General features: G+C 40.3%; 2 protein-coding genes across 10 annotated transcripts; one reads left to right on the forward strand and one right to left on the reverse strand.

Annotated features, from left to right (window-relative positions):
• Positions 1 to 6886: 6886 nt before the first annotated feature.
• erg (ETS transcription factor ERG) lies at positions 6887 to 70820 on the forward strand. Of its 8 annotated transcripts, XM_088638902.1 has the most exons (12): positions 6889 to 7056; positions 27941 to 28035; positions 52921 to 53135; positions 58885 to 59036; positions 61146 to 61193; positions 62205 to 62408; positions 65195 to 65275; positions 65885 to 65956; positions 67449 to 67511; positions 68040 to 68096; positions 68307 to 68354; positions 68647 to 70820. In XM_088638902.1, the coding sequence occupies exons 2-12, from the start codon at positions 27997 to 27999 to the stop codon at positions 69165 to 69167; spliced, it is 1500 nt and encodes a 499-aa protein (XP_088495028.1). In that variant the 5' UTR covers positions 6889 to 7056; positions 27941 to 27996; the 3' UTR covers positions 69168 to 70820. The 8 variants fall into 8 exon arrangements, with proteins under 8 accessions (XP_088495033.1, XP_088495035.1, XP_088495028.1 ...); XM_088638907.1 differs by lacking the exon at positions 65195 to 65275 and having other exon boundaries at positions 6887 to 7056; XM_088638904.1 differs by lacking the exon at positions 61146 to 61193 and having other exon boundaries at positions 6890 to 7056.
• Positions 70821 to 75309: 4489 nt separating this feature from the next.
• On the reverse strand, positions 75310 to 81800 carry kcnj15 (potassium inwardly rectifying channel subfamily J member 15). Of its 2 annotated transcripts, none has more exons than XM_088638912.1 (2): positions 81512 to 81800; positions 75310 to 77361 (listed from the first exon to the last, which is right to left on the reverse strand). In XM_088638912.1, exon 2 carries the CDS (start codon positions 77333 to 77335, stop codon positions 76265 to 76267), a length of 1071 nt encoding a protein of 356 aa, XP_088495038.1. In that variant the 5' UTR covers positions 77336 to 77361; positions 81512 to 81800; the 3' UTR covers positions 75310 to 76264. The 2 variants fall into 2 exon arrangements, with proteins under 2 accessions (XP_088495038.1, XP_088495037.1); XM_088638911.1 differs by lacking the exon at positions 81512 to 81800 and adding an exon at positions 79335 to 79562.
• Between the last annotated feature and the right edge of the window lie 39760 nt (positions 81801 to 121560).

Raw genomic sequence — 121560 nt, forward strand, 5'->3', positions numbered from 1 at the left:
TTACTTAAGTAAGGCAGCCGCCCCCACCTCAGAGTTTTACTGCAGAAAAAAAGTGAAAAATGATGTGACCATTTTTCATGTGTAATTAGTCAGTGAAATGTGATCCTTCACTGCAGTTCGGCAGGCCATGTGCTCCAGCTTGGAGTGAATGGCTTCCAGATTTGAATCCAATCTCTTCTGTCTAGACTCTACGTTGCTTTTTTTCCCTTCGTAGCTGAAAACAGACTCTTTACACAAAACGCCAACAGCTCAGAGGTTTTCGTCCCTCTTTCTCATAAAGATGAGGGACAGGCCTTTTCTGCAAGCCAGACCGAAGACCAGCCTCACTCAAGACTTTTTTTACAGAACACGTGTCGTCTGGGACAGACAGACAACTTCAGGCTCTGCAGCAGGTCATGCAAAGAACCCTTCTCCAAGAAAATCTGGTTCTGATTACTTTGCTTGAATAAACAAATGCACTATGGACTATTTTAATAATGCATGCATGCTTGATACTTGATGTGAACTTTTCAATATCAGCTGAATCTTTTCATCATGCTCCAAGGGCCTGCATTGAATTCAAATTGAAATTTCTACAGAATATACCTCTGTTTTTATTTATGTATGTAGCCGCTGTCAACATTCATTTTTGTTTATTAAACTATACTTAATCTATCATAGGTTATTGAACAGCAATCCATTCTATCAGGAACATTTAAGGATTGCAGATGAATTAACTAATTTCAGAAAAGGAGATGGCGGTTCTTTACCATCCAACTATGCAATATGTCAGTTGTGAAGAGTTAAACATCACTCTTCTTATCAACATCTTTGAGACTAATGAATCCCACTCCTCTTCAAATAAAATTCAGTTTTAACCTTGGGGCAAAGGGAACTTGATGTGAAGCAGAACAAATACGACTATGATGGAAGACACGTTAACGCTGATTGTTAGGAATTCCTAGCTCGTGAGGGCTCAGCCTAAATTAACTGTGTCCAGTTTCTCAGAAGGGATATGAGCTTTACCTGCTAGCCGGAGCCCAAGCCTGCCCTAGACAGACAAGTAACTGGCTTGCAGTTTTCCCAGGCTTACTTGTCAGACTGATTGGTCAACATTAGTATAGTACATTTCTTTGCACAGACAGTCACCCAATCAGCTACTTAGGCAGGGACCTCCAATTATATAAATAACCCCAGTAGCATGATTTCAGCTTGGACTCTGCTGGAGCTAAACTGGTGAGATCCCATGTGACTCACTGTTGTCATTTGTTTCTAGAGCTTCTGTGCTCATGATATACTTTATGGTCCTACACCTTCAAAAAGAAAACACATTGGATCCTCTCACAATCATAAACATAAGTTTTATATTTTTATTAGTGCATACGTACTTGGTCAGTGTCAGGGGAAGAAAATCTTAGTAGATTACTCAGTCACTTTGCTGATACATATGCAATTATCCTTTTTTTTTAATAAAACAGAACTCCATGTAAAAGAATTAACAAAGTGCTGATTCATGTGTCTCCAGGTGACATTGATATTAACCACATGTCCTTGCATAGTGTAATTGCTTGAGAGCATACATTGCCAGACTCCACTTAGAGAACTTTCCCCAAAGTATAATAGCAACACCTACAGTATGTGTAACATCTCATTTCAAGTTCAGCAGAACATTTAAGGAACAATCTTGATGCCTTGATAGGAATAGGAATGAATCCGTTCAATTGTCATAGTTTAATGTTAGTACCTTAAGCAAGCATTTGAGAATGACCGTTGTGTAACAATGGCATTGCTCTGTATGACTTATATAAAACGTGAAATTATCATGCCATTTAACAAAAATGGTTATAGCATCAGACATTAAGAAAACTATGCATGACTAATTGTATGTTTTTCTCTTTTCTTTTATTAGTTTTAGTAAAACAAGGAAGAGTCAACATTTGTCTACTGGAAAAAAAGCTGCTCTCCCTTTCTTTGGTGTTGATTACAGAAAATTAAAACAATTCTTCATTGCACTCTTCACAGAGCTCCGATGTGCCCCGAAGAAAAGACTGTGTCAGTAATCAAAATGAAAATGTAATTTCCTGAAACAATTGTAATAGCTCTACTACGGAGCTGCAGCTCTTTTCCAAACTCTTTCTGAACAGTGTGGAATGTGATTAATAGCACAATAAGGTCATTTCAATAATATTGTACTGGTTTCCATATTCTCAACCAGATCTCAACCAGCACAAATCTACTTATTCTTATTTAATATATAAATATGTATATTTGTATTCATATTCATACATAAATGTATATTTCTTTTACATGATAATTTCTAAATGAATTCATTTTTCTAATCCAATGTGCATTTTCTTAGTATGGTTTTCCAGGACTGGAAGCTCACCTATCCAGGCAACAAGGTGAAAGGGATGAACGAAACATTCATTAATATTTTTTTGTATTATGCAGTACTGAAAGAGTCAAGTTCAAGGATCCCTTCCCCCAAAAAAGGTACCTCAGTGAGGTTCATTTTAGGGTAAAGTGATGGTTACTTTCAATTAGTTCAGCCAGAGTGTTTAAATTAAATGCTAGAGAAAACAGAACTCTGTTTTGGCTTTCCATTCTTCACTATGAAGTCATTACACAATTAAGAATACATATAGTGCATATGAAAATAAGATCTGCTTATGCAGATGTAATTTTGTATAGAAAAGGTTTTAGGAAATGGATAGGTAAATACTCAGCCCGAGGTGATATCATTAGCGAAGTAACACAGGGATTAGGATCTCGTGTTTATTTATATAGATAATCCAGTATATTTTATATCCAGGACATCGATGATTCTGGTATAGTAAGAGAACAAGTCAAACTTGTAATGATTGCAAAGTAGTAGGATTAGCAATCAATGTAGAAGCAGCAAATGAAACTCACATGGATTTGGTATATTCAAGACTGGGCAAACTTCTCAAAGACATTGACAAAGTTAACGTATAGAGAAACACAAACCAGAGGACACAAGTGAAAGCTATATGGGAGAGCATGTCTTTATGCAAAGAGTTGTGGGAGTATGCAACAAATTACCCATCCATGTTGTCAAGCCCATACTCAGGCATCTGGAAACGACTTGATAAGATCATTGGATCAATTAGTTACTGACAAAATAAATTAGGTAGATGGGAAGAATGGCCATCACTCGTTACCACACTTTCTATTGTTTGTTACATTTCCTGATTAAGGCTTTCATTTAGCATAGGAATGGCAAATTTGCTCACATTATGCTGAATTGTAAGTATGTGATGTGGTAAGAGACAAAGTAGAATGCATGTTATGAGATCCGAGTGCTTTTCAAAATATGGAAAGGTCTTTGTAGACAGGCAAGGGAATGTTTCCAAACACACTCAGCCCTTGTAATTTTACTTTGAGCAGTTTGTGTTGACAGATCTTGTATAGTGTTTTTCCAAGCCCGTATTCGAATCAGATTGTTGAAATGTACTTCCACATAAAGCAAACGTCAACAACGTTTCTGTGCTCTTGTGTTTGAAAGTGGAAAGCTGGTAATCCAGAAAACACACTGATTTCCAATGACTGCCATCTAAATTAAAAAGAGACTGCGTCTCACATCAAGTATTCAAGCCATTCTGTGTTACAAGCTGTCACTAAGGCCACTAAATGTTTTGATCCTACAGTTTTTAGTGTGGGAGAGAAACTTAAACCTGCTTTTACTTTTGTAGAGCTGACCAATGAATCTACAAGCCAATCCTCAGTTTTTCCCGGTTCTGTAGAATTCTGTGCAAACCAGGATCAGGTTGCGTGACATTTCTTTATTGCCTTATTCTCCATTATTATTGCCCTGAGGTCTTTGTTTCTTGCTTATGATTTGCATTTTTTGCCATTGTAAGATCAAGGATTCATGTTTACACTGGGTTTAGTTTGTGGCTTTGGGCATGTCTCTAAAGGCATTTTTAAAATATTATTATTATGTTTCTTTAGTTGGACAATCTGCCCTTTTCTTTTGCATTCTTTTAGAGCAGATGGCCTCCCGTCTCTTCTGAAGGCTTACCTCCAGTGGAATGCCCTTCATGCTTCTCTCATAGCCATTCCTGTGTGGTACTTGTTCTGCAACACTCTTTCTATAGGATGTCCAGTGGCAGAGTGAAATCCGTGGAGAAAACCAGACGTGCCCTGTTCTAAGACTGACAACCTGAACAGAACTAGTAGCAGGGCTTGGCGTGTCTGTCTGACTTCCTGCTTTTCTTTATAAAGTTAGGAGTCCACCTGTTAAGCTGTTATTATGAAACCTCTTTTACTTCAAGCTGGGATGTACCCTGAGTAATTGCACATCAATTTCAGGGAAAGGAGACACAGCAGCATACTTGTACATCATGTCAAAAATGCAGAGGACTGAAGTGCCTCTGATTTTGTAATCATTTAGCATTTTTGTCTTTTTTTTTTAAAAAAAAAAGCACCAGGATCTTTGAGAGACCATAGCATTGACATCTTGGTGCCTTTTCTGAGGCATCCATCCCAGCCATTTCAGAACTAAAACGCACGTGTAATTCATAATAAATCACCACAGCTACAGCCACAACAGCAGCAGGCTTTCAGTAATCAGGGTTGGACAAACATGATTTCTCTCTTTCGGTCTTTAAAAACAGGACGTGAACCCCAGCAGGTTTTAAGGAAGGGCTGTGGGGGTTGGACACTCATCACTTCCAAATACAGCCCCTCGGCCTGACCCAGACTTGGGGGTCTCTGTGTGTGTTTCTTTTTTTCTCTCTCGTAATTTCTCCTTTTTTTCCCCTCTGATTTCTGGCAGACTTGCGGAATGTCTGGGAGCCAAGGGGATTGGGCCTTGCTCATGGTGTAGCATTTTGAAACGAGAAAAAAAGGAGGGAGAGAGAGAAAGTAAGAGACTAGACCACAGAAATGTAAACACGTCTGGAGCTAAAATAACTCTGCTTTCATTGAAAACACCCCTCAGTCACAATCAGACTTCTGTGTGCTACACCCTGTCAAAAACCCATGTCAATACGTGCCAATTAATTAATTAAATCGTAATTGTTTTGCTGTTACACAGGCATGTAATAGCACAAATTTCTATATCGATTTTATTCACTGTAACTGACTTTCTTTGAAAAAGCAATAGTAATACAATAAATATGTGAAATAACAGAAAAGAAAAGCTATGAGAACTAAATTCAGAAATCTTCATCTTAGCATTGTTAAAGAATTTCTTTAAAATCAAATGCTCACAGCTAAAACATAAAAAAGAGATTTAGAGTTCTGCATCAAATAGATAATGTCTGGTATTTATGCATATATTGTTTATAAGTGGCCGGCTCAGAGAAAAATTAAAATGTTGTACATTCATTATATGATCCTTATTATTTACAACCTATTTTGGAGATTAAAAATATAAAAAATAATAACTAACAATCCTTTTTAAAGGGTATAAATTAATATAAGTCATTTAGGCATGTAACACATTGTGATACTTCAACGCACATGGTGCACATTTCATTTAAACACAATGACAACAATTTCCTTTGCCACTCCTAATACAATACATCAGACAAAAAGTACTCAATTTCCATTACTTTGCATGGTTAAAAAGCCAACTAAAGGGAAAAAAAAACATGTGCCATTTTCCCTACAGCGTCTTTGCTTAAACATTGAAAATGACAACGCAGTTTTGAAAAAGGGATTCGGTGAATTTGTTCTTCATGGGCTCGATGCCAGGCAAAAAGAGCTGACGTACGAACGTCTGGAACCTGACCTCAAACATTTAGACGTAAATTAAAACAATTAATTCCTGAAAAGTCAATAAGGTTTTTTAAATTTGTACAATTAGGTAAAAAAATTATGTTTAATTAGCTAATTTCGGAAAATAGACGCAACAAAATCCGGGACCTCTTCAAGCAGGGTCTTTGGGACACCTGTACTGATGTCTGAGTAGAGACTTCATGAAACCTCCCCAGAGCCCTGAGGTTAAATAATCCTTCCTCATGGCCCACAATCCATACACTACAGCACGTATAGTATTTTCTCCAGCACGGCACAGTCCTTGGATAACAGTCTTAGCTATTAATGAAGGGGACTCACTGTTCTCGACACCTACAGTATATACCCTACCAGAGTGTTTAAAATCAAGGTGAGGCCAAGCCGTTTCCCTTCTTTTATGTGCTCTAGCTAAACGCGTGGTTATTTTAAAAGAAACATACTTTAAAGATAAAGAAGCTCAAATCGTCATAAAAAAAAACTTAAACGTTTAGAAGTCTGAGCCTCTGCAGGGATATTTTGTTGGATGAGAAATTTGAAGACCATAGGCGCGATCTGAATGAATGGATGAACAAGTTAAAGTTCTCTTGAGCTTTAAAACGACGTTGTAAAGGTCCACTTTATGGATTAACCCCGCAGTGTTCGTAGTGTAACTTAATCGAGAAGGCGGCGTGAAATTATTTTCTCGGTGAATCTGTTCAGAAAAGATGCCGGCAGAACCATTGCTGCCAACTTTTGTTTTGGGGGGGGGCAGTCGGTTTTTGCCATTAGGTGCTGAGCAATATCAACGGTGTAAAACCAGCTTCGCTTCCATTAAAAAAAAAGAAGAAAATATAGCAGATAGCTATAGACAGCTGCAATTTGTCTTGATGAATTACATCATTGTGTCTTTTTCAGTCTGAGTGAGTTGATGTTTTGTCTTTTCTCGTCTATACGTTGTGCTCATGGTGATTTTAAGGCTGTATTGTTGTTATTCTTGAAGTAATTTACCTAGACTTGAATTTCTTTAATTCGCGTTACTTCTCGTCCTTTCTCTTAGTTTATTCTCTCACTCGCTCACTCGCTCACTTTCTCTCTCTCTCTCTCTCATTCGTCCGCTCACAGTAGTGTTTTGTGTGACTTGCTCCATGTACTCTATGCTAATATAGTAGATGTAGTCTGAGCAGTTGCACTGATCCATAGTTTAAGGAAACAACGAAAGTCATTCAGTCCTTCCAAAAGCTCAGTCCTCAAAGCTAGGTTAAACTTCACGGAAAACAAGTCGGAAGAAGATATTATATATACAGTACGCATCTTTCCCGACTCCTTAAACAAACTGTAAGTAATACCGCTGCTGAGAAGTTTTTTGTACTCTAAAAAAAGTTAGCCCTAGACAGAAACGAGACCGGCGCAGTATTAAAATGGTGCTTGAGTTTATGATGGGATCTGTTTTGACGCGTAGATTAATATGGCACATTTACAAATATTACAGAGCCCAGGGTGTCTGAGATGCTTTTGCAAACCGAACAGGACAGGACAATTGGTCCTTACGAAGTGCACCGGCAGGGCGCTGCGTGTTTGACAGTTGTTGTATCACATTTCTTCTTGCTTGATTATAGGTTTTTATCTTAAAGACTTTTTTCAACTGAGTATTTAAAAAAGAAACATTTCATTAATAGGTTATTGCAAGTTAATAAATATTGCTTTTAACGCAAGATGATCAACAAGGATAAAACATGTGAGATGTGTAGTTTGCAGCTTCCTTCTAATAATGGAATAGGTAGATATGTTAGATATAGATATGTTTGGTCGGGTCCTTTTATTTAGTTTGTGAAATGTTCAGATAAAGACAGTTTGACAGTTTATACTTGCATTATTGTGTAGGAGACCTCTGGCGAAAGAATCGTGGGGTTCAGCTTGATTTAACACAAACTACAACCGTAAATTGTTTCTGATTAAGAATGGTGTATTTGTTGTACCGAGGGATACTGCTTTTATCTTTGAGCGTTTGTGGAGGATGTTGATTTTTTTTTATCCTAATGTAAACAGGGAAAGATGTATGTGTGGGATGAAACGATATGAAAAACGAAAAATATTTCCATATCAAATTGATATAATGAGTTGCTCTGCGCCGAAACCCATTTTATCGTAGACGCTTATGGGTGATAAGAGTATGCTCTGTAATTTTATTTTTATCCCCGGAGAGATTTACTTATGTTACTTCTACGGCCAATCACATTTCGGTTAAATATTTTATGGGACCACAAGACATTGTGAATTTCAGTATTTTACTAGTGTATTTTAAGTAAAGTTTTTATCGAATCCACATTTTCCGAAACTGGAGATGACACCTTTCTAAAATTTAAACACTGACTAGATTAGTCCTGACAGATAGATGAGGGTAGATTTGTAGTCACTGTATCTTGCAAAGGCTGCATAGTGGTGTCAGTGTTGCTGCTTCTCAGCCTTTGGGTCTCTGGGTTGCTTTACAGTATGGAGTACCTTCTGTGTGGAGTTTGCATGGTTGCTAGTGGCCTAGTGATTTTTCATCAGGTACTCTGGTTTCTTCCCACAATTTAAAGGCATTCCATCCAGGTTAATCTATGTCTTAATCTAACTTGTCCCCTGTGTGTCTGTTTGTGCCCTGTGATAGGGCTCCCTGTGTCTCTGTCCTGTGTTAAGAGAACACTGAAAATTGGATGTGTATTTCTGGCTAAGGTACTTACTGTAGGACACGTTAATTTATTGCAGTTAGAAGTCATTATCCAAGCCGCGTCGTGTAGATTTTGTAGTGCTGTCATTTGCAATTGGTTGTACTAAAGTTTTGTGTTTGATGTAGATTACCAGAGTGTTCTGAAAGTGAACAACTTATACTACCTACACTGCATTGCATGTTAATGTTTAATTGTTGCTTGTAATATAATAATAATGAAATGACTTATTTTTTCGTTCATTTTTTTTTCTTTCTCCTCATCTGTTTAGAAATAGCTTGTCTTTGCCCCTTCTCTTGGTAGAACCTTGAAAAAAGCATTAGTCATTAAAATATAAAACAGAAGGCTAAATAAACCATTTAAATGTGACGTAAAAATTGGAAGAGCGACAGCGTCGATTTGGGTGTGATGTGTTTTAACAAGAATCCCTCAGACAATTGAGTTAGATAAACAGTTTAATTCCATCTAGTCTACCGCTGTTCCAATCTGTTGACTATTTAAGAATTCAATTAGGTGGAAAATTCTAAAAAAGAAAACAGTTTCTTTTTTTAGTGATTTATTTTCATCCTACAGTGTATCCTAAAATAATCAGACTTCCTACCACTTCAAACAGACAGGGCCTGTGCTGCTCTTTAAACTGTCACACATGTAAGTTTTAATGGAACCCAGTTCATACATTACAGCCATTAACCTAAAATTTGTGCCGAACAGTTCAACTAGCAAAAGCAGTGTTATCAGAAAATGTTTTTAGACATACATCATGAGGCTAGTTTTTCGGAGATCTGATAAAGACCAAAAGGGAAATGGTAGAGATTAGTGCAAATTTCTTGTTGTATTGTTTTAATCATATTTGTTAACCGAAGGGCTGTACTAAAATGCCATACACTAACTAAAAAACACAAAAACTGAAGCTGAAGCTGAAATCGGCAACTTTTAAAGGCTGACCATCAGCTGGAAGAAATTCACTTCAGCCTCAATATCCGTGAAGCCAGAGTTATCAAAGGTCAAGGGAAGAAGTGAATAATCAGAACTTCTTAATCAATAAAATCTTAGAGGAGCTCCAGATCTAGATGAAGAAATTGCAGTTAGCATTTTGGTCCACTCTCCCATACTGTGAAAAAAGCTTTCTCTGTTTTTCTCCCACGCGATCCATTTTGCCAGACCTCAGCTTTTAAACTTTTGCGGTTTCTTCCAGAAAATGATGAGAAACTGTTGGAAGAGAAGCACTTTGAATATCACCATGATAGTGTACAAAAGAGGGGAGATTGTTATTTTTGTATGAAAGTCCAATCTGGTCTTCATAAGCTAATCAAATAAAGTTATATTCATGAACTATAAACTACTACTGTATATTATCAGGGCAGAAGCCTGACAAATTCTCTGAGCTTATGAACCTCTGAGCATCTCTGAGAACGTTGACCTGTGTGTGTAATGGCTGATATATTAGTACTATTATTTTCCAAAGAGGGTGTTTCTTATGAAAAAAAAAAGATCAATTTGTGATATATGTTCTTTTCCTCTGCCTTATCGAAATGTATTTTCTGTTCCAAAGGCAACACTTAAAGTTTTGTGCCAACATTTTTTTCACATATGTCACATCTTTCCAATTAGATTTTGGCTTTGCCGTTCCTTTTCTGACTCTTGGTTTCCAAAGAAAATTCTTAACAATGCTTTTCATACCATTGTGAAAAATACTGATGGTTTTTGTCTCTCTGTCACCAATCCGTAATTATAGTCACATTATTGTATAGCACCCAGTATGAAAGGGTACATACAGTATGAGGAAACTCACAGAACAACATAATGCTCTTTTAGTCTGATAGAGATGTACAGGGGCTCTCTTAGACATATTGTAGATTGACTATGCAAAGCACACTAGCCTCCATAAGACAACAATCAATCTAATCTAAGGTCTTCTTGCCTGCCTGTTACTGTTTTTCACGTTCGAGATTTCAGCCATATGGTCCTCTTTAATTCGCACTTTGGAACCTAGACTTATTCAAGTGGACTGTTAGTCTTTGCAGAACGTTGGGTCTCTGCGTTGTGGATTCCTTCAGTTTCTCAAGGTGTGCTTTGTGAACCCTTTCAGAATGCTAATTGGAATATTTCTAGCCCGGAGGCCATTGTGGAATCGCATGGTAGCCATATTATGGCTGATTTCTCATGTGACTAAAGAGATGTATGGTTTACTAGTAGCCAAAACAGCTTTGGCTCTTAATATAGTATACTACATCTTACTGTTGAATAATGCACGTCTGTCATTTATTCTGCAGAAATGCTTACCCATGGATTTTCTTTTCTGCTTTCTAAACTGGTTCTGATTTTTAATGGACAAGGTGCATTGACAACTAAATCAATGAGTCCAGATCAACCTAAAGACTGATTCTCAGCAGGCAGCTCTCCTGCAGTGTGCAGCTGAAGTGTACGGAAAGACAAGGAGGTCTATGAAAGAGTGTCCCAAAGAATGGTGTAACAGAATGCAGTGCTCTTTGTTTCATGCATAGGTCAGTGTGCTTGTGAGAGCAGTTTCTAGGCAGTGGCAGTAGTGCATTTCTCTACACCTCTACAAAAATCTTTACCGTGTTTTTAGTTCTTTATGGATTTTGTGACAGCATATTTTTTATGGTCTTGAGACGTTTATCGCTAACATCTGTCTGTTTACATATTAATATCGTCACAAGGCTTGAGGTTTGTGGAGCTGAGCTGTCTGTTTGTTGTGATATCAGTTTAACTTGAGTAGGCTGGGATCACTCCTGTTGCACTTTCACAGCGAGCGACTATCAACAAGGCTGGTGTTGAAAGGCACGAGATGGTAGGATAGAGGAGTTCAAGTGGAATATTTGCCGTTTTTGCTCTCTGGCTGTCCCAAAGTGCACTGTCATGAAATTCTGCAAATTATCCTGTTCTGTCAAGGGTTCACATGATACTGCAAGGAATGATTCATGCACCACTCGAAAGGAGAATGTACTTGTAGTATGTACGATTACCAAACCCTTGATCACAAAATATTTAGAAATCAGACAGATTAGAAGAACGGAACTTTAATGTCCCTTTAGTGGACCAGCAAACTACAAAATGATCCTTTATAATTATCAGGGATTATGGTATTTCCAGACTGCACTATGTACAGCAGTACCTCCCACCACTGTTGTAAAATTAAAGCAGCTCCAGACAAACATATAGATTTATCTTTTCAATTTCCTGTCTCGTATGCATCAGGGTTAGATTTAGAAAATTATAGCAAGCTAAATATGTTTGGGATCCCAGAACATCTACGCTCTGTTAATAATTCCTGTGAAGTGTGAAATGTCACAGCAGTCACGACTGGCCCATTCTGGCACGATGTCCTGACCATGAGATGGCTGTGCTGACTGGTATGAATGGCCGGGGAGGAATGAAGTGGTAAACCCCACGGTTGGCCGGTCAGAAACGGAGGCCCGGCTGTCTAATTCAAACCGGCTGTGCGCCGGGAGGCGACTCTGCTGTCCGCCTGCTCGGGCGCAGGCCTGGATTAGCCAGAGAGACTTGTTTTTGTTCTCCGGGCTGCTGCAGTTTCTTAGCCCCAAGACTGCAAATTAAACCATCCCATAAATCTTCCATTATAGGTAGTAAAAACTAATTTTAGATTTCCTGCTCACGGCAGCATCTCCGCTGATTGCTACCACACTTTCAAAAGGGGCCTGGGCTGAGCTGCTCGGAGGGCAGGGGCTGTTTTACTGCAGCCGTGCCGTGTGAAGAGCTGTAGTGAAGACCTTCATTTACGGGCCACACCTTGCCTGTTAAAGGGCTTTTATCGTGTGTAAAGGTTAGCCCTGATGGACCGATTGACAGCTCGCCAGTGGCCACGCTGCCTGTTCGGCGATTTCTGTCCTGCCACTGTCCGTGTGTCATCGTCTGGTCACTGGCTCGGCGATGGCCGCTGTCCCCTCCAGCAGACGCGCAGCAGTGGTGATACAGCGTGACCCGCGGTGTTACTTATTTGTGCTTCATGTGCTCATACGGCAAAACAAATTTACTGCCACACCCCCGCCCCCGACCTGCGTCGTCTTCTGAGCGATGTGGTCAGAAGCTGCCAACATTTAACCGGAATTGTAATACATTTGGCATTTCCTTGCTTGGGCATTCATGCAAGTCCAACACCTTGGTTTCATTTTGCAGCTTTAGGCAAGGAGAGCTTGTAGACATGTATTCCATTATAGGAATTATAAAAATGTGTATAAGTAATGCTCAATTAATTACTTTTTTCACAATTTAAATGCTAACCTCACTTTATCATTTTCTTGTTTTTTTTTCATTGTATTCTTCCAAATTAGATACGTATTGAAAAACACTTTTTTTAAGGGAAGATGCGTCACACTGCACATATGATACATGTATATTATGCAGGATGTTCTCCAAAAGGGAATAGAGAAAACTGCCATTTACTGTACTTCTCCTGCTTAAAGAATTTTAAAATTCATTACATACTGTATGTATGATACAGGAAGCAATTTGCCTAACCACATAGGCTAAAGTGCATAGCTTTACTATGGTAAAGATAGTGGAAGAAGCTCGGTTCATTTTAGGTAAAACCTCGAGGCTGCTACAGTGTCTATCCCGTTTTGATTAATGGCTGCATATCTGTGATATTATACATTTGTTTCATTTCACAATCACCCTCTACAGAATGGCCTTTTCAGACAAGATTTTGTTCCCTGCCTCATCAAGCATGAGTTATGTTTTGTTTTTGTATGGAATTTTTATATGAATGCTTGACAGTACAAACTGCAGTATTTTAGTTTAGGGTTCATAAAATATGTTATAAAGAAAGGTGCCAGTCTGGAACTACAGTATGTCATAAAGAAAGCAGATTTACTGGCTTGAATTTGGAATGGCTGAATCGTCTCCTTTGGAACAGCTTCTTGGCTGCCAGCTAAAAAATATTTTCTGCAGGTACAAATACGTTTAGAAATGATATCAAATGGATATTCACATTTTTAAGGCTGAACAGTTCTCTACAGATTCTCTACACAAAAAAGTCATCATGTTGTACTGATATAATCAGCGTATTTTTATAATGTTAGTATTTTATTTAAGATGATTAAACTGTCACTACAAAACCATACCCTTTATATTATTATTATTAATAATTATAAAGATACACTTCCTGAAGATAGACTAGTACAGGCCTCAAGCTTTAACAGTGCTGTAGATCTTAGTGTATTTTAAATTCTGTGGTAGCCCTGCAGTTCATCTGAATGCATACCAGAAGGCCCAACTCCGTCCTTCGGATGAGACGTAAAACCGAGGTCCTGACTCTCTGTGGTCATTAAAAATCCCAGGGCGCTTCTCGAAAAGAGTAGGGGTGTAACCCCGGTGTCCTGGCCAAATTTCCAATTGGCCCTTACCAATCATGGCCTCCTAATAATCCCCTTCTATGAATTGGCTACATTACTCTGCTCTCCTCCCCACTGATAGCTGATGTGTGGTGAGCGTTCTGGCGCACTATGGCTGCTGTCGCATCATCCAGGTGGGGCTGCACATTGGTGGTGGTGGAGGGGATCCCCATTACCTGTAAAGTGCTTTGAGTGGAGTGTCCAGAAAAGCGCTATATAAGTGTAAGCAATTATTATTATTATTATTATTATTCTCCCTGGCTTTGTGTCATACAAGCTTATATGGACTAAACAGCAGGATGAGTCAAACGAGGGTATAGGGATAAAGTGCTGCTGAAGGCGAAAACGGTCATTAAAAAATAATTTGTTCAGGTCAGGTACGCCCCATCATGTCAGGTACAATAGCAATGTGATAGAGCACCTGCCATAATCCCCATGATCAGATCAGATTTGCCCATACATCTCTCTGTAGGTCCTAGTGCCCAACTGCATCTTATAGTTTGTAATGAAGTAAAACACAATTCTGAATTTGTTAGCCCCTCTTTCAACAGGCTTTAATACTGTTTGGGGAAAGAGTATGCAGATATATGCTGCATTTCCTATAATGGGTTTTGAGTTGTACCATTAAATACATCAAATGATATGGTAGCTCCACGGAGAGAACCTGCAGGAGACTCAAAGTCCACATGTACAGGGGCTTCAGTGTAAATTACCTGGGTTAAACTTGGATACTGAGATGGGAAACCAGTACTGTTTTATAAATTATAAAAGTGGAAAAGCATTGTGATTACAATGGTATTTCAATTCTCCAGAGAGTGTTGTTTTTTTTTATTATTTTTAAATGAGACTCGTAATTAATTTTGAAAGTATGGAAAGTCAGTTTTAACGAGTGGGAAGTACTGAAAGCCCAGCAAGTGTTGCATAAATACGCAGAGTAAAACTGACGGCGATGACATTTAAAAACAAAATACACAGAGTATAAGCACACCACATTCTAGCTTGAGATGAGTCATGGATTTTGCTCAAGTTGAGCAGGTCTGGAGAAGTGCACTGATACCACCTGAAAGCAATGTCTTATCCACTGTACTGGGGCCCACACATATGGAATCATTTTATAAGCCCTCTTCAGTTTCCAATATACTGTAAATGCCGAGACTTTGGGCTTCACTGAGAAGAGATGTTGAAAGCTGAAGGTGTTCACACAAGCTTACCGTTCAATTACATTTCTATTACAGTGGGTAGATGCTGTCAAAGCCTACCTGTCTGCTCACTAAACTGAACTGGACTGCATATCTGAGGTAGGTTATGTACAGTAAGCAGTTATGTTTTGGAGAGCAATAAAGAAAAGTAGACCTACTGTATGAGAACACTTTATTGTCATAAATACTAGTACAGTAATTTTATTTTCTAGCTATCTGATAGCAGACTACCGGTTTCAGGTACTACACTCAGTCATTGAGTGTTAACACATGATTGAGAAGTGGCTCATTGATAGTCTCTTGCTCTTGATAAGAAGCAGGGCCTACTTAATACTGGACTTTGAGTTGTCTATAGTGGAATATTCCATGGTCATTTAAAGGGAACATGCCAGATTTTTGTTTCATCATCCACTAGAATTCATTTTCCAGTTGTCGATGCTTTGCAGCTTCATTATTTCAGCTATAAATAATAAGGACTTTAAATCATTACAATACAAGAACAATACCATTACAATTCAGTCCCAAAAAGGTATGTAACAATATGACCTCCTTATAAAAGAGACCTTCTTGTCAGACACCTGCCACTAAAAAGGAAGGATATTATTTAGATATTTTACTTCATTCTATTTTGGCTTACTGTGCCTAATTGTTGTAAATTAAGATGATATGCAGAAAATAAGCAAGAAAAGATGTATAAATAAACAGCATAATGTGAACAAATAGTACTGTGCAGATTTAAAGTTGTATTTAAATGAATTCGTCTTTTTCATTTTCTAAAAATAGGTAGGGAAGTGTTGGGCATGGCTCTTAAGAACTTAATTCCAGTAAAGACCATTTGGAGGTTGTTGCTTAAGGAAATACTGTATGATAAATTCCTAATACTCAGGAAACTGTCTTTATTTTATGTATGCAGTATAGGTTTCCAGTTACAATTGTTTATTATTTTTATGAGACCTATGTCAGATAACAAATGCAAGAGATTCCTAGTTAAATTTAATCTTTTTAAAAAGGTATATAATTTGTCACTTGGCTGAGCTCAAAATATCCACAGGTTCTGTAGGTGGAGTCTGTCTCTGTGCAAGAAGTATAATTTTTCTCTTGGTTTATATATTCTGTTGCAGGTTTAAATATCTTTAAAGCCCCAACTTTAATCTACAGTAGATAGCATATGCATTCTGAATCAAAGCCTCCTTTTCACTCATGATCCTTATTTGTCATGATCATTCCAGGACAACAGTATGGTGGAGTAATATTTGACTATACTGGAAATGTATTGTGGAAAAGTATCAGCATGATATTAAACATGTTCAAGGTTTCATGGATTGCTTTACTCCAAGCAGTTGTGTTTATTACTTTTTATTTGTTGTTTTAAGACACTCTGATACTAAGTTATTATCCAAAGAGCTGTTTCCACAGACACACATTTTCCATTAATTTCCTCTTAGACACTTTTCTGAACATTATGCAGATGTAGAAAACTCATGTTCAAGTCAATGTCCGTGTGTACTAGGGTAGATGAAGATGTACGCCCTTTTTCCAGAGTGGATCTTGTTGAGTCACTTGCAAAAAGTGGTGCAGTTTATATACATAATTAAATGAAAGACTGTTTTGTGGTTCTAAATGTTGAACCCAAACGGCCTGCTATTTTTTTTAATTCTTGTGAGCCACACAAAACCATCATTGTTAATGCTGCTTTTTAGACTTTGGAGGGTAGGGGGTAGGTGTACGTTTTGACCCAGGGTTTTGCATTGCATGATGGCTCTCTGGCGGCTGCTAGTAATGTCTTTCCACATGTGTGACTTCTTGCCAATTTTATTTACTTAAAAAATCTGTAAGAGAGGCCTGGGAAGGGGGTGCCATGACTTTCTTAAGGTTGAAAAAAATAAAAACAGATTACACCAAACTGCTCATAAGCAGTAACACAAGTGGATACCCGATGGTTTTTTAGCCTATATGTGGAATAGGCCACAGACCCCAAAAATGCCACAAGCATGCACTGGTTTTGAATGTTATGCATTATAACTTGGATTCGCTCTTGATATTCTGCCACTTGATATTCTGAGTCTGTACATGAGAACGGGAATAACTGCATTTCTTTATTTTGACTTCCCTTTTCATATGTTGTTGCTGGTGTAACAGTGTCTTCAATGGTTAAACAATCAGAGAGCAGACACAAATCTTCCAGTCCTTTTACAGGCGAGTGAGTGTGGTTGAATGTGGCCTTTTAAAAGCCAGGAGTTCAGAGACCTCTATTCCTGCAGGGGTTTGAGGGCTGTGAACGGGATGGAAATGAACAGAGACAAGGGTTCCAGCAATGTGTAAAAATACTGGGATATTCTCATTAATACTTATCCATTTTCTTAATTGGAATTGGAGCTTTGCTAATTGAGCAGAATCTTCACAATCCACCCTTCCATATTTAATAGATCTTGGCAGCCATATCACCCTGCAACTCACAACTGGCAACCCACTGAAGCTCAGCAGGTGTGAGCCTGCTCAGTACCTGGATGGAAGACCTCCTGGTTAAAACTAAGGTTGCTGCTGGAAGAGGTGTTAGTGGGGCCAGCAGGGGGCGCTCACCCTGCGGTCCATGTGGGTCCTAATGCCCCAGTATAGTGATGGGGACACTATACTGTAAACAGGTGCCGTCCTTCAGATGAGACGTAAAACCGAGGTCCTGACTCTCTGTGGTCATTAAAAATCCCAGTGCATTTCTTGAAAAGAGTAGAGGTGTAACCTCGGTGTCCTGGCCAAATTTCCCATTGGCCCTTACCAATCACGGCCTCATTATAATTCCCCTCTATGAATTGGCTTCATTACTCTGCTCTCCTCCCTGATAGCTGATGTGTGGTGAGCGTTCTGGTGCACTATGGCTGCCGTCGCATCATCCAGGTGGGGCTGCACATTGGTGGTGGTGGAGGGGAGTCCCCATTACCTGTAAAGCGCTTTGAGTGGAGTGTCCAGAAAAGCGCTATATAAGTGTAAGCAATTATTAATTATTATTATTATTAATTAAGTGATTTCATTGATTGGCATTGATGACTTTACATCACGATTTCATACACAGAAAATCTCTTTTTGAAAACATCATTTGTTCGTGTTGAGCTTAGCCTGTTCTGCACCATCTCCGTTGAGCTATGGGACAAAAACATTTTGGAGATCACCCGTTTCCCCTGTGCCGTTTGTGCTAAGGAGATCGACAACTTTCATTTTAGTTCAGGACAAACTACAGAAATTTGTACTTTTTGTTAAAATGCCTTTTTTTAAAAAAAACAACAGGAAATATGATTATTGCCTCCCAGAATGTTGAAAAAAAAATCTACAGTTGAGGTTTATCTCGGAAATCAATCAGATTGAGTTGAGTGTTTAGCCTGTTTCGGTCTTGCAGACTAAATGCTTGGGGAACAGGGAATTAAACATTAACATTTTTGATAACAGTATGAAGAGTGTGTGTAAGCCAGCATTTTCAGTAACAGATGTACCTAATTTGCTCAAAATATGCTAAGTAGGGTAATTCTTTAAGGAGTATTAAACAGCCTGATAAGACCACCCAGTGCAGGATTCATGAAAGTCTTTTTTATCAACCTGGTAGATAATGAGAACCAGGGTACAGTAGATGCTCACAGTTTTCACCTTTATTGTGTCAAACGGATTGTGTGAAAGCAATTCAGATCGTGCTTCCTCTCCCCCTGCCCAGTTCATTTAAATGTCAGTTCTTGGATGTTTTCTTCAGAGAAGCATCGCGAATGAAATGATCCCGGCACACGTCATTTCATTTTGAAGAGCAGCTTTTCTTTTCACCAGTGTGCCTTCAGTTGCTGTAGCACGTGGTGGGAAACTAATCAGGTACAGATGGACCTTCCTGAGATCAATCCTGTATGAAGCTCAGTCGATTCCCTTCCACATTTTAAACAAATGAAGCGAAAAAGAAATCAAATGAATTTTTGTTCCTATATAGATAGACTAATGCTTAGCATTTTTTTTAACATTGTACTTCATTAGAAGAGTTCATTGAGTGTGCCTAATGGTGAGAGTCCATGTTTTCCCATAAACCTTTTCATGTTTCCTGTTCATTCCACAATAATCTGAAAAACGCTGAAAGCAGTGATTCCTGTTTCCTGAATATGGCATAATGTGAATAATATATATTTAATATGAACTGCATAAGAGTTTAATAACAAAGCAGCTAGTCTTTAATGTAATGGATTGGTAATTACCTATTCAGTCATTAAGGGAAGACATTGTGAAGCAGAAGGATATGAAAGAAACTGACAGATTGCTGCTCCAGGCCCTGTTGGGGGACCAGTTGGTGATGATATTCGACCTCTGCCAGAGTTTCCAAACTAGTGCTGGACAGAGGGCACTGCGGAATCGAAGGTGCCGTCCTGTAAATTAAAGACATTAAACCTAGGTCCTCACTACTTGGCCTTTAAAAATCCCATAAATGTAAAATTAAAACTAAACGCCACTCGAGGCTGGTACAATCTGGCCTCCTTAACATTCTCCCCTTGATTCGGTTGCTGATACAGTCTCTTACCTCTCTGCCTGATCAGCTGTGTAGTGGGGATTCTGCGACTTCAGTGGTGGATGAAGTTATTGGGCTCCTTCCATATTTAAAATGCTTTGGGATGAAAAGCACTGTATAAATGCAACTAATTAGAACTGATTGGTGCTTAGTCTATTGCTATTTTGTTTGCCATTTGGCCTTTTCACTGTGTTGCCTTTCTCCCAAAACAACAAGGGTTATTTTTTTTGCACAATCCCCGTTGTTCCAGGGTGTTGCCCTTTAGAGAGAGACCTGATCACAGAGCTTTTTTTAAAACCATCATTCCTCCTCTACAATATTCTCCTGTGATGTCACCCTACTACTTTTCAGTCGGGGCATGTTTTTCTTTGGAAAGTTTTATTTCGGTAAAGAAAACAAGGGATAATTATAACCCCTTGACTGAAATTACATGCCACTTCTCTGCAGAGCTCCACGTATGGTCCTCACGGAGCCTGTCAATCACTCCACACCTTCTCCACCGCGGCACAGAAAGACTGTGTGAAAAGCTAGGCTGGTTCAGGAATGCCTGGGGGTGGGGTGGGGATGGGGGCACAGTCAAGGGCTGGGCTGTGCTGTTGCTGCCTTGAACGTAGGACGTCGTAGTGAGAACCAGACCGTATGGAACCCCAACTATCCCCACATCCATTCCCTAACTGTCACGGATGTTGGAAGGGCACGCCGTGGAATGGCCAGGAGCGCAATAAAGACCCTATGCGTAGCGGTAAAAGGGGGCAACATGGGGGTTGGCCCAGGCTCAGGGGGTCATATGACGTCGGTATAGAAACCTATGCCCTCAGGCAGCGGATGTGGGGCGACCTGGTACTAGGCGGGTCTCACGACATTCGTACCCTCACTGCTGAGCCAGGAGCAGAGCAGACACAGGAAGTTAATAGGCTACACAACAAGACACACCGGAAAGACATGAATTGCACCGCCATGCACTGAGCACCACACCGCCATGCTGCCTCGGAGCCCCAGATATCTGCACTTGAGTTCTGAAAGAAGTGAGGACAATATGAAGACACGAACACTGCTAATGCCGGGAAGCCAATTCCATTAGTGGACTTGAACAGTGTTGTGGATTGGGGCATGTGATACTGTATGATCTTCCTTAATGCCAAGTTTCATCCATGCTTCCCTTGACGCTTTCATTAAATCTTAGGATTAGCACTTTTGCGCTTGACATTCTTATATTATCTGTCCAGCAAATCCTTAACTACAAATGTTCTTTTTCCACGTCCTTGGAATGTTATTTCTTGGTTTGAGGCCACTCTTATGTTAACCTTATTATGGTGTTGATAGCTTTTGGTCGCCAATCGCATATTTTGCAAAATGGATTTTCCCTAATATACCGCTGTGCTACTCCTGTGCAGTTTGATCAATTTTTCCCTTGGCCGCTCCTTACTTGCATGCTGGTAGCGAGAATGATTGCTTGCAACAGGAACTATAGTGCTGTTGAATTTCTGGGAGAAATGCAATGGAAAGCTTTCTCATCTCTTAAAGGAATTGTTACAGTTTCTTGTAATTCAAGTTATGTGATTGTCTGGTTTAGAACTCTGCTCCATGCTATGGCAAATCAGCAATGTGCACACTGTTTTCTTATCATTTAACAGTGTTTCTGCTTATGGGCAGCTGCGGTGTGTTGCACATAATTCATTTGCATTAAATGAATACAGTACAGTTCTGTGATGTCAACCAGTGGCAGTGGGCAGTCTGCTGTGCTCCCTAGGTGAGTATTGAGTCTTTCTGAGCTGCAGTGAGCAGGAGAGCTGCTGTGTGTGGGAGACTGGTCTGGCTAACAGGGTGTTGATGACATCAGCAAATGACATAACCAAGCCCTTTCTTTAGAAACGCCTACCATTTCTATTAGTGTGCTGGGTTTCCACTAAAAAAAGTGTCCCATGAAACATCAATTCTTGGGAATTTTCCACTGTTTGCTAAAGCAGTAATACCGTGTTTGGATGTAGGTTTTTAAAGGGAGGCAGTTTCACATTGAGCATCTGCATTTAGCGTCACCTTTTCTTTTGTTCCTACTTTACACCTAGAGTGTATGTGCATGTGCACTCATTTTTTTCTCTTTATTTAACACGTTACTGTACTGGTCGTTTTACACCCACTACATTTGTTGCTCTGTGTAACTGTAACGAACAGTTCTTTCCGGACCCTATGCGGACGACACAGTCCAACGGAGTGGGGAAACACTGGGGAAAAGTCATGCAGGAAAACGGGGCAGAAGACAGGGGGGCGTGTCCAAGGTGCGCTGGTGCACGGGGGAGGCGTGGCCGAGGCGAACAATCCCAGAGAGTAATCCTTAGAGTATCCAAAACACACGAGTAAGTCCAAAACCAGGAGATCCATCAGAAGAAGGATTAAAAACCACGAAGGCCGGGTCGGAACCGGCGGACGGGGAACAGGAACGGGAACGGGAACGGGAACAGAGGATAAAACCTTAACGGGACCAGGCGCTTCCAGGTCCCGGACTCGCACGATATGGAAATCAGATGCAGAGCCCGGATGAGCGTCAGCGCCTGGCTTTTAAGGTGGGCTGGGAATAGGACACAGGTGCACAGGATAAAGTCTCACGTGAAAGGGCTGGAGCACCCTTAAGGAGGGGGAACTATAATCGTGACAGTAACGCCCACTCCTGGGATGTGTATGGTTTCTGGACACTCCACTCAAAGTACTTTACAGGTAATGGGGACTCCCCTCCACCACCAGTGAGTAGCCCCCACCTGGATGATGTGTTGGCAGCCAAAGTGTGCCAGAGAGCTCACCACACATAAGCTACCAGTGGGGAGGAGAACAGAGAAAGATTGATAGATTATTAAGAGGCTATGATTGGTAAAGGCCAGGGGGAAATTTGACCAGGGAGCTGGGGTAACACCCCTACACTTTTTGAGAAATGACCTGTGATTTTTAATGACCACAGAGAGTCAGGATCTCGATTTCACTCTTCATCCTAAAGACAGAACCTTTTTTTAAATAAACTGTCCCTATGACTGGGGCATTAGGACACACACACAAACCACAGGGTGAGCACCCCCTACTGGTCCCACTAACACCTCTTCCAGCACCAACCTTCGCTTTCACAATAGGTCTCCCACCCCAGCACTGGCCAGGCTCACACCTGCTGAGATTCAGTGGCATGCCAATTGTGAGTTACAGGGTGATATAGCTGCTCATCATATCATTCAGTTCAATTACTCATGGATTCATGTTTTGACACACTGCAAGGCTCACAGTACCTGACAGGAGAGTTTGCATGGATTGGAGGAGCTGAATTTCCCTCTGATGTAATTGCAAGCCTGTAGGCATCCAGGATGTCATAGGAGTCACTTGTTTCAGGATTCTGGGGATCCCTATCCCACCATTTCTAACTCTGTTCCCAGTGGCAGTCTTCCACCAGGGAAATCCAAATGACAATCAACTTGAGAGAACTTTCTTTTTGATAGTACAGTTCTTTTTCGACTGGACCACCTAACCGTACCACTTTAAAATAATGGAAAAAAAAACAAAATGAAAAAATGAAAGGAATTCTGACTGAATAGGATGAGAATAACACAAATATTTCAGGCACTTCCTCAGGTTTCTGGAGATATCCTAGTATACAGATGCCAGTAATGAACAGAACCAAATTCATAATGAATACACAATGAATGGTGGTACTTTTTTACTTGAAGTTATTTTGCATCTTTGCATAAGACGTAAAAAGACAGATGGTCACCATGTTTGGAGTTCTCAACCTAGGAAACAGAATATCAGGCCTTAATAATAAAAGCCTGTCATTGATTGTTAATAAAAATGGCCTTATATAATAAGTTTATAGCACATATCACTAGCACATCTATCGTGTCCTTGTGTAAGCCGTGGGTCGCATGCTTTTGCAAGGAACTGATTCTAAATACTCTACGTTCTGAGCACCACAACGATAGTCTGTGCTGTGATGGTTCCCAGATGTGGAATCTGGGACGCTGAGAATTGGAAACGTGCTTATCTCAGGTTGACTGGTTAACCCCAATAGTTAAATATTATTAAGTTAAATATACAGGCTTGCATTCATGGTAATAATCGGGTGTGATTATCCCAGGCATGTCATTAGAAAAAAAAAGTTAAAAAGTCCCATACTGTCACACAGTTTCCAAATGTAAATGGCACTTGCACAGTAAAGTAATTGCGACAGTGCGCTGGCGACGAACCTCTCTCTCGTTAGAGCTCCCCGTTACCCTCTTGAGCGCTACAGCCTTTTACCTTGGACAGCACAAGCCTTCTAAGCTCAGGAAATATTGACCTTCGTTATGAAAGCAGCAGGCATATAACGCCGAAAGTGAGAAAGTTTCACACCAAAACATTTGAGAAATCAGATAGCAAAGTAGAACGGGGGACGGTAATATTTCTCACTATGCGCTGCACATTCTGTGGTATGCTGTTCGTGCCACCGGTATTTCCCTTTAACAAAATCTGGGAAATTAGGACCGTTTCATTACTTGGATCGGAATGGCTGCAGAAAGCGATCCAGGTGAAGGGTGACCCTATTGTAGTTTTCAATAAAGAGGTACGGTGGGGGGGGGGGGATAATCGACACTCGACACAAGTCTCCAAAGTAATGAATCTTTATTACTTTTTCTAATAAAAAAATCATTTTAAATTCTCTAGTTTTTATTAAACTTCTTTAATAAACTTTTAAACAGTTGCAGGGTTGCTATTTCTCTTCCATAATGGCAAAACAAGGAAAAAACAAAAATATAGCCCTATTTAAAAAAAAAGTTGTTTTTTTCATTTTAGAAGACCAAAAGTCTTGACATGAGGAAAAAATGAAGACATTATAACTTAGGAGAATTCCTCATTGGTTGCGTTGCAAAAATGATCAATTTTAACGAAACATTTTGAAATATATTGAAACAGGACATTGTTATTTCTCATGGCCATAAAAAACAGCACCACACACACAAAAACCCTTTTCAAGCTACGCTGCGTGCAAGTTCAAACCATCTACCGGTAACGCATGTAGAACGAGAAATATGTAGGCTGTTTGTTTACACCGTCTGAGTAACGAGCAAAACAAAATCCCGGACAACTTTTGGAAATGTATAAATCCCGGTTGGACCGATATTTTAGGTCTCAAAAAGAGGACATGTCCGGGAAAAAGAGTACGTCTGGTCACCCTAATACAGTATAATGGTGTAGATGAACAGAGATTCGGATGGAGGTGAGACTCTCACGCATGAAAGCTCAGTGGCTGAGCGCCGCACTGCCGGGCGTCCTCTCGAGTTCCGCTTGCTCCACAGACGGCACAGACGATGAAACCCACCTCATTCGTTAGTGCTGCGTTTGTGCTGTTGAAAGTAGCGTTTGTGCTGCTTTCGTTCCCGAGATATAGCGCCTCCAGTGACCCCTTCTGTCGAGTTCAAGCGCTCTTTTATAGTTTAGCTCGTACCCTTAACATTTTAAAGACAATCAATATCCATAAACATATGAGCCTCCTTAGATGTGAATAATACTAAGACATAACGCATTAACCATCTATGACATACTGTAAACCTGTGGTTGTAATGTATGTAAAATCACCGTGATTGTAAGATCTGTGGTTTTAATTTTCTTAGGTACGTTTTCCTTTTCTTTCCTTACCGTGACACGCTGTTACCAAACGTGTAACTCTGCGATACCATCGCGACAAGACCTCCGCAGCATGTCATTATAGGGACCCCATGTATAAGGCGTGTATATCGCGGCAGTGTATATCACGACTGGCGCCTTGCCTCCATGCCATCCTGGCACCGCTGTCGCAACAAAGGTCTCATATCAGGACATGATATACCCAGATAGGACGTGTCGCAATATATGGACTTTATGTCGCGACATGGGGTCAGCATATCCTGTCAGGGTATGTCCTATCGCAACATATGGACTCCATGTCGCGACATGGGGGCGGGGGCATTTTGTAGGGGTATGTCATATCGTGATATACGGGCTTCATGTCGCGACATGGGCGGGGCAGTTTTTCCATATCGCGATATAGAGCCTTTCATGTCGCGACAGGGGCGGGCCAGTTTTTGTCATATCGCGATATACGGACTTCATGTCGCGACATGGGAGGGGCAGTTTTGTCATATCGCGATATAGAGCCTTTCATGTCGCGACATGGGGCGGAGCAATTTTTTTCCGGGTTATGTCATATCGCGATATGCGGGCTCCATGTCGGGACATGGGGGCGGGGGCGTTTTGTCGGGGTATGTCATATCGCGATATATGTCGCGAGAGTGGCGCAACAACAGCGATGTGATCGTGATGCGCGCACTCCTATCGTGACATGCTATCGGAGTCGTGAACGCGCTGTGGATGCCATGACATTCTTTGTCTGCTATTCAGTTTTGACCTCAGTGCGGCTCCTCTTAGATTGATCAGTAATTGAAAAACCAATTGATGTGTTACTGTATATCCAGCGTGCTCATACAGCACACATGGTTATCCGGGGCTACAGTATTTGGACCAGGAAGAACATCCATCACCTGTGTATCTACATGTTCTCAGAACTTCCGCTGTGGCGCTTGACCCAATCAGAGTGTCGAGTCTCACTCTTCACCCAATCGCGGCCCGAGTTGCTCGGGGGGTTTAGCCAATCACGGGTCTGAGAGCTGTTCAAGCCGGCAGCGCCAGGTGGATCGGCTTGGTTACTGTCAATGAGAAGCTGTTTTGAAAATGTTTTACTTATTTGCAAAATAACTACATCGGCTTGTTTTTTTTAACGTCTTTATTAATTCACAATGTCCCGTACTCTTTGAAATAAATACATTTTTTATTTGCTATATAACTGTCTCCGCTGCTTTCTGTAATGAATACATGGTATTTTAACTATTTTAATCGTATATTTAAGGTAGGGGAAACACCTTCTGCTTTGTACTTCAAAAATAAATAGAAATGTAAAGTCTATGATCAGTATATTATTATGCCCATGCTTTCAATTTTGTTTTTTATTGTTAAATTATACAGATCTTGAAACTTATACCAAAAAATGTGAATATGGGCTCTCGTGTTGTACCGGCGGTAATTTGGAAACTGGCGTCTGTTCACCAATGTAAGGAGTACACAAGCAATACATTTTCAAGAATATGGTTAAAAATGAAAATAAAACATCTAGCCCAATGAACTTAAATAGTAACTCCTCCCTAAATATAAGACTGTTTATTCGTGTAAAGGCTGCATAGCCTGGGGTCAAGTGATCAAAAGATCACAACTGAAAGATCTGGTGGTCGTGACTTTGCCGTTTTGTACGTCACAGAGTTCACAAAGAAGGTGCTATATTGAAATGGCACAAACCGACACAAACATAGCACTAACGAATGAGGTGGGTTACAGTTTGTGCTGTCTTTAGAGAGGAGGGGGGCGGGCAACTTCACGGAGCTTAGCAAGCATCCTCCCTGGCTCACACCTCCAAAAATGGGAAGGGGGGATGTGATGGCGCTGATCTTTGCCCACTGCAGTCGTGTCCTCAGCCCGGCCAAGTTAAAGGCAAAGTTGCCAAGCACGGTATCTCTTTATTCCTCAACTCGTTTAGCCATTACGAGAATTTGACCGCACAACTGTTTTTGCCAAAAATGCCGGACTGAGAAAAAGTTAAGTGTTATACTTGTTTATGAGCTACGGATAGTTACAGTACACTGCTTGTGAAATAACATTATGTTGTAGCGCCCTCATCAGGCGGTGATGGGATAGATTTGAACCTGTTTGGGATTGTGGGGATATTAACTCCTGGGATTTTGGGGGAAGGAGAGGGGTTTATGTACATGTTGTGCGTGTCTGACTAGTCCATGTTTCCCGATCCTGTTTTGTGATCTCGGATTCCCACCCTGAGCTCTCTAGCCTGTATTAGGCAGTACCTTGCGCCTTCAGTAGCGGTTGCAGTGGTTTTATTTTTGATGGTTGTTGAGAGCAGTTCTTTCAAGGTTTTATGTTTTTGTGATCAATCAAAGAGCGTTTCTGGTACTACTGTTTTGCGTGATTGTTGCAACGTTACAATATTAAGTATTCAGGGCTCTCCTGTATTTCAAGGAGGAGTGGACAAGCCGTTATGTGCCGTTTCAGACGGCTTTTGCTTTGACACCAACAACATATCTGCCGTTTTGTCGCTGAGAGTGCTGACCTGCTATAGAAAGGACAGAAAATCATCGATTTTGTCTTAACGTCTTAATGCAGTGCAATGTGAGTCTGACTTAAAGGAACCGTTTGAACTAACCTAAGCATGCTTGGTCTCTTGACATCCTCTTAACATCTGAACATTAAGTTAACTGCAATGTGCCTGATGTCTCAAACTGCTGTCTAAAAACATTTTGGAAACCTCACATTGAGGCAAAGCAGTATTCTAACCTGTCTTGTCTTTTGTGTTCCCATGACCAGGAAGGTGTTGGGTGGACAGACTTGCTGTGGATCCTCCCACATGCCAGCAGAAGGACATGATTCAAACTGTCCCGGACCCTGCTGTCCCTGTCAAAGTGAGCACGCTGTTCTCTTTTTTTAATGGGTGCTGAGATAACATTCATGTATTTACACATATTTAAACTGAAGTGCAGTATACGGTATATCCTAAGGACAATGGAGACGTTTTTTTTTGGATGCTCAATGATTTAAACTTCAGTGTATATCCAGAAGCTGGTTTTCAGTGGTCAGCATCATGGTCACTCTTCCAGCCTGGTAGCAGTCATGCTGGTTAATATTGACAAATCAGCTAATTCTTTTTCCTTTTCGCTTTAGCAGTAGTAAAATCTCTATAAACAGTCACAAGTCACCAAAAAGTGCAGTGTTAGATCTATGTGGAAGTTCTGACTATTCCAAATGACGCTTTTGTCAATTCCTCTGCCAAGCAAGTGATGTCTATGATGGAGCTGCAAGCTGGATTGAAGTTCCTTTCAATTCTAAATGGAAACCCTGTCACACTAAAGTCCAGCTTCTCCAGGTCTCTAAAGGAACACGCTGTATCAGTGTCACCCAACGTAAAAAATAAAGGACCATTCTGGGAGAGACCATGCGCCGTGCTTTGCTGAAGCAGCGCTGTATTTATGAAAGCTGTCTGTAACGTCTTGGTAGCGCAGGCCAACATAAACACCCCCCACCACCCCCCCGAGAGCAGACTTTTTTCCTTTCTTAAAGTCAAAAGGAAATGACACACTTGCGAGTGAGATCAGAAATGGAGTGCAAAGGAATAGCTATGCAAGATTTATAACACGGGGCACTTTGCCGTTCAAAGTATTGCCTTTAGGGGGTAGCAGGCCTGTTTTTCTCATTCCCGTTTTGTGGCCATAGTTTGGGGAGAATTCACTTTTCTTATTGTTATGTCTGCATCTGCAAAATTTATGATGCTTCAGCCAGGGGTGTTAATTTTACTACGAGCGGTAGCTGACAGCCCAGCACATTTTTATCACAGTTATTTTCATTATTTTTCCCCCTTTTTTGGTAGAAATGAGCAAAGCCAAAGTTGTAAGTCTGATATCCCAATAATAACTCTTCTACACTTGTTACCAGGGTGGTTTTCACAGTAGTGCTGCCACATTAAGGGAAAATGTTAGTTGTTGATTTAGCCAGGTGTATTTCATAAATACACCTTGGTAATTGTCCTTAATTGTAAGAGCCCCTTTACAGCACTTGTCCAATTGCAGCTGCATGTTTAATTGGAGTCTGTACTGTATATAGTGTGTTCTGTGTGTCTTGGTTTTGGTCTTCACATCATTAAAGGAGAAGTAAATTCATGAGACATCTTTTGGTTTGTTTGGAAGTTTTTATTTTTCATTTTGTTTCTTCACTAACCAGACCGGGAGCACTCATACAGTATGTGGTGGATGCCTTTTATAAAAGAGCAATCTTTTTTATACTATTGCACGTGTGGGTAGCCTTTAAGGTGTGTTAAAGTAGGAAGCTCTGGCCCTCTTGCACCATTGGAGGTACCTTTCAGTTGGAAAACACAGACGATTTGTCTTCTAATTCACTTAATTAGTTTAATCATGTCATTAAGATCCGATATGGAATGAAATCCAGGAACGAACGCACCACTTAAGGGCAAAGCTGCCTAACCCTGGAATTGCACTTTTAAAAAAGAAACAAGTAGCTTTAAAATGATTAAACTAAAATTTGTGGTAAATATCGGGTTGCATACAATCAAAACAGCAATCGTGCCTGATTTCCTTGGCCAAAACAGAGAAGCATTGCAACAATGCTTGTTCATGGTGTCATCATGATTAATGTTACCAGAAGCTGTTTGGTAAGCACTGGAATTTGTAAAGAATAGCTCATGACCAGAGGAAATAGTTCTCCATAAACACTCAAAGCTGTGTTTTGCTGCTATATTTAAGCAGGTCAAATATGTCAGTTAAGCTCCCAGGCCAGTTTTGTAATGTAATTTTTCTTTTAAGGAGCTTGAACGTGGGACTTCAAATCCTTCTGGATGTTTTCATTGTTTCTTGTTGTCAGGTTGAATAAATGTTGTAGTTATGACGTCAGGAAGATGAAAGGCGTAGATTTATATCTCCCTTGCTCTGCCTTTTCATTACAAAATTCACATAATTGCTTGGAATCCCTTTTAAGACAAACCATCCTAAATCTTAAATCTGTCCTGTACTCCTGGTCATAACTGCTATGTATTGAGGATATACTGTTGTATGGAAAACTTTGTAATTAATAAAACATGGATTGCGTAGACATGTAATGGCCTACATTATAAATGCGGGATTGAACTAAAGAAACATTGCATTATAACTTCAGGCATTTTTGTTCTTTTTCTGCTCAGTTTGAATTTTCAATTATTTATTTTATACCCCATTGAATATTGGAATTGAAAATTACTATTGGAGTCAGTTTGCCACTACAGTCTCTGTGCAGCATGCGAAGTATCGGTCCAGTGTCCATGCTCCTCCAACAGAGTCACCTGTTGGAGACATTTGCCATTTTACATGTTGTTAATCCTGCTGTGAATTACGGGAGAGTGTGCTCAGACTGTAGGTATGGTGTGTCTCTTATGGATATCCAGGGTGTGTTAACCCTGCTGTTGTGGCCACATCCCCCCCCCCCCCCAGCCTCCTAATAATCCTCAACTATGAATTGGCTTTATTAATCTCTATTCTCCTCCCCACTGATAGCTGATGTGTGGTGAGCGTGCATGCTGTGCGCAATCTGGCTGCTGTCGTATCATCCAGGTGGGGGTTACATATTTGTTGTGGTGGAGTGGATTATCCATTACCTGTAAAGGGCTTTAAGTGGAGTGTCCAAAAAAGTGCTGTAAAAGTGTCATCATATATGTCCTAGGAATGGGTGTTACAAAGAACATCAAGGAAACTCAGGGCAATTCTGTTCGGGCAATTCTGGAAACTCCAGAGAAACAGGAGACGTAGTACAAGAAAAGGATATGACAGTGACGTTATTATCAATTTGAGCTCTCCAAAGCAAGGGAGTGGGGTTTTGGATTAGCATGCTCATCAGGTGCTGCGTTCTGTCTCGGGGAGTGTGGTCGTGGCCAGATCGTGGTCATGGACAAATTACTGAGACTGGTGCTTGTTGGTCCCTGAGGATGCTGCTGAATTAGTTCATTTGAGCTGAATGGGGGAGGATGTAAGAAGACTTCACAGTGGAAGATAAGACTCTTACTGGGAGGTTGCTCCCCAAACCCCCTGATGGCATTTTTGGGTTGACCAGGGCAGAGGGTAGCCCTGGCATCTCAGGGCTCATGTGCTGCTCCTGTGTGCTATGCAGTTTGGAAGCAGCCTGAGGCTTTACAGAGACTGAGAGTGAATCCCAGTTGAGAGTCGCATGTTTTACTAGTCGAGCCACTCTGGAGCCCCATGTGTGCTGCTTTTGATCTAGATAAATTGAATTTCCGATGCATGGTGCATATCCTAAGCAATCCTTGATCTCATATGATGTTTAACTCAGATTGCTGTTCTTTGGCCTTTTGTGAGTGGCTGTTGCTGTGCTTCACTTGGTTTTCATAACCCCTATTGCTTAAGATTGAGGGGGCTTTGTCAGGCTTTATAGTCAATTATGCTTGTAATATACTGTAATTGCAGGTCTAATAAACACGTTGCCAAGCAATGCAACATTACTTCAATTTTCTTGTGATCCTAAACCTCTTCAGAAAAAATTTAATACGGAAAAGAGGAAATGGCACTTCATTCTACACTAATTTAGCTGTAATCGTTTTTATTTGTTTACTTGCTTGCTTATTTGTTTGCTGTTGTTGCTAAGGAGGTAAAAAGCCATGCATATCAGTCAAAATATAAATCTTTACACCCTGCACCCCCTTCAGGACAGCACGCAGTACCAAAAACAGCACAAAACTGCAAAAGACTCTGAGGAAGGAGGTGAAGTTTACTGTGAAGAACAAGAAATATTTTACCTGTAGAGTCTGTATCTTTTTTCCCCTTTTTACCGTTTTCAACATCATGAAAAGAGAAAACCCGTCTTGTCACCTTGCATTCCTTTTCAGGTGGTGAAACTCGGTGAGCATGGGTTTTCACGGTGTACAGTATATTTCTGTGTTTCACTTTCCAGGCCTGCTCAGTGTTTTCAGTCTGGTGATGGGCCCAGCCGAATCCTTTCCATAGCGTTAAGTTGTTCCTGTTGGATTTGTGCTTTGTGGGGAAACTCTGTCTCTGTGTCCAAGATGTACAATAGCCCGTTTTTCATTAGTTTTCTTAGTAAGTCTGAGTCCCATTGTAAAACAGGGTGGTAGCTCCCAATCTTCAACCACAGAGCTTCCTTCTCTGCTGGAGAATGCCGTGCCCTCTGCAACAGCATGCAGCCGAGCGTTCCTTTGAGGAGGATCGTAGATCCTTAGAAAATGACCGTCTGGTCGGAGTGTTCTGAAGCACAGCAGTTAAACGCTATCCCTGGCCTTACGCTCAGAATTCCTCCTGAGGAGCAGGCCAGACGCCTTGCGCGGCGTTCCAAGAAATCCAGCATTCAGGAATTTTATTTGTGGTGGGGTCAGACCGTGGTTTTTTTTTTTGTTGTTTTTTTTCTTCCTCTTCAAGAGTTTTTTATTTTTTTGGTAGGGACCTGCGGTCTGGTCACGTTCACTTAAATTTTAACCAGCCTCGGCATGTGGGGAGAATCTGGGCAGATATTTCGGTCGTTCGTTACCCAGCAGACTCCGCCGCGCTGCTGCCAAGAAGTGACAGAGCCGCCGACACACTTGCTCACATGTGCTCAGCTGGGGCAGCAGGCAGGGGATCCAGATGTGGAGCTGTGTGGCAGCTGAGGAGAAGCCGAGGCTCCAGAGCACACTAAGGTAATCGGTTCTCCTGCGTTTTCAGACATTCAGTCTCTGCTGTGTTGATGCCATCTGCTTAAGAACCTTTGTGAGCAGGGAGCATGTACAGACGGTGTAGAGGACGCATTTGAAGTTTGGAATCTCGATCTCTCTCCTCAGTCTGTTGACCAGGAGCTGCCACTTGAACGGGTAGAGATGCTGGTGTCATTCGGAGTTGTTAGTTTTTGTGCTGTTCAGGGCATACATGCACTTTAGAGGTTGCCTGATGCAGGTGTTTAATGTGGATTTCAAAAAAAAAAAATCAGGGTCTGCTTGTCAGCATTTACAGGGATGTAGGGGGGTCCAGATGTTTTTTAAATCAAAAAGAATGAGATATCTCAAGAGCCGATGAACCTGGAAATTGTTGATGGTGAATAACTTCTAGAACGATCCGCCAGTTTACCAGCTAATTGAAAGTACAACATTTCCATAAACCTAAACTATTTATAGTTCAAGGCGAAATAGTTAGCAAAAACTGTATATAAGTTCAGTGATATTTTTTCCATTAGCATGACAAGTCACTGTAGCTTTCTAAGCCAATGCATTCTATTAGATACCTAAATCATCCTCTAAAAGAATTAACACGATAGCAAGATAGATTAAAAATTGTTTTCTTAACAACACGTGTTGCTTTGTGAGCTGGCACCATTTTTTTAAATCTGAGAGAATAACAATAGGGTCTCCTTGGGTGTGAACGTCTTTGGTTTTCCAAATGGTCTCAGAAATAGATTATTTTCTTGTTGTGGAATAGAGCTTTTTCTTTTTTTGACTAATTTGTCACCAGCTTTCCTGGAAATGTTTTTAAACAGGTAAAACGTTCAGGAAAAATATTATTTCAGAGCACTAAAAAGCAAAGCACAGAGGTAACACTTTCTCTGTGGGTTGTTGATCCTTATAAAGGCATTTCAGTGCACAGTTTGCTTAAGAGACTTGAAACATTATTTTTTCACCTGTCCCATAGCTTTGCTAATAAAATCATCAGGTTGTTGTTTACAGCTAAAATAGAAAGGTAATATTGTGATCCATTGTGAAGGTCTATTTAAGAATAAAAAGTCCTAAAAAATAAATTGAATTTATTGTTACTATTAGAAGTGTTTGATTAATAAAAATAAACTTTTTATAAGACAATTGGAAAGCACTAGGTAACTTTGTTTTGCACATGTCCTCAAATATGTGTATGTATTTGACAGAACCACACTGTACCATGCAAAAACCACACAACATTTAGAAATCACAAAGTATCTATGCTGGTTCCATTAAGAGGTGGCCAAAATCATCTGGGGTTTTTTTTTTAAATATTTTTAAAATAATAAAAGTTTTCCAAATAAGGGAAAAAAAGTTACTTTTATTTGAAAGTTCCTTGGAAAGCCTCACTGGCCTGAGAGAGAAACTAAGTTTGCTTTTCTAATTCCAAGCTTTCATATAACAAGGATGTGCTGTGCAGTTTTGCCTGAGATTTTCTTGTGTTCCTGAAACGGCTTAAAAAAACAGGAATGCGAGAATGCAAGCATTCTTTAACGCACTACTTGCGAAAGGAATTCTTTCTGAAAGGGATTTCCTGTCCAGTGGTCTGACTGCTGGAGCCACATACAATGATTCACGTAGCTGACATGATACTGGTCTTGTCTGATGGAGGACAGGGTTTGTATGACACACTGGCCTGTAAGAAGACACACATTTTTTAAACATATTTGAGGGTTTGACAGGGAAGCCACTTTAACTTGGTCTGCACCTGCTGGTGTAAATGTTTTTAGAGAACAGAAATGCTGGTGATATGTTTCAGCATGTGTTCTGTTGCCTCACAGTGCCCAAGCTCTGCGAGGAGTCCTTTAGGAAGCCAGCTCCTAAGGCTCTGATGACTGGCGGTGATGTGGTTCACCACATCCTCTTGTACACAAACATACAAAATAAAATTTCTCTGGGATGTGTATTACAAAACAATACAATTCTGTACTGCGGCCTTCAAATCAAATTTTCCAACCGCCCGCCAGTTACAAATTCAAATTCCTGGCTCTTACCCATTGCAAATCTGTAGACAAGTAGCAGGTTTGTGTTTTGCAACTTGTGCGTGGTTCAGAGGCTTGATTTAATCTAGAAATACTGCATAGGTATATCCAGGACACCACGGGAAACTGAGAATAATTCAAAAGTGTTTATTAGGCCTAATCTCTGTTAGTGATGTGACGCACTCAAGAAATCCCTGTTGGCAAATTCTACTGTAGTCTAAAAAGTAATGAGAAAACAAAAATTAATTAAAAACAGAACATTTTTTTAGCTGTTGCTCAAGTGATATTTGTTGCTTTTGTAATGTTGAAGTATGTGCAAACGTCCACTATTTCTGGAGCAGCAGTATACTGTATATCCACAGTGTTACAGTTTTGAGAAGACCAGACCTTTCCCGTTGCATGAGTAATAACCTGCGCATGAAGGTAATTAAATCAGAAGGCATGTGGTTTTATAACGGTTGTACATTTTTAATATCAATTGGAAAAAAAGTGCTATCTGGTCATACATTCCAGTGTGTTTGGATGCCCAGAAGTACTTTCTTTTGAAGAAGTTTTCATCACATCAGATGCAAGTATGGGCTCCCCCTAGTGGCCAATAAAAACAGAAGGATAGAATGCCTGTTGTCTTTTCATCGGTGCACTTTTGGTGAGGAGTCTATCCATTTTATTTGTTCAATAATGATTTAAGTGTGAGCAATCATCATGATCCATTACAAATATCATCACTTACACGAGGAAGATTAAGTCCATAGTAAAAGCCTTAAGTTGTATTTTGCAGCTTTATTTTTGCTGTGAACCGAAGTAAATAAGTAGATGACATTTGTCAGTATCGGCACTGATTGAAACTACCGCTGAAGGACATTCATTCGGAACACATGAGCACTTCCAAATGTGAGCTTGACTTGCGGATTGAAACAGTAATGGAACACGTACAAAAGCATGCTAGGAAAGCTTAATCTGCCCTCCATTTCCTGCGATGGCAAAATGCGCTTGCTCATATGGAAAATAGGCCCTGGGGCCCTGACAAGTGAGGTAATAACAAACACACCTGTGTGTTGATCACAAGTATGTGTTGACGAGAAAGTGAGCGTGCTCTTCTGCCATGCAGTTCTCCGTTGACGTGACACTTTGTTTTGATGATGTAGTACAGCTCAGGCTCCTCAAATGGAAAACACATGAGGTCCCCAGGGTGCACAGAAGTAAGCCAACAACTACACAGGGTTTGGGAGAGTGTTTAGTCAAGCAACAGACTGCCATTATGACTGAAGAAAAAAAAAAAGAAGCTTATTTTTAATATAGCTGTCTGGCCACGTTGATTAATTCAAATCATATGGCCCTTTTTTTCCTTCTCATTGCAATAATGCACAAGGCTGTGGAATGTGGCAGTAAAATGAAAGGGGAATGTTTCAGGAACACAGCGTTGCAGCTTTCAGATGTCCTTTTTCAATTTCTTGTAGAAAAATGAAAACACACCAAGGACACACCAACACAGAAGTGGGCACAGGCCAGGTTTATTCTGGGTTGGGTGTGCTTTCCCTAGCCTCTGTACTTGTAATGGCAGGTCATCCAGTTATTCAGTTCAGCTCCTGTATTTTTGTTAGGAAGAATTCAGACAAAATAAAATCGCACCTAGTATAAACCTCTTAAAATATGTCTTGGAGACTATAAAGATTACATGTGATATGGTCACTGACATGCAAAACATGCATTACAGAAAAAAAAGCCAAGTAAAATTGACAGTTTCAAATTTTATTTAGATTAAGATGATTTTTTAAGTTTTTAAGCCGAGAGCCACAACAAAAAAATGGATTGAAAATGGGTGGATGTCATATTAATGGACAGTTCAGATATATAGCAACAAATATACAGGACAGGTTCAACTGCATATACGCAGTATATCCCAATAATTATTGAGCAAGATTTATTTATTACTAAAGTATTCTCATAATTTATCTAGTGCTGATCCATCCCATTTAATTGAATTAGACATGTTAGGAAATGGGGTGCTGTTGGAAGCACTTAAGATTGTGAGTCCTGCTGTCACCCCCTTTCTGAAGCCAGTTCGCTCCAAGAAGGGACACTGACCGCTGACCCTGCGTCCCTCATTCACAGGACAGCACAGGGTGCTGAAGGCAGGCACGGGGATGGATGTCTATCCCCCATTCGAACCCGAGCCTGTCACGCCCTTGGGGTTACTGCGGGCAGACCACTGGGGCAGAGAAAAGACTGGCCCTCGTTCTCCGTGCTGAAACCACGGTGAATCCTTTTTTCCACTGAACAGTAAATCGAAGCAGAACAAAACGTGGGCAATACGTGAGTTATTGTGAGTTCAGGCAGTCCTGCACACTTGCCTCCTCGTCCAAGAAAATGGACAAAGAAAGTATGTGATAGGAACCAAATGGCTCAGAGGGAAGGATCATCTCATGCTGCTCTGATTCCTGAAGGCTGTGAATAGACTGTAAATAGCTTACAAATGTTGGTAATAGCCTGTTCTGGGTGGCAAATGCTTACAGCTACCAGGCGGTAGCTGGTAAGCCAGAATTTCTACAAGGCCTTGGTTACAATTAACATGTTTTTTAAACATCAACGAACAATTTTGGAATTTGCCTGGTGTGCACTTAAACAGTTTTAAATCAAAGACAATGAGATCTTGGCGTCTTTTTTGCAATGCTTGTTGAGTGATTGTTTCTAGGATGTTTTAGTAAGTGCAGTAAATGATTCTGTTCTATTCTTGATTGTTTATCATACATAGTACATAGCCATCGCAGATTCAGCTTGAAAGGACTGGTCCAGTTCATTTAAAAAATCACTACAGTAGATGATGTAGTCAGTGTAACTGAATGTCTGCAGCACATTCACGGAGTGACTTGTTCTGCTAAAAACCATGCTCCCATTGCAAAACAGTAACCAGAGTTTGAAAATGCAACCCTGGGTGCCAGTTTTGCAACTAGTAAGAACTGATTCCCATTGAAGAACAAAGTTGTCCACTGAGTCTGGAGTGTCAGTTGGTAGGGTGTTGAAAGACATTTACAATGACTTCCTTTCGAGCTTTCCGTAAGCTTAAAAAACACAACCATGTTAACCAGGTTAGAGCTGCATTAGTGTTTAATTCCCCACTGGAAAGTAAAAGAAAAATATGAAAATGTTTACTGCATACATAACCGTCACTGTAAAATCTTCAAAATGGAAGAAATAATTGTAATTAATAAGAAAAGAAACAACAACCACAATAATAATTGGCCAGTATTATCTCTGGAATGCTTTCAACATGTTTAACATGAACCTTCTGACATGAACCTCTCCTGCGTCAGAACCCCATGACCCTCTTCCATCTCAAAGCCACGCCATCACTGTGCTCCTGCACAGTGCTGAAAGCTTTCTGACCGCAGTGCCTCAGGCACCAGGCAGCCAAGGGGTATGAAGGGAGTAACACGGTGTCTGAAAGGTGCAAAGAGAGACTCTCACGACTGCTACTCCCTACTGATGCACACTGTTGTCCAGAGATGGAGCTGTTAATCGCAAGAGTTATGTGTCTTGTGTTAATATAAAAATATTCAATAATAAATGAGAATGTGTGTTAATCATCTTTTGTTTTCTTACCACTAGTTTCATTCATTCTGGCTTGTTACGATTTATTGAACCAGACAGGCTGCTCTGTAAAAATGTAAAAAAACAAACATGTGCTGCTTGTATTGGACATTTTGGCAGTGTAGATTTTTTGGCTTGTGTGGTCCTGATCTCATTTTATTCGCTGTGGGCTCGCGGAAGGTGAATCATGTTACATTGTTGCATCTCTCTGGTGTGAGGCACCAACGAAAAGCCTGAAGCTGCACTGGGTCCTGTATCTCACGGTAAAACCATCAGCAGCTGGTTGGATTGCACAGAAAGTAATATGGTATAGTAAAATGGTTATCTTACCACATAATTGCATTGGCCATTCTGGAGGATTTGTCGTGCCAGACTGGTGATAAAGACAGCTGTGAAGTTAAAAATGCCTTTAACGAGTCTCATGAAGTATATTCCTATTTTGCTTCTCTGGTCAGGTACAAGCCGTGCTGGTTTAGTACATTATAATGTGGAATGGCTGAACTTCCCAGCCTCCCGTGTGAATGTGTTTTCACTGCAAGACCACAGAGGGAACAGAGGGTCATTTCCTACAGACTTCCTCCCTCAGCCAATAAAAAAAAAATCTAAAAGCATCACCCAAAAAATAGTTGCTGACAGTTAAGTGCAGGGAAGATAAATTCTCCCCACAGAACTTGAGGAAGCTGTCTGTACAGTATATTAATGGTGGGGTTTGTGGTGGTCTGGGAGTGGAAGCAAAGTTGGAGTAACGTTTTTGGGAAAGGAAAGTCGATCAGTCAATGTGCTTACTTCACGCAAATTTCAATCCCAAACCCTAGCTTAAATTTTTGCTCATCCATCCATCCTTTTCATTTTGCTTTTTTGGGTAGGTTTTCAAATCCAGTGAAGGTCTTGCCCGGTAGGGGCTGCTGTTAGGTGAGTCATTCATGATTCAGGTAATTAAGTGTTTAAATGGAAGTGTTGGGAAAGGAAGTGCTTGAAAAAAAATGACCAAAACATTTTTGTGGATATACAGTACTCCAGTGCCGCAGTCTTAAAAGTGTAATTAAGCCAACTGTTAGAAGTTATAATTCAACTAGTTCTTTTCTGACTATTAAGACACTTTTGGAGATGCAGCCTTTGAGCAGGATATTTAAAATTAAATCAACCTTTTTTTTTTTCGTTTATAGAACTGTGACGTTGTGTGCTTTGATTTCATTATCGTCAAGAGCTTTTTAAGTGCTGTGAGGATCCTGTCAGAAGTCTCCTCACCTTTTCATTTCTGCCCCCCCCCCAAAAAAAAACTTGCGGAGCGGTCCCAGCGCCTCTGCCAGTGGGCCTCTGGGTGCCGGGAGGAGCTGTGATGTCAGAGAGCACCTGCGGACGGGCCAGGCCCGAAAAAAACCCCGGGTTTCTCCTCTGGGACAGGTGGCGTTAGGGCGTCGTAGTCACACTCCCTGCTGCCCTGCCAAACTGCTCCAGAACAAGCGATGTGCTGTGGGCTCAGCTCAAGAGGACGCTGGGCATGTGCAGTGCTTGTTAGAGCAGACAATAAAGGATAATATTCAGAACGTGAAAGGAAAGCTATTCATTAAAAAAAATAAAAAATAAAATGCAAACGCCTATAACAATATGTCAAAACACCAAAGCTTACGTATTTGTTCAAATGTAGTATTTCTCTTAATATGTACCCTTGGCGCTGTGTTATCTACTTCTTCCATTAGTGATTTCAAGCAGTTCGCTTTTGGGCAACCATACACTGTGAGAATTGTCTTGAGACATAAGTATTACAAATAGCTGCCGAGTACGAGCTCTTGCAAAACTCATGTCCAACAGCAGGGCCTGAAGCAACACATCTTACTTGAAGCCCCATCTTAAGTAGAGAATTTTTTATACAAAATGTTTTCATATTGCACAAACTGCCAAATTCAAAGCAGGTTGCCAATAGGTCAGCTCCTGTATAAGGACAATTATTACTTCATGCATTTTGCCTACAACCTCCAAAGCTCTAAGTATTTACTGCAGGTGAGCAGTATTCAATGGGAGATGCATTTCCACAGTAAAACGTCTTGCTACTGGGAGTCACAGGCGCTACGTGCTATCTTTTTCAACATTTTTGTCTTTTGTATGCAAGCGTACAAAAGGTGACTGATATGTCTGTTTGCCTGCAGAGATTCCCGGGAGCAGATTTTTTTTTCCAAGATCCAAAAAGTGCTCTATTGGTAAATCGTGCCAGTGCAGCATATGGGAATGCTTCATACATGAGGCTGTGCCTGTGCACTTGTAACTCGGCTTGGCCCATCTTCTTTTCTGCCATGCCTGACCTCAGAAGCTAAGCAAGGCTGAACCCAGTCAGTACTGGGATGAGGGTGCTAAGACGAGAACAGGTCCTGGCAGCTTGGTAATTAAAGATCTCATGGCACCGTTCTTAAGAGTAGGGGTGTTACACTGGTGTCATAGCTAAATCCCTCTCCTGCACTATCCTGTCTCCTTAAAGTTCCCCCTTAATACAACTGATGACGTAATTTCTCATTTCTCAACCTGATCTGCTGTGTAGTGAAGCTGCGGGTATAGAACGCCTCTTGGACATGAAGCAATACATGATTATTATTATTATTATTATTATTATTATTATTATTATTATTATTAATCCTAGTGTCCAGTGTGCTATCATTTGGGATTAACCAGCACTTGGATTAAGTTTCACAATAGTTGTCTTGTACTTGAAAGATTGATTTAGTCACTTTGTAACTTTTCATAATTTTTTAGTTATTTTAGGGTGGAGAGGGTCATTGGTGCCTACTGAATGAAAGAAAGAAAGATAGAATGAGTCTATCTGTGCTAATCAGTGACTGTACACTAACTTCTGTACTTCACATGCTTACACCAAAGTGGTTTTCATGGTATTTTTTAAAGAACACTTCTGTGCTGTTTTTAGCAACTTCCTTTTTTTCTGTAACTCTGCTCTTACGCAAAGTCAGAACTGGTCTTCAAGCACAGTGCGGCTTTGTGCTTTCTCTTGAGCAAGCCTCAGAACCACAAATCTCAAATAAGGTTGGAAAAGAAACTGCTCTTCTAGAATGAGGCTCTTTCAACAACCTCAGGGATCTTTCTAAAACTGAAGGGTGTGCAGAGGCATTGTCTGCTTCTGATGTGATCATTCGCTAATATTATAGGGTCTAAATCAGCATTGCATGCTTCCTTATTCTAGAACTGAAATCTTGCAGTTGAAACTCTTTTGCCTTGCAGGTGTAAGGTGCTTATGAGCCTCCCTGCTCCTTAGGCTTGAAAATAAACCTAAATGTAGCCACGCTGCCTGGTTTAACAGGGCTTGATCCAGATCTTCTGACTTCTTCTTTTTCACAGCCTTAGTCCCAGACTGTCCTGGGGTCAGCTGCTTTGGTTGCTCTTCTCCAGATCTTCTGACTTTTAATAACTTAAAGTTTTGCAGGAGGCAGTAGTAGGATGCGGCTTGATACACTATTATACTATGATACTGCTAACAGAAAATACTAACGACCAGTTTCTCTACTCAATTCGGCATCTCTTTGGCCATCGTTACAAAACTCTGCTCCTGCCTCAGACTGATGCTTAGCATCCGCTACTGAATATATTTTGAAAGGTGGTTACGTGAAAGGTGGTTAAGATTAGAACACAGAATTTGAGGCCCATCTTAAAATACTGTACTCTACATTTCCATTTTGCAGTGATGCCAATTGAGAAAGATCCATGAATCTTAACATAGCAACTCTTCACAGGGCTTGGGGGGAGCAGATGTTTCCCCAGCTGTGTGTCTCCATCCACGTTGAGATGTAAAGCTCTGCTCCTCCAGTACACTACCGTTCAGGAACAGCAATAAGTGTGATCTGTCCCCCAAAGCAAGGCCATTATGTAATGAGCTGTCAAGCAAGGGAGCTAGTTATAGTTTCTGACAAGATCCCTCAGTCAAAGCTTGACTCACAGATCTCTTTTTTTACTTTTAATGCGTCATGAGGAGTAACGAGCCTGTTTTTACCTCTTAATCCTTTCCGGCAGGTGCTTTGATGATCATTTATGAACTTTATGAACAGGGGGGCTCCTATCGCATCACTTAGAAACGGGTGAAAACAATCAGCACCCGGAAGAGCAGTTTAGTCTTGGAGACGAGGTGGGAAGGCCTTTTTTTAAAACGATCCCTTTGTGGCAAATGGCTGCATGTGCGTTACGACGGTTTTACTCTACGGTTCATTCTACAGCAAAGCAAATACAGTTACAGAGCCTTGAACCTCTGGGGACATGCGGCCCGAAACCGTGTAAAATTTGGACTGTATGATCAGACATCTGCATCCTGCCTCCGACTGGTATGTCACACTTATAGCACATCAAGACGCACCTGCCCCATCACAGACTTCGGCTGCACCAACCCGCCCTCCCATCCCCCCATCCTTCTGCTCCTCCAAAAAAAAATCTTCTAACACACATCATCAAGAAAAACAACATTGTTTTTAGCCCTTCTTATCTCTCCGCTCCCAAATATCCTGTTTCTTCGAGTTGCGGTCACCAGGACCAATAGAAACCTCTTCCTGCTATTGGCTGACTTCATTTCCCAACGTTAGCACAATCTCATCCGTTCCAAACACCGCCAGCAAACCTCAACACTTGCCTGCTCTCCACAAAAAAAAAAAGTTGGGACCGTTTTATTTACACCAGGACTCGATCAATAGTCCTGATCGAGAATGGCCAGTACCATAAAGGTAAGCGACAAATGTGTTTTTTTTTGTGTGACGTTTTTAGGGTTTCTTTTGAAGCTGTTTTCGCCGTGCAAAGAGTTTCGCTTCTTTTCATGCGCTCTAGAGAAAGGAGATAATGTGGGAATGGGTAACACCCTTTCTGCCACAATGGTACTACAAGATTTCCTTTTCGCTGCCTTGTAAATTTCCTTTTTCCTACCCAAACTGTCTGCAAGGTTCAAAATTTCTTCAGAGGCACCACGAAAAAGGCCATAGCATTTGTAAGCTCTCCTGGACATCAGAAAATGAGTGGTGGCTGCAAAAATAGAAATCTCAATTTCTAGCTGTAAAAGGATACTCTTGGTTTGTATCTTAAAGTGTTTATTTTTTCCTAAAAATACTTCAGATTTTCAGATTTGCAAAAAACAAATGCTTTGCATACGTTTTATATTTTAATAATAAATAGTTAAAACATTCATTGTTCACTGGTGAAAAGAATTTGTTACCATGCTCTGGGATACTGTAGCTAATCTGTGTTTCTGTTTTATTGTATATGCTGTGTACAGACCACTGAAGTAACAATGTTTCTTACAATGTTTCTTTTCAAATTTGTGATCATTTCATGTGGATTGGAAATTTGTGCCAGAAATCTGGATTTTTTCAATGCCACAGTCCAATGATCTCCTGCTGAATTAATGTTAATTTACTAATCCTAATCATTAAAATGACTTCAATCATTTTTTTAAAAGTATTTGTTATAGTAAAAAATGCTGTAACATTCTCAGTTCCAAATCAAACCCACAGAACACTGTGCTTTTAGAAGCAACAGTGTGCATTTCATGCCAAATGATTTTTGTAACAATTTTAATGCTATATGAGATTAGCGCTGTCTGTTTTTTATTTTTTGTTTGTAAAGCTACATCCATTGCGGCTATTTTAAATAGTTATTTTCTGTGAGCAGTTATATACAAAATATTTTTAAAGCATACCTCAGATTCTTTTTTCTGAATTCACTTGATGCCCTTTCTTTAGACTGTCATAATTTAATGATGTTTGGAAGTGTTTGCAGGGATTCTGTAGCAATGAAGTAGACTGAATCCCTTTTGAAAGCGTCCTGAAAATAGATTTAATGTTGAAGTAATGCAATGTCTGTTGAAAATGTATTAAAATAAAACCTCATATCATTCGTATTAATGTAATCAAATCATACCTGATGATTCGATTCCACAAATTCAGAGTTAAAGCAAAGACAGTGGTCGGAATATTACAAAACAGAAGAAAATGTGTTTCTTTTGCTGCACTGTCAAATCAGTTTAATCAGAGAAGCACCAACGAGTCTCCTTCTGTCATAGTATTAAATCAACATTTGGCACAAAAGGCTGGATAATGTTATGGAGCAATGGAATATTTTGTTGGTACCATATTAAAACTGGAATGAGCAAAGCAGTGAGGTTGTTAGCTGTAGTGTGCACATTGGTATTTAAAGGACACGCCTCTGAAAGAAAAATAAATCTGTAAGCACATTGTTGTGGCCTGATATGCAAGTTGTTTACACTGGAAAATAAAAACTGCATTTTGGCAGACAGTTCAGCACGTTCCCTGTATGTGAGTACGTTCAATAAACTCTGCAAAGATCTGTTATTTGAATTACTTTTGTGATCGGACAAAGAAACGAGTTGTCGTGGATCCTGTGCAATTGTTTGAACAAAATATGTATTCAAAACAAGGGGTGTATATTAGATTGTCAGACTGTGTGCGGGGGAATGTCCAATGAATTTTATAGTTATTGCATCTTTGTTGCTGAGCATGCTATGAGTGTAAAAATGTTTAGTAATTTAGCGTTACCATTGGGCCTTGTGCAATATCTGCCAATGCAATATGTTCCCAAGGAAGAGTGCAGACTACTCTGTCAATGTAGTCTGTAGATTAGTGCTGCACACTACAGATGTCTCATTTTTATACAGTAGCTGTTTGCCAAAGTAGGGCAGGTAAACCACTAATGTGAATTTTTGTATTTCTTCTTTCATTATACAAGACGTCTTTGGAAAAGGTCCATGAAACATGTTTTGGCTAAGTTTTCCTTGAAGTCTTTGACGTTTTCAAGGAGCAACTTGATTAGCCACCCGTCTCTAAGAATCCAGTACTGTGATCTGTGTTGAGTTCAATGCATCTGTTCCCACAGTACAAAGATGTTTGCAGTAGGAGTTTAAACACTACATGAACCATATAGCAAAGGACCCAGAGTTTGTGTGGAAACAATAATTACAAAGTGACGCTTCTCACTGGCTTTGAATGTGAACAGTATTGTAAGGAAATCAGCGGGTTCAAGAAAAATGGTTTGAAAAGGAGTTCGCTCATTTGTGTTCTGTGAAGATGCTGGCTGTTACCCATAGAGGACGTGGAGGCTCAGCAAGAAACAGCTGTGTGAATGAATGGAGACAGAGGCTGCATTATTTTTATCTCAGGGGTAAACATTTACTGGGCATGATATTCAGGTGATTTGTGTGCTCGTGTTTGGTGTGTTGTGTTTCCATTTTTCCTCTACCGGGTCTAGACCTCTACCATCATATCTAAGGCTGGATTTTCTTCAACCTGCTGTAAGACCTTTACAGCCATTTCCCCAGGTATGTTCTGTACAGCAAATCTGTCTGAAGGCCTCAAGACACAAACATAACAGTGGAACAGTGCTATGGAAGCATTTGTTGAAATGGCCAAGTTTAATTAAATGAGTTAAGATGGTTTGAGTCACATATGGGAAAACTGTGACAGAACTGCACTAATAAGCGAATACACAGACTTTCAGCTTCAAGTTTCATAACGGGCACAGAAACCTTACTTGGCCAGAGCACTCCTGAGTACTGTATGCTCCATGATAGGCTCCAGATTACTGCAGGGATTACTGTACCAGGAATAAATGGTTTTCTGATAATTAATGGATATAACAGAATGAAGGTTAAGTACAGTATTACAAAACCAAGGTAATACTCAAGCTTACCAGTTAGAATGTGGTGTGTACATTTTTTCCATTTGTTTTTGCTGGGAGAGGAATGAATCAGTTTTTATAGAGTATTTTATGTGTTCCTTCCTGTTCTTGTCAAGTAAAAAAAGAAAGATTCTGTGGTGCTCATTCATTGACACATAGTAATCCATCGGCACGCAGTAATTAAGACATTTTTGATATGTGGTGGCTTTTTTAGGTCTTAATTAAGTATATGTGTGTGTTTCTTAAAAAGGGGTCATTTTCAGAATTAAGGTATTTTTGTGCGTATATCTATCTCTGTAGGTAAGACTTGGCTGACCTAATCTACCACTAAATATATACCAAGTTCAATTTCTATTACTGGTTTCCTTTCCGGGTTTTTTAATGCTCAGTTGAGCACTAACTTTCTGTCCTGTGTCACTGCTTTTCTGAAAATGAGTTGTGGCAGTGACTGAAATTAAATTATTGTCCAACATCTTAACTGATTTTAGCAATGATATCTACTACTATTGGTTGGCAGGACCTCTAAAGATGTAACTTTGAAATTTCTATATCCTTCCGAAGGTTTTGCAGTTTTTTATGCTTATTTTTCTGTTACTGTTCCCCTGAAAACTGCCACAGTGTGCTTGAAGCAGACACAGCATCTCTGTCATTAGAGTTAGTAGGATGTCTGTCTACACATTTGGGCTGAATACTAACATACGGGGACAGCAAAGGACCCTGCTCTCTCACGTTTCTGAGTATTCTTGAACTATTCCTCAGGGCTTGAGCTTGTCTTCTCAAACCATGGTCAGTTATTTACTCCACCTTTGTCAGTGGCGGAAACTGCAATTTATTCATCTTTAGTTTTGTACATACTTCAAAACCCATAAGTATTGGCTGAACAGTGTTTACCTGTGTGACAAAACCCAAAGGCGGACAGAAGCCTAGGTGACAGTATTGACTCAGGCCTCTAAACCCTTCAAGGGCCATCTTTGTAGTAGCCCATTTCACTGTTTCCTCGCCGTAGCAACCCTTTTGTCCGGTACATTGAATGGGCCTCCATAAATTGAAACGAAGATTTTCAAAATAGGAAAGTGCTGTTAGCTGCAGCAAGGAAATGGGGAAAAGGAAGTCTAGAATCTAAGAGATTTGTCTTAAAAAGTGTCCAGTGAATGATGGCTAGTCTTTCTTCAGATTTAGTTCTTCACTGCTCGTAGCCAGCTTTCACTGAGCTCCCAGTCCCTGACCCATTTGCCACAGGACACAGCGTGAAAGGAAGTAACTTCTTGAAAACTACAGCCATTTCCCTTTCCAAAAGGTTTCATTTTAAATCACATCTGCTCCAAGCCGTTCCTGATTGAGGGCTGTTTCTGAAATAATAAAACAATCAAACAAAGAGCAGCGAGTGGGTGTTTGACTAGTTGTCTCAGAAAGAGCCACACACAGAAGGTATCAACCACCCAGGAAAACATTTCGGGTTTGTGGGGAGTCTGAAGAAAGTCCGTACAACGTGAAACCTTGATGAATCTGATTATGAATTTAAAAATTGATGTCCCACTATGAACCTATGAGAAAGCAATCGTTCTGAGGACTTCTTTAGGGCTAGTTAGGCTAATCCTATTATTTATTGAGGATTTTAGGTTTGAAGGGGGTCACACAGCATATACATGCTTCAGAAGTGTATTTTGCATTGATTAACATTGAGTTTTAGAGCTTGCTCCTTAATGATAGGGCGTTCTCCGGGATTCTGTGTTGTTCATTAGAAAGGATGAAGCATCTGGTGGCTCACAGCAGTAGCTATAATCAAAATACGATAGACAAGCACTTCCTTTTTCCATGTCCTGCACTGATATCTAGCCCTATCAGGAACTTTCAATACAGGAAATGCTTTAAGAAGCAGTTTCCTGTCTGCAGTCACACAACTAAGAGAATCCTGTTGGTACATGAATGAATGGTGTCTCCCATTGAGTTGGGTGGCTGTAAATTCATAAAATCCTCCATTTTTGAGGTGAAGAATGTATTTTAAATATACAGTACAATAATAGTGAGTTGAAAAGTGTGAATACTTTACTTTATGACCTGCTTTGTCACAAAATGTAATGTAATGAGGGAAAGCATGTAAAAGTATGAAAAGGCATATCATTTAAAACTTTTAAATTTCAGTTAAACAGCTGCCTGTTGCCTGAATAATTACTATGTTTAGAGTTAGTCAGTTAGTTATTTAAAATAATTCAATGTGACATTCAGAAAGACATCTGTCTTAGATCTCTGTGCTTTAGGATATTGGGTGTATAACAGTGAAGAATATACAACTTTGCATTGTAACATCTCCACTTTATTTTCTAAATGTGTATTCTGATACGAGAAAACATCACAGCTTTAAACAACGAATATTATGAAACTGAAATCCATCTGTATCTTTTAGCATTCATCAACAGGAATGAAGGTAAACAGATTGATTCAGTAATATCAAAGTATAGAACATAAAAATGTTTTTTTCCCCAATACACAGTTTTATACAGGGGTAGAGTCAAGGTTAGGAGCTGTACTGTGGAATGTGATCAAGGAATGTGATCAAATTTAAAATAATACTTCCTGTAAAATTGATAAAAATGAAGCATGGCTTAGATAAGCATTTGTTCATGTGGAAAGTGGAACTTTTATGTATTTTATGTATCCAACTTCATATCATACTATTCTCACATCTGTTTTCCTACTTAAAGTTTATTCATTTATCAGAATGTTAGGCGGGGTAGATGGCGTACCTACTGCTGTTACACTGCAAACATGTGAGGTGTAAAGTAGCTCAAGGAAACGGAGGGTTTGGATTTGAACCAGGGTGTCAGGAAGTGTAACCCCCCCCAAAACAAACACGCACACACATACTGCTCCAGAGAACAGCCGAAATCTGTGCTGCCTGCTCTTTGGTTGGTTGAGAGGCGGATAGCCTGTTGATCTTGAGCTATCTTGAGGAAACAGAGTTCATCAGCCTCTATCTTCAGAGTATGTTGTCTTTATTAATTGAAAGGCTAAACAACTCGCAGTGTACTTGCCTGGTGACCAAGTCAGGGTTGTTAAAAATGACCAATCTTGCAAAACCCTGGTTAGTGTCCTTAAATGATGGCTGTGGAGAACTGGATTCGCTAAAACTGCTTTGTTTGTTGGAGTGCTAGTGCAATGAAATTAACAACTATTCTCCTGTGTAGTAAAACAATGGACTATAGCAGAAAGCTTTGAAGGGCGTGTTTTAGAAGTACAAAGTTGTTTTGTTTTTTTTGGCCTCATCCTAGGGTTCGAAATCTATAGGGATCCTTCACTGCTGCCTTAGTACTTCATTTAAAACGTGCTGTACAAAGGTTAAGTTGGTGCTTTGTTATAATACGTTTGACAGTGTATTTCATTATGTGTTTAATTACGATACTGTTCCCCACTGAGTTTCGTCGGAAGTTAAGTACGTTAGATTATACATCTTCTATACTTTTCAAAGCTTTTTTAAAGTTATTCTCAGAATCAAGAATGTATATGTACTGTATGTGGTAGCAGTCAGCAGCTTTACTGGAGAGCGTGGGACCAAGTAAAAGAACTTTGATCTGGAACTGGTATTCAGTTCTCTTCTGTGGCAGAATTTTACTGTACGATGAAAACAGAGGAAGGTACCTGCTCACTCGAGCAGCACCAGTGCACATTGCTCCTGGGTGGATGTAGGGTTTGTTTTGCTTTACTTCCAGAGGAAGAGAACCATCTTGTGCTGGCTTTGAAAGTCATGCGCAGTGGTCATCAGGTGAAGGTTAATTGCCCAGCCGGCCCAATAATGTGGTTTGCAGCTGAGATATCAGGGAGGAACAGTGGCTACAAGATTAATCTGGTTTCCGACACAGCTTCCCTTTCCTCCAACTGGTTCCAGTCCAGCCTCTTGACCTGTCATCAACCGTTACCAGGGAGGGCGGCTCTCTCGTTCACACAGAGGAGCTTAAACACTTTCACAGCACTCCAGAGAGCAGGAGGTAGATTGCACCTCTCATATCTCTGCAGAGCAGCCTCGACACTGCAGCTTCAGCACGGATTTTACAAACAATGGAAGCAATTAAAAACCAAATGAGCAAGCCTTTAGTCTTAATTAGGACCCTGAGAAGCAAGGAGACCTTTACTTCATGTACCGTCATGCCTTGGAAATAAAAACATGACTAAAACGAGAAAAAAAAGTAAATGACTTAGGTAGTGATATGCACTTTATGGAACAAAACAAGGTTTATACACTTCCACTCTGAATAACATTTTGACAGAGACTAGCACAAAACTGCCTATCATCCATTATAGTTTGTTCCTGTGGGCCAAGAAAACCTAATGACTTTGTCCCAATCAAGAAAAAAGACATTGCTATTTTCCAGGTTAACTAGAAAAAAACACTAAGTATTGTTTGTAATAAGCAGTACAACCAACACGTCTGTAAAAAAGCCTTAAAATATAGTTACTAAACACAAAGTTAAGCCATTGCATATGCTTTCCAGCAGCATGGTTAAGTGCTACGATAGGTTTGAAGTCAATGTTGAAGCCGACAAGTCCAGCATTGTGTGTAACTCTTAGATAGAGTTGAAGCTCATGGCTAAATAAGATGGGAGTTCTGGCCAATGAAAATCCACATCCAAACCAGTGCTGTAATTAAAAACATGTTTTATTTGATGGCAGTGGCTGGTTGTTTCACTACACAGCCATGTGTATGCTGTGTAAATGTATTGGCACTAGTGGGTAAAAGTTAGCCTGTCATCTGTTTTGAAAAGAATGCCTGGTTTCCCCCAATTATTCCTGTCATTTGATGTAATAATGTTTTTTCAAAAGGCCCAACTTTCTAAACAAGGCGCACATAAAAGAGAAAAGACTCTGTAATTATATAAATAACAATAATAACATCTACGACAGATAAAACCATCAGGCAGCTTGGCCTTTCTGTTCTGGGTAGAATTAGAGGGTTTCCTGAGGAACATGCAGCTCAGGAAATGCATGTGGAACTCAAACATGACTGTGATTTTCTGCTCTGAATAAACGAAAATACGAAAGGGGATTAAGGCCTTTATCACCATGTGGTATGAGCAAGGATATCCTAAAACCAGATAATGTGATATCTGCACGATTGTGGTTGGTCCTGTGGTATGCTTCTGCCAGGCTCGAGCCTCAGTTATCTTACGGGAACTCTCCTGATCCTCTTTGTCTCCAGCAGGGAAGATCAATGGGTCCAGCTGTACAGTGAATCGCAGCAGCTAGGTAGAGTGATCGATAGCAAAGTAGGACAGGATTGATTTACATACAGCAGGCAGGCTTCTCTTTAGACTTCATCATCTGCCACGTGTCATCAAAGCTATTAAAATCTGCAGTCTGCATTTCAAGGCAACTTTCTTAGGCACACCTTTGTGAGCGTCTGCCACTGTGGGTTTCCTTTGCAGATTTGCAGACTGACCAACAGTTTGCCATGCCTATATTCCACACCAAACGATACCTCTAGATGCACTGCCTTGTTTCGCTGTGCTTGGCTATCTTTTTTTTTACCGTGGTAAACTACGGTAAATCTAGAATTAAGTAAAGGTTTATTCCATGCTGCAAAGAGAAGAAAAGAAACACAGCGTTTCGGCAGTGGAGCCTTCTTCAGGTGTGAAGGCTTCTTCTCTTCTCTCTCCAGCTTGGAATGAACCTTTACTCGTTCTGTGGTTGTCCTCCTGTTCCACACCGGGGTGCGGTGCTTTGTGTTTTAGAGGGTATCCATATTGCCATAACTAGCAGGTGCACAAATCAACATGGAAGACGAACAAAAAATAATGATTGGTTTTGTTACCTTCATCTGTGGCTTGAATAACGATTCATGTGACACATGAATAACAAGGGGTTCTGGTTCCCAGGTAGTGGGTTTGATTGTTTTCTTACACTTGTACCACTTGCTACAATGTTTATTTGATGAATTTACCTGCTGGGCTTCTATAGGTTTATATTGATAATTGTTCCACTAATTACCATCAATCAGCAATTAATGGGATGCTGTATAACAGCGTAAAAAGTAACAATTCTTGTCCTGTTCTGCAATTCCTACGCTTGAGTGCGTCAGATTTAGGTAGAATCAGACAGGTATAAAATTACATTGCGTGCCAATTATATGATACAATGGGAAGTTCCTCCAATAAGTGCATGAAGGAAGTGAACCTCTACTGGATGGAAAAACAATAAACTAAGAATTATTTTAGGGCCTATGGTCCAATGTATTTCACAAACCTGAACTCTGAGCTAGACAGCAGATAATATTGACAGGCAGATAAATATGGTTGTTTGGGATTTTTAGCATTTAACAATGTACTGTAGCTCATCTGGATTTTACAGTACGAAAGTCAATCCTGCCAAGTTCTTGTTTGCTGGAATGTATGTTATATTGTATGGTTGTGATGCAAACAGCTTCCCAGATGAAACACAGCGCATTACAGGCATGCTCCCAACCCAGAAACCACACAGTGCCTATTCCAACAGCTAAGGTTACCCTTCCATTCCGGGATAATTCGACGTTACAGGCTAACGCAGGGGGTCATGTCACTGTAGCCTGCCCATGTACCACATAGAGTTTGAGTTAGACTGAATATCTGAAGGGTTTTTGAGGTAACTGTAAGAAAACAGCCCTTAGGCTTTTGTTTTTAAGTTGTGAAGTTTAGTTTAAAACATTGTGCACTTTAAAACAATATGCGGCTTATTTCTTATATTTAACCTATGGAGAACTTGTTAGTTGCAGACATGTGGTGTGAATACGTGCCGCAGTAGAGGCTGCTCAATGATGTCTTAACAGCTGGAATGTCTGTGGTTCTCCCCCTCAGGAAGCACTGTCAGTGGTGAGTGAAGACCAGTCGCTGTTCGAGTGTGCCTACGGAACGCCACATCTTCCCAAGACGGAGATGACCGCGTCCTCCTCCAGTGAGTACGGGCAGACGGCAAAGATGAGCCCCCGCGTCCCCCAGCAGGACTGGCTGTCCCAGCCTGCTCGCGTCACGATCAAGATGGAATGCAACACCAGCCAGGTCAATGGCTCCAGGTGTGTGTGTGTCTCTCTCTCTCTCTCTCTCGGTCTCCTGACTGTCTCTGTGTGCTCGTCTAGGTCCTTAATCACTCTCCTGGCCATCTCTGTGTGCTCGTCTAGGTCCTCTGTCACTCTCCTGGCCATCTCTGTGTGCTCGTCTAGGTCCTCTGTCACTCTCCTGGCCATCTCTGTGCGCTGGTCTAGGTCCTCTCTCAGTCTCATGGCCGTCTCTGTGTGCTCGTCTAGGTCCTCTCTCTGTCTCATGGCCGTCTCTGTGCGCTGGTCTAGGTCCTCTCTCTGTCTCATGGCCGTCTCTGTGCGCTGGTCTAGGTCCTCTCTCTGTCTCATGGCCATCTCTGTGTGCTCGTCTAGGTCCTCTATCACTCTCCTGGCCATCTCTGTGCGCTGGTCTAGGTCCTCTCTCAGTCTCATGGCCGTCTCTGTGCGCTGGTCTAGGTCCTCTCTCTGTCTCATGGCCGTCTCTATGTGCTGGTCTAGGTCCTCTCTCAGTCTCATGACCATCACTGTGTGCTAGTCTAGGTCCTCTCTCAGTCTCGTGACCATCTCTGTGTGCTGGTCTAGGTCTTTTTGAAAAGTGCATGCTTGCAAACGCATGTGTTCTATGTGTTGTCCTGGGTTTTCTGGGGGGTTACAAAATAAGGCAGAAATGGCTAACAAACACGGTATAGGGACATTTGTTCCCAAGGTATATTACTATTGTCCCTAGAGTGTAAAATATCTGCCATATCACAATATGCACAGAATCACAAAGACAGTTAGAGGTCAAGGTGACCCCATCAAAAGGGCCCACAAACTGGAAATAAAAGCATACCTGCCATTTCATTTGCAAACAGCGACGGTGTGATGAAGCAAAGCAGGGTATATTGGAGCTATTGATATTATAGATGATGATATTTTAGAGGAGCACTTTTACAAGTCATTATAAAGGTGACTATAGCTTTATTTATCCTCTTTTATCTGGATGATTGTTGAAAAACAACAAACAATAGTTTGAAAAGCTTCAACATCGAACATCTAGTTGGTTAAGCGAATTAAATCTGTTTACCCTTGAAGCTCCTAATTAATCTTTAACACATCGCCTGTGCCATAAGAGTCAGCACCCTGTGGTCTTGCCAAGCACATTAGAAACCTTTTTAAAAAAAAAAAAACAATTCTGCAAATCTGTCTGAGCTCTGACCAAGAATGAGAAGCTGCAGCTTGACTTTAAACTCAAAGCAGCTGTCCCTGCTCACAGAACAAGCGCCACACTCAGAATATTTATAGAGCGTCTGTGCCCCCTTCTCTCCTCTCCCAGCTCTTGTGAAGCGTGCCGCTCAGCAGCCCTGGCCTAGCGCACACAAGAGCACAACCAGTTTATCCACCGGTGAGAAAAAGGGAAAGGTTTTTCCAATTAGCACCAGGTTGGAGTGCTGTTGCAGTGCTTTGCACATGCAAGAGGGGAAATAAACACGTTGCAAGCCTCCTGCTCCCTGTGTGCCTGGTTAGATGGAAGCACTCAGGCTGATGAGCCAAGCCTGCCAGATGCACAGAGGACACTGCTATTGAGGCGGCTTTGCGGGGAAAGTGTGAGAAACGACAGCTACAGCACTGAACTCACAACTGGAATGTTGCACAACTTTACGCAAGTCAGGGAAAGCAAAGGCTTGAGAAGGGCAAAGGCCCATGAGCATGAATCAATATTTCCCAAGCCAGTTTTCATCAATGAAAGCAGAGAGAAACTTGGTATCTGTTGGGGAGTCATCCACCTAATTTGCAGTGCATGCCCGTCTTACGGTTTTAATTGAGATGTCGATCTTGCACAGCTTGGCAGCGGATTGTTTAGTCTGTTATAGAGTTGAACTTGGAGGTTTCTACGGTTTATGAAAGACCCTGTGCGAAAACTGAAACTTATACTGCTTTCACAATTATACTGCTTCCCGTTTCATTGCATTATCAACCACAGCACGGCATCAAATCTTTTTATCTTTAAAATGGAAGGCCAGGTGAGATAGATAGATGTTCTCCGTTCCTGTTGTGTTCTGTGAGCTGTTATTGGCTGATCGACAATCAGTGATGAAAATGCACTCAAAAAGGGATGAGGTCCGTGAACAGTGAAGGAATACAGCCTTACAGTGTCCCACAGAGAGGCCAGCTATTGCACGCAATTAGAAATCATCCTAAACCCTCTGATCTCTGTTTGAACTGAAGTGCAGTCCTTGTATTACTGGCGAAAGGGGAGTTGAGGAATGCTTTGGATGTCTTGCCTTATGGCAGATTAATTAGCCACACAATGCGAGGAACAATAAGCAGTGTTTCTTTAAGACAGGGGAGGGGAGAAGTCTTCTCTTGCCTGGGCTTCCCTTTTTATTGTTTATCCTCAGCTCGCAGTACCACCCAGTAGTGGCTGTAGTTGCTGTTTATGTGAGGCTGCCAAGAAAAAAAAACGGCTGTGTGAAACACTGGGGCACTTTCCTATTTATAAAGAGAGACGTGTAATCCCAGGGCAGTCTGCCTGAACAGCGCCTTCAGACTATCTTCTCTGGAATCGATGGTTTAGCCCTTAAATAAGGGACACAGTGGGACTACCTTGCAGCACAGAATGTTTATACCTGACGGTGACTGAGTGTGAAAACACACATGGTGTTCACGGGGGGTTGGGTCAGTGAATTGGAACGGAGGGCTTGAGTTTCCGTTTTTTTCTCATTCACTCAGCACAAGGTGTCTTTTCTTTACTACTACCAAGAAGCTGCTGAACTGGCAGATTTGGAAGTTGAATCCCTGTGTTTATATACTGCTCAGTTACAGTGTGGGCTTTTTTCCGCCCAAAAAGACCGGTGTGCCTCATTTGAAGAGAAGAATTTGTGTAGGAAGCTTAAATCTCCTTGCTTTTCAAAACATGGCCTTGTGTTACTGGATGACTTTGTGCAGGGATTGTGTATGATGGTATTTCAATTCAATTTAGTTCAGTTCAATTCAATTCAATTCAATTCAAAAGACTGTTTTCATCCCATGTGGGCAATTTAAGAGGTATTTATATACTGTACGTACTGTCTAATTATCTATTGTATATTGGTTAATTGCCAATCTCATTTCACTTGGGACCTGAGTTTCCATTGAAAAATCGCCACAAAGCCACATGAAGCACATTTATTTTCTGTGTGATAGCGTTGACCCCTCTCATTGTGTCGTCATTTGGTTACAAATGGAGGTGTTTACTCATTCCCATTTGGAAAACTGATTTTACTTCAGCGCCATCTCAGCCTATGCAATGTAGCTTTAGTAGTTCTCCTGCTCTTGATCTTAAAGTCCTATCACATGCGCATAGCAGTAATTCCATGCATTTGTACATTGCTTTACATCCCAAAGGATCTCAAAGTTCTTTCCATAGAGTAAGAACACACCAGGTTCAGCAGGATGGAAGCCCTGTCTGAACAACATTTCCCAGGAAGCCTTGGGGGAATGAGCAGCTGCTCCCAGTCACCTGACCAGTTGCTCAAAGACAGTTGGTCAGGTGATTGTTTAAAAAAGCAGGAAGTGGATGCATTCTGGGTTCATCAGTTCAATTCAGCTTCGGTTCAAGATGCTTTATTGGCATGACCAATATGACCAATCAGTGACTGTAATATCTGCCATCTAGAGGACACAAGCCATATAAGATAAGATCACTTTATTAGCCATATACGATTTCTTGCATTAGGAATTCATCTTTTCGTATACCCCAGCTTGCTCTCCATGAGACACAGACAGGGAGAGAAGCTTGGGGTCAGAGCATAGGGTCAGCCATTATACAGCACCCCTGGAGCAGTTGGGGTTAAAGGCCAGACAGATTAGGATTCTTCTGCCAGCCACGGGATTTGAACCGGCAACCTTCCAGCCAGAGGTGCAGATCCTTAGCCACAGAACCACTGCTCCACCATCCTTTGTGTGCTCCATTCACCAGAGGACAGAAAGACTGACCATAGACAGGGACTATGAATTTTGTGAAGCTACATTTGTTCATTTTGAGAGTTTGGAAGTTGGAAAAGCCTCTTGGGAGTCTCTTGAGTAGTTTTGTTTTATGCTGGTAAGTAGCTCAGTTGCCTGCCTGTGATAGTTAGGGACTTTGTGAAGACTTTTAGTCAGGCGGTCAAAAAGGAGCATAGGCTTTTGTTTTGGTGTTTAGGTTTGGACTGATATTTTGTTTTCTCCAAAGTAAATGCTCTCACACTTGCACCAAACAACCAAAGGCCAGCAGTCATCTAATCCAGCGACTCACAACTAGCAACCCCCTGCAGGGTTGAGCCTGGTCAGTACCAGGATACGAGACTCCTGACAAAAAACTAAGGTTAATGATGGAAGAGGAGTTAGAGTGGCCAGTAGGGGGCGCTCACCCTGCAGTCTGTGTGGGCCCTAATGCCCCAGGTTTTGATGAATGTTGTCTCATTCTTCCCCTGTACATGTGATGTTGTAGAAGACGTTTGAGAACCATGTCTGAGCGATTTCAGTTCCACCTGAATGTCATCTTTTTACTCCTGTGAGGCACTAAATCGTATGTTTCAGTCCAGGCAAGTTTAGTCTTCTTTTGGAGACGATTTGTCTGCCCTTCATGAACTATTTTTTTCCTTACTCTTCAAAGAAAAGAGAAAATCGTTATTTCCGAAACAAATTCAACATACTATATGCTATGAAAGAGCTTTCTAATGTATTGAATTGTTTCCAAAAGTTGTAGAAGATTTGACATAAAAAATATAAGACCACACACTTCTTCTTTGTAATATTAAATGTAGTATTTCCATGTTTTAATAACAATTCTACAGGACTCATGAATTCATAATAAAAATAGTAATATTTTCCACTTTGGTGAAAACACGCAGCTTACAGTAATTCAGAAGTGCATTGTTCTGGTGGCCTTCTTAATATGGCTTCTGAAATCCAGTCCATTAAGCTTAGATTGGCCGTTGCAACATTGACAAAGTGCTACGTGATTTCCTAGGAAGGACAAACAGTTGGTTGACATATGAGTTTGGTTCTAATAAAACCCAAATTGTTAATATTGCGGCCATGTTGAGCGCACACTTATAAAACATTCCAACTGTAATCCCCAACATCTGCTGGCTGTTTCTGCAAGGGATTCGCTGGAGACAATAACAGTTGCATGATAGATGCTTGAGGGGTCATGCGTCCAACACAAAGCCACTTGCGAGTTTTTTCTTTTCTTTCAGCCATGTTCCACTTTTTAATAAGATTTTTAAACACGCATGACAACCCCTTAGGGTCTGTGATTAAACACACGCATATATATACTGCATGGGCTGTATATCGGGACGTGGGTGAGCTATTTTGTTTGGGTGAGTGGGACAAAACGGTTACTTTTATAATGTGCACAAAGTAAAAAAAACAACAAAACCTCGAAAACCATGGACAAGTAAAAAATAGAATGCTTTTTGAAAAAAGAAGTGCTCTCACTTCTCTCAACCTCGGGATTGAAGGAGCTTCTAGCTTTCTAGGCTTTTGACAGTTTTCTGCAGAAGGCTCAAAATTCTGCCTCAAAAAACAAACAAACTGCAGAATAATCAATGTAAGCTCTGCGCCATGCATGGGCAGCCACTATCGAGTGAACATACATCATTATCCCCTTTGTGGGATAGTATGAAGTCGGCCATTGGGTTTTAGTTTCTTGTGTTGCATTGAATTATTAATACAATCGAGCAGTTAGTTATTGGGATTTTTTTCGGCGTCTTCCCTGGCTGTTCTCACCAGTTTCCCGTTCTGTCTCCCTGCACAGAAGTTCTCCGGATGGCTGTGGCCTGGTGAAAGCAGGCAAGCTGGCCAGTGGCTCCGACGGTGGCCCGATGAGTTACGGCAGCTACATGGAGGACAAACACATCCCCCCCCCCAACATGACGACCAACGAGCGCAGAGTCATTGTGCCCGCAGGTGCCAAAGCTGCTGCTGGGTTCATCCCTCGGACGTTTCTGTCCCTGTTGCCCTGGAAGGGGGTGGTGGGTGTGGGGGAGTGTGTGTAGATGTGGGGGTGCTCTTTTCATCTGGTCCCCAGCACTGAAGCTCTAAAGCTTTTGCTGCGAGAGGGTGCAGCGCCTCGTCTAGACCATTTCCTACTGTAGAATTCCAAGAGGAGCAAAAAGGGAAAAAAAAACACTAGCAAACGCGACACCTTCTGGGAAACAGCCGTACAGGCAACCCTGTCAGGGTCGTGAGCAGAATCGCATGTGGCAGAACTTCAGATATTTGCCCTGCACAGCTTTACATAACCCATGTCTTGGAAGTGGGTCGCGCTGAACAGTTAACAAGTAGAGGGATAAAATTGATGTGTAATCATTCTTTTTAGGGAACAGAAAAAAGAATGTACTTTATTGTCCTTCACTGGAATGTGAAAAAGACATGCTGTACAGTAGTTCAGTGGTAACAAGAGTTACAAATTCAAGTTTCTCAGCTTTACTTCAAACTTTACTGACTCTGTAACACCTGTTACGGTTGTTATTGCATACTTCTTATAGTTTGTGTATCTATAGTATCTATAAATGACTAATGAATTCATTACGTTCAGGGTGTAAGTGCAGCAAAGTTACACTTGGCTAAAGGCTGAAAAAAGTATAGAGGGGAAATGACTTAATGTAGTTACACACTTCCTGTCACCGATAACGATATGGAATCGTTAATTAGCATTACAGACAACACAGAAAGAGTGGCAGAAATCATTTCTGAAGATGTACAAGCACCAGCCATTAAAGCTAGAAGCCAAGTGTGAAGAACTGAAAATTCCTCTGAAGCCCAAGGAGACCACCCTCGTGTGCAATTAGCAAATTATTTTTTGCACTCCATTGAGGAGTTGTGTAATAGTTTCAGTCTTGCGGTGCAACTTCCTTTCTAACCGAAGCTGACGGAGACAATGATGAGGCATGTTTAGTACATCCTGTTTTTGCATTTTTTTTTCTGAAAAAGGACAATGGGAATGTATCTTTGGAATTAAGGCAAAATGGAAGCAAGGCTGTTTTTTCTGCTCTTTAAATAATTAATTTTGACTTCACTACCGAAATGAACTAGACCCCGTATTTGAGCTCTGAACTACAGAAGTGTGGTGTCTGGGCACTGAAGAGCATTTACAGCCTTATTTTCTTGTGGTAAAGCCTTATTTTGTTTGTTTATTTATTCATCCATGAGGCCTGTGCCAGAGGCTTTCCACAGGAAATACCAACTTTACTCTATAAACCATCATGACCCCTAGGACTCCTCTTCCTGGTGAAGTGATAGGTCCCAATATTTAGAAGCATACACATTTTATTACTTCCCTGTAGAACGGCTTGTGCAATTTCTTACTTTTTCTTATTGTATCAACAAATAATTGATTCGCAATTGTCAAGCACATATCTTAGTTGCCAATTTAGGCTCTAGCTAGATTGGAAGGCTTCATGAAAGGTTTCTCCGGTACTGCATGTCAATGAGTACAGGTCATGCTGACAGGAGAGATGATGAATGGATGTAACTTGCAATCTGCTTGTATTCCTCAGATCTGGGATGATCCTATTATGTTTACAAAAATAAAACATCTCATGTAAATACCACGGAGGTGAAAAATAAACACTACGCATCACTTTGGCAGCTGAATGAAAACAATGCCCTGTATAATTTTTTCTTTCTGTGTTTCATCAGTAAATTCCATATAGTTTGGGAATGTACTGTAGTTAGATAGAGCTTATTGGGATACATTAAGCAGATGTGTCCAGCTGTTGGATTTATATACCAACTAGATACATTTTAAAATGGTGCGCCATATGGAGGTTTAAAAACAGTTCACAATTTTTAAATTAATTTTTGCTCTTCTGTATACAGTAAGTCTAAATGTAATGCATTCCGTTATATTATAATACACTCGGGTGCTCTCTGTACGCTGTGCGCGTTGTGTCTCAAAAGCTAGCCCAGTGAGCTTCCACCATCACTTCTTTTTTCTGTTTGTCAAGAAGGATAAAAATTAAAAGGAAAGCAATCTCGTTAAATTTCATTTTTATCCTGCTTGTCTCTCTGTAGAAAGAAGTGATCGTGGAATTGACACTTCTCATCGCGTTTTGCGCCTGTGTAAGTACTTTGTTCATTTTGGCTCCGTCGTGTATTCGTGGATATTCATGGAATCCCCAAAAAAGCCGTGTCTCTTCACCCCATCTGGAAGAAGGCTGCAATATACTGTAAGGCAATGGCCCATGTGTACTTTAAAGAGTGCTTCCATTCCAAAGCAGCACATCAGAAAAAGAATCTTGCATTTGTCTGTTATCGGCAGGAAAAGCTCTTGAATTAGCTGTTGAATTAAAAGCTATTGATTTCTCCTCTGCTGCCCTGACACTTGCTTGCAGTTATGTGCAGGTATGAAGAAGGTGGTTAAGAGTGTTCCAGGCGAAGCTGCTTTAAAATACAGATTACCAAAGCCTGTAAACTCCGGGCTTGATGATTTGCAACAATTACAAGAACAGAAACCCATTTTATAATTAATTATTCACCCCTGTTATTTAAAATTTGCATCTTTAATCTTGTAATCCATACTCTTTTTTTTTTTAGTAAGAAAGGGAAAACCCTCAAAATATTTTGACACTCCAGTTTCTTTAGCAAAAGCTTCCTACACCAAATACAGAGCCTTTGAAATCATAGCAAAATGCCCCAAAAAGTCTTTCCTGGGGTAGCATATCTCTAAGTTGGTAGACTGTTCTTGCTGTGGTATTAAGTAGCTGGCACAGTAATGCAGTAGGTTTCATTGCCACTTGACAGTGCTGGGGCCCGGGCTTCAGTTCATCTGTGTGGAGCTTGTATGTTCTCCCCGTGTTCGTGTGGGTTTCCTCTGGGTGCTCCAGTTTGCTCTCACAGTCCAAAAACTTACTGGCGGGTTAATTAACATCTGCGAAAATTGGCCTGGTGTGAGTGTGTATGTGTTTGCCCTACAATGGACTAGCGTCCCATCCAGGGTGTACTCTGCCTTTGCCTGCCAGGATAGAGTCTGGCTCCCTCCCCCGCCACCCTGCACTGGTTAAAGCAGTAAGAAAATGGATGGATGTCTCTGCCCGTGCCCCGATCCCAGTATGACCCCGGTGTGCCTTGCAGATCCCACGCTGTGGACGACGGAGCACGTGAGACAGTGGCTGGAGTGGGCGGTGAAGGAGTATGTCCTTCTGGATGTGGACGTCTCCTTGTTCCAGAACATCGATGGGAAGGAGCTCTGCAAAATGAGCAAAGAAGACTTCCAGAGGCTGACCCCCAGCTACAACGCAGAGATCCTCCTGTCCCACCTCCACTACCTCAGAGAGAGTGAGTGTAGCAGCCGGCTCTTGGCCAGGCCTCGGAGCAGTTGGATACCTGCAGTGCAGCACGTACCTCCTATAAAAACCTGCTTACTGCTCCTGATGTCAAAATCAGGCTGGCTTACCCTGCCACAAGCCTTCATCATACTATAGCGTGAAGCTTTGCAGTATCTATAGAATCCTGCATGATCTTTGTCTAATTTCTTTCTTAAAAGAAAATAGCAAAAAGGGGACAATTGTACAGTCATTCAGGACAAGGTATAAGGTGTCTTTATGAGAGTTCTGCTTTGCCATGCCTCTCTTGCAGTCTGGTTTTCTGCAATACCCCCTTACTGTATCACGCACAATTTGTGTTCTTCCCACAATCAAAGGTTCTTTTCAGCCATCCTTACATCACGCTGTGGTTATGGGGAGGACATGCCAGGCTTGTCAGAACATACGTTTAAGAGTGTGTGCAGATTTTAACAACCCGAGCCAGGGAGGATCTTTTGCTATAGTACAAGGCTCACTTTTATTAATACTATATTAGCTCACACCAGTTAAATAGGATAGGAAAGATACTGTACAACAATTATTCTTTTTACTCTGAAATATCTTTCAGACTATGAAGAGGGATACACAATAGAGAAACAGCCATTGCAGCAGTGTTGTTCTGAATCATTTCATTTTCATTTTCGTAGAGATTTTCATCACTCTTATTAATACATTTAAAAAACATGGGAAAGAAAATAGATAACTAAATAGTTCTGTCAAAGCTCTGCTGATAGTTTTCTCTTAAACGTATTATTAGGTCTAACATACTACATATTTGGACAAAGAGAATTTTTGTTAGGAATTGATGATTGCTGTGTTTTATCTTCTGCAGTCTAATTACTGGACTTCTTTTGCTTTATTCCCGGTCATCTTTTTATGCTGGGAACAGAGCAATTTGGATAAAGAGGAGGAACAACACATATATAGTTACAGAATAGATTTTCGAGGCTTGAGGCTTTAGAAAATGTTGTTTTTCAAAAGTCTGGTACTGTACATTATCTGACATTCATCCTAAGACTACTCTCTGTGGTGTTCCAAGCACAGATACATAGCTTTTCATTTTAACTTTTGATGTTTTAAAATTAGTTTGAATGTTGGGACAATTCCTTGTTTCACTTGTTTGTTTGGGCAGTGCTGTTTTTTTGCGATCAAATGCGTTTGAGAAAAACACAGTTAAGAAGATTGCCTTCCCGAAAACTATTTTGGGTGGATGCTTCTCTCTGTCTGTGCCAGCGTTTCTAATGGTCAGTGGACCTGGTTCATGATTCAGGCATTTTGTGTTTTGAATAAAGTCCAAATCGAATGGGATTGAAGAGAGAACCAGGCACAGTCAGAAATGTTTTTAAATGACCTGAAGAAATTGCTTTTTCTTCAGCTACTGAAAAGGTCCTTGTATTGTAGCTAAGACACCGCAACATTGTAACAATTAGTGCTACTAGACAGGCATATCTAAAATCTTTTTAGGGTGTTACTTGACTGTTCTTGAAGACCGTGACTAGATTAACAGGTAGACAGTACTTTCTAGAAGTATTTACGTTTTTAATTAATGATGTGCTACAGTGTGTCATTATAAATGCCTTTGGCTAAAAAGGAGACCATACTTTTAAATTAGATATCTTTAAATTGGTAGACTAGTCCTACTATAGCATAAAGTACTTGGTTTCAGGATTAGGTCCCTGAACAATATCCATGTTATGACAGGAAATAGGTTTTGTCAGAATTAGCAGACATTGTTATTTGAGGAAATATCCACAATGTTATTGGCATCATCTTTCATTTTTAGTTCTAATTCCTTTTGACATTGATCGAGAATTCTCAGATTTTTCAGGACTCCATCTCCTGAAGTTTCAACCAGTGCTTTAACCTTACAAGCTCTGAAGGTTACGTCTGGTTCAATGGTCCTAATTTTAGAAAACACATGGTAAAAAATATTTATAGGATGAAGAATGTTTTAATTTAAAATGAAAAACAACACAAACACAAAGGTTCTCAGTCTTTTTGTGTTTTCTTTGGAGGTTTGGGGTTTTAAACCTTTTGGCACAATGCAAAAGTTGGTCTTTAGGAATGTACTGTAGGCACAATATCAACACGTACCTATCACGAACAAGTATGAGAGATGGCAAATATTTCATGAACAATTAAGCATAAACCTGCTGGTTTTAAGCTATTTTTTGGATCATCTCTTTTGTTAGGAAATAGTAAAATGAAAATGGAGGAAAACTATGGCAAATCATTTTGTTTGGTTTTTTTAAAAAGGCAGAAGGTTTAATGAGAAAAACATGAAGAAATGCTGGATCACAGGAACTCTTCTTTATAAAAACTGGGGTCGCTAAATGTACAAAACTTTGGGGAGCCTTGCTGTTGACAGCAAAGCACATACAAGAGCAAAGCTTGCCTTTCATCCTCTTCTCCTGCTTTCTTTTGGCACTGCTCAGCTGTTTCTTTTTCATAATATGTACACAGGCTTGGAGAATTTATTTTAGAAAAAAACTGTCCAGGCATGCACTTTTCACAGATGATTGTGGGCAGCGGCGATGCGCTCTGTGTGTGTGTGTGTGTGTTTTCCTTGGCCTTTCAGCCTTCTCCTGTGCACTCAGTGGATGTGGTGTCTCTCGCGCGCTCTCTCCTCGCCTGTCCCCCTCTCTCCTCCTGGCCCGCTGGGGTTACTCAGGCCTCTAGAGGGGGCCGCCTCACAGATCGCCAGACGTTTCGAGCGGTTCCAGTTGAGTTCCTCTTTCAAAAGAATGTTTTCTTTCTCAGCTCCACTTCCCCACTTGACTTCAGATGATGTTGACAAAGCCTTGCAAAACTCCCCTCGGTTAATGCATGCACGTAACACAGGTAAGGAGAACCTGCACACCTCTCTCTGCTTTGCCAGGGGCACCTTACTACACTGATAGTGCTGATTTCTAATAAATATGTATGGATTCATATATATTTATCCTCTCCTATATAATTTCCCTATATGCTGGTACAGGTATGTGTGAGTTTCTAAAAGGAGAACACTTCGTATTTGGTTTGATCAGTGCAGGTTTGACTTTGTTCCCCATCTTTTTTGGTTCTGTCAACTTGACGACAGACATTATGATAATCCTGAGCCAAACCGTCATGCTTCTTCATTTCAGGGGGTCTTCTATAATTAGTATAACACAGTAATTCCATGTAATAAAGTTGTTATTTAATACATAATGGTTGATTTTCCCTATTATTATATTTAATTATTGTTCACCTGCCTGCCTTTCACTTGTTTGTTGGCTGATAACATTGTGTGTGTTGCCCGGTTGAAAAGTACGATACGATTGTGTCTGCAGGCTGGCCTTTTCTGCTTTGCATCTCTACTGCCTTATACTACCTTATATAGTATAATCGGAGATGCTTTATTTGCAGTGCAGTCCTTTATGATGAACAGTTTCCAGACTCAAAATCTCGACGGTTTCCTTTACTTTCCAGGAGGCGCAACGTTCATCTTCCCCAACACCTCTGTGTACCCAGATGCAGCACCCCGGGTGTCGACTCGGCCAGGTGTGTTAAAGATCATGCACTTGGGCCCGAGCTTAAACATGATACCGCCAGCTGTGTTTCTGTCTTCATAAACTGTGATGGACTGGGACTCCGATTCTGGTCCTGGAAGAATGCACTTTCATCTGGTTTTTGGTCTTCCTAACAGGCCAATTTGATTTGAGTTTTCCGTTTGGGGCATAATAATCAGTTTGCTTTTGACTCTCAAAAAGTCAAATGAGATTTGTGATTGGTATCCACCCTGTATGAATTTCCGATTTAACCACCAAATGGGCTAGACATGCTCAGTAGGGTCCTCAAGAATGTAACCCTTCTTATGTTCTTATGTTTGAAGCCCTGCAGAAGGAACAAATGCTCGTAGTGGGACAGTCTAATACAGTGGCATTCCTGCCTGTGTGTGTTCATTATCAATTCATCAGCTAGTAAGAGCTGTTTAATAATAATAATAATAATAATAATTGCTTACACTTATATAGCGCTTTTCTGGACACTCCACTCAAAGCGCTTTACAGGTAATGGGGACTCCCCTCCACCACCACCAATGTGCAGCATCCACCTGGATGATGCGACGGCAGCCATAGTGCGCCAGAACGCTCACCACACATCAGCTATCAGTGGGGAGGAGAGCAGAGTAATGTAGCCAATTCATAGAGGGGGATTATTAGGAGGCCATGATTAGTAAGGGCCAATTGGAAATTTTGGCCAGGACACCGGGGTACACCCCTACTCTTTTCGAGAAGCGCCCTGGGATTTTTAATGACCACAGAGAGTCAGGACCTCAGTTTTACGTCTCATCCGAAGGACGGCGCCTGTTTACAGTATAGTGTCCCCATCACTATACTGGGGCATTAGGACCCACATGGACCACAGGGTGAGCGCCCCCTGCTGGCCCCACTAACACCTCTTCCAGCAGCAACCTTAGTCTTTCCCAGGAGGTCTCTCATCCAGGTACTGACCAGGCTCACACCTGCTTAGCTTCAGTGGGTTGCCAGTTGTGAGTTGCAGGGTGATATGGCTGCTGGCTGTTTAGTCAGAAATATCAGCCAGGAAGTTGAGGAGAAGCCATGTACAGCTCTGTCTGCTGAGGTTATTGGAAACTGGACTCTTGTAATTGAGTATTTTAAATAAAAGTGAAATAAAAGTCTGAACAAGCAAACAGATTAAATACTGTAAGTCATCGATCACCACTTGCAATTAAGAGCTCAGCTGGAATTAAAATCATTAAATACACTATCCCCCCAGGACCAGTGTTGAGAACCATTTATAGCAATATGACTGATAAATGAAAAGTTTAATTTGATGTGCTTATACACCCATATCTACCTTTGTGAAGACATCTTTTCTTCAGATTTTGGATTGTACACTTGGTAACTTGTTACTGTGAGGTGTGTGCTCCCCCTGCTGGCTTGATATGGCATTACAGAGACTAGCGATGGCTGAGTGAACTGACTGCTGGACTCTTCTGTCCTTTTTGCGGAACTTTTTGGTTTTTCAGACATAGCCTATGAAGCAGCTAGGAGGTCAGGATGGACTCCCCAAGCTGTATCTTCTTCCAAGGGTGAGTAGGAAAGGGGTTTCTGAAACCGGTTTGTCCGTTCAACCTCTTGCTTGAATTGTCCTCGTTAGACTCTAATATCCTGAACTTCAGATGGTGCCATTTTTAGTTGTAAATGAACAAAAAAGAGACTGAACCGTTTGCTTGCAATTGGGAATGCTTTTTTTTCTTCTTCAAAAAATAAGAACCAAAGAGAATTAAACAGATCAGCATGGTGGTGCAGGAGTTGAGTGTCCCCGTGTTTGCTTGGAGTTTTGCCTGGGTGCTTCGGTTTCCTCCCACAGTCCAAAGACATACTTGTAGATTACTTGGCCTCTGGGCGCTCTGGTGTGAGTGTGTGCACGTCTGCGTCTGTTTGCCCTGCGGAGGACTGGCGTCCCATGCTGGGCGTATCCTGTCGTATGCCGCTTGCTTGTCGGGATCGTCTTCGGCTCCTACGCGACCTTGTATTGGATAAAGCAAGAAAATGGATAGAAGGAGAATTTTCCATCGCAAGAGAAGTCCTGCTCATGTTGACCTGTCTCTTTCCAGGCACCCAGCCCTCATCGTCAGTAGTCACCAAAAATGAAGAGCAAAGACCACAGCTAGGTAAGTTATGTTTTAGCTTCCTTTAAAAATGGAACCTGCAAGGTTTAGTATAACCATCTTAAATGACTGCTCTATTTAATTTAATCATTCCAAAAAGAGAAAGCTTGACACCTGACATGCACAGGTATTTAGAAGGACCATTCAACAGAGACTTGCTAAAGTTCTCTGTGAAACCAGGGAATAATATCTTTGATCTTTGTTCCCTTGTAGATCCCTATCAAATACTTGGGCCGACAAGCAGCAGACTGGCAAACCCAGGTAAATTCAGAGATTAATATCATCACACCTGACACCGACAATGAAACACACCTGACTGGCTCTGTGATATTAGGCTCTTTGCCATATTTCTGCAGACATATTCACCAAAGATAGTAACTGTATTAAATTTACACTCTCCTGTGAACATTGTCTTTGCAAGATTATCCGGATTTAAGCATGAATAACTCCAGATACGTGCATCGCTTATGTATCCTAAGCCCATTGTAAGTTCTTTAGAAACAGACGTCCAGTAGTCACTGGTTGCTGTCTCCCTCTTTCCTCTGTCCTCCAGGGAGCGGACAGATCCAGCTGTGGCAGTTTCTCCTGGAGCTCCTGTCGGACAGCTCCAACTCCAACTGCATCACCTGGGAGGGCACCAACGGGGAGTTCAAGATGACCGACCCGGACGAGGTGGCCCGGCGCTGGGGGGAGAGGAAGAGCAAGCCCAACATGAACTACGACAAGCTGAGCCGGGCCCTGCGCTACTACTACGACAAGAACATCATGACCAAGGTGCACGGCAAGCGCTACGCCTACAAGTTCGATTTCCACGGCATCGCCCAGGCCCTGCAGCCCCACCCCCCGGAGTCGTCCATGTACAAGTACCCCTCGGACTTGTCCTACATGAGCTCGTACCACGCGCACCAGCAGAAGATGAACTTTGTGGCTCCCCACCCTCCTGCCCTCCCTGTCACTTCCTCCAGCTTCTTCGCTGCCCCCAGCCCTTACTGGAATTCCCCCACTGGGACCATTTACCCCAACAGCCGGCACCCAGCCGCCCACATGCCCTCGCACCTGGGCACTTACTATTAGACAGACCGCTGGCCCGCATCTTCCTATTCAGGAAGAAATAATGAGGGAAGTGAGAGAAAACAGGACATTTGTTTGCAAATGCGAAGTCAAAGATATATAGAACCTAATGAAACCCCCCAAAAAAAGAAAAGTAACAAAGCAGAAACATGAAGGGATTTGTGGAAAGTGTGAATTGGTATGAAGGGATGAAAGGATGATTCAAGAACTGAGAGAGCGAAAGAGTTCTAGATACTGGAAGAAGAAAAGCAGGTTGCTGGGAGCTGCAGTATGGCTGACTGTCAAGGGCAAGTTGCAGGTGGTCATTGTAGATAAATGCTGGGAAGGCAATAGAAGACGTAACTTTATACCTTCTTATTAAAGGTAATGAACATACTACAGGAAATACACAATAACTGCATGAAAAGTTAGCAAATATATATATATGACTAAAGTATTAAACTACCTTATTTAATAAAGCAAACATATCAGACTATAGACTAAAGACTATAGAAGTGTGTGGAAAAGTCAGGCATAGCACAAACACGCAATGGTGTAAATTAAAAAAAGAACAAAGACTCCCAGCCTTCTGGGAAAGGTGCAGGAGAAAGGGAAAGTGTTAGCTGTAGCAAACTGTGAAATAAGCGTGTGAGCATCGGGAAGGACTCGAGCTGAAGGAGTGGACTTCAGGACAGAAGCTCGGGAGAAAAGGGATAATGCCAAAGCAAGGGAATAGCAGAGGAGAATGGAATGGATTCGGCTTAAATCCCGAAACACTGTCCTGAAAACAGCAAGTCCTGTATCACTGACAGGACAATGAAGTATTAGTCCTTTGGATACACGCTGCCAGTTCTAACAGTATTTTTACTGCACAGTGGTGCACAAGCCATTATTGAAGGTAAAGGAGGTTAAAGGAAAACCTTTTTACTTGACTGTTTTTTTTAAAGGGAATACCTTGAAAACATAATGCATCTCTGTTATTTGGAAAACTGGAATTATGAGGATTTTTAAATGTATTAAATAGGACCTCAAATCTTTTTTTTTTGGGGGGGGGGGGGTTTGGGGGGAGTTTTCTTGACCTGTTTCTGAATATAGAAACTCTTTATACTGCCAAAGAGATTTCATAAAAGTATCTGTTTTTTATGACTTTTTTTTTCTGAGTCGCGAACGCTGTGCGTTTGTTAGATCGAAGTATCCAATTCAGTGTTATTTTTTTTCTTTTTATATTATAAATATGTAACTTATGCATTTATACACTACGAGTTGATCTCAGCCAGCCAAAGACACAGACTTTAAAAATATGAAATAAGAAATACGGGAAGAACTAAAAAAGACATAAATGGGGAAAAAAAACCAAACGGCAAACCATTTGTGGCCTTGGCATTTTTAAACTCTGTAAGCTTTTGTTTACAATTCAAACTCTAAGTGCGTAGGAAAAGCTGAGTATATGTAATGAAAACCTGAGTTTGGCCTGGCATGGCATTTCAGAGCTTTTCTGTATTTTAGCGCTAGAGGTTAAGGGTGGGTTAGGGGTACACAGAGAATCTTTAAAACCAGGGAAAATGGATGGGTTGTAATGAGGCTGGTCAAAAGGGAAGGGTACATAGAAAACATTTTACTACGGTAAATTATATGTTTTTCTATTGTGTAATTCAAATAAAGTATTTTTAAACTACAGACGGTATATTGTATTATTACGTCACTTGAAGAAAAAAAAGTAAAGTAATACAATTAGCACGGACATTTATTGCTGTCAGCAAGGAAAAATACATTGTGTGGTATCTCATAATTACCAGAAAATTATCTTATTATTACAAGAGAGTACATTATCTTGTAATTACAAATTAGCAAATGATCTTGTAATTACAATGTGGCAATGCTCATTTGAGTTTATGATCAACCTGTTCCATTGCGTAATGACAGCAGTGACTGTAGACGCTTGTCTTGAACTTGAGGTTTAGTGTTCGTGACAGTGTCCAACGCTGCAGAATGAACACAGGCTACTTTCCACTGGGGTTTGGTCATAATGAAAGGTTACGATTTGTACCTATGAACACAATCATTACAATCATGAAGACACTCACACGTACCCTTGAACAAGAACAAGTGTACCATGCCATCAACTCCACTGCTCAAAACTGAGAGTCAACTAATGATAATATAGGTATTGTATGGAAATTATGCTATTGTGTGATTATCATACAAAGTACAGGACAATGCACGATATTGTAATTACAAGATCATTTGTGATGTCATAAGTACACAATAATGAAGTAACTCTTAATTACGAGATCATTTACGATCTCATAATAATTAGATAATGTACAGTGCCATCTCACAATAAGGACTTCATTTTCTCATAATTATGAGATACCACATGATTTTTTTTTCCTTGACGGCAGCGATGTGCTTTCTTAAATACGTAGTCAGCAGCAGTCTGGGACAAGGCTCACTCACAGTGTCACTGACGCCTTGCAGCCAGTGGAGCTCAGAAACTCAGAAACTGAGCAAGGCTGGGCCTAGTCGCTATTGGGATTGGGGATCTCCTAGGAAAATGAGTGGTGGACAGTGCTGGAGGACCAGTATGCAGCACTCCTGTTCCGGAACAGAACTTTCTCTCCAGTGGTCCAGTATGGTAACAGTACACAGTGTGCTGGAGAAGGTGATCGTCTTTGAAGGAGATGTTCAACCTTACTTTCTCCCTAAATTCAACAGGTAAAGTCATTTCTCACTTCACACAGTCTGCAGCGCAGTGGAGCTGCAGCTTGTCAATGAGATGGGTGCTGCACTTCGTTGGTGGATGATGTTACAATATGTAAAGGGATTTTTTAGGGTCCTATGGAGTAAAAAAACAAATAATTATCATTATTGTTTTTAGAATGTCATTATTACTTCTTGACCTGATCTACGGTTCCTTCCCTTTTCTGATGTTACATGATAGTGTGTATATATTTGGATATACTGTACATAGGGTGGTTGCTATGCATCACTAAAGAGGCGGTTTTGCATTTGTTGTTTGCTGGACTACATGCCTATACATCCAGCTCCATTCATGTTCTCTTTTCATGTCCCACATTTCAGCATATTATTAGACAGCCATACATTCTGTGACTGGGATTTTCAATCTTGTTGCTGAACCATTGTGTTTCTATGCTATGGGACACCTAAGTCTTTCTTCTTTTATCTGCTATCGGAAAGCCACTCATTCGTGCGACTGGTCACAGCAACAGAGATCCCATCCTGGAAAGGCACAAGCATGGGACTACATCCTGGACAGGACTTCAGTCTGGTGCTGGGCTCACACAGGGCACAGTTAAAAAACATGAATCACCCTGATCAGCTTGTCTTTAGAAGGCAGCAGTGTCATACTGTGGTCAGGATCCTGGATTCATAATTAAAAGATTGTGTCCTCAAATTCTGAGTAGATGCTGATGTTGTACCTTTGAGCAAGGTACTTAACTTGAAATGCTCCAGTAAAATATACCAAAAGGATAAATGGGTGCAAAGTAAGCTACTTTGGAAAGAAAGCATCAGCAAAATAATTAAAGAAGGGAAGAAACTCAAGCACCTGGCAGAACCCTATGCAGATACAGGGTGCAAATTCACCTGAAAGGTGTCCAAGGCTGGAATTGAACCCGAGACTCAGCTACACCACTGTGCCTCCCATTTTATCTCCTGCTCAGCCTGTAAAGCAGTTCTCTAATATGGATCTCTGACAATCCCCCCCAAAGATCAAAACCACATGGTGCACCTGCAAAACTGAACGGGCCAGGAAGTGTCAGAAAGAACAAAAACACAACCAGATGACATGAAGGAGTATTTAAAGCCCTCTACCCTCCTATTATCATAACACAAGAGAATTATACAGCTGAACAATGGAGCACAGGATTCGATATGGATACCTGGCAACTAGAAGGAGCCTGTTCCTTTATTAATATTTACAGGTCTGTGGCTGTGCTCCTGGTTTTCTACACCTCTCAGATAGGTGTTGCCTTTGAATTTACCCCTGGCCTGTCTAGGCTGTGCTTTTTCTCACTGCCATTGACATGACACATGGAAGTGTTAAACTGCAGTCAGAAACCATAAGCAGACTCTGTTGACTCTCTTTTAACCAGTGTTTGGTAGATTTTTACAGAGGCTCTCAAAAAGTACATAGAGCAAAATCTCCCAAAATTTTACTTAGAATGGTATAAATTGTACTCTTGTACCATTTATTAAGCATGTATGGAACTAAAGCATAAATGTGCAAACCCTGCATGATATATGCATTTTTCTCCTGCATTATTAAGACTTTTGTGTGTGATAAAAGTAACAGAAATGGTTAAACCTGACAGGATCTGACTTCCTATGTTTTTTGTTGCGGGTGTTGTTATCAAATTATTGTTTTCTTTTATTTTTTAACTTGTCTTTGGCTGCGTATTTGTATTTTTGTATGAATAATTCAGAAGCTCAGGACTATAATTTTCACAGTTCACTGAGCTATGTTTAATATATAACTACCCCTGCTGCAAATTTCCCTTTTAGAGGAACGCTCTTGAAACTCACAGAAACAAAAGTCTGTAAGTCTTCTCCATGGTGCTCCATTAGAGATGCAGTATAATTACATCTTCACTGCCATTGTTTTCATGTTTACTCCACTGAAAGATATCTGGGCTTTAGGTAATGTGTTGCCTTAGCAACAATCCTGCGCCCTCTCACCAAACCAGCTCTTCTATTATTTCCTGTCTCACTGTTTCAAACTTGGTTACAGCTTTTCGGAAATAAGAGGACAAAAATGACGTGGCTTTGTTAATCTCATGTCATGCATAGCCTCCCTGAGTGAAAGTATTCATTGTAAAATATTCTATTGGTCTTATCAGTCAAGATAAGCTGATAAAGACATACTGTATTATATTATAGTGTCCTTTTTTGAAGTTACTGACTTCACTTCACTTATTATAATTCTCATGAGTAATTACTTTTTTATAGTGAGCTGTGGAACTGTAAAAAAGTTTTGTTTTGGCCAATTTTGTGACTAGCTTCTAGTGATTTTTGGAGCTCGTCATCTGTAGCTGATGTGTCTGAATGTCAGGGTTGAGGCAGATTGCTCACGATTTCCAAGGTAAACACAAACAGGCCCACAGAACTGAAGCATCTCATGTCAATTAAACAAGAAAAACTAGAACTGTGAATTCTTCTTTTTCGTAAACCTGCTGGGCCAGTGATGGGTAGTACTGTATTCAGACATGGCATTGTGGTTCAGACCTTTAATTAGGCTTAGGGTTAATCCCCTTTCTCATTTTGTACATTTCTAGCTGGAGATGCCCTTTCAGGTTGGATGCATCAAACCAGAGCTTCCACCTTTGCTGAAGCCATGTCTTAGCTTTACTAATGGAATCTTTTATCTCCTGGTTCTTCACCTTACTGGTGCTTTTCTTTACTGAAGTGAACTGAAGCAGACAATTTCTTCCATATACACATCCCAACTGTAGGACTGCTGTCCGAAGTAAAGAGATCACCCTCTTGGACACAGCTTCTGAAGTTGTGTGCACTCAGTGCCCAGCACAAGAGTCTTTTTCAATTTCTCTTCCTTAGAAAAATGTGAGGCTATTTTTTGGTAACAAATCCATTTGAATTTTTTGAGTTGTTACCCCTTTCATGCTTGTACCTCTCCTACTGGGGTTTCTTCCTTTTCCTTTTCAGAAAGAAAGTCAGTATTCTTCAAGAAAGAGGTACAGTAAATTATGATCGCTAATGATATATTTAGTGCACGCCCTTAAAATCTTTTAAAACATACTTCTTGTGAAAAACAAAATTCAGATCCAGGAAATTTTAACGCGTTTGTTTTTGCTTTTTAAGAAGTAGCAAAAGTAACAGTGTTTGATTTTCTGTTGATTATTTTGGAAACGTAGAGGACATACTTATGTATGTACAGAAATATTACAATGATTTATTCACCTGATGCGGTTATACAAAGCATCTTATAAATAACTGTTTTTATAGACATTTCAGTACCCATTTGTAGAAACAGGATTGCTGGAGTTCTTTGCTCAAGTGTTACACCCAGGATGTAAATCCACAGTCCTGCAGCTGAGTCCTCTACCCTGCTGCTCTAAATCACAATATACTGTAAGTATTGATCAAATGTAATCTTTTCAGAAATCTTAAACTAAGAAAGAAGATTCCATTTCAAAAACAATATCACTTTATTTTGTAAGTATAAAAGAGGTAAATAATTTGATAAAGTGACAAAGCAAAGTGCAAGGATTTATTACGTTATCATGACCATGAAATTTTGGAAAGTAATATTACAAAAGCAGAAAACGGATTTCCTTTGATTTAATGAAGCAAAGCCTTCCCCTTAATATTTTTAATTAAAAAATCAACTGTTTAACTAAATGCACCAAGAAAGTGAAATGGTGGACCAGTATTGCTATTTTCTTATACTGTATATCTAAAAATTGATATAGGCATATAGGTAACCAAAATTATCTTTTTTAGGATTTTTTTTTGCCAAGATGACAAGACAGATTCATCTGTGAAAGGGCCTGCTGTTGAGATACGATTTGTTGTTGAATGAAATGTGTGTCAAACACTTAACACTAGCTTCAATACACACATCACCTTAGTCTGTTAGTTGTGCTATAAGATTAAATATGCCTACCTGGGATTTTTCTAAGGCCCACTTAAGAAAAACAAAAGACCTAGATCTACTATTGCTTCGGGACAGATCAGCGTAGAATTCAGACAAGAATAAGGACCAAACACAAAAACTGCAAGGAAAGGGAGTCACATTGAGCAATAGGAAAGAATTAACCTGCGTAGCAATAGCATTAGTATTGATCAAGCTCTCTCTCCAAAAACTCCTTCCTCCAAAACTGCCTGTATTGGCCTTCCATAAAGGACACTAAAAAAGAGTCTAGGAAGAGCGGATACAGAATACTGACATGTGCATCAACAGATATTCGAATGCGCACAGACATTAAACTGATGTGTGTGTTCTTACTAGGAACAGGCGCAAGTCTAGAGAAAACTAGGGAAAGCTAGTGGACCAACAATTGAAAAAAGGAAATAACTGTTTTGTTCGTCTGTTTCCTCACAGAGTGCAGGTCTCCCCCCAGCGCGCTCCCTCCCTTCCACCTTCAGGCTTCCTTCCTGTACTCCTCCTCCAGTTTCAGCTTCTCCAAATCATTGCAGAAGAGGCTGGGGTCACCGCAGCGGCGCACTCCGTCGTACTGGCTGAAGTCGGCCACGTACTTCCCGCGGGGAGACATGAAGAGCATGGGCAAGAACTCGTAGCCCCAGAGGATCTCATCCGGGACATAGGAGGTGCGACTCTGGCAGGAAGAGGCCGTGGCCTCCGTGATGGCGTTGAGGATCAACACCAGTTCAAAGTCCTTCTTCCTCAGGTCTTCCGCCGTGAGGCCCCTCAGCGGACTCTCCTCGTCTATCACGTGGTAGAAGGTGAGGGGCAGGATGAGGAAAGGGCTCTCCGTGTTGGAGTCCACCTGGAAGTTCACGTTGGCCTGGCTGAGCGGGATGTTCTCCCCTTCCTTGGTCTCATAGCAGTGCAACAGTTTCCCCGACAGCCGGCACTGGATCAGCAAGCTCTTTCTCATGTTGGCCACGCGGACCATGAGACACAGCTTGCCCTCGTACTTACTGATTACGGCGTAGTGGCTGAACTTTATGGTCTCTGCTCTCTTCTTGGGCCTGGCCAGCTTGGCCAGGAAGGCTCCGGTGACAAAGATCTCAGCCAGGCAGGTGATGACCAACTGGGCCACCAGAGTGAAGATGGCGAGAGGGCACTCCTCGGAGATGTAACGGAAACCGTAGCCAATGGTGGTCTGAGACTCCAAGGAAAACAAGAAGGCCCCAGTGAGAGTTTTCACATTCATAACGCAAGGAGTATGGTTAGACGGTATCTCGGGCACGCTCATGTCTCCATGTCCCTTCCCAATGAGATAAAAGACAATGCCAAAGATGAACCAGGTCGTCACAAAGGTGGCGGAGAAAAGAGTCAGCTTGTAGCGCCATTTAATGTCCACAACCGTTGTCCAAATGTCATGCAGGTAGAGCTTAACCATACCCTCAATATTGTCAACCTTGACAATGTTGTGTCCATCCTTCGACACCACCCTCCGTTTCCTCCAAGAAGCTTTTCCTGCAGAGTTGGAAAGGAAAGGTTCCACTGAAGTTTCTGGTGGGCTCATTTCCTCTTAGCGTTCAAATTAGGAATCTGGTGTGGGAAAAAATACAACAGTCATGGGCAGAAATTCTAGATGACCAATCAGATTCGCATCAGGGTTTCACAATGCACTTTGCTCCAGACATCTTTTCGCATTTTTACTGAAAAACTGACAGTAGTACAAAGCTACACATTATAAGTACAGCGGAAAATCAAGAAAACGTGTCCTCAAACACGATGTGAAATTAAACTTATCATGGTCATTGGATTAATGTAACTTGGCATTAATGGGATCTAAGAATATGTTTACACGTTCCGATTTCTACTGTTAGCCTACTGTAAGTAAGAACTACATTTTCCTTTTAGTCTTTAAGTAGTGTGCAGCATTATTATAAATAATACAAAAAGGTAGAGAATTACTTGGACATTGAAAAGTCATTTAAGATGTGAATATACAAAATCTCTGTCCTCGTATACAAGCTGATAAGTTTGCTAAATTAGTGAAAATGTTTTTAATCTCCTAAATATTTTTTTATCTTGACATGTCCTACATGAAGCACGGACCGGACTGACTGATATCACACTGACGTCAAGTTCTGTGTTAAGATAAACATGTTTCCTGGGGTGACTTGAAAGTCATTTGCTTTGAGATATTTCCTTAGAAACCATTGTAGTCCTGAAACAGAGCTAAAAAACAAGGAATTTTTATTTTGTTTTAGAGCTATCATAAGCTATAACCTAAATTGGCCCCAGGCTTATAGGGTGGGGCACTCCAGTTTTACCTTGAGCAAGGCACTACTTTCAAAGTATTTCAGTAAAATACCCTATTGTATAAATCAGTAGAAATAGAAGGTATTGTCTGATAAGTGTTACCAAAATAAATTCATAATAAGCATTAGAAGCACTGAGTGCAATGAAGTATAGGTATACTGTAAATATTAGCTCTTAATCAAAAAGACAACTATCTTGTAACTTCTTATTCTGCCTTGCATGTTAGTAGCCAGCGATTAAATAGGACTCACCAACGTGCCATAGCTAATTACGATGTCTCCTATACCAATGTGATTGGATGAATAACTGAATAATATTATGCCTTTAGTTACTGGATCACTGTATTGCGTAGTTTCTTAAATCGCAGTTAGTAACTGTAAAAATCTAAAAAATAATTTAATTTCTGAAAATAACAGAAGGGTTACAAATGGGATAAGGGATAGTTTAGAGATACAAGGATCTCATCCAATGCTTTCTTGAAGGAATCCAGAGTCTCAGCTTCAGCCACATGGCTAAGCATCTTGAAGAATCTGGTAATGGTTTCATTTATTATTAATTTACTTGCACATCTATCTACAAAGTGGGCATTTTACCAGAATACATCAGGGGAAGTATCTTAATCAAAGCTCTATACTGATGTCCTATAAAACAGCTACAACTTTCTTCTGACTTCATACTTCTCTTTAACCCAACAGAGACCTGTACACTGCTTCTGCTTCCTTAATCTAGCAAAATCCCCATTTTAGGCTGAACAGAAAAAGGAAATGTGTTAATCTTTCATATTATCTGTAATATATTTAGCACCCTTTTACATAACAGTCTTTTGCAAACATAAATAACTGTCATGTTTGAAACAAATGCCCGATTTCAACACTGACTCTCTTTAAGCGACCGTGCTGTGTCACAATACACAATAATGTGGCAAATTATTGTGTCACAGGGGCTTGCAGTGACTTCTCAATGTTCCAGTTCCCTGTGCTGTTGGTCTCCTTGTTTGGCTCCATGTACCACGTTTGTGGAGCAAAATCTATGTTCTCACATGGTAAAAAAAAATCGTAATGGGTCTGTGTGTATCAAGTGAATTAAAAAGAAAACATTTCCACATTCACAGAAGAAAAAGTTTTATCTCTTCTAGATCTCTGCCTAAAGAGATGAGAAAGAAGATGTTCTTACAAGAGACAAGGATCATTAAATTTTTTAAAAATCAGTTCATTTTAAAAATAATGAATAGGAAAGTTCAACGATACACTCACAGTGGTTCTCAGGTCCTAGCTATCCTTCTTTGGGTTAGATGTCCAGAAGTCTGCAGCTTGTAATGTGGAACTTGTTACTGCTGCTTCCTTGTTTATGCACCACGGTACTTACTCCACTGTTATTCCTTCTCATGTGTAATGAACTATAGCACAGTGATTATGGTAGCAGAACAAGACTACTCCATTGTTCCCTATGTCAGATTTAATTTGCATGTTTTATTTTTGCTGCAAATCAGATTGCATTTTTCTTTTCATGTGCATTCCAATCTCCTCCCTCTTACCCCTACTTAAGAAATGCTTTTTATCTTGTGATTATATCTTTTGACTGTAAGAAGTACAAACACACCCTCATTTACAGTCAATAATCATGATTCTAGCTCCAAGACCGTATTGTTCCTCTCTGACGATAAACCTGTGCAGCTGCTCACAATCAGCCAATGAGTTCAGTTTGCAGAGAACATTTTTCAGTGTTTCTATGTTCTACAGCAGGTTCTGCATCACAGCATCACTGGCACAGAATGCATGGAGAGATAAGGCAGTAATAAGGCAGAACAAGTCTCTCAACAAAGAAACCATCTTACTGTATGTGACAGAATGGAACAGACTGGGATCTGTCCCAGTCTTGCCATCACACAGCAAGACTTCCAATACGGAATCAGTCTTAAGATGACAAGAGCAGTTATTTAGTAAAATCAACAAGTACTGGATACGGATTAACGAACTCTTTAGTGATAAGGCTGCCAGTGCTCACCCTGCGGTCCATGTGGGTCCTAATGCCCCAGTATAGTGACAGAGACACTGTACTGTAAACAGGCGCTGTCCTTCGGATGAGACGTAAAACCGAGGTCCTGACTCTCTGCGGTCATTAAACATCCCATGGCGTTTCTCAAAAAGAGTAGGGGTGTAACCCTGGTATCCTGACCAAATTTCCCATTGGCCCTTACCAATCATGGCCTTATTATTATTATAAGTAAAGAGATGAAAACCTGAAAATGTACCTATTTCTCCATGTTTTCTTCCATTTCCACCTGGTGTGATGGAGCCCATTTCTATTGATTTATTGCTACTCAGTAGTTTAAATGGGTTATCAGACACCATACTGTACAGTATTTACTTTCCTGAATCTGCAACATGAAGTTTTATGTTGAGCTGTAATAGTCCTATAGAACAGCATACTTGGAGTGTAACAGCTGAGGAGTGAATTTAAAGCACAGTACTATTTTTACATTTAGTTTTGCATTCCAGATCAAGTTGATAATCCAGCAAGCGAAAAAAAAAAGCCATTAGCTCATCCTAGGGATTTTGAAGCACTTTTTTGCCAAATGTTGTGGTGTTTGGGAAGGGTATTCTGGAAATATTAACAGGTACACATAATAATTGCATTATTGTTTTTTTTTAATGTCCATGTTACTTGACTATTGGCAATCGCTAAACTTCCTGGAGACATTTACCAATAAAATGATTGAGACTGTATGCCGATTGCATTTGACTTTGGTATTCCCAGTTTCCAGTGGCATCTTTAATAAACAGGACTTAATTTGTAACGGGAGGTAATAAACTTCATTATAAACCATGGGTCTATCTGCACGTTTACATTCTCCTTGTAAGAGTTTTAGAATTGTGGTCTTTTGTGGTGTTTAATTCCTGTACATAGAGGGGTATGATGTAGCTCATCACTGACTTTTCCCCTACATGCTGAACCATGATGTGGTTGTATAACGTGTTTCATTGTTATACTGTACATGCACCTTCTCATGTCACCGAGATCTCAAAGACTTTGTAGAAAGTTCACTTTCTCTTCACGTTCATAAACAATTTTGCTTCCCAAACATCATGCAAATTGTTTGATCAGGTTACACTAGTCGATAAAAGTTTAACTAATTTATGCACATAGTTTTGCAATGAATTGCTTTGTTCCTTAAAATAAATGTGATTCATTAATGGGAATTTTTTTACTTAAATGGATCCACAGCTTGCATTTTTAAACTTAAATTTTTTTTTTCTAAATAAACAATGAAACAACCCTCCAACATACTGTATAAATGGCAGTATAATCAGTTCGTTATAGCTAGAACAGATCTGAAAAATATTCTTCATTGTGTTTCTCAATTTTCTATGCATAAAAAGGATCGGAGTGTTCCTTAGCACGTCATAAAAATCATATCATAATGACATACCTTCACTCAGTAGCCGTCCATGGAACAGGCAGTTTTCCACATGGAATTAAGTCCTGGTCTTCAGGTCTGAACCAGCTTCTTAATTTGCGTTCAGTGATCAGGCTAGCGGAATTTGATTCTGGGACAGATTAGGAAGGTGGACGCAGGAGCACGTTCATGCACACTCTGAAATGACAATGCAGAACTATGATGGGCAGGATAAACCTATGCCAGTCTGTCTTAGGCCCACCCGAAGAGCCAGAAAGCAAAAGAAGTGTCAATCTGTAACATCTTCACCAAGTGCCAAGAGAGATGCAGGAAGGTTTCTTTCCTGCACTTTGTACAGTACCTACCCAGTCAGCTGTTTAGTATTAGAGGTAGTACACACTTTGAGGCATTTGCAAATTCTTAGATTTGCTATTAACCCAACTCCTGTCTTGTGCCAACACTAAAAGAGAACGTTCTGCTCTGTGTGGCATAAACTAAAGCAGTTGACTTCTGACCTGACATTGTAAGCTCACGAAACAGGGTACTAAGAAAAGTGCATTTACATATTGTACTGTACTTTGTGTTTTTATGACTTGTTTAGTTTGACAGCGGGGGAAGCATTTTCTGAAAACAACTAAAAATGTCTATATTCCAATTATAGGTAGCTAATTCATTGTACTTTTAATTGAACTAGAAGATGTTGTAGGGGTTGTTCCCAGTAGCTTTTAGCTAATTAGCAAGGTTAGGGTCAAAAATGTAGTTCTAGGGGTATTTTTCCATTACTCATTTCTGGCATTGCCTTAAATCAGTGGAGAAGTGATGAAATGTAAGGCAGTAGTTAAGTGTAAGGATACAGGCAATGTGTCAGCTCCAGTGCACACTGCTACTGCACAAGCCCTGATGCTTGGTGGTGTTTACTGTGACATAGGGGATCCAGGCGCTCTGCATTAGTGGAAAGGCTGGCTAACAGCCCCTCTGAATCGAGCACCTGCACTAACAGACTAACATTGCTCACTAACAGAGCAGAGTAGTGTTAGTGTGGATTTGTGGCCTGGGCTCGGAATACATTTGTTAAAGGGTTGTGGGTTCACATCCCTGCTGAGTTACAGCTGTAGCGGTCCCGAGCAGGAGTCACCAGGAGGTAGCTCCAACAAAATACCATGTATAGACGGGTATGTGAACAGAAAAAAATACGGGACCCCTTGTAAGTTTGCTTGAGTAAAACGATAGCAAAAACTTTAATCAGAAGATTAAAAACCTTCTGTTGGTTAACTGGCTTGATGACACCTGGTATCTTGAACTATCTTGGACTTGGAAAATAAACTATCATTTTATTTTCACTGAACCTACGATAGCTGTACAGTGATGAACATATTTCAAACTCAAGCAGTGCTGGGGAAAAAAATGGAACTCCCAGATGATGAATCTGCACTTAAACGTGAGTCCATGATGGCAGCTTTAGACACAACAGTATTCCCAGTATTATTTATAAATTGAAATTACACAGCATTTAAAAAAATCAACGTTGATTCATTCATATTTATGCACACAGAGGTACATCAGATCACACACAGTGCCACCTGACGGGTAATTTCTTGAAAAGACTGAGCGAAATATTCACATTGGAACAGATCTACAGTACCAGACTTAGAGACCTGCAGAAAATAGTTAGGTCTCAAGCTCAATGGGCTGAGAAAGGTGACTTCAACCCATGCTCATCAGGTTCTTCTCCTGTTTGAATTCTGTGGACTGTTTACAAGCCGATTCCAGCGTGTAGCAGATTTAGATCAGGACTAAAATGTGTGATTATGTGCGTCAAAGACTTTAATTCGTTAATGTTATGTTGCACACAGCGTCCATTTGGGGTTCACGACACTGTAGCTGTGTTTTTTTTTTGCTTTTGGGGTGTTACAGCTTTACAGCAGTTGGGTGGCCTGCCTCAGTCCTTGGTTTTTCGCGGTGTAACAATTGACACCACTACGACTAAACATTGATAAGCAATAAATGAACTTAGTTCTCCGTTTTTGAAATCGTGCACATTCATCATTACGAACGATGTTCTCCTGTTTTCACGTAATGCTTGGAGAATGACCAATGAAACATTTGACCGGCCTAGTATATAACACGTTTATATTAACGCTTTTTGTATTACGTGATTCAGTGGCGCTGTTCAATTAAAAGGAAGAGTTGAAACTAGTCTCAGGTGTTTTCAGTAAAATGGTTCATATAATATGTGAGAAGTCATGTTAGAATAGCAGCAATTGCTCTATAAACCCCAGCAATTAAAGAAAGGCATTGGTCTCATTATTATCGCTCGTTTCTTTCAAATTCAGCAGCAATTTGAGAAAAGTCGCAGGTGTGTTGCTGTCGAGAGGTGACGTTGGAAAATCGCGCATGCAGTATCGTGTGTAAGTCAAGAGCGACATTAATCACTTCTTTGTGGAAAAATGTTACAGAAGTTGTTAGCTGTTTTACAGATCTTTTTGTTGTGTGTATGTATTATCGTTGTAATTGGCGCTAGAAGTAGTAGTAAGGTTAAAGTAAAAATTAGATCCGTCCTGCAGACGGTAACATGATTTTATCTGAACACCAAATGAAAGAGGAGGAAATTTAACCGCTGTTTAACGTGTATTAATTCAAAACAGATGCCCACTGCCCGTCCTGCTGTTAGCAGTTTGCTTATGTATCTCCTCTAGGCACAAGTGACGGACTTCAGACATGGGTAATAATAATATGAACTATTATTGAGCCATTACATTAATATTATCATATGAATGTTATTGCTCAATAGATTGTTTATTATATAAAGCGCCTTGATGAACCCAACGACGCAGCACATATTGATAAAGAACACATACACAAAGGTACGGTATAAAATAAAAAATAAACAAAACAGAAATGTTTAGAGATGGAATCTACTGTAGAACAATCAGACACGCTCGAGTTTAAAGACCAGTTCATTGGACTATTTCTTTTTTTAGAAATCAGAAGCTGACTTAATAAACGCTTTAAATTGTAATATATGAGAATAGTTTCCTGTCATCTGATACCCCTGTGTATTTTCTTTTTCCCAGTACGATGGGGTGAGATATATATTAACATACTGTACGAACGGTTACAAACAATACATTTTGTCCATGTCTGTTAATAGCTTATTGGGGCGATCCTACCCAGAGGTTTTGAGTGAGCAGCTTATGCTTCCCAAAGCAGTGTATCGAAACCCCCCTGTTCCCAGTTTTAAATGCACTTGCTCTTAAGACGCAATCAAAACGGCGTTTTCGAAAGTGCATTGCTGTGGTCTTCCCTACCATGTTTAGGCAGGGTACCAGAAAATATGGGTTGTAAATGCTGTTTAATTCAAGGTACTGTAGGTATTTGGACTGAGAAGCACCTTTACCAAATCCTTTCACTGTAGAAGCTCGTTTAAGTGGAGCTAAACATTACGTTTAAATTGCGTTACCTAAAGCTTTTTATTTTTGCAGCCCAAGGGATATTGCACGTTTGGGTCACTTGAAACAGACTTCTGTCAATGTTTGACCAAAACAATAAAAAGTTTTCATACAACACACGCATATGATTACCCTTCTGACGTCTTATTTAGTAATCTTAGCAGGCGGCGAATGCACGAAGCACACAGAGACCTGCTAAGGAGTTGTATTGAGTTAACAATCGGTAATCGGATCGCGTTCATTTTTTTTTTTCAAACGGCAATTGTTCCTTCCACTTAAGGGGACTTTATAATGTAAACTGAGCCCTCTGTCCCTGAAGAAATCCAGAAGACTATCAGTTAACTTACTGTAAGTTAAAGAAAAGAAACCGAGGAGTGTGCAGAGCTGAAAAACGAGTCTAGCAGCGTTCTATATTATAAACGCCTCTTCCAGCGACGATTGTTTTTCCAACTCTGGATCAAAAGTTGGAAATTGCAGAGTGGCAATGCAAGGCCTGCAAAAGAGAGCTGGACCCCCCGTCCCTCGCAAAATATGAAAATTAATCAAAGCTGTTTAGCTCTCCATAACAGTTCTCAAATTGGCTTTGGATTAACCTTACTTTTGTCTTGACTCCTAAGCGATTTATTGCTGCCTTATGGAAACAATCAATATAAAAAAACAGGCACCTGTTTCAGCCTTATTTTAACCAAAAGCTAAATTGTGTATCCCGAACATGAAAGTGGGTTTTAGATTGTGTACCGTTGCTCCCCTTAATGTTTTTAACACCTACAGTAAATAGTGCATTTAATACATCTTACTTTGTCGGAGATGGAGTCAGAGGAAGACCTGTGGTCTTCAGGTACCCCTTCTCTAAGGAAAACCAGATTGCTGTTGTACTGTATACAGTAAGTGGCATCTGTCTCTTTGGATCAGAATTTCCACAAAACCTTTATCTTGGTATGATGACAGAGGACACTGCAGTTACAGTGAATTTACAGAAATGCAAGCAACTTAATTTCTTTAAACTGAAAGAACATGTAGCTAATGCAATAAGGTTTTATTCAGATTACAGTTATCTGATTGTCTACCTAATCTGCAATTGTGCTGTCACATCCAGTGGAAGCAGACTATGACTATGAATATGTGCTGTGCGGTAGTTTTATTCATCTAAACCAATTTTTTTTTCTTTAGGAAGTTATAAGCTGCATTTGTGGATGTCTATAACAAGGTTATTTTTGTCCTATGATTTTTGGCTTAGGGTGACCTAGATAAAGTGTGCCGAGGAAAGCTGTAATGTCATAATTATGTCTTGGTTGGGGGTTTAGTTTGCTTTAGTACAGACCTTGTTTAAATGAGAAGGCAGACCCACGTATAAACATTCAGGAATGCTCGGCAGACACCTGCTGCTGCCTTAAATTGCTTTATTTTTCCAGTGGTGAAAAGCTGTAGCTTTTCAAAGCCTGTAGCTGCCTGCATCCTCACTGGACTAACAATCTGCCTTACACAGCCCAGGGTAATGGATTTTCATTAGGTGAGTATTGAGCAGCGAATGAGGAATTTTTTGTAGAAATAGAAAATCAAGGGCAGATTTTTCAGCTGACACAATAATGGGAATCAATATGAACCGACAGACTCTATGTAATGTCAAAAACTGTTGGGGTGTCAGATATCAGCAGATGTACTTTAAAGCAGTAAATATTGGGTTTTAGTGATTGTGGGGGTTGTAGAATAATGGAAAGATTTAAGAGCTGAATTTTCCAAAAGTGAGAAATATTAGGGTACATCTGCAGTGACCAGTGTTCCCAACCATTGTTTCTCCTAAAATAGGCAAAATAAGCAGAAGGATTTTATTTTAAATTGACCATATAATTAAATATGAAAAGGAAGATGAAAGACACACAAGTGTGCTCAACTCGCGTAAAGATGATCACATTTCGTAAAACAACCATGTAGAGTGAAAATCACGATGCAATGTTTTCAGAATTACAAGAATCAGTTTCAGACTACATTGTTTACTTCATGTAATTAAGCTTAACTTCATATAATAAGACTACTTTTGTTTCAGCATATTCTGTCACTGAATGTTTGAGAAACTACAGTATACATTCTACTGCTTCCTCATATTGCATCAGCAAAAGTGCTTACTCTAAATACAGTCGGAGTGCTGTGATCCCCATAACGCAGTTCCAAGCCTGGGCCATGGTCTAAGCCAACTGTGGCCAGGATACCCTAAATTGATTGAAAAAAGCTGGCCAGGGCTCTCTTGACTTCTGTCAAAATGGCCATTGGCCATCTTTCTAGAGAGCAATAGCTTCTTCCCTGCTAGCCTGCCCTAAAAACAGGGAGTGATTCAGTCTTTTCATCGGAGTGGAGGCATGAACTCTGACGTTAACCAAAGTGAGAGAGTCCTGCAGATCCTTCAACGTTTCTCTGAGTTTTTTTTGTGACATTCTGGGTGGTTTCCAGTGCTGTGTCCAAACCTGTTGAGTTTCGTATTCTTTATATACTGTTGCACTTGGCTGTTCAAGCTCAGCTTTATGTCTACCAAATCAGGGAACAGACTCAATCTATTCACCCCCTTAATTCTGTTAAGTAAGCTAGGGGTTAAAAATTTACGTCACGTATCAGAATTCTTCCATTTTTTTCTACTTCATACACTGTGACATCTCAAACATTTCATTGGTAATTAAATTTCACCCTGTTGGATATGTATCTAAGAAGGCTATCGTGGCCAAACATTGTACTGCAGCTCTGACTGAATTATTTACAATCGTGTTCTAATATAATTGTGACTTATACAATACCCGAGAGTTGGCTCGCAGGTCAATGAGGGGTAAAACACATTCTAAAAGTGGTATTGGAAAATTGTACTTTTGGAACCTTTAGAGACAGCCGCTTCAGAATTCATTAGCACTCCGCTGTAAAGATTGAGTGCTTTCTTCTTTTTGGTGTTTCAGTGGGGGGGAAAGGGCATCCTGGCTGTCGTAACATAATTGACTGTTATGCAACCTTTAAAATAGATATTTTGATTAATTTACCTAGCAGGCACCCTGATCCATGAGTTACATGAGTTGTGAGTTACGAACTAGAGATTTTCTATTAAATGGAAATGCGGAGAACTATTGTGCAGGTGCAGTAAGATACAAATGAATGAAGTGACAATGGCAGAAACTAGCAGAAACTGGAAGAAAGACACAAGTGCCACACAAATCAATATCCAAGGAAAAGAAGCAGTGGAGGATTCATCCAGCCTGAATGTATTCCAGGTTCACTAGAATGCTTTCATACCCACGATACTGATGAATGTCATACCCTGTACATTGTTAAGAGGTGAGTGAAATTGCCCAAAACTTATTTGTCAGTTATTTATTTGGGAGAAAATGTAAGATAGCAATTCTCTGCTTATCTTTACGAATCCTGAAAAGAAATATCCTTCATGGTTCAGGGTTCAGTGTAATTTATACACTGAATGTTTTTTTTTGTTCACTTTAATGACGCAAATAAATAAAATACTGGTAAAGTGAGTTTTCCCTTGATGCCGGTAATGATAGCCATCACTAAGACACAGCACGGCCTTTTCTAAAGGACCAAGGCGGAAAGCTAGAACTATGTTGATAAAATCTTGTATGAAGAAACGTAACCTTTTGTGAATAGTGTTCAGCGTGCTGGGTGTACAGTAAATAAAGAAATGTGCACCCCTGTCTTAAACCATTATTCTGTTCCTGGAGACTTGCAGGTCTCTTTAAACCACAGGAACTGGCAAGCTGGGGATGTTCCAACTGCTCGGTTCAGTCGGATAATAATAGATCAGTCAGATGGTTAAGAGTTATGAGCCAGACACAGTGGAATTCGAGTTTCATACATACTGTATGCTTGAAGAGACTTCCTGGTTGCAGTGTGCGTCATCGTCAGAAGGGGGTGGTAGAGATTTCTCTTAAGTCAAATATACGGTAGTTCTTCTTTCTTCATCAATACATTCTATACTGAACTTTGCACATCCCCCTCCCCCCCATTGGTGAAGATTCAAGTGTAATGTTCAATAACAGCATGTTGTGCAGTTTTCTGTAATATTTTCCCAAATGTAAATGTGCTGTGTGCATATTTGTACCCCCTGTGTTCCCTTTACAGTGCCAGGATGAGGCCTGCATGACCACATTCAGACAGTTGCTTCAGGACTTTTAAAAGGGAACTCTGGGAACATAACTGAGTGACTGTGAAGAGCAGAGCCTTCTCTTGATCCCAATAGGTCCTGTGCTTGCCTGGTGCAATTTGAGAGACCAATACACCAGCTAATTTGGGGCTCCCTGTAATTAGGGATTTCCGTGCAATATCAAATGGGTGTCATCTGGAAGAAAATGAGCTTTAGAATGGGGGGCCAATATGATGTGGTGTTCTTTTGCTATAAATTATTTCAGATTGTTTAAGGTGCAGCGCAATGTTTGGCACCACCTGCTTGGTGCTCCAGGGTCCTGTGTTGGATTCCAGCTTGTGGGGCCTGTCTGTGTGGAGTCTGCATGTTGTCTGTCCAAGTTGGTGTGGGTTTTCACTGGGTTTCCTCGCTCCTCTCAAGAGACATGCTGGTAAGGTTTGACTGCTTATTCCCAATCCCAATGGCCATGGTGCTGGTGTCCTCCCGTGTGGCAATGGGGAGAGCATGCATACTCCACACAGAAGGTCCCCTGGGCTGAATCAGAAGGACTTCTTCATTTCTGGGGGTCATCATCTGTGGCGTGCTAGGTGACTTATTTTATTAATCCTGCCCTTTTTTTTTACAGTTCTGGTGTCCTATTAATGCATTTGCGTGCATCTGTCACTTTTCGTTCATTCCATCAACATTATTTCGACTTCTCCTTCCTTTCCGCTTACTGGAGAAAGTAGAGAAAATATTTAATGTGAAACATCAATCATGTGACGGCTGTATAATACAAAGCGGCTATCTGTGACACTGGATCTTAGAAATTAAATGGCAGTCTTTTTCACTGGCTTGGCAATCTACTAATACCTTTTAAGATGGATTTTCAGATTGAAATAATTCCTATTCTGCAGTAATTTCTAATTTTGGCATTTCAGACATTGTGCACATTTTCAGAAGAATTTAGGCACGTACAGCAAACAGCACTCTTATTATTAAAATATTTTGCTTTGTGATCTTTGCCATTGTCCCTTTTTAATGTTGTATAATAATCGATCATTAATGCCTTTATAATGGTCTTTTTGGAATACCTGTTGCGTTCTGGGTAGAATACTTTTACATTCCAGCTATCCTCATTTCTTGTAAAAATAAATAAATGAAGGCCTGTTTCACAGAATGCCATTTTTCAGTGCAAATGTCTGTACCCTGCCAAGTGGTGATGAGACTCCGAAGAGACGCAGTCCTGTCCCCGGGGTTTGTGTGCTGGGATGGGCCGGTGATATTGTGGATCTGATGTGGGAGTTGCTTGGAAGGCAGGCTGCGGTGTGGTACAAGGCTGGAAACGAGATGTTTTTAAAAGACCGGCAGGCTGCTAAGACATATTTGAATTTCTCTCTGGTGGATTTCAGACTATGAAAGTCATCAAAAGGCGGGTTGTGTTTTAAAGATATCCCTCCTAGTCCCACTCTTCCCTGAGGGAGCTGAGAACAATCTCGTCTTTGTAACGAGCTCTGTGCGTGAAACGAGTAAGGTGGGCCTCTGCTGAAGTTTGACCCAAATTAATATCCTTCAAAAAGCTATGTACAGGATGGCTGTGCTTCTTAATAGAGCAAGGCTATTTACTTTGAAAATCCTGTAGATGGCGTATTTAATTTTTTTTTAAAGCTTTTGGTTCTATTTGTACTCTAGTTCAGTGTGACAGACTACGCATGACTAATATTTACGGCTTGACTGACTTTAATGTTGATCTTTAATACATAAATAAAACTCCTAAGATAACCAGACATTATTTGAAACACTTAAAAATCTTTAACGGTACTTAAACATTGAACCTATTGATCTTTTTTTTTTTTTCTCTCATTCTGAGTTACTGCAGTTGCTGCCAATAAGGCTAAATAATGATTATCTTGGACAGTGATTTCCCTGTAAACTGTGTATATGATCCTGCTATTCTACGTTAATCCACTGTACTTAAACTACAGCACCAGATGGTGTTGCTGATTATCGCTGTGCTGGCATGATATAGATCATTTTCTTCCAAAATCTTCTAAGCCTTACTTTCAGCAGATTTTTATTCCACAGCCTTATGAATAACATCATGTGGGTCCACAGTACAGTATCTGTACTTGAAAAGCAAGTTCAAAGCTTGTTTCAATAATGCTATTATCATGATTGAATGTATGAATAACTAAATATCTCTTATAATTGCCCGGATGACAGTTGAGACAGATGTATTTTATTTTAGCATCTCTGAGGATACAAACATTGTGATTTGCCTTGATGTTCCTTCTCTGAAGGACAGAAATAGAGCATGTCGGCTTGCATCAATATTATGCTTTAAAAAGGTATTTTACTGATCTTTTCTAAATATAACCTCCACTATATTCCACAAGGTTAACCTACAGTAACTGTGTTGATGAACAAATGAAAACTAAGTAAACTAAAACAGTACTTTGTCTTTTGCCTTCCACAGAGATTTTGTTTCCTCTGGGGGGGAAAGCTTATCTTTTCCAGGTTCCCTTACAAAAGTAAAATGCATCGTTTATCAAGCTTTCACACCATATGTCTTTCATCCTGACGAACATCTCTGAATTAGTAGGCAGTGATGGTGGGTTACACTGACATTGTGGGAACTCGCAGTCTTTATTTTAGCACTAGTAGAGAGCAAAAGTGAGGTTAGAAGATTTTGTTTGAGATTAAATACCCATACCCTTCCACATTTCTATAAGTCAAAATCATTACATGCCACTGTTGATGCACAATCTTCCAAACTGAATTACCATTTTTAAAAAAGTCCTTGTATTGTATTTCATAGCATGAAATTGTTTCATGATCCCAGGGGTGACGTCTCAATCCGTTTTTTGCTGCACATATTAACATCTGATAAAGGGAAACTCTTATAGATTTTACCATCGGTGCCGAGTGTCTATTTTTACCTACTGTGCTCTGATTTTACTCCGGCCTTGAGCTGTATCATCCCATTTTCGAATACTGGGGCTTCGGCTGCACAGTGGAGTGTTCTACAAAGGGAAAGACTCACTATAATAAGAGCTAGTCCTCCAGAGAGGTCAGAGCCCAAGGGTGCAGAAGGGCTGGAAATGCAGCAGAATTAAACTCGGAACTCGGAATTGAGAGATTTCTGCACATACCAGGATGAGAAAGGAGAGAGAATGTAAGGGCTTCATGATAGAAACTCCACTACCACCACCACACCTAAATTTCGGTTGCTGTTGAGTATCAGAATCTTATCAATCAAACCCCATTTTAACAGACTTTTCATTAGAGCTGCTAGAAGACTAATGACAGTGAATCAGAGGTTCGCTACTGCACTTGTTTCCCATTACGAATGTATATTGATGGGGCTGGAACAAAAAGTTGTCCTGTTTGGAGAACAATGTGAAATGCCATTTCTTCTAGATGCTGGACATCTGATGCAGTGATAAACACAAACCCGCCCTCATTAATAAAGAAACAATAATGATCCTACTACCGACTCCATCAGGCAGCGTTCGGAGGGTAAAGGTTCAGGTCTTCCAATCTTTTCCTGCAAAGTAATTAAGCACCACTCAAAACATAATTAGCTAAAATGTAGGAAAATGAGTGAGACTGGCCATGAGGTAAATGGCAAATTGATCTGTTAGCTGCTCAGTGTTGTTATAGAACTAATGGGAAGGGAATAGTCAGGAGTGGATATTCAGAGTTTACAAGTAGAAATGGTGATCATGAATTATAAATGTACAGTATACTGTATATTATAATAAATTTCAACAACTGAGCAAAGGTCCAACTGAGGAATTGGAATTCAAGTTCCGTGTCTCCACAGAGCCCCACAGAGGACTCGCAATGTGTGCATGAGAATCCCAAAAGAAGGTCTGGGACCCATTTCAAGTAAGAGTGTAAGATCTCTACTTGTCAGAGCAAGTTTAACCACAGCAGTTGTTAATCCTCTGAGCACTGCATTGCGGTAACGCTATCACAACTTTTCAAGAAGAAGGATCCCGGGGGTTCTAGTGATATTAATAACTGGAATGAGAGCCCATTGCTCTGATCAGAGAGCTACAGTATGGTCAGGTTTTCCTCCTCCGTGCCTGTATACCTTAATGCATTTCAGGAGATCTTTTTTTTTTGTTCCTTCTTTGCATTGCAAACTATAATTTATAATTCATGTTCGTACTTGAGGCTTCAGCCTATATTCTGCGGTCCCATCTGCTCACCAGCTCACAGTCGAACATTAGCCTGCAGTACAAAAAAACGGAGAGGAGCTGTCTGTTCTTCTGTTCTTTTCCTGTGCATCAAAAAGCACAGCTGATTTGTTCTTCAGAAGGCTGAAGCACAGAAATGATCAAATGTATCTTCCAGATTGGGGGGGGACATACCTGGGACAAAAGTGCAGTAAATTGAATATTTTCAGAGCTGACGCATTCGGGAACTGGAAGGTTTCTAATTTCCCATTCATTCGGCTGCTCCAGTTTTGCAGGAAGACCAGTAACTGGAAGGAAGGAACCATTACACTTAGCCTGTTTTGTACAAAAAGAGTGTCTCCGTGTCAATTTTTTAGTGTTCTGCTAGGATTTAGCATGGATTCCCTTTGTGACAGCTTCTGTGAACTCGGTGGAGAGTGCGAAACACGTCGATAACATTGACTCTGGCCCCGATGGAGGTTTATACAGTATAGTCTCCGAACCATCACTCCGTTGCAACCTTCGGCTCCAGTGGCATCTTTACCTTTAACAGACGGATAAAGGTTAAAGAGCATCCCTTAAATGACGTGCTGCGTGTGTTGCATTATTTGTATCGATTTCATTTTTATGTTACCTGTGGAAAAAGCTCCACTTACTCGCGGGGATGAGGAAATGGGGTTCGTGAAGGTCCGCAGTTGACTGCTAGGCCTGCGCTGTTGTGAACGCTGCCCGACACAGCTTGGCACAGTTCCTTCGTTCACAAGAAGTGAAGCGCGCCCACCCAAGGTCACAAACTCTATTCTGATCAAGCAATTCGATTCAATTAGCTGCAATTACAATTCAGGCCTATCAGCGGCTGGCAGCCCATTCATCTTCCCGCGGCTGGAAGCGTTGGGTGCAGAAGATGTCTCGTGAATTTACCCACTACCCACTTCTCCCACTAGGCTTTGCAGGAGGGGTCCAGCTTCAGCTGGTGGTGACATTTTGGTGCGGTTCTTCTACAGAAGGGAATGACTCTGTGGTTCCTGTCTCTTCCTCCTGTTGGTTGTTTGTCAAGAAGAAGCTGGCAAAGCTGTGTATCATAAACAAGTCCCAGGAGTGCATTCAGCTCCTGTATTTCCCTGTTAAGTTAAAAGCCTCTACTATTATTTCAACAGGCATGTTTTATGCTGCAATGAGTTAATCCTGACAGCCCAACTGCCCGTTTCATTTTGTGTACTTCATCAGTTGCATATTCAGGGCTTTTCTGGTACACTTGCTCTCTGGTAAAGGGGCACTGCAGTATTTTAACTCCTTCTGAACCGGTTATGTTTTCCTCATTGCAGGCATTGGATGCAAGATTCATGAGAGGGTTCCTTTCCTTTAAAAAAAAAAAACCAAAAGCTTGATTTGGCACGTTGTAGTCAGAGGGCTGTGTTTGGCAGAGAGGGTTTCATCCTCCCAAACTGTGCCCTAGGAGAGACGTCTGCTGCCACTACCTGCCATCTGTCCCTGACTCTCTCTCTCTCCTCCCTGTTGATTGTGTGGCATCTTCCTCAACACCGGTGGTCAAGGTCATTGTGGGAGCCATGCAGGATGAAGTCAGCTCCTGCTGTCTGCACCTGCTGTAGGTGTCAGGAGAACTGACCAGACCTCGCTCTCCTGCACGCCTGTGTGCAAGCTCACAAAGTCAGCAGGGCAAGGGGTACTAGTGTCAGCTGCAGGGCGTCTTGTGCAAAGCAGCATCCTTCTTGATGTACAGTACATCCAGCTTGAAACACTCAAACTTTTCTAGCTGAAATTCCACTGCTACTGTTGTAAACAGATATGTGATTTCCTAGTAAGTATCCACAAAAACTAAACTAATCCTGCTGTGACTGATATTTTTAATTGCTGTTTTTACACAGTGTTACACTTTTTTTGGTTTCAATGCTCTTTTTTTTGAAGTCACATCTTTTTTTTTGCTCAGAAACTGTTATTTTAGACAGTTTATTTTTAGGATCTTATAATAAATGGTGTAATTGTAAGAGTAGGAGCATGATAACAGCATGTGCGCATACTGTACATTATTTACAGTACAGTGCGCTTACCATTTATCTCCCCACCAATTTGAAATGGCTCTCATTCCTAGACCTTTTCTTTCTGCATGTTTAAAAAAGCAACAGGGGATATTGGGTCGCTTAACGGTTGCGAACTCTCCAATAATATGCCAGAAATATCATCTTTGCTTCTGTACAGCCGTGAGTCTTTCTCTGATGGAAAAACTGAGGGTTTCGAGCGGATGCTTAGCTCTCCCCACCCGATAAGGGAGTGTGCTGGCTGAGTGCGCTTCAAAGGGACTGTGTCAGCTTCCCCCTGCCAGCTCCTTTTAGTCCTGGGTGATCGCAGCCCACATCAAGGAACATTTCTAATTGCCCGGCATTGAAAGGTCAGCTAGAGCAAGCCAAAAAGTAAATCCCTCGAAGTAAATTATCATGCTCAGAAGATAACTAATGTATGTTGGCAGACTGTGATGTGAGGGGAAATGAAGAAATATGATTCAGTGTTTCTGAATGAGGAAGCCAGGGGATGGGCTAAGATTTCTTCCATGATGAGTAAGAAACATTTGTGCAAGCAAAGCTCCTTTGCCAAAATCTACTATTTAATCTGGAATAAATCCAGAAAGCTAGTACCCATTCCCCGGCTGCTGGGACAATGTTCTACACTGACAGACTTAGGGAACTGAACCTTTTTAATAACCTTTGGAGTATTAAAAACTAAAAGGTCAACGCGGTGGACTTCTTCAGTATCAGTGAAATAAACTAGAGCTCCAAGAGGAGACTATGTGGAACTGCATTTATATCTGATAACAGGCTGCCCAGCAAAACCCCGTCTTTTGAGAAACAATCGGCTGATTGTCACGTAAATTAGCTCTAATTACCAAACAATTATAATAATAATCACTTCCACCTCAATAGCGCTTTTCCAGACACTCCACTCAAAGCGCTTTACAGGTAATGGGGACTCCCCTCCACCACCACCAGTGTGCAGCCCCACCTGGATGATGTGACGGCAGCCATAGTGCACCAGAACGCTCACCACACATCAGCTATCAGGGGGGAGGAGAGCAGAGTAATGAAGCCAATTCATATATGGGGATTATTAGGAGGAAATCTGACCAGGACACCGGAGTTACAGTACATACCTACTCTTTTTGAGAAACACCCTGGGATTTTTAATGATGACAGAGAGTCAGGACCTCGGTTTTACATCTCACGCAAAGGACGGCGCCTTTTTACAGTATGGTGTCCCTGTCGCTATACTGGGGCATTAGGACCCACATGGACCACAAGGAGGGCGCCCCCTGCTGGCCCCACTAACACCTCTTCCAACAGCAACCTTAGTTTTTCCCAGGAGGTCTCTCATCCAGGTACTGACCAGGCTCACACCTGCTGAGCTTCAGTGGGTTGCCAGTTGCTAGTTGCAGGGTGAAATGGCTGCTGGCTACAGGCCAGATAAACTGAATAGACTCATCTCATTTGTAAACTGCCCTATGTTCTTATGGTCTAAAGCATCAAGTATTATTGCACAATTATAGAACAGGTAAAGGTTAATTCTACGCTGAAAGAAGGAAAAATCCACATGGGTTTGGCTGTTCAGATGACAAAATGTTGTTTGTCACAGCCCGTATGCTGACACAGCACCTCACTCAAACCACAGCGAAATTCTGCATTGTTGAAGCAAATTGGAGTGTTTAACTTTGGCACTCCTGTTCCATTTCACACGCGATATTGACAGCTGGGACCGTCTGGGAATGCAGTAGCAGCCTGGAGCTGTGAGGTGTAGAATACACCTGCAAAGAAAGACGTCATACTGGGGTCACACACGTCACATCGACTGATTTACAGTACACATGCCCTTGCGTGAAGCCATGGTTTGTGTACAGTGCTTTAGGATTCAGCACTGATGCTGGCACGACCCCAAAAAAATTGGTTTTGTTGAAATCCTCTTTGCATAAATAACAGTGTTCCACATCTTTCGGATGTTGTGTTGACACAATATAATTGTTGGCAAAATACGACCATCTATTATGATTGTGCCTGGTTAAAGGCTGTCCTCTATACAACAAGTCTTTGACCTCACAATGTCAGTCCTGGTCTGTATTTCCATGTTTGACACTTCAGTGCTTTTGCCATTAATCTCAATTAAAAATGAAGGAGGACACTTGCGGGAGATGTCCACAGTGTTTGTCACTATGGCACCATCCTGAGGAGGACTAATAGTGAAATAAAATTTGAAGTGGGAACTGGAATCTATTCTATGCAGAAAAATCGGAACTTGCTAAATGCTTTGATCTAATCAAAATTCCATTATAAAAAGAAGTGTTGTAAAATTGTCCTTAGTTGTATACAAGTTATACTGTATGTAGTACATGCCATACTACCATAAAGAAGTTACTGGGTGAGATCAGCTGCTCTGTAAATTGTATTTGGATTCCGATTTTAATGTGTCCCATACTTTTACTACATTTATTCCTAAAGAGAAAAAGGAAACCCTATATTGTTTATGATGTTAAATAAATCAGAATCCATAACCTTAGCTGGATGCCTATATTGTTTTTTTTTTTTTTCAAATGTGTGCTCTCCTAATGACATTTGGTGCAAGGAAATGGCTTAATTCTGACTTAGATTCCTGTTTTATTTGGGCATGTCTGTACATTTGCTGAATGTTGGTGATCTTGTCTAATGTTTCTCAGTGTTGTAACTATGCCAGCAGACACATTTCTGCTTCTCGAAGGGCACTAAGTGAGTCGGTACTCGGGCATCGCTTTGAACTGTGGCTCCTTGGGAGCATTAGATTATGAAACTCTTAAATTCACACTCTACCCCTTTTCTGAGCCTTGACAATTACACCCGTGGCAGAAGGGTGCCAGGAGAGCCTTTTCTGACTGTGAGAGGGAGTGGACTGATGGAGGGATCAGGTTTAATGGATAGTGAGATACTGTAACAGTTCCCCTCCAAACTTTTCTTTCTCTTTCTTTTCCTGTTCTTCTCTGATTAAATATGCATTTATTACCTTTATCATCCGGTAGAGGAGAGTATGGTAAAGTATAAGGCGTTCCCTTTCCAACTGTGCAATGCACTTTCTTGCTACTGTACATATATACAGTATCTCATAGGGAAATTTTAGAATGCAGAGTCCATATTATTTTTTTGCTAATTAAATACTGACATCCAAATGATTAAAAACCATTGCATTAATGCTGTTGATGAAGACAAGCACTTCTATTCTATACATTTTGAAAAAGCTTATTTTATATATGTTAAATACCTTTGATAACTTTGTTGAAATGCATGCAATCTCGCTACACCCTTTGGTGGGCCCAATGGAAATACCAAGTCATGGTACAGTAGGAGTACAATATGTAACCCTTATTATCCCTATCTACGATTCTATTAACAAAAAAGTCAATAGAATAAAAAAGTAGCGTGATTATATTTTGTTGAGCTCTTGTGGATCCTATAAATTAATCTACAATGTTATACAGGTATGAGCATGTTGGAGTTTTAATGTTTGTTAGAAAACCCAATCTAAAAATCCCGTACTCACATTTAGAATAGTTATCCATGGATGTTCTTTTCAGTTGAGATATCTTGTCTTAGACAGATCTTTACAACGGTAATATTTTCTTTTGTTGCAAAATCTTCCACAACTACAGTAGTGCTAGAAAACTGATACTAGTTGTTTGTTTTATGAGCTGAAAAACTATGCTTAACATGGGGAGCTTTTATCGTTATCCCTAAAAATAACCCTTGTTTATTACTGCAATCAACAAAACAGCAGGATTGGAGGCCACATCTTTTTCCGATTTCTAATGCAGAATCACTCCTTAATAGCAAATGTATGCCCATTGTTATATGGCACATGTTATTGCTTGGACTGGCAGCTGAATAAGACTATTCTGTGTTAGCTCTTCTTGTAATCATTAGGAGATTTTACTGATATTATTGTAGCCAGAATGTATGTTCTCATTAGTATTCATACCATCTTTTAGCACTTGTATTATTGCTGTATGATTTCTTGATAATCAATGCGCTGTACTGCACTCAGTGAAACAAGTTTTATAAATTTGTACTGTACACAATGCAAAAAAAGTCGGATGTCTACATCAGCTCTATAGGTTTCACATATATTCAGCAGCTTATTTATGGCATCTACTGTTAAATCATATACGAGTCAGTACATAGTGCTAGGATGTTTGAATGACATCGAAGAATTTTCTGAAACAAAAGTAGGCGTTAAATTTCATACTCAAATCCATTTACTCTACTAGTATGGTTTTCCCCACATTTACATGAACAATATGTAGAATAAGTGTGTTTCTCAGTGGTCCCAAAGCATCCTGTCTGTAAAATATATACTGTACTTCAGCATTGTTTTTCACCACCAGTTTCCAGAGATATTCTACTTGAAATGCTTGCTTGCTACTCCTTGTATTTTACAAGCAGGTTTCGCTTATTAGGCACTTTTTGCTTCAAATCAAGACCTCTTCTGTTTCTTATCAAATAATCCTCTTGGAAACCAGCTGTATGGATGTCGCTGTGTGTTTACTGTTAAGCCTGTTTTGACCTTACGTAATAAAAATTAAAAAAAAATAGTCACATCAGGTGTCATTTAGTGTTTCTGTATTTATCTAAATGCAGTCTTAAATTATCTTATTTCAGCTGCCTTATTTTCACAGGCTAAAGGCACACATTATTTTTACCTTATTTGCTCAATTTGAACTGACAGCTAATTTGTAACATGGAAATACAGCACACATTCAGATGTAGCTGCAGGTCTGATTCTAGGCTAAGTGTACAGTTTATTACACACATATAATTATCCTTAATTACCCATTAACCGTGTATGTGGCATCCTTAACCCAAGGCTTCAATAAATCATAGGGTCTGGTTTTTTATTACACCCCAAATATTTATGATATAAAAAGAATTATGCACTTAACTGAAGCACTGTTCTGGGTCTGGAGAAAGTAATGTTTTATAGATAAAGCCTTGAATTTATTCCTGCTTTATTTTATGTATAAAAAGTTGTTGTTCAGGCTGTTCACCCTATAAAGATAGCACAACAATTTTAATGCTAAAACATCCGATTTCTAGGCCAGCCGTAAAGTACCCTTCAATATTTTCATTTTCCATACAAATGGACAGTGATTAGTGAATAGACTTATTCATTAATCTATCCTAGAATGCAACCCAGCACTTCAATTTTTTTATGGTGTTTATTAATTTGATTTTGTTCATTAATGTGTATTCTGTTTTTTTTTAACACTGCTCATGCAACAGTGCAATAATGCATCTCTGATATAAAGTACTGTATACATGTATTTAAGTCTATAATCCTATGTCTATCATACCTTATGCCAGTCTACTTACCTTGTGATTCATTCTACTTTCATTTGGTTCAGGTCTCTGATTCAGTCTATGTACAGTATATCCATTATTATGGTAATGAAGAGCTCAATTTCACTTTGCTTCAGAAACTATCTAAACACATCCATTTTTGTTTTTGAATCTACAAAGCCAAAGTTAGCAGCCACAGACAGGTGTTCAGTGCTGATTATTAATTAAAATATTAATTAGCTTAATTAATTGGGTGGTTCCACCTCCTAGTGTTATGTAATGCGAGTTAATTGATGTCCATTTCCATAATTCGTAGAGTCTGCTTGCTATTAAAAAGACACCATAATCCTGAAAGGTATTTAGTATATGATATCTAATCTACAGTATAATCCACTGTATAGGGACTGTTAGAAAAACTATGCATGAATAATAAATAACCATATGTCCTAGCTCCTTTGCACAGCTCTGCACATTAGGTCATGATTCACTGAACATTTTCACCTAATACATCAGCAAGCAACACAGGCAGTTCTGAGACGGAGCAAAGGATTTTTGTATTGGTGCAATTAGCAAAGTTTGACAGAGCGTGCGAATATGTCTGTGACTGGCGTGCACGGTTCTCCCCAGTGTCCCATCTGAGGAACTGGATGTCATGGTGATGGTAACTTCTCACCCTTCTCACTTGCTCTGGTCACATACAGGAGCTTTTCTAATAAACTCCGTAGCAGGGAGCCCAGTGTTCCGTTAATTGTGATTTTAGAACAATGTCGGCGTTATGAGTCATTGGCCTCATTTCATTCTGAAGGGACAGAAGGGAAACATTTCCCAGGAGAATATGTGCTAATTAAAATAAATTTAAAAAGTCAGATATTAATAGTGGGAAGGTAAGAAAAACAAGCAGGCACACTTCAAATGAAAAAGGTTTTTCTACCTAGTTTGATTAATTGTACCCAGGTTGTTTGATGCAATCTTATAGATATTATTGTTGTTTTTTTAGGTGGGGGCAGTCTGAATGAAACTGGGGGCTCAACAGAAGCTGGTTTGCTTTACTCAGACCGTATATAATTTGCTTCCATTGACCTTTGTATCCTCTTATGTGTAACAGTGCAGTTTCTTAATATACTGGATGCTTTCCCAACATCTGTCTGATCCGTGCACCAAAAGCAACAGAGTAAATAAGAATTCCACATGTTGCAGTTGTATCAGCAACTGTTGATTCTTTGCACTAAGATAGATGATGGTGAAGTACAATCGTTGAATATCAAGGTGATGGAGATAATGGTTCTGCATCTGTCAAACTGGTGTCTAAGATAGCATGTTACACTATGTTACCCCATGAGGTCATAGGAACATAAGAAAGTCTACAAATAAGATGGGAGATGCTTACCCATGTCTCTTTAGACAAGAAACAACCTCTTCTACAGAGCTCTTTACAAGTTTTTCACTTTAAATTCACAGTTTTTTATTTATTTATTTTTTTATCACATTGATCTCTTGAAACTCCTACTGAAAATTCTAATTAGAACAGCAGACTGTGAACACAGCTTTCCAAGCATATTGTTCACTGACAGTCCATCTGGCTATCTTTGAATTGCCAATTTAAAGCTATAATTCTTCATAAAATAACACTGAAATCTTCCCAGTGAAGTGTTCAATTATAAGTGAGCAACGCCCAACTCAAGTCAAAATGTAATAAGGGGAAAACTAGCGTGGATTAACCTTCGAATACAAACATAGAACGAGAGGGGAGAGATGAACCTCACTGACACTAACCCCTAACTTTGAGGACTTTGAGTGCTTGAATCAGGTCTGCTCCTAGACTTCTGTGTTCAAGACTAAATAGATTCAATCCTTTTAGCCTGTCAGAGTAGAACAATCCTTTAAGACTGGAAAGGCTCAGAGGAATGCTCTCTCTTCTCTAGACCGATTTCAGAACAGCGATATCTGTCTGCTATTGAGGTGACAAAAATGTACACAATATCACAAATGATGTCTTGCTAGTGTATTGTACTATTTTAGTGTAACATCTACAGTACTTGATTTAAATTCTACACTTCTAAGTACAGTATATATCTCAGCGATGTTTTGGTCATTTTTTATTGCTTCCACCCATCGTCTGGAAGAGATCAACACAAACGCCTTTTTTCTTTTTCAATGCTTCTTCAAGCTCAACATTTGACGTTTATTTTTATACTTTCCTTTCTTGGTGCTTCCGTACATTACTCTGCACTTGTGTACATTAAATGTGATCTGACAGATCTTTGCCCACGTCCCTGGGTACTCCCGCTAATTACTAATCACCCCAGTCAGAGCATTCATCCCTTATCTTCTTTCCTTCCTTTAATCCAAATGCATGCATTTCCTTGAATGCCTACTGTGTGCAATTTAAGAATCTCTTCTGTAGCTTACTCCTTACACTATGCCCTTTGAAGCTATGTTTTTTGAAAGTCTGATATATTGGATAGTCTTGCAGACTCTCAAACCCTTGATTCCTCTAGGTTTTTAACTTCCACTACATAAATGTTAGTGCTGCAGTTTCACCCCTGCCGTCTGTCTTGTCTCATCGGCGTTTTTCTCTGTCCGACAAACTCAAGAAGGGGAGTTAACAGAAAGGTCTCCTCCTTGTTAATGTTCAACACCCACCTGAAGTCCCGCTTTGAAATGGAAGATATTTTGTAATTAGATGACATCACATGTAACTATATAAAAAAAAAAGGCACAAAAACAAACATCTGCTAGAGAGGTAGGGGGCTATGCTGAAGTCAACCCACGCCAGTTGCCTCGCTCGCTGGCGTCCCATGGTGAATCCTGTGTTTCTGGATGATCTGACACACATGTGGCTGTTGGGCTGTACTGTATGTGTTTATGCAATAATGTATTTGCACTCTCCTATTCTCAGAACAGCCTCTCCCATGGATTATAATGTGGCTTTCTCAGTGTAAGTAAGTAAATAATGCATTTCCACCTGGACAGTGGCGAATGCTCCCAAATCAGACCTGATGGAAGAGAAAAAAATGTAAAGACGGAGAAAGTCTTCAAATTACTGTATTAAAGGGCCGTGGGGACGTTACCGTTGCATCTCAAGGCTAGCGTGTCTTTCTGAAAATATTGCTTCTCTGAAATGTGGAGCCTCTCCAGCAAACCCGATTCAGTATGTGGTAAGTGACCCTGAAAGTGCTTAAAACATCCCTGACAAGAAGCTATTCTTACTTAATAGCTACTGTACAAATCCTCAATGGTCTCCTCTTTAACATCAAATGTTCATTTAGAAAATGCAAAAGGTACTAAAAGGGTCTCAGAATTTCTGAAGCTTATGGTACAGTATGTTTCTTCTCTTTTACATGTCAAGGATAGATGGCAGAGCTGATACAAAAGCAGACACCGGCATGGCAGGTCCACCAGAAAAAGGAGTCATGAAAGCGCAGGTTGTGCTCTTCAATGAGCGAACTGCTAATCAAAGCGAGGGAGAGGAATTTGCATGATTAAATGAGTCCAACATTTGCTGCTTCGTCTTGGGAAGATAATGCAAGCCAAGAGCCATTGTCTGAAATAGTGCAGTTCACACTCCTGCTCTCTGAGGGTCTAGTTGTGCCTTAGATTTTCTAAAATGCATTGTGTGAGTCTGAGAGTGTTAATGAAGTCGAGAAGGCCAGCAGGAACAAGCCTCTAAATGAGCAATATTAACAGACGTGAAGAATGAGACAAGTGGGACTGTGGCTCCCAGCTGGTGGAGACTGAAATGTTGGGTGAACCATAGTCACACAAGCCATATCTGCTCCTTGCTGTGCAGCTTGATTTCATTGAACCCTTATCAAATTCAATTCAAACACCTCTTGAAACATTTGAGTGTTCCCAATCTGATTCTGTCATATCCAAAAATGGCTCGATACCGAAGAGAGCTGTACTCAAACACTGGAAATCGGGAAAAAAAACTGTTTTGTACTGCAGCTGAACTTCAACATTAAGGGTTTGGACAGTGGAGAAAATTTGCAGAGTCACTTCTGCTTCTTCAGTTGCCCCTCTTATGCAGTCATAGGGAAAAGGAGCAGAAAGATATCAGTGCAAATAACGAGAAAATAATCATTTTCATCAACTATTATGGCCTTCTCTCACGGTTTCTGAACCACTTTATAGTGCTGCTTCAGAAGGAAAGGATCTATCTTTTGTTATTTTGTTGTTTGAGAAAGGGGGTGAATAGTGTATTATTAAGAGGAAATGGAGGAAAAATTCAAAGCACGTATCTTCTAAACCAATAGTTTCATTGCTGCTGTAAACATTAAAGCTCACAAAAGAAGGAACAAAGCCAATATTGAACACATCCAGGTGGTGCTGTAACTCTGTGGAGACCTAGACTACTATAGTGTGTATTTAACTGTGTTCCACATATTCACTGAAGATAAACAGATAGCTTCAGAAGAATCACTCTTTATGCATGCAGACTTTCAGAAAGAGTACGCAGATTTTAGATATTCATTACATATGTTTGGTATCATTTTGATTTATTGATCCTTCATGACTGTTTGTGATTCATTCTGGTAATTTTCTCTGTTGCATAAGCATCAGTGGGAGAGATAATTGGGCACAGGTGATGGGGTGACTTAACCAGCTCAGTGCCAAGCGTGCTAAAAATCAAGAAAGATAAATGCAGAAAGGAACCCATATGTCTCGCATATAAAAAGAGAACAATACGTCTGTGCCATCCGTGTATGAAGGATGGACTACATCCTCCAGTTTACTAGACAGTGGTCTTCTTGTGGTGAATCAAGATTGTATAGTCCACTTTGATCCATTTCAGCATCTCCCCTTCCAAACAACTGCATTGAAATGCACTTTTGCCACTTTTATATATTTGAATGGCTTAAAGTCAGACGATTCCGGCTGCATGATCTGTGTATCACATGCCTTGATTGTAGTAGCTCTTGTCGCTTGCCAGCCTGTTCAGCTTAAGTACTGTACTTGGTGTGTTCACATGATGTGTTCTCATTGCATTATACTTCATCCTATTATTTGAAGCATTTTCATGTATCTACAGTACTTTGTTGCTTCTCTCTGTGTAGAAAATGTATTTACTGGGATTCATCACCCACTAATTTAGCAAATGGTGTGATTGGTCACATGGGGATTTTGGTAACTCGAAAACCAGCTCTGAGGTTGCTTACACCTACAGTACAGTTTAATTATGCAGCTATTGGCCCTGAGACTTTTTCTGACTTTTTCTGATGGCCCTGAGACTTGAAAAGAGCAAATGAAGCAAATGACCGAGTGGCTAAGATAAGAGTGGTCCATTATAATTAGGACTGATTGTCGGTCCTGTTTTGAATCCAATAAAAAGCTTTATTTAGTGAAGGAACTGAAGATGTTCAGCTAAGCTAGACCTCAGCTTGAACTCGTATTTTGTTTTGTCTGTATGGGAAATAAAGTCACTGTGTTTTGAACCATATTTGTGCCCTTGTGTGTTTTGAGACCCTGCCTACATTAAAGGCCCTGCAGCCCCAGGGTGTTTTAGAAAGTCTTATTGTGAAGCCCTTTATCAGCCATAAAGAGGAGGCCTACATGACCTCAGTTAGCCTTTGAAAAACTGCATTAAGGCTCTTTTGTGGAAAGTGATTAGTTTGCTGTCAAATGCAATACCAAGAGTATAATTCAGCATCTGATCACTGATACAATTGGAGGGATCACATGAGTACCCTGGAGAAACAGTTATTAGTTCCGATTTTGTCACATTTTTCATCTATGTAATTATACTTATGTCTGCGGCCTCCATTGACATATAGCCCCAGCATAGACAGATCATGATTGCCCATTGACTTAAATGGACATTTAACAATTCTTCACAGCCAAATTCACACTGACATTAAAAATTTATTGGCATGAATTCAGCGTGTGTCTGCTGGAAAGAGAATCCCTTTGGGGTGGGGGGAGGGAAATAGGAAAAAGTCATTTTCAGCATTTCTGTATTCTGTACAGTATATAGCCTTCCTATTCCAGTCATGATGTGTTTTAGAAAGGCAACATAAAATAAAACCATGCAAGAATGGTACAGTACTGTATATCACAGACAGAATTTATATGACACCCAAGTAGCATATCTGGGAAAGGCTTTGGTCAAACGGCAGAGAGAGGCCGGTGTTAAATTCACAGCTACGTTACTCAGCGTCTACAGTAAGGATCTCTGCAGTGGTCGTGCTTCTGCATCATGGGGTGAAGCTGACCAGAACACAGGTCTCACCCAGACACCGTGAGGATTCTGCACATCCTCAGCTACTGTACCACTACAGCTCCCTCGATTTTATACCAAAATGAATTACACTGTAGCAATGGCTCAGTCTCAAAGTAAGAACATTGAGTTTTCAGCCCCCTGAGGTCAGCACTAAGATGGGTTCTGATTGGTGCTCCGAGCGCAAAGTGCGTCAATGGTGGAAAAACATGAATTTAAAAAAGACATTTTCCCCTCAGATGGTTTCAGTACGTTATGCAGCACTATGTGAGAGGCAGTTGGAGTTCAGGTATATGCACTTGGAGCTACAAATGCCAATTTGTGACCCGAGAGATTTTCTCTAATTCGCAAAAGTTTCAGAGGTCAAATAGCATGTTACTCCGGTTGGCAGCTCTGGTTCATGCTTTTAATTTCACGCTTGAAGTTGTGAGCTGCTGAAGTCAGGGCAAAAGTGGATTAAATTCCTTCACCTTTCACACTTGATGCGGAAAAAAAAAACATGATACGATTAAGATGTAACAACCCTATTCTGGATGAAACCTTGAGCACAATACTTTGATGGAAATCTGTTAAAGCACTCGGCGAGTAGAAATTAAATTTAAAAGAGCAGATCGGAAAGTCCCCATACAAAAACATTAAATTGTGATAATAGAAGCTGTTCTGATAAAGATACTACAGAAATGCACACTACAGATTGTGTTTTAAAGGTCTCTGGAAAAAAATGTATGTTGATAAACTACGCTATGTGAACTGTGATAGTTAATACCTCAGAAAAAAAGTTTTGGTTCTTTGGTTGATTTATATTTCAGTAGATTCTGTGGTTAGGGGTGAATTTTGCATAGTGTGGCGAATGCAAAAGGAATGTGCTGCCGTATTAAGATTCACAGAATGTTGTTCATCCTGCAAGGATCTTTTCCAAAAGTACAGTTAACTGTTTCACAGAACCCTGCTTAGTACTAATCTTGGACTTTCCAATGTCATTTTAGACAAGCACTAATATGTGGGCAAACAAGGACATAAGAAAGATGACAATTCACACCACTAGGCCATTTGGTAGCAACTAACTGATCCAGGGATCCCAGCCAAACATTTCTTGAAAGAACCCAGGGTATCAAACTCAACAACATGGCTAAGTAAGATTGTTCCTTACAGCCACAACACTTTACATAAGAAAGAAATGCTTCTATTTCTTAGTTTTTAATGCACTTCTACAGTACATAGTTTTGACTCATGTCCTCGAGTTCATGTTTCAGTGTATAATCCCATCATGGTTTATAAACACAGATTTTCAGGCAATGCCTCAACCCTCACTGTGGCAATTGGATGGCAGCCTAACTGCAACAGACAACAGAATGCTTCAGACATCAGTACTCAGGCCCCATGAAGCGCTGTGTAATTTCCTGCTACTTTCATGTACAGTATTGCACATTAGCCATAAAGGTATCAAGCATGGATTTTCCTCAGCAGGAAGATGTAAGCCTCCCTTGTACATTGATATGCAGATTTTCTGGTCAGAAGATATGTGCCTACACTGTTTGCAACAGGCGCGTGTAATTTGACTTAATTCTGTGTTGCCAATGTGTCCTTTCAAGAAAATTGCTTTCCCAGCTTGTTAGGTTTCAATAGCCAAAGGCCAAGTGACTAACCCATTAATTCCTCTTGTTTACCAGTGTCCTGGTTTACATTTACCCAAGGTGAAACGTACCATACAACATACAGCAAGAAAGGGAAAATCAAGATACCGTTTAGAAAGGTTTAGAAACTTGTAGTTCTTCTGTTCTCTTTCATGACTATGACTTTAATGTAATGGTGAATATTGAAACTTTTTTTTATTTGCTTACATAATGTTCTGGATATTTTAGACAGTTTATTTTTATTTTGAATACATAAATGAACATCCTTAAATTGTATCTAGTAACTGTGAGTTTTGGAAATATTTAAGCTTCATCTCTAACTGTTAGAAACGACTGGTAGTGGCTTTTTTTTTTACATGTTTTGCCCTGTTTTATTTTTATTAATGACTGCAGCTCGAAAAGTCTGTTGATGTATTCTTTCTTGAAGGTTTACACAATGGAAAGTGGGTGTGTAATTATTTGCCTTTCTCTAATGCATGCACCCACAGCATAACAAGGAAAAACATCTTTTCCTGGGACATATGAAAGGAAGAAGGGTAACGCAGTTTAAAAATAAGCTTCACAATCCTTCACAATGGCAGCTTTAAAGACATCATCCCAGTCCAGTTGTTCTAGTTTTTATCTCTTTAAGCCCTGAATGTAACCTGTGTTATGTAGTGTTTTCCAACCCTGGTGCCTGAGTATGACTGTCTTCACATTTTCATTTCAGTGGAGCTTTTTGTGATTATTATTTTTTTTAAATTTAACTCTTGGGACAGGTGTTAGAAATCATCATGAAGTCCAAGAAGCCAAAGACTAGGTTTCAGAACTATTTAGGATGGTTGAAATGACTGGAGATCATTTAACCAATGAGTCCATATATCTGTAAGAATGTTCGTTCTAAAATTGAATGTGTCACCACCTCTTCCTATACATCTTTAATTAGCTGGTCATTAGGTCCTGTTTAGAAAACTTAAATCTTGTTAAAACAGGGTTTTCTCTTTGCTCCATTCGTGGAAATTTCACCCATGAACGAGATGATTTCTGAATAATCCTAAATGCTGGAAACAATTAGAATCAAACAGTGGCTTTAGACGGCACCTGCAGAAACATCAGTTCCTTTCAGTGGGTCCCTAACAACCTTCCTTGCCCTCTGGAGTTGGGGCAGTTTTGGTTTGGCTGCGTTTTCTGAGCCAAGCTACAATAGTTTGTGCAAGCTGCCTTTTGGGACAGCAATATACCGGTTGATCAATCAAACAATATAGAAAGCAGTTCTCTGCTGGTAAAGAATGTCTGTAGTATGAGCCATTTTACAGAATACCCCAATTTCACTTTCATCCTGATGGTTTACAGGCCCTGAATCAGCCTTCCAGGTGATTTATTTTTCATGCAAAAGGCTAAACATCTTGATACATGTGTTTTTTGTTCGGTTCCATTTTGGAAGGCTGCGTTGTTATGGGTTTATTGATTATGGGGTCATTTGAATATGGCAGGGCTTTGTTTTTCAATTGGATCAGAAACATCTGGGCCTATGGTACAGTAGCTGCAGATACAGTTTGTCTGTGTGAGAGGGTCTGCCTGTGCTGTGTGGGGGCTGCTGGCATGTTACAGCTGTCAAATGTCACTCGGGGGTGTTGTGCACTTCAGTAGTGGATGATGTGGCTCCCTTCCTTTACAGTGCTTTAGGATCAGAAGCGTTTCACTAATGCAAGTAACTGCTAAAATTATTCATACTATTATTTTGTGAACTCCTACAGTGTACCATATTCCTAAATTCTGTGGTCACAGATGGAGGCAAGTCTCAGTGTTTACCTAAAAATGCTTATTGAGATCCTAACCGCAAAGCCACAATCAAATTGTCAGCGTATTGTGCATTCTCCCATAGGGGTGCTTAAGAAATTATTTCTCTGCGCAACAGAGTCTTCAAAGCATTGCTTTTCCTGATGCATTTAGTGCCGGACAATTTGACAACCTGAGACTTACTCAGACATAATTATAACGCTGTTCCCTAAAGGCTCCTGCGCATTTCAGCTTTGCTTTGCTCTCGTAACCGCCAGATCTAGGATTTACCCAGTATGAATGATGCGCACGCTTTTCAATGGATTTCCGTGGAGACTCCATTGGGTACCGCTATTATTGTTTTGGATGCAGTTTTCCTGTTTTCAAAACCAACAAAATAAGAACGGCACTGTGCGGGCAAGTCGTTCATTCCTTTCTTAATTAAAAAACATGTTTTTAAAATTATGTTCTTGTGGTTTTCCTAAATTCATGAGGAGGAAAGAGTGCATACCTTATTACTGCAGTGTTTCATTAATACCACTAGAAAGAACAGCATGCTGACCGAAGTGTGTAAGACCATTAAGCAAGTTAAATATTAAGTTACTTGATGATGATTATTCATTATGAAATTATAACATTAATTTAGCATCTATGATAAAGGTGTTTATTTTTTCCCCTAACAGCCTAAATGTCCAGTCAAAATCAAGTAGTGGGTCTTTCATTATTCCCTGATGTCCCCTGTGAGTCCAGTGTTGAGCCTGTTACTGTGCTCAACAGCCTTACCACAACTGCAGTATTGATTTCATATACTGACCTGACAGCACCCCCAACAACAAGCACAATAACCAGTCTGCTGTGAAATGGATACAGTATGCTCTTTCCCTGTGTTTCCCACTCCAGTCAAATTAAATTAGACAGATCTTGTACACAAACAGGTTTGTCAGTTAAAGCATGCATTTAAAAAGTATGGCTCATACCTGCAGGATTAAGTAGAAAATAACAGGTGAAAAAGACCTGCATATATTGGGCCTTCTGACTTGCTTATTTGAAATTTTTAATACTTTTTTAATACTATTTCTGTAATATGGTATATGAATAGAATGACAAGTTTTTATTTATCTCCAATTATCAAGAATAGACTCTGTTTCACAACATCATCTTATGCAGTGGGGCACATCAGGTTTCAGTATTTGTGGAACAGGTGTAATTACAATGTTTTCTGCAAAGTAAACAGACATTTCATTCGAAAGTGCCTATCAGGTTTCGTCTGCATTATGTAGGCCGATACTGTGCAACAGATTTCATTGGAAATTGGATATCTATTTACTTAGAGTGCAAAATGTAGGAGGCTTTTTTTCTGACTAGAAGAATTGGATCTGTATTGTGTGTCAGGTATGGTTCAGTTTGTTTCCATTCCATTTCAGGATGTTGTCACAACCAGGCTGTTAACAAGTACTTTATAATTCTATAATGACATAAAATACATCTTTAAGCGGTTGGTTACACAAAATACATGCACTGTAATGGATTAGAATGGTCAGTGTTTGATTACTTCTGACCTAAAACCATGGTGCAGTTTTTATTAAGTTTTCCTGCATACCTTTCAGGCTCTCTGCCTCATTTCTGTACAACATAAGCACATGTTTTCCAAACTCAATCCCTTGTGTAAGAAGGTCTTTACCATAGATCTGGGAATAATACATTTACATACTTTGTCATTTTCTGATATGACAGCTAATCTATGTGCCAACACAATTTTAACAACAGTCAGAAACGGCAACCAAAGACAGTTCAATGAAGCAAGCCATTGAGGGGAGTGACTGCACACTTTCTCATGCAGTACAAACTGTTGAGGCCACTTCCAAGCAGTTTCCAAAAATGAAACAGTCCACCAACAGAAAGTCCAAAAACTCCTCAGTTTATTTAAATAATTAGTAGCAGCAGCAACAGAGCGCCGGCAGCTGACCCTCAACAGGAGGCACCTTCCTCTCTCTCAGGTCCCAACTGAAGACAGACTCACAGAGCCTAACCTCTGCCTTTTAAACACCCAACCCACTCTTAAAGAACCCCATTACCAAACGCACATCCACCTCAATAAAAACACACACATCAAAATAAACATCCATTGCCAAAGTCGATTACAATTATAATAACAATATTCCAATCCCTTATTGAAACATAGGGGTTATTAGTTTAAAACACCGGCGTTCATAAAGGTACAGGGAGACCAGCTCCCCTCCAGTCCACAAGAGGGCACCATGGGAAACAAGCCGGTGGCCATCCGGTAATCACTTCCCAGGCTTTAAATCCGGCCCTGCCTCTGAATGGGGTTTTGACTGTTCCACCAAAATAAGGTGAAGTGGCTGCAGCCAACAAACAACCAACAAACCACCCACAAAAAGGTAAGAATTATATTTACTTCAAATGTATAGTGTATGGGACCAGGCCCATCCCAAGGGGTTAATCCTGCGCTGAGCTGTTGACTGCACTCTGCTCCTTGCTCTGTCACTGTTTGTTTGTGCTGAGCTCTGGTTTGCAGGTCTGGGGATCAGTCGCCAATCACCTCTCCTTTCTTTCAGAGCACACTGGTTCCTTGCGTAGACCTCTTGCCACTTACCTGTGATGATGCTATGCCCCGTGACGAATGCACAAAACAACCCGGACTTTGAGGGTGTGAGGTAAGAACAGATGGAAATCTCTGCATGACAGAGGGACTGTAATGCTAACACATGTTTGTTGTCAATCAAATGTAGCACAAACTCCCCTGAACTCGTGTAAGCTTTGTAATGCTATGAGAACTACCAGGAGATCTTCAGTTCTGGTAAACCCTAATCTAATAAGATGTAGCATACCCCAAATTTTCAAAGATACAAGTTCTAGCAGGTAATTAATCAAATAAGCAAATTATTTATCCAATTAAGAGATCCTTAAAAACCTAAAGAGTTTTCAGTTTGCACCAAGTCTCTAAAAGCTTTAATTTCATCAGTAATCTCCTTAATGAGAGGAATTACCTTGCTCCAAGCTGCTATGGATCCACTGGTTACCTTTAAAATCTATTGGGTAGGAAATCTCCAAGACTGAAATCCTCTTTTCGCTTGGCTTAAACTCAGCTCAGTGACACTTTGCATCTTAAATACAGTAGCTATTGCTTTATTTTTCACGACAAAAGGACCAGGAATAGAAATGTAGGGACACCGTGTAACACAGTTTCTGCTCCTCAAAGAAATGTGAGAAGATGGAAAAGAATATATACGACAACCCTACTTGAATGTGTGCCCACTGTGTACCTGCTAATATTTATCGACACTCTCCCAAGGCCATGTGACAGCACAGCAGACAAGGGCAGAAGTAGTGACTGCTGATGCCCTTCTTGAGCCCAGTTATTGAGCTACTACAATTGCACGGTGTCGGGGGTCTTGGCACTTTTCTCAAGCTCTCAACACATTGGAGGCTTGGCATCGCACAATATCAGCTAATCAGTTGTTAGAGACCAATGCCACAGCAAGATTGCAGGCTTAATAACTCTTGATTAACATGTAAGATGAGTCAAGCAAGGTCAATGCTCCCAAATCAGGTAATCAGGAAGTAATCGGGAGAAGATGTTACAGAGCACGCAGCTCATTGATAGAGCCCAATTGACATTTCTTTCTAGATGTTTATTTTGCCTTATCCTCTATCGTTTCTTTTACCAAGATCTCATATCAAATTGTAATGTCCTGTAAGCGCAAAGTTATACCTGGGATGTATATACTGTACTTAATACAAAAGAGGATGTGGAAGGTCATGGACAGATAAGCCAATTATTTGCTATCCTTTGTTTAAAGTATTTGTGGTTGTTTGTCATTACTCTGCTCTGCCCAGTATAGAGGATTCATGGGCACTTTAAGAAGGCTGTAAGACTTGATTTCAGGAGAACTGGTTATGTTAGAGTGCGCAGCTTTTTTGTTTGTGAGAAGAATGCCTAAAATCAGCTGAAGGGTTTTTTTTTAAATAAAACAGTAGAATACAATCCACACTTCCTCTGGCTTAGATTAGAGGTGCAAATCAGGCCCTTGTCTTGCAACAAAATGGGAGGTAAGAGCAAAAAATCCAAAGGTTATCCCAACCCTTGGATGTGTGAGTGCTGTATTGATTTTGCTCTGTGTCAGTGCTCACTTTCCTGGCGAGTCAATAAATCCTGAGTCTTGAAGACAGCAGAGGTCAACAGACTCTCAGCATCTGCACAGAAAATGCACTCTATAATGGTATTGTATTCAATTGTTACTCTATGGTAGTGTTCTATTCAATTGTTCTCCAGTAAATAAAATGTTTTCCACTTATTATAATCATATTATCTTACCAAAAGCTATTGCAACATGATTAACTATATTCTTGAAAGTAAGAAAGGACAGCAATGATACAGTATAAGAAGGTAAACAATAAATTTGAGATATTACACATTTTAGAAGCCTAGCTTATTTGAAAGGATTAAATCAGGGATCCCACAAATGCAGCAATGAGAAAACTGGATTAATGCTACTGGCACTCAATTTAAAGTAGTAACATTACGCAATGTTACGCATTATAACATTAAAATAGTAACATAAATATGCCATTAGTGTGTGAGGGGAACTTTATTTTTTTAATTCCTCTTCAATATTGCGTTATTGGTATGAAAAGTCTTTTTCTTGCTCCAGCTCTTGTACAGTAGCCGTTTTGCCTGACTTGGCCAGGGGTTACATTAACTGACAAGTGCTGTGAATTTGGAGGTTGTTCCATAGACACTAGTATTTATTAGGCATGATCCAGCATCCACATCATTTAACATCTTGGGAAAGGTGATAGGAGGGTGGCAGAGGGATGCCGGTATCAAGATTAGGGTATGGGTTAGGACAATATGTGAAAGGACATTTTCATTTTGCATTCTGTTTCCAATTTAATGCATGATCAGTTCGCATCTGAGTTGTGTAGGAGCTGCTGGTGCACGACACATCACAATCCAGCAAAAGGAAAAAGCAAAATGTCAGCAAGAAATCCGGACCTGTCAACAATATTACATAACAGCTTTTTTTAGGAAATGAACAAATTGGGGAAACTCAGCAGGCTTTTTCATTAGGCTGAGCCTTTATCTGAGAATTATTTACCTCCATGAGTGCTCATCAATATCCCAGCAAACCCATCTAGATTGTGGAGCTGCTGTGGCAGCGGGAGACCCCTGGGAACATCAAGGAAAGCATGACTAACACTGCCAGCACACCGGCCTGGGAGATGGACATCCTCACTGACACAGTGCTGCTGAGCACAGCTTCTCGCAGACATGCTGGAAATAGTGACTGACAAGGGGAGCGCAGACAGCGACACTGGGAAAGGAGCAGAACTCTGCATTGCCTTTTAATTCAATGACCTGTATGTACAGGGGACTGACCCCATTTTGCAGCACTGGCAGAGCTATGAATCTTCAGCAGAGAGAGTTGCAAATCTTAAATGCCCTTTGTATTTACATGCTCGAAACAGTGTTTTACTGTGGGTTTCATAAATACACAAAATTTCCAGCATATTTGTAATGTGAGGTACTCTGTACCCACCTGACTGCTCTGGCATTGCCCTGTGCTATGCATCTATTGTTGTTAGAGGTGATTTGTTCAGCCACTTGGATTCATCTCTGACACATTTTGACTAAGTTTTCATAATATGAAACTATGACACTAAGTGCAACACATCACATCAGGACCATTAGTATAAAGGCCTGTGCAGTTGATGGATAAAACTCATAATAAAAGCCATTCACAACACAAATGCACAAACCATAGTTTATCTGTATTCACGTGACAGTTGCTAAGTAATCTAGAACTGTTGCACTGATCACTTCTGAAGGTCTCCAATAAAAGTGCATATGTTTACACTGGCCTATTGTATGTGCAACAGGTAGGTAATATCCAGGTGGCCTTTATCAGGGATTCTGGGCCAAGTGCCCTTCCATGTCAATCAAAGTTTTTGTTCCAGTCAATTTATTATAAACCTGCTCCCCGGGCAATCAAACTGATCTGGAGCTTGTGCTTCCAAAGCACAGAATGTCTTCTAAAATAGAACAGTCTGTGGTGAGAATCTTTGCTTTTAGTGTAGATCCTGATAATTGCCCTAATTCTCTTTTTATGGTCCTTTCTTAAAGCTCACTATTAATATGTTACAGTATATTCTTCAAGTCACTTGAATATACTGTACACCACTGCTATGGAACTACTGTACTATACACCGCAGCTGTAACAGATAAAGGTATCTTATAGCCATAGGTTGGTTATAATTACCCATAATGAATATTTTAATTATAAACTTTTTTTACAATGCGAACACCAATTCAGTATCACCATATTATAAAAGTAGTAATTCATAAACTTTACTAAAGATGACTTCACATTTACTATTCTATTACTAATACTCCAGCTGCAAATCTTGAGATTTATTGTAACTTTTAAGCATAGCTGTGGCAAAAATATCAGAAAAATGCATAACTGTTGCATGAGGATCAGGATATGAATATGAAAAGTATTCAGTCCTTTTTCATTAATACATTAAGTGCGTTCTGGTTTGGTCTCGTATTATTAGCACACAAAAAAATGCTGATTTGTCCATTTTTGCAAATATGAATAAAATATAAGCCTTCCTTACTTGTACTTATGAGTACAAGTTTGAAGGTGAATTATTTATACCTTTTCTGCCCATGACTTATTTATATATACTGTATATAAAATAATTTTCTGTATGTTAAAAAGAATGACTGTAATTACAGTTTGGGAAAGTACAAATGTCAGGCTGTTCTTTGCCACGAGCCATGACTATTTTGTGAGAACGGCTGTCTCCGCTGAAAACTATTAAGTAAATGTGTACAGGGGCGCCCCAGTCAGACCTGATAGTGGTACAAGAACATGTTAAAGCAGACTGAGCACAGATGTTTAAAAGGCAAGGTGTTGCGGAGGAGTGATGATTTTTTACTAAGAAGAATCATTTAAGCTTGGCTGGTTGCCATTCCTACCAACAGCCCAGTGAGAGGATCAGCCCCGATTGCACATGAACTTGCTCGTGGTTCATCGAACAGGGGGTCATACAGCACGTGCCGCCATGGGAGGTCTGTAAGTCGCTTTGAATGACCCAACGTCACACAGAGACGCTTTGATGGCCTTGAGGTCTCGCTCCACGCATCAAGCACTTTGATCTCTTCCTTGTGGGATTCTGGGCCTTACATCCGCACATGCTACTTATCGACCTAGCTTGTGTCTTTTGCCTTACCACACAACTCCCCTGTAATAGTTGTCTGCCAGGCAAGAAAACCCTGCGCTTGATAAACTGCAAATGAAATATTTATTCAGTTGCTTCGGAGAAACTACTAACCATCCACTTACTGACAGCAGTTTGGCAAGTCTGTTATTCATCGTCAGCCCCTTGTCAATGCACAACTGGATGAAGGCCTTCCCCTGAGGCTCCTCCACAGTTTCTTTTTACCCAGTTCCTGCAAACTCTCTCCATCTTCCACAAGGACTCCCTGTTGGTCTTCACCTGGTCTTTCCTGCATTTAGAGTCCGGGTCTCTCCAACGCCTTGTGTGCACACAAAGAACAGGCGTTGGGTAAAGCCTTTCATCCAGACACACGCTGAACAATGGTGACTTCTTTTGCTTTCACATTTTGTCGTTGGTTTAACATGGAATTTCCATGGTTCTTTTAACCCAAAGGCTCTTTTCACTGCGTTAGAAAACAAAGTATTGGAACAGAAACAATTCAAGAAAATCCTGAGTTTGATTCATATATTCAAGACAGTGTTACTCTTATGGTTTTCCCCAAAAGACACTTAAAAATCATGAGAAGTATCCATTAGAAAATGAATATTTATTTCAAAACTAAGTACTTGTATTATAATGAGATCTATATCTCACTGTTTCAATATTTCAGTTTAACAGTACAATGGTGGTATGATTATCTCACGAGCTAAACTAATTTGTATTCTCTTTCCTGCTACTTTTAAAAGCTATCTCACCACCCTGAACAAATGTTTTTCAGGAATGTCTGCTGCGATATGATTAGGAATTCAGACATCTTATTCCGATTTTATTTTATTACGTCATCTCAACCAAATTTATCCAGTAGGTTGTAACCCATGGGTGCTATCTGAGGTAGATACAGTAGAGTAAATATTATATTCTCTGAGCAGTAGCTTGCAGGATTTCCTTGCCAGCCAGAGTGATTGAAGTTATGGTGGAAGAATAATAATAGAAATACTAGTGTAGTATTATGGGCAGTGACCCCATTTCAGATGCTTTCATTTGAAGTCAATACCATATTTCTTGAAATTCCACATTTTCAAAATAGCCACATACTGTATTTCATGTGTAGTTTTGGGGTAGTTTTGTGCCTTTATGTTAAAAGAAAAATAAAACAACAAAATCTACAGTATGTGGAGATTCAATTACGTACATCATAATCAATATTATTATATTCTAATGCTGTACTGTATATATATATATTATATACTGTATATTATTGTGTATATAATACACAAATTAGCCAGGAGTGTTAAACTCAAGCCCTGTTTTGCTGCAGGGACTAAATCAACAATTTAGGATCTTGGACTGAAAACCAAGCAATTGTTTCTCTCCTGCCAATTAAAATTTGTGTTTGACACCATTGAATACTGTTGCAGACAGTTTTAAGGCCTTCATTAGTCGCCCTCCTATGAGAACAAAAAGACCACTGACACTCAGAGAGTGCGTCTTGACAGCTTTCCTGAGATCGTGCATTTTGTTTATTGTTTGTTTTGATTTCAATGTTTTGCTATTCCATCACAGGCGTTTGTCTAGTGAGCTGTGCACTTTCCATTGTCCATCGATCAATTTTGTACATTTTCCGTGTTGTGAGGAACTTGGTATGAAATTGGCAGTTGCTGTATGACTTTGGGTCATTCAGAAGGTCAGAGGACCGGGAAGTGAGTAATTAGCTTTTGGATCTGGTTACAGAAATGTCTTCTCACTTCATTCAGCTGTCTATTCACAGTGCGACAGCATCCATTCACAGTGTCACAGCACATGATTTGTAAATAAAATATAGATCTGCAATAAACTGCATTCTTAGATAAAGGAAATAGATAATTATTTATGCCTCCAAAAATTGGATCAGCTGTTTAATTTATTTAACCATGTTTTAACACTACTCACAGGGAGTAATGATTTCTGTTCTTTTTATGTATCCCCTATGTCCCTTGTAATATATCCAAGTTACCTTGTAATAAATCTTTTGGACCTTATGACTGGGTGTTTTCTTCAGTCCTACCCTTGCCATCACCCACTATACCTCAAGTACAACTACAGATTTACTACAAAGTTACTGCAAGGCATTTACATGGAGGTCATAATGCAGAGCTTATTCATGGCATAATTTGAAAAACTTTTTTGGAGTAATTTGTGCAGACGCATTAATTTTCTGAATGTAGTGGTAAAGCACAGAATGTTTTATGGCTGAGAGCAAAAGATCATAATCTGTACTCTCCTCATACTGCTCATTTTGGCCCATGGCATTTGTGCTTTAAAGTATTATCGTGAGCATGTGTAAAAGACGTGTATTTCTCCTCACAGGTGCAAATAGATTTTATGCTTAAGTGATCTATGACACGTTTGCTGGCAAACACCGAGAAATAAATTCTGCAACATCAGAAAAAGATGCCTACCTGATGCTGTTTTCCAGACAAAAATGTTTATGCACGCATATCGAAAGATAATGGTGAAAATCATTGCAGCAGAACGAACCATTTCCTGTGAACAGCGAGAATCAATGGCTTGTCCCCACTACAATCAATTTCATAATAGTTGCTGTACAGGATTTTGAAATGGATTTTTAATTGAAGGAAATGGGCCCTGAACAGCATCCACTATGGTTTCATCAGCCACAATTAAATGAAGGTCTCAGAGGGTGTCTTTCGTGAAACACAGAACCAAAAAAAGAGCACGCTGTACATATTTTAATCCTACATTCTATTTTTTTCTTTTATATTCAACCTTGCGTATGAAGAGAACTGCCACAGAGACTGAGAGTAAGAGAGACTGGCATTTTGCATTTTGTCATTTGAAATCTCTTTAATTTGTCATCTCAATTACTTTCGAAATTCCAGTAATTGCAATAAAAGAGGAATTTATAAATTCTTAAGGCATGAAGCCACTTAATCAAGAGATGAATACTACCACCAGCTACATATCGTTATGCGAATGTGTCAGCAGATAAAGAATTTCTCCATTATTTCACTATTTCTTTGTTCCAAATAAAGTCTTCTGTGCTCAAGCACCCATTCCAACCTGTCCTTGGAATGTGTACAAGGAATTCAATAAATTCGGAATTAGGAATTCAGTCCCGCAAACCAGATTTATCAATGCCTGCTCATATACTGTACTGTACCTGAGAATCCCTTTCAGCTGTAGAGTTTACTGATGCTTGAAACTGCTTCATTATTGCTGCCTTTTAGTTTCCCTTGAGTTATGGTGTATTACAGAGGTCTCCAACACTGGTCCCAGAGAGCCCCTCTGCAGTAAGCACTTGAAGTCACCTTAAATCTCACTTCTAAAAATTGGGAGCACTTGAAAACTAATGATCAATTATGCAGTTCAATTCAATTTGTATATAGCGCCTTTCACAACAAGGTTGCCCCAGGGCACTTAACAATGCAACAATGCAATACATGTTGTCAATACAGAGCAGAAAAGACCAGAAGACCAAAGAAGCAAAGGAGAGGAGAGGAGCCAAAAACTCTTTAGCAAGGAGAGAAAAAAACTCTAGGGGTCAAAGGTCAACTGGTTACCCTACCATTTTGGCCATGCTAACACTATATAATTAAAAAAAAGGAAATAAATGAATGGATTATGTTAATGAATTTTGTTTAATTAAGGGAATCTTAAGGAAGTCTTGATCTTTGAGGCTCAGGGATTTCTAGCCCAAATATTAATTAAGTGAATCACCTGCAATCGATAACAAATATTTTTTTCCAGGTCTTTAGAAACTGGTTATTAAAAGCCAATCCAAGCCTTGCTGGATTGTAGTCAGTTTTGAACATATCTCAATAAACACTTAATCTGTGTTGATCAGTCCTGAAAAGGGGTGATTTGGGGGTGAAACCTTAATCCAGAACAGCACTAAGATTTAAATGGCAGGTGTGTGAGATAAATGTGTTCTTTTCTGTCTCTTCCCGTCAACAGCATGCAGGTATTTCTCAGTAAGACGTCTGTTAATTACTTTAATTGACCTTTATTGTTTAGTGCATACTCAGCTGTAACAGTCATGACAATATGGAAAGCTATATTTCTATTAATTTCCATTACATCACATTCTAACTGGTACAAAGATGGAAACTCACTGCAAGCC

Source organism: Lepisosteus platostomus, chromosome 7 (assembly GCF_059453375.1).
Source record: "Lepisosteus platostomus isolate fLepPlt1 chromosome 7, fLepPlt1.hap1, whole genome shotgun sequence".
Lineage (NCBI taxonomy): Eukaryota > Metazoa > Chordata > Actinopteri > Semionotiformes > Lepisosteidae > Lepisosteus > Lepisosteus platostomus.

Excerpts from the sequence above, each read along its gene's own strand:
- kcnj15 (XM_088638912.1), bottom strand. The coding sequence starts at position 77,335 with ATGAGCCCACCAGAAACTTCAGTGGAACCTTTCCTTTCCAACTCTGCA.
- erg (XM_088638902.1), top strand. The coding sequence starts at position 27,997 with ATGATTCAAACTGTCCCGGACCCTGCTGTCCCTGTCAAA. Across the intron at positions 62,409-65,194 it reads CCTCCACTACCTCAGAGAGA|CTCCACTTCCCCACTTGACT; the intron begins GTGAGTGTAGCA and ends TTTCTTTCTCAG. Across the intron at positions 68,355-68,646 it reads CAGCAGACTGGCAAACCCAG|GGAGCGGACAGATCCAGCTG; the intron begins GTAAATTCAGAG and ends TCTGTCCTCCAG.